General features: G+C 36.3%; 7 protein-coding genes across 21 annotated transcripts in view; 1 reads left to right on the top strand and 6 right to left on the bottom strand.

Annotated features, from left to right (window-relative positions):
- The first annotated feature begins 19854 nt into the window (after positions 1 to 19854).
- On the top strand, positions 19855 to 21901 carry LOC127787946 (UDP-glycosyltransferase 73D1-like). The gene is made up of 2 exons (XM_052316031.1): positions 19855 to 20508; positions 20732 to 21901. The coding sequence occupies exons 1-2, from the start codon at positions 19855 to 19857 to the stop codon at positions 21578 to 21580; spliced, it is 1503 nt and encodes a 500-aa protein (XP_052171991.1). The 3' UTR covers positions 21581 to 21901.
- A 79-nt stretch (positions 21902 to 21980) lies between these two features.
- Positions 21981 to 24410, bottom strand: LOC127787947 (probable pectinesterase 15). 5 transcript variants are annotated; one of them, XM_052316033.1, is made up of 6 exons: positions 23617 to 24409; positions 23114 to 23285; positions 22819 to 23025; positions 22479 to 22729; positions 22287 to 22354; positions 22069 to 22192 (listed from the first exon to the last, which is right to left on the bottom strand). In XM_052316033.1, exons 1-5 carry the CDS (start codon positions 24045 to 24047, stop codon positions 22324 to 22326), a joined length of 1092 nt encoding a protein of 363 aa, XP_052171993.1. In that variant the 5' UTR covers positions 24048 to 24409; the 3' UTR covers positions 22069 to 22192; positions 22287 to 22323. The 5 variants fall into 5 exon arrangements, 4 of the variants coding, with proteins under 4 accessions (XP_052171994.1, XP_052171992.1, XP_052171995.1 ...); XM_052316034.1 differs by lacking the exon at positions 22287 to 22354 and having other exon boundaries at positions 21981 to 22192; positions 22573 to 22729; positions 23617 to 24410; XM_052316032.1 differs by lacking the exon at positions 22287 to 22354 and having other exon boundaries at positions 21982 to 22192; positions 23617 to 24407.
- Positions 24411 to 25857: 1447 nt separating this feature from the next.
- LOC127788352 (increased DNA methylation 1-like) lies at positions 25858 to 80191 on the bottom strand. Of its 4 annotated transcripts, none has more exons than XM_052316522.1 (19): positions 79875 to 80191; positions 79339 to 79404; positions 79026 to 79233; positions 78780 to 78891; positions 66062 to 66154; positions 65895 to 65984; positions 65701 to 65782; positions 65528 to 65587; positions 65398 to 65450; positions 65129 to 65295; positions 52016 to 52229; positions 51833 to 51890; positions 51685 to 51741; positions 51322 to 51567; positions 29849 to 29913; positions 29667 to 29723; positions 29423 to 29516; positions 26315 to 26455; positions 25858 to 26241 (listed from the first exon to the last, which is right to left on the bottom strand). In XM_052316522.1, the coding sequence occupies exons 1-19, from the start codon at positions 80055 to 80057 to the stop codon at positions 26161 to 26163; spliced, it is 2127 nt and encodes a 708-aa protein (XP_052172482.1). In that variant the 5' UTR covers positions 80058 to 80191; the 3' UTR covers positions 25858 to 26160. The 4 variants fall into 4 exon arrangements, 3 of the variants coding, with proteins under 3 accessions (XP_052172482.1, XP_052172483.1, XP_052172484.1); XR_008020335.1 differs by lacking the exon at positions 25858 to 26241 and adding an exon at positions 28012 to 28121; XM_052316523.1 differs by lacking the exon at positions 65895 to 65984.
- LOC127788353 (uncharacterized) lies at positions 66190 to 70148 on the bottom strand. The gene is made up of 2 exons (XM_052316525.1): positions 69196 to 70148; positions 66190 to 69135 (listed from the first exon to the last, which is right to left on the bottom strand). The coding sequence occupies exons 1-2, from the start codon at positions 69674 to 69676 to the stop codon at positions 68312 to 68314; spliced, it is 1305 nt and encodes a 434-aa protein (XP_052172485.1). The 5' UTR covers positions 69677 to 70148; the 3' UTR covers positions 66190 to 68311.
- Positions 80192 to 107701: 27510 nt separating the features above from the next.
- Positions 107702 to 119436, bottom strand: LOC127788893 (uncharacterized). Of its 6 annotated transcripts, none has more exons than XM_052317563.1 (9): positions 119055 to 119433; positions 117916 to 118116; positions 117630 to 117752; positions 116631 to 116668; positions 116375 to 116543; positions 111325 to 114828; positions 110787 to 110923; positions 109279 to 109555; positions 107702 to 107832 (listed from the first exon to the last, which is right to left on the bottom strand). In XM_052317563.1, the coding sequence occupies exons 1-8, from the start codon at positions 119136 to 119138 to the stop codon at positions 109318 to 109320; spliced, it is 4494 nt and encodes a 1497-aa protein (XP_052173523.1). In that variant the 5' UTR covers positions 119139 to 119433; the 3' UTR covers positions 107702 to 107832; positions 109279 to 109317. The 6 variants fall into 6 exon arrangements, with proteins under 6 accessions (XP_052173523.1, XP_052173520.1, XP_052173525.1 ...); XM_052317560.1 differs by lacking the exon at positions 107702 to 107832 and adding an exon at positions 108283 to 108630 and having other exon boundaries at positions 119055 to 119432; XM_052317562.1 differs by lacking the exon at positions 107702 to 107832 and adding an exon at positions 108622 to 108758.
- Positions 119437 to 120445: 1009 nt separating this feature from the next.
- LOC127789296 (nicotinate N-methyltransferase 1) lies at positions 120446 to 124458 on the bottom strand. Of its 2 annotated transcripts, none has more exons than XM_052318171.1 (4): positions 124083 to 124458; positions 123441 to 123862; positions 123305 to 123369; positions 120446 to 121314 (listed from the first exon to the last, which is right to left on the bottom strand). In XM_052318171.1, the coding sequence occupies exons 1-4, from the start codon at positions 124358 to 124360 to the stop codon at positions 121015 to 121017; spliced, it is 1065 nt and encodes a 354-aa protein (XP_052174131.1). In that variant the 5' UTR covers positions 124361 to 124458; the 3' UTR covers positions 120446 to 121014. The 2 variants fall into 2 exon arrangements, with proteins under 2 accessions (XP_052174131.1, XP_052174132.1); XM_052318172.1 differs by having other exon boundaries at positions 121172 to 121314; positions 123255 to 123369.
- Positions 124459 to 132593: 8135 nt separating this feature from the next.
- The window catches only part of LOC127789113 (carotene epsilon-monooxygenase, chloroplastic), a 12831-nt gene continuing 7707 nt past the window's right edge, over positions 132594 to 137717 (bottom strand). Inside the window, exons 5-9 of one of the 2 annotated variants that reach the window (XM_052317900.1) lie at positions 134459 to 134599; positions 134268 to 134375; positions 133643 to 133725; positions 133337 to 133499; positions 132594 to 132911 (exon numbers count right to left, since the gene is read on the bottom strand). In XM_052317900.1, coding sequence (XP_052173860.1) covers positions 132843 to 132911; positions 133337 to 133499; positions 133643 to 133725; positions 134268 to 134375; positions 134459 to 134599 — 564 coding nt within the window. In that variant the 3' untranslated portion in view covers positions 132594 to 132842. The remainder of the gene's footprint in view (positions 132912 to 133336; positions 133500 to 133642; positions 133726 to 134267; positions 134376 to 134458; positions 134600 to 137717) is intronic. The other variant, XM_052317901.1, reaches the window with a different exon arrangement.

Below are 137717 nucleotides of genomic sequence, written 5' to 3'. Positions count from 1 at the left end.
TAATCGATCTCGGCCCAATAGCTAATGGCCCACAATATAAACAACAGATTATTTACACATTTAAATGTTAGTTAAATGAACATAAGATGAAATCCAAATATATAACAAAATGCATACAAACAACATATATCAATTATATGAAAAAAAATACATTTTGAATCATAAATCCTAACAAATTCCACCTTGATTCAAGAATGGATTTAATAGTGGACTTGACCAAAGACCTCTACAAACTCTCCCACCTACAGTAGGAGCACATTGAGCAACAACACAGCTTGCTCAAACTTAAAAACTGAGACCAACACGACTAATACATGCCTTATTTAAAACAACAGAAACCTCTATCAAGACTTCTATAAACAAAACATCAGGGCTAACATTCAGCCTTCCATTAGACACAGAAATTTCCTAAGGTTCCACCTTAAGACTGACAAATTTCCACCTCAAACTGTACATTATCAGTTTGTTCAGGTAAGTCTAATTCTACAAGGCCATCAAATACTACAAGACCAGGCACACATCAACATCTAGAAACAAGTCCTAGACAGAAACCAGGAACTTAGAACAGCTCCCAATAAAGAGACAGAGAAAGCAACTTACAACCCATGGGAATCAAAACACAGGCATCTATGGGAAACTCTTCCCCATACCATAAAACATGATTCATTTCGCCCTCTAGGTTACAAACCTAAACAAATCCATCCATGCCTAACATGCTTAACTCTAATAGCTCTCTTATGACCAATGTGCCCTAGCCTTTTAATGCCTAGGCTCTAAGCCTACAGAGCTTCTATACTCTCATATCCATTAATCAGGTTGGTTGATTCTTCTTTAGCTTTATTTTTCTCAAGATCCTTCTTCCTTTTAAAACACTCTTTCCTTAAGTGGCCTTCTTTCTTACAGTATCAACAAGTCTTGGTTGTTGAGTATCCCTTTCTTGACCCTCCAATCATAGGTTTATCCCTAGGGGTAATTCTATCAGCATGACCACTAACATGCAGTCCCTCTGCAGAACTTGACCTATTATCCCTCTTAACCTCAAGATCCCTAGATCTAAGAGCTGATAACACATCTTCTAAGGTCAAAGAAGATCTACCATATTTAATTGCTGTTTTAAGATCTTTATAAGCTTTTGGCAAAGAGTTTAACAAAATAATAGCTTGATTCTCATCAGAAATTTTTTCATCAACATTGGCTAATTCTATTGTAATCACTTTAAATTCATCTAGATTTTCCTCTAGAGTTTTTGCAGAGTTCATTTTAAATCCAAACAACTGTTCTTTCAAAAATATTTTATTAGTTAGAGACTTAGTTATATACAAGGACTCCAACTTAGACCATACCTTTGCAGTTGATTCTTCTTTATTTACTTGGCGCAGGACATTGTCTGCTAGGCTGAGGATGATCAAGGAAAAAGCCATCTCATCCATGTCCTGCCTTTCTTGGGCGGTCATGGAGAGTTGCTTATCCTTTTCCTCCTTTATTTCCAATAGAGCCTTTTCACACCGATGTTGGACAAGCACTGCTTTCATCTTTTTCTGCCACATGCTAAAATCACCATGGCCATCAAATTTCTCTACTTCCAATTTAGATGGAGCCATATATAAAAAAAAAATATAGGCAGGCTAAAACAAGTTAATCAAGAATCGAACAAGTTAAGTAGTCCAAACAAACAAGATCAAAACCTTTTAGACAAATCAGATTTTAAACACCAATTTTAAAGGAAAAACAATTTTGGATTTAAAACAAAAACAAGAATTCAATACAGTATTAGCCAAAACAGAACGAAAGACTTATTAGATGATAAACGGAATCAAGAACTTCCGAAAGAGTTAGGGAAAGAAAAGATACAGGAGTTAAGCAGATTTGAGCATGCTTTAAATAACTCGAGACAAGGAATTTAAGCAAATCAGAAAACACACATACACAATTACTGAAAAAACAGTAATGATTATGAAATTAGGGCAAAAACAAAACAGATCGCAATATTAGGGAAAATGCGAAATTTCTTACCCAATCGAAGATCCGAAAAAAGATCTTCGTGTTTACCTTTCTGGATCTGACATGGTTTGGCCCGGATCTTTAATCCCTAGGGCTCTGATACCACTTGTTAATGTATTAACCCTGTTTTAATCGGCCAAACCAACCAAGAACAAGCATAAAATCGAGAAAATGAAAGAACACAAGAACACAAAGCTTTTATGTGTTCGGATCAATAGATCCTACTCAAGGTAGAGGCTCCACCTCTAGTCAATCCACTAATAGCTTTCGATTACAACCAGATTACAAGATCACAGCAAGAATAAAAACGTATTGCAAATACATCAACTAAAATCAGAAACAAAAATACAAGAACAAGTATAGAATCTGTTCTACCGATCTCAAGATCGAGTTAAGAATCTGATCTATCAGTTACACCAAATCTCTCATGCCTCAGGCGATTCAACAACAGAGATTAAAGCAATACAACCTTACCGAGTGATTTTACCAACAAACCGAAGCCAATCGAACAAGAGAATGATTCACAAGCGAGAGAGAGTCTCACTTCAAGAGCGCCGATTTTAGGGTTTCAAATGAGAGGGTAGGAGCAGATCTGTTGAGATTAGGGCAAGAAACTGCCCTTAAATAACTGCAGCAGGCAACCGGGCTGGGGCAAAAGATGCATGGGCCGCATGACAAATGGGCTTGGCTCAAAATTAATCGATCTCGGCCCAATAGCTAATGGCCCACAATATAAACAACAGATTATTTACACATTTAAATGTTAGTTAAATGAACATAAGATGAAACCCAAATATATAACAAAATACATACAAACGACATATATCAATTATATGAAAAAATACATTTTGAATCATAAATCCTAACAAAAGGGCTCGTTAATATAGCTGATGCCCCTTTTTATATCTTCCTCCTGTTGGAAATGTATGCCCTAAAGACACGTTTTGTTTAATTTATGGTAATGATGTTTCTTTTATTCAGTTTATGGCACATATATTATTTGCATTTAATTGTTGGAAAAGTGTCCATGCTATTAAGTAAGTGATTCATGTGATGGGTCGTTCTTCACAGTTAGGCATGAATCATGGGTACTTAATAAACAAGAAAATATTACTCTTGATCTTTTGATAGAACTGGGCATTCTATCATGATAAGATCATTGTGCAATAGATCCTAATGGAGGATGGCTTGCCTTAGCCAGTAAACAGTCTGTTTACTCTAATTGTACAAGCGCATTCGGAATGCGTAGAGTGGACCTGTGATAGAAGCTAATGACAAAGTACTAATTATCATGGAGCTAGTCTATCACTGCTACTACGTGGACGAGTACTCTAATACTTGAGTATTAGTTGGTGGTCTAGTGAACCTAGAGCTATATTCTTAGATTCACTGTAGGTGAGGTCTATCAAAGATCAATATCCTTTTGAGTTGGGAGTATGGTTTCTAATTAGCTAAGACAGACTAATACAAGATAGTTTCTGTGATTCACCCCCTTGTGATTGTCCAAGAATAATCAAATAATCCAGGGCCCTGGGAACGTGACTTAAGAGTGTGTGCTTCTGGGTAGCTCCCAGTGATAAGCAAGTACATTCGAGTAGTCACGGATTATTGGACTAGTGATCTAAGGATGGTAGAAATCATTTAGAGAGGTGTTAGTACATTATTCCTTTCTAAATGATGGGTGTTACACAGAGGGGTATTTTCGTCATTACACTAGTAGGTCAAAGACATGGCATATGCAAAATTATTCGTAGGGTCAGTGTTACCATATGGTGATAGTTGGAACACTTAGAATGACAAAATATAGCTACTAGGTAGCAGGGATATTTTGGTCATTTTAGTAGCCGTGAATAATTTGTCTTTTGGTCCCCGGGGTAGCTCGATATAACTCATGTATTATTTAATACATTTGGCTTGTTGGATGAATTACATTGAGAGAGAATTATTTTATTCAGAATGGTCCATAATTAATTGGGCTAGAATAAAATAATAGTTCATTAGCTTTTAATTAATTAATTGGGCTAACCCAATTAGAAAATTAATTAAATGGACTTGGCCCATTAGGGTTTGGCCCACTAGGGTTTTAACCCTAGGGTTCTCCCTATATATATTCTCTCATTTAGTTGTTTTTCATCCAAGGTCGTTTTTACTCTTCTTCACCGAAAGAGAGGCCACGAGTTCGAGTCATACTTCGGAAGACCGAAAGAGAGCCTTCAAGTTCTGATGCGAAGGAGCCGAAGGATTGCAGGACAGCCGTCGTCTCCACCACACGAAGAAGCTCCCGCGCATCCTGCTCCCATCGCTCCATTCCGTCCGGTAATCCGTCAAAAAAGTAAGTCTCCTAGATTCTAATCAATACGAGGAAAGGTTTTTTTTTTTTAAAACCGCTTCCGTTGCACACTATGTTTCCTCGTTTATGATCCTCGTTTATGATCCTTCACCTCCAACACTAAATCAACTTTGCATTTCACAATCAAATGACATCTAGCCATCTAACGCCACCTCTTGACTTCTAAATGCCACCACAAGTTTCACTTCTCCATGCCATTTGATGCTCTCTGAGCATCTTATGCATAATCAACCCACCACTTAGTTTATTTATATTATTTATCATTTCCTTACTTTTTTTTGTACCCTTAATGGTGCTTGAGGGATCACAAGTAATTGATTCTTGTACCTTATTTAATAATCTTTGATAAACCCCAAGTTTACCTTTTATATTTTCTATATTTCAATGTTATATTTATTAGAATTTATGGTGATTCGTTTACTTTAATTGTTTTTCAACTTAAACATACTCCCAAACTTGCTATAAAAATCTTTTTATATCTTGAGTTTTAACTAACATGCCATGCTATTAACTCATTTCACCTCAAAACACTTAATTATTCCTAATTAAGTTAATTTAATAAATTTATTCGTCTAAGTTGACAAAGAATTATGAAAATGCAAAATTTCCTTCACTAAAATACTAAAAATACTTTGTAAAATGAGGTGTTAAATATTGTACATCATTTTTAATATCTAAACAATTTGATTAATTGATAACAGATGTCTCGCTATCCTTTGGGCCAAATTACTTTATAGTCACAATCTCGCCTATAAGTAATTGTTTTGTCCTAAGACATCTTATTTGAGCCCATGAATAACAAAATTATAGTCAATATAAGCTCACTAGCCTAAAAGATGGTTGCAAGACACAACATTTAGCATATAAAACTCTCACTGAAAGCAGGGAAAAGAAGAAGGAAATTAATGAGCCCAATCGAGCAATCAAGTAATTACCAGCCATGGAAACCCCTGAGGCTTAAAGGGATTTGGGTAAACAACTACCTATATTTGCTCCTCTTCTATTGTGTCTTCCCTTATGTGACCTCTTTGATCCCTTTATTGTGGATTTTTGTAATGCCTCATTTTTTCCGAGGGTTAAATAATTTAAGAATTTTAAAGATATATATATTTTTTCCATATAAACTCAATATAAATTATTTTCTGACAATCCCGATCTAACTTCTTAGCATACCAAAATAGTAATTAATAAACTAAGATAGATAATCATCATAAATGCGGAAGCAATAATCGAAACCTGATATGGTACATAACCGAATTCACTTAAATTATAACATAAGAATTCGTACTATAGTATATCTTCAAATACAAAATACACAGAGACTTATCTTTAAAAGATAATAACTGAATACCTCAGATATGATCAAATGATACCTCAATAATATTGAACAATATTACATGATTGGTTCCTCAAAACATCACTCGAATACATAACACTCTTACATAGTACTAATCATCAAAAGAGTATAAGATTAAAACATATCCGTCTTTTCATGATGAAACAAAATACCAGAACCACATACTGAATCTATCAGACACGTCACCACGCGCCATCATGTCTCAATCACTTTCATATCTAAGCTGTAAGTCTTATCTGGAACGTTTGAATGTTCCAGGGGCATAACTCAATTAGAAGATAAATCTTCTAGTGAGGGTTTAAAAACAGATACATGAATGCATGATACAAATACATAAATAACATATGCCTTAGTGTAACTTCCCTGGCCCCTCAGCCCGACACAGAGCCCTAGACAGAATCTCGACCTGCTTTCAGGATAATCCTAATGTTGTTCCATCAATTGCCCTTGAGAATTATAGCTATACTATCAAGGCGACATCCCAATCCCATGCACAAGTATTAATATGCCAATAATATCGTGTTACATAAAAATCACGACTTTTCATGCAATAGTATATGAGCAAATATGACAAAATGATCATAACTTTCATGTATATCATGCATAATATAAACAATCATATCATATACAAGCTTTTGGAAAAAAAACCACTCACCTTTCTACACCAAGTTTAGAACACCTCAAAAAACGTGCAGGGCCTCAATTTCGTGTCTAACCTTGATTCTTGTGCACGACCTTGATTCTTGTGCTCTTTTCTCAACCTCAAGACTAAATGTCCCCTAGACATAATTTTTAATAAAAAATATCAATATCTATAATTTTTCTTATTTTCTCTAATTTTCTCCCATTTCCCTCTATAATATTTCAAAATAAATAGCTCCTTAAATATTTTCTCCAATATTCTTTCATAACAATTCATAAATAATATTCTAAGAGAGAGAAAATTTTAAAACTTATCCCGATGTTTTGAATGCACGCATATTGAGGCTACTTTGATCCGAAAACCATGAAACCCGGAAGGCAAACACCAAAACCTTTTACATAATCCTTTTTATCTTATTTTTCTTGATTTTTTGACATTTTTTTTTAGATTGTTTCGGCCAGGGACGCGCCCTCACGTGCCCTCTTTATGTCCTCTACGCGCCCCGACTCGTAGGGGCTGGCTGGCGTGTGCACTGCACGCGTCGGCCTTCTTCCTCGGCCAGTTCAGCGGCGATTTCGAACAACTTCTGAATTTTGGCTATTTATCCTTCGTGTGAACTCCGTTTTGCCTTCCGTTTGAACCTATGCCTTCATCTCTTCATTCTCTACAGGATTATAACTTCAAATGGCTCAATCGGAGCCATTTTCTGACTGGTTTATCTCATTTTTTGGCGAAACCCGTTTTTCCGATGAAGCTTCGCATTTTTCTCAAATCTTAACGAAAATTTCTCAAAATTTTCAAAAACAATCCTTTGGACATGGGGAACAAAATCTCATTATCCATTTCCCTCAATTTTTCTTCAAACTCTTGGATTTGACAGATTAATTTTCTACACAATTTGACCATTTCTCAAACCCGCTATTTATAGACAACCCTGAGCCTTGCAACGCTCAAGGATGGTCGATCCAACCCGTCTGAGGCTTCTACCTTCCCTAGATCAGTTCAAAACCCTCGATTAAATCCCTCAAAAGCCGATCATAGTGGCCTGAAGTTTCGGCCACTTTCGATCAAAATTTGGCCATTTCCGTTGACGATAAGGTCAATTGTTGGCCTAAGCCTAGTGATTAGTGGTTAATTTTGTAAAAATTTTGTTATAATTATACCCTTCTTTCGATCTTAAATATGGTTTAAATTAGATATTAATATATATTTTATGGTTATATGTAAATTTAAATTGAAAGATGAATGAAATGAAGTTCTAAAGTAAATAATAATAATATATAAAATTATATATAATACATATATATCATTATATGCATGCATGTAATATATATATAATATAATCTAATATATATATGTGCCATGTGTAATACATATATATAATATATAATTTATTAATAACATTAAATTATTTTTATTTTTTTAGGCATGAAGAATTCAAGCCCATGAAGACTTAAAGTCCATGAAGAATTCAAGTCCATGAAGAAATCAAATCCATGGAGAAATCAAGTCCATGAAGAATTCAAATCCATGAAGAAATCAAACCCATGAAAAATTAAAGTCCATGAAGAATTCAAGCCTATGAAGAATTAAGGCCCAATTTGAACAATCCATGGAAAATATTATTTGGAGAAGGCCCAAGGATTATTTTTAATCCTAATGAAGATTAAAAACCAATTTATAGAAATCTATTTTTATTTTTTATGTGAGAGCTTTATTAGGTGTGTTTTTTAGCTAAAATCCATTTAACTATTAGGTGGATATTATAGCTAAAATCCATTTAACTTTATGAGTGCTTTATTAGGTATGTATTTTAGCTAAAATCCATTTAATATTAGGTGTGTATTATAGCTAAAATCCATTTAACTTTAAGTGTGTGAGTGCCCATTAGATATAATTATGTCTAATTGAATAATTGAAATTGTGTGGTTTGTATTGCATCTTGTGGCCTATAAATAGCTCACTTGATTGCATTTGTAAGTGTGATTATTATTCTTGAATAAGAGTTTAGTTGTTTCCTTATAATTCTCTCTTTGAGAATTGTTCTTATTCTTTCTCATTTTCTTTAGTACTTTCTCTTATAATCTTACTTTTTTCTTTCTTCTTTTAAATTCTTATGTCATTTATTATTACTTTATTATTCACCGCCTAAATGGCCGGTTAATTTGTGCCTTTAAATTTCTGCAATTTTAATTCTTGTCATTTAATTATTTACCGCCTAAATGGCCGGTTAGTTTATGCCTTTAAATTTCTGCAATTTTAATTCTTGTCATTTAATTATCCACCGCCTAAATGGCCGGTTAGTTTATGCCTTTAAATTTCTTGTCATTTAAATTCTGTTATTTAAATTACGTCATTTAAATTTATGTCAATTAACTTTCAAATAAAAATGAGTAGTTAAATCTAATCTTGGGTTAAGGCAAGGACAGTGTCCAACGCCAATGATTCCCAAAGAAAGCTGCGCTTTAAATAAGTAACATTAATTTAAATTTCAGTATGAGTGTGTATTAATTATTAAAAAATCACTAGGTTTGGATTGGAGCGTAAGCCTAACTTAGAGCTTTCATGCCATGTATGAGAGTTACTAGAACTGGAAACGTTATCATACCCAAATCCGGATGATTAATTTAGTTGTTTTGTATATTAATTGTAATTGAATTTATGGTAGTTGCCTAAATTAGAATCCCGCATATCATGTATGGGGATTGCTTAACCTAGAACTATCATCATCTCTAATTGCATTTAATAACAAATCATCATATCTGAAATTAAATTAATGTTGCTAATCTTTTATGCTAAAATTTGGGAATCAACGGGTTGGTACTGAAATTGTCTTAACTCAAGCACTATCCAAATTCATATTTTTTACGTTTAATGTTTATTTCAATTTTTGCCTTACTTTATTTTCTAGTATCTGTTGTTTAAAAACAAAACCATAAAAAATCTTGTTGTCAATTTGTCCAAATGCGTGTGCGTGTGTGTGACATTCTTTTTCTTTTGCCATAAATAAATCTCTCAGTGGACGACCTGGATTCATCTAGAAAATATAAATATAAATTTGGACTACAACTGCACTCGTACACTGGCGAGTATAAACCTCTCACTAAAATAAAAAAAATATAAAAGTTTTATTATGATTTGTTTTTATTGTGTTTTAATTGCAGGGTGAGAGTGCAGTCACCTAGCTCTAAGGCCCCTAAACCCATTCCATAGAGTCTTACACCACCAAATTTGGTGATGGGAGGTGTTAGCGGTATCTTGGTCGCCCATGGCAAATTTCTCTTTGTAAGATTTTGTAAAATTGTATTTTGACCCCAACCTCTTTCCATTTTGCACTTTGGTCATTTCATTGAAGCCCCTGAGCTTTCCAATATTTCCATTACGACTCACAAGTTCTATAATTTGCATTGCATCCCTGAAGATTCTGTAAAAAATGCCATTTCGACCTCTCTCGAGCAAATTTAAAAAATCATACTTAGGTTTGAATTTACATTTTGACCGTAAACCCCTTTGTTTCCTCTTGAAACCACTTAAGCGTTATTCCTTATACAAAATATGAACCTCTTTGGGGTTCTGTTGACTTCCCGAAAGTCTCATGTGACAATTCAATTTTTTAGCCTAAATCATAACTGTATTTTAGCTGTACCGAAAATTATTTCTAATCCAATTTATTTCAATGCCATAAATCATACCTCAAAATGCTTAACAATGCCATATCATTTTCCTTAGGCATCTCAGCTCCAAGGCACTCCTTGCAGTCAATTCAGTCATTCATAGCTATAAGAAATTACCCTATAACCTCAATTTATCTGTAAATTTTATTTTCTCCCCAAGATAATTTACTCTTAAGTCCTTTAGAAATTCTTGGGTATTACAATTTTGATACTAATTTAAGTATATCATTTAGAGATTGATCCCTAGATAACCTTAATATTCTCTTTAATCACAAGATCTAGAAAGTTAGCGACTCACAATTTAGACTAAGAGTGAATCTAGGCTAAATGAGTCAACTTCGATAAATGTTTTGTTGACTATCTTGCCCATGTGGTGGGACCCACAAAAATAAAATGAAAAAAAGGAAAAAAAAAGAAGAAGGGAAAAGGCTCCCTTGTGTGTGTGGATGGAAATTCGCTGAAGTATTAGTAGCAAGTGTGGCGGTGCATCAATTTCTTAGAGAAAAGACATAAGGTAGTTCATCAAGAAGATGACGGAAGCCTGTCATGGAATAAAAAGGTGAATTATCAGATGGTTATTTTAATCCCAATCACAACTAAATTACAATAAGTTGTTCCTCATTTCTTGCTTTACTTCACATATGTATTTTCCCCAATTGTGAAACACAATTCTATCTGGGCACTACTTGATATTGTGACTATTCAACATCTTAAATTTAAACAGTTGAATGTTAAGACAACGTTCTTACATGGGGAACTTGACGAGGATATTTACATGCAACAACTAGAGAGTTTCAAAATTTCAGACAAAAAAAACTATTTGTGCTTATTGAAGAAGTCTTTATATGGCTTGAAACAGTCTTCTCTGCAGTTATGACAATTATGTTTATTTTAAAAGGAACAAGAACAAATCATTTATATATCTGCTTTTATATGTTGATGATATGTTAGTAACATGAAAGGATAAAGTTGAGATAAGGAGATTGAAAGCTTAGCTCAACAAAAAATTTGAGATGAAAGATTTGGGAGCAACAATGAAGATACGTGGAATGCAAATTTCAAGAGACAAAGAAATAGGTAAATTGTATCTAAGTAAAAATGATATATTGAGAAAGTTTGACTAAATTCAATATGCAAGAGGCTAAACTTGTAAGTACTCTACTAGCTACACATTTTAAACTTTCATCCAACTTGTCTCCTCAATTAGATGGTGAAATTGACAAGATGTTGAGAATTTCATACTCTAGTGTATTGGGTTATCTCATGTATGTTATGGTTTATACATGCCTTGATGTGTCTCATACAATGATCGCAGTTAGTAGATACATGGCTAACCTTGGTAAGAAATATTGGAAAATAGTCCAATGGATTCTTTGATATTTACGGGGTATCGCTGATGCTTATTTATAGTTTGAAAACTCTAGAAATGGAGTTATAGGTTTTGTTAATTCAGATTTTGTGGGAGATCTTAACAAGAGAAGATCACTTACTGAGTACGTGTTCACCATTGGTGATTGTGCTATCAGTTGGAAGGTTATTTTACAGTCTATAGTTACCCTGTCTACTATAGAAATAGAATATATGACAATTATTGAGACTATTAAAGAAGTTATTTGGCTGAAAGGGTTGATTGGTGAAATCAGTGAGAATTTTCATGATAATACAATCTATTGTGATAATCAAAGTACTATTTTCCTCACTAAAGATAAGATGTTTCTTTAGAGAACGAAGCACATTGATGTGCGATATCATTTTATTCAAGAGATTAATACTTGTGGTGAAGTTACTTGTCACGAGAAGGACCCTCACCAGAGCTTATTTAATTTTTTGTTACTTTTACTGTTGTAATTCTTAATATAGAAGTTAGTTTAATTACTTTTACTGTTGTAATTCCTAAAGTAGAGGTAATTACTGCCATGTGCAAGAAGTTAGGAGAATATCAAGTTTGTTAGGCTGTAGGGCCCACCTTGGCAGGAGAATCTCTCATCCCAAAAGTTGGTGTATATGCTCCTATTCGGGAAAGAAGGAGACCATTGAAAAATATCGTAATTCTACAAGATTTCTCTTCCCTTCTCTCTGTTCTTCTCCATTCTTCTCCCTGTTTCTACTCTTTGTTTCGGTGTTTGGTCATTCTAATTCATATTAGATTGGAAAGAAAGACATTGTCAGCTCAAGCCGTGACATTACTGTGAGAAAAACCTGCACTTATGGTAATCCTGCAAATATATTGACCAAGTCACTACCTAGTGCAAAGTCCGAATATTGCATGGATTTGGTTGGTATTCGTCAAGGAGATTAATTCTTCGTGATTTTGTTAGAAGAAAGAATTCTAGATAATTCTGTTTGTGGATTTTGAGTCAAGATGGACATTTTTGATAATTATGACTCAAAATCCTAATTTATGTGTGATTGGGTTTCTTAATTTGATTATGATTAAGATTTCTATTGTTGTACTTTTTGTACATCAGTTTTAATGATGAAAAACATATATTGGTATAATCATTAAGTCATGTGTCAAGTATATAGTTTTTAACATATATCAATTTCAATATCAAGTATCACTTTATGAAAATGAAAACCTTATTTTGACTAAGTCTGGAAGGTTAACACCTTATAAGGAGACATATAAGAAAATGTTTTCTTTTTAAAAAATTATCACCCGGTATTTTCATATCTAATATCCATTAGTGTTAAAACGATTTTTAATGAATTTTTCATTAAATAGAAAGTATATATTTTGGAGGTGGTAAAATTGTAAAATCCTAAGTTTGTACTAAAATCCAAAATTTACTCTCTTATTATTTTGAATTTTGATTTTCTAGATATTTTTATTGAATCCAAATAGGGGGTACTTTGTTATTTACATTTATGTATTAAAGTAAATGGAAGGTAAAATATAAATAAAAGAAAATGTGGACATTTACTTTTATTTAGCTGAGATGTATACATGCTGTGGATTGTGCTTTCAAGTATATCATTTTGAAATTGTTGTTGCCAAAATACAACAATTAAAATTTGTGATGTGTGGGGTCCACTCGAGCTTGATGTCGGGTGAGGTTAGGTTGCCGTTAGAGATGCTGTCACAAGGGAGTTTGCTGTTAGGATGCTCGCCACATGGATTCGTCTCAAGTCTTCGCCGCTAGCTTTTGCCACTAGCCTTTGCTACTAGCCTTTGCCACAAGCTTTTGCTACTAGCCTTTGCCACTAGCCTTTGCCACAAGCCTTTGCCACAAGCTCTTGCCACTAGCCTTGGCCACAAGCTTTTGCCACTAGTCTTTGCCACTAGCCTTTGCCACAAGTTCTTGCCACTAGCCTTGGCCACTAGCTTCGCCACAAGCCTTTGCCGCTAGCTTCGCCACAAGCCTTTGCCACTAGCTTCGCCATAAGCTTCGCCACAAGCTTTGCCACAAGACTTTGCCTTCGCCGCTAGGTTCGCCGCAAGACTTTTCCTTCGCCGCTAGGTTCGCCGCAAGACTTTGCCTTCGTCGCTAGGTTCGCCTCAAGACTTTGCCTTCGCCGCTAGGTTTGCTGCAAGACTTTGCCTTCGCCGCTAGGTTCGCCGCAAGACCTTAACCCTATTGATGCTCAAAAAATGTGTTAGAAGGCTCACGGGAATCTTCCCCGCGAAGACCCTCCGATGCCAAAGTCAGTCTCGGATCCCAATGACTATTCACGAAAATAGTAAAAGTGTATTCAAAGTGACAAGTTTTACCGAAGTTGGAAGTCCCCATTAATGTCCTGTAGTTGGGTATTTATAGGGCACGGATCTCAAGAGTGTCTGGTGCCGACACGTGGCATTTTCTCAATGGGTTAAAGCTAAAGAAAATGGGGGAGTTGCTATGATGTAGCCGCAAGCACCTGAGCCTTGCGGCCAACACTGCCGCAAGGCAGTAACTTCTTGCGGTTGATTGCCGCGAGGCACCTCTCGGCATGCAGCCGCAAGGCTGCGCCTCGCGGCAAATTGCCGCGAGACTTCATCTCGCGGCGGGTAGCCGCGAGGCTTCACCTCGCGGCGTGCGACCGTGAGGCTGCAGCGCCTTGCCGCGAGGCCGAGCCAGCCGCAAGGTGGCACCTCGCGGCTGCTGCTTCTTGCGGCTGCTTTGCAGCCGCAAGTCTTGCCAGCTGGCAGCAACAAATTGCTGCCAGCTTTCTTCCATTTCACCCTTTTTTTTTATTTTTTTTTATTTTTATTCTTTTTACATGGCACAACAGAAATCTGTCATGTTTCGAAACCCATTTGAAAATGTTTTCATGTTTTCCAAAGTGCATATGCTATTTCGAAACATCTTTGCAATGCATGTGTTTTCAAACTCGGTTTTGGACTATGTTTCGAAACCTATATATTATATTTCGAAACCTATAATAGTATGTTTCCAAGCAAATTATTTGAAAATCGAGATGCATTTGTGTTGCAATTTTATTTTTATCAAAATCATTCTTTAATGCATTCTCTATGCTATGAGATTCAAATTCAAATTTGAAAGTGGAGACCATTGTTTAATCTTAATGCCCATAAGATTCAATCTCCCATTATATGTTGTCTCTAAGTGCTTTGTCTAGTTAGAAGCCTGTATGTTTCGAAACCTGTTGTCTATGTTTCGCAACCTTGGTCTATTTATGTGATGTGTCAAAACCTATTAAGTATGTTTCGAAACCTACTTTCCTGTCTTGTCTCTAACGACTATAAATAGTCATATTTCTATCTCTTGATATAAATAACAGGTATTTGAAGACAAGATGAGATTGATAGAGAGACAACAAGCAAGAACAAGAGAACACACACTAGAAACACACACACACAAGTACAAGTGATCTAAATCCGTTTGACAAGCTTTCAAAAAAGATCCATTCATTTATTCCTATATGTGCATTGTGATGTGAAAAAGGAGAATCAAGTGCAAACAACGAGTCTCATCTCTCCAGCTCTCTTCACCTCAAGTTAAGAGGTTTGTACAACCATGTGGTAATGCATTTATTACTCATTGGGTTGTAAAAGATAAAACGTTATTTATCTTAATTGTTATAAGGTTTGATTTTAACTTAAAACTCATTATAGTGTAGAGGTTTGAGTTGAGCCTAAAACTTATTGTGTCAAAGGTTCGAGTTTAGCTTTAAAACTCACTTAGTGTAAGGTTTGAGTTAAGCCCGTAAAAACTCACTTGGTGCTAGGTTTGAGTTGAACCCATAAAAACTCACTTTGTAAGGTTTTATAGTGAACTGTGGTAAAACCCTTGTTGTGCTGATTATTAGTAAAAAGTGATTGAGATTGAAAATCCTTCAAGTAAGTAAGTTTGAAGGTAGTGGATTAGGCGAGGTGCCGAACCACTATACATCTTGTGTGCAAAGTGTTCTTTAGTTTTCACTTATCATTAGTACCTATTGCACATGCTTTCATATGCTTTGTTATCAAAGTCTAAAATAAAGTTTTTATGAGCATAAGTTTATACATATATATAGAAAACATATCTTTGATATATAACATCTTTAGTATACTCTTAAATATATAAATCATCTTTTCTAAAGATCGTTATTTTGAAATACAAGGTAAAGGATTTCGAAACCTACTTAAACAGAAAGTCTTATTTCGAAACATATAGTCTATATTTCGAAACCTAGTATTCTACCAACAATCAAAGTTTTAAATTATCGAAAATTTATACGAATTCCAATTGACTACTCTCTTGGGATATATTTTCCATCATTAAGAATCAATAATTTCAAATTTGATTGTGATTATGTTGTCAAATTTGATTTTAAGTGAAATTTATTTCATCTAAAAAATATCCTCATAAATCATTTCCTAATCACAATATGATTTCATATTTGCATTTATAGATGTTGTTAAATCTATAAATATGTGCTCAATATCATGGAATTTGTGTGACAATATCATTTTTATTATAACAATATTTGTTTAGTGATATTTTATTCTTTTTACTTGTAATTTTTTTTTAATTTAGATTTTTCACATTAAATTCTATATTCTTGTGTGTGTTTAATAGTTTAATTATAATTTATTTTCAATCTAATTTTGTAACACATTTTTCGTAGCATACATTATTATGGGCTACTACATAGAGTCTTCTTTCGGTCCCGTCTATGCACCTTAATTCATTTAAAAAATGATCAAACTTTTAAAAGAATTAAACACTAAAAAATATACTCATCATGAAATATAAATACTCCTGAATAGCATAAAAAATTAAAAATACTAGGTTATCTTAGTTTGACTACACCATAGCCCTAATTTCTAAAATTAGTTCATGGCAAAATTAATCAAAACCCAAATCATCATTGAGGATATGAGAAGTTTCAGGAAAGCAAAGGGCATAATCTACAAACGTATTTAAATAAATTAACTAACTAAATGAGCTGATTTAAATAAATAAATAAATAAATTTCTCCCTGATTCAGATATGTTTCATACCTACTTCAGTAACCCGCTTCAGATCTGCCTCCGGCTTCCACGCCTTCTGCTCCGCCTCACTGCTGATTGCCGCTTGTTGCGCCTGCGTCTCGCCCAGCCTGGCCAGACTTCCGCCACGTGTTCCGCACGACTGCTTCAGCCACGCCTCACGGTTTCCTGCAACGAACTGCCTTTGCGTCTTGCGCCCGCCTGCTGGGGCCAAGCCTTGTTGAGACCGCGTCGTGCATTTTATGGACTATATCATAAATTATATAATGTATTATACATAATAAAAAATATTTCTTACGCTTCATCAGTTTAGGTGAAGTATATTTTAGTTATATATTTCATCACTTCACGTTACCTCACCACCTCACTTCATTACTTTATATTAGGAATATTTTAGACATTTTAATTACATTATATAATCTCATAATATAGTCCATAAAATATCAATAACATTTTTCATTAAGACTTGCTTGTTACTGCACAAAATTCATCTTTTTGTCACATTAAGGTGCGTTTGATAAAGGTGAAAATGAGAGTAGAATTTCAATTCCATGGAATTCCAATTCTCACCCCAACCTCTAGGAATTTCAATTTTTTGATTTCAAGGAAAATCTTCACTTTTTTAATTAAGATGGAATTCGAATTCTATAGAATTGAAAAACTATTTGATAGAATTTCTTGAAATTTAGATAGAATTCAAATTTCATCCTCATTTTTCACCCCTATCAAACGCACCCTTAGTAGAGATGGCCCCTATTTCTTCCTTTTATCTCTTCTTCCAATTTTTCTCTTATCTTCATCTTCCTTTTTTTTTCATTCAATTTCTTCGTTTTTAGTATTAGTTCTCTAATATTAGTGTTCAATTAATTTATAATATTAATTATAATTTTATAAATTAATTTATCATTTCTTCTATAAAATCCATATATTTAAATATATTTCTTTGCTCGTAAAAAATTAAATTATATAAAATCTATATAAACTTACACTTTAAATAAAAAATAACACTACTTAAGATCAAGATTACATAAAAATAAGTATAAAGTTAATTTATTCCATGGGTCAAGTGATTGGATTATGATAAGTTAGGATTCATACTGATAAATTGTAAGTTCAATTCCTTATCCTGTGCAGTGAGATAAAATCTCTACTTATGATTTATTTTTTTTGTCGAAATTGATGGTATAGGCGACAAGAGATCGTGCAAGGACGATAATTCTAAGTATAAAATTAAATCCTATCGCATATCAATATAAATAAAAAAAAATACTAAAATTTTACAAATTCGTCCTTATGAATTCCTTAGCCAAAAATAAAACAAATATGCTTATTTCTTATAGATTGTTTTTCAAGTCTCTACGGCCACTTTTCCACATATTTGATTTATAACGCTATGTCTTTAATAAACTTTGAAAAGAAGGCATGGGAATGGTTTCATTCCCACAAGATTTGAAATATTCAAAATTTTCATGAGTTGGTTGATCAATTTTCAGCAAGATTAGCAGTTGCTCGCTTATGGCAAAGCAACAGGGAACCAACCATTCATTTTGTCAATGCCTAGCACCACTCACACCAAAATTTAAAAAATTCGATGAAGACTTTGCTTAGCAAAATTAAAAAAAAAAAGTCTCGAAGACCTAGTTACTATCATTTGCCGTCTCCAAACGGAAACTTAGGAATTATAAAATCCCGACGAAGACTTTGCTTAGCAAAATTAAGAAAAAAAGAAGCCTTGAAGATATAATTACTATCATTTGCCGTCTCCAAACGAGAACTTAGGAATTATAAAATTCGTCACATCTGGTTGAAAATCTCATCCTGAGTTATTTATCAAATTATAATAAATGTATGAATACGATGTGTAATTAAAAACTATTAACTTATATATAACAATATAAATATAAAAAATTTGCCGGACTCATTGAAAACCTTAACCAACTAATTATATTGTCTGCCAAATAACAAAAGTAAACGATACCGGTTATAAGGAAGGAGTAAACGAAAATGGAAGATGATGCATGTCATGGCATGGCATTGACTCCGGTCCTGCCCATGTTATGGGTTGCGGCCACTCTCCATTAACACACAGAAGAAATTAAATTGAGACAAAACAGCATTCGTTCGTTCGTTCGTTCCATCAGTCACACGTTTTGCTTAATTAGAGAAGAGGTTGAAGGGGTAGGGATGGAGGTGTAGGTGGAGGTGGAGGTGTGGGTCAACCCACCACCAGTAGTCCCACCGTCCCCCCTAAGCCCAATTACGACGACCCATTCTCTATTTCTATTTCTTGTCACCTAACAGCTTAGGCCGGCACCGAAATTCTGAACTTTTCTTATGCTGCTGTGTAAATAAATATCTTATTTTGAAAGGTATTGTTACATTACAAAGACAAGCATTTAAGTGAATTTATCTAGGCTAGGCTAGGCTAGGCTGAAAAGACACAATAAGAAGAAGAAAGAGGAAGAAGAAAATTAAAAATGTTATTTAATTTAATATTTGAGTGAGTAATCTATACGTTAATTAATTCTTTACTATAAAAAGTGAATAAAAAAACACATGTAATAATTAATAATAACACGTAAAGGGCAAAGCTAAAATAAAATAAAATAAAATAAAATAATAGATGATTGTGAGTGAGATAAGAAGGTAAGTAAGGGACCACAAAACCAATGGAAGGTGCTGTGTCATGGTCTCATGGATTGATGTTTGCTTACAAAATTGCGTTCGTTTTTAAATAATATCACAAATGATTATGAATATATAAGACGCCCAAACCAAATCAGCAAGCAAGCAAGCTGAGTTAATAATAATAATCTTTAAAATAAAGCAAAGCCATGTGATTGGGCCCATGTGTGTGTAATTTTATAATAATAATAATAATAAAATAGATATTATAATGCGATATTTATTTGTTTATTCTTTTTTAATAATCATGTGAAAGAAGTAGGATATAAAACTCAGATGCATGATAAACGATGAGACAGCAGAAGATTAGTGCTTTAGACATTTAAATTTTTTGTTATTTCAAAGATTGGATTTGTAATTTTGATTTAATTATATTTTTAATTTTTTTATTTTAATAATATTTTTAAATTTATTATTCTTAATAAATTTAAATTTATCGGAATTTTATATAATTCAAGTGTAATTAAAATAATAACAAATTTAAGTAAAATTATATAATTTAGTAATAATATAATTAAAATAATAAAAAAAATTTAAGTTTCTAGAAAAAAAAAAAAAAAAAAAAAAAAGATTCATGTAAGCCGAAATAATGACTTTGACCCGCTAAAAGAAATCATTTTGAACGGGTCAAGTCAAGCCCAAATTATTATATGAGTCGGCGAGGATGCCCATCAAAGTTACAACCGATCCATTCCACCTTCTCAACCGAGGAAACCCGTGAACGCCGAAATGGAGCCAGGCTCAAGCTCAAGTTCAAGCCCAAGCCGGAGCCAGCCCCACTTCGTCTTGGTTCCACTGCTGGCTCAAGGCCACATGATCCCCATGATCGACATGGCTCGGCTCTTCGCCCAGCACGGTGCCGCCGTCACCCTCGTCACCACCCCTCACAATGCCTCCCGCTTCGGCTCCACCATTGCCCGAGCCCGCGGCTCCGGCCTCTCCATCCACCTCCTCCAACTCCCATTTCCCGCCGTGATTCCGGCTTCCCAGGGGCCCTGCGAAAATCTCGACTCCGTCCCCTCGCCAGACCTCATCAGAAAATTCTACGCCGCCATGGACGGGCTCCAAGAGCCGCTCGAGAACCACCTCCAGAAGCAGCAGCCACCGCCAAGCTGCATCGTCTCCGACAAGTGCCTCTACTGGACGGCTAAAACAGCTCACAAGTTCAAAGTTCCCAGGCTCGTCTTCCATGGCATGGGCTGCTTTTCGCTGCTCAGCTCGCATAACATAAAGCTCCATAATTCCCACAGTTTAGTTGTTTCCGACAGAGAGCCTTTTCCGGTGCCGGGAATGCCGAGAAAGTTCGAGATAACCAGGGCGCAGCTGCCCGGCGCGTTCGTTTCCATGCCAGACCTGGACGATATCCGGGACCAGATGCGCCAGGTGGGCTAACACCCTATTTATAGAGACTGATTACAAAGAGATAATAAACTAGACTCAAATCTAATATAAAGTCGGAGAAAAATGCTAACCATGGGTTGCATGTGTGCAGATTTGTGATGCAGTGTCACAATTATAATATTGAATATTTTCTCTTAAGACTGAGATAAACTAAACCAACTAAGTTAGATACATACTGATTAATTTGGATTATCGTCAACGCCAGGCCGAATCGTCTGCTTACGGGGTGGTGGTGAATTCCTTCGCCGAGCTGGAGCATGGCTGCGTCGAAGCGTATGGGAAGGCAATAGACAAGAAGGTGTGGTGCATCGGGCCGGTTTCTCTCTGCAACAAGCAGAATCTGGACATGTTTGAGAGAGGCAACAAGCCTTCAATCGATGAACAGAAGTGCATTGCATGGCTGGACTCAAAGCCACAAAGCTCTGTCCTTTATGCTTGCCTTGGCAGCCAATGCAGGCTGGTTCCATCACAGATGGTGGAGCTTGGGCTGGGATTGGAAGCTTCAAAACACCCTTTCATTTGGGTAATAAAAACTGGGGAAAGGTTTCCAGAGCTGGAGAAGTGGTTGGTGGAAGAGAATTTTGAGGAGAGGATTGAAGGGAGGGGGCTTTTGATCAAAGGATGGGCTCCCCAGCTTCTGATTCTGTCCCATCCTTCAATCAAAGGGTTCTTAACTCACTGTGGATGGAATTCTACGATTGAAGGGTTGTGTTCTGGAGTGCCAATGCTGACTTGGCCCATGTTTGCAGAGCAATTCTTCAATGAGAAGCTGGTGAATGAGATCTTGAGGATTGGGGTTCGGGTTGGCGTGGAGGTCCCGGTTAGGTGGGGAGATGAGGAGAAGCTAGGGGTGTTGGTGAAGAGAGATGAGGTGAAGAGGGCCGTGGAGAGGCTGATGGATGGGGGAGAAGAAAGAGATGCCATGGCAAAGAGAGCACAAGAGCTTGGTGCAATGGCAAGGAGAGCCATGGAAGATGGAGGAGCTGCTCATTTCAACATTGCAGACTTGATTCAGGATGTAATCAGTAGACAAGCCTGCCAAGAAAAAGGCTAGGCCTTGGAAAAAGGAAGAAAGATAGAAAGAAAGAACTTAACCTCCTATCTTTCTAAGTCCTTTCTGGTTTTGTCTTTACTACTCTTTTTATTTGATCTTAATTAGTAGTCTTTAATTAGTAGTCTACAACAAAGTTATATAGTCGACCGAGCAAAATACTGTTATATATAGTAGATTGAGTGTTTTCCACATCGAAAATATGTACCAAACTACACCCCCCTGAGAGTGTTATAAAAGAGCCTCTTGAGTTTTCAATTAGATGTAATCAATCCTTAAGCAAGAGTACTTAAGAGGATTATAAATACAAAGTTTTTCTTGTAATTCTCGTGAATCCTTAAGTCGTGTTGAGGTTATTCCTTATAAAAACGAATCACTTTCCTCGCTACAACTAGGTATAATTGTTACATGTTAGTAAATTGGAATGATGTCTCCGAACCTCTAGTTGTGCACTGTGTGTAGTTTAGACGAAGAAGAAGCCATTGTTGTCCATCAATATAAGAAATATCAATGAAAGGTGCTGCTTCAGATTGCCTCAGTTGCTTCCCGTATGAGACTCTGAATGTGTAGTTTGCTCCTGGTCCCCAGCACTCATACTCCCCGAAAAACACAGTCCTACAAAACATATATCAATGATATCTTTAATCAAACGAAGCAAAGCTAGACAACATAAGCTATATGTCAGGAAAAAAGCACGTCTCTAGCATACCAGGCTCCCCACTTTGTAAAAGCCGTGGGGGTGGGAGTCAATTTCCACTACTCAAACTTATGGCCTTCCTATTTGGAAAGGAACAATTACTATCAACACTCGCCTTATCTATTATCGCATGCAAGATGAGAAATATATATATTGATATGTTAGAGAAAAGGTGTTATCGCAATGCAAGGATCAAGTACAGACTGGTCTCTAGAGGGGTCTCTCCAGTCACTCCGTCCATCGGATGCAACAACCTCAGACATGTAGGTTTTGGAGAACAAAACAGTAGCATAAGCACCCCAAGCTCTTCCAAGCCAAACTCTGCCGCTTCCACCAATGTTACAGTTCACGAAGGAGAAGCCTGTGTTCTCGTTTGCTGATTGCCTTCCATGAGCTGTGATGGCTCCACTTGCCCCAACCTCCACTTCCGTTGCTATGGAATTTATAGTGCAATCCTGCCACATACCCAAAATAACTTGTACCTTAACAAGGCCTAGAAATTAAGAGAACTAAAAAAGTCTATTTTCTATTGAGTTTAAGATACCTCATAGAGTGATCTAGCATTTCCAAAGATGAAATCAATAGACCCTTGGATGAAACAGTCCTTGAAGTAATGCCGGCCTCGATCATCATTGAGGGTGTCTTGGGCTCCGTAGAATCCGCAGCCATAGAATGCAGCCTGGTCATTTGCAATTCTCAGTGCCACAGCCTGTGCCCCCACAGCGCCGGGGTAAGGCGGAGGAGCAGTGTTCTTTGTCGGGGAAAAAACAAATATCAATAACAAAGTTGAAAGGATTTGAAACTGTAGAAATTGTTCATATCATGTTGGAAACCAGTACCTGGAAGCTAACGTTGTAAGCTACGAAGTTGGGAGCAAAGATGGCAACCGTGGAGGTGTAGACAGTTCCTCCTGTGGAATTTGCAGTGTCATTCCAAGCTATGGCCGTGTTCAGATAACCCTGCCCTTGGAATATCAAGTTTGTCTTGTTTGCAGGCACTGTTACTTTCTCCCTGCAGCCACCATAGATGTGCAATCTTGAGTTGTGCAATTCTATATGACGGTGACACGTGCCATAAGGATATCTCAAAATTGCGTTCTACGTAACTAGAAAGAGCTAGGATTCATATTTAAACATGCAGAAACTGTACGTTAACGTTAGCTTAGGGATTCTTAGGAGTTCAGATATCAAGGATTAAGATCAGTTTGAGCTTAATTCTGATTTTGAGTTTGAATTTAGTTAGAGTTTACGACTGGGATTTTCTTTATCTCTTATATATATAGACGTTCATGACTTGAGTGCAACCCTCTTTATAAACAGCTCTAGATGTGCGTGGTGGTAACCTGTATGTGCCTGAATCGATTATGATGAGGCTCCGGGAAGGGCTAAATTCAGGAGCTGCTTCAACTGCCTTCTGAACACTGCTGAAATTTGCGCAACCCCGTGTATCAACTGTCAAGACAAGTGACACGTTGTAATCGGATATGAGCCTAGACTTCCATTTGGAGTCATCGCATGCAATGTTGCGCCTCCTTCTCCTCCGGTGGTGGTGGTGGTGATGTCTTCTGGCAATGCGGTCTATAAAGGAGGGAAAGATATAAATGCCACTTCGCTTGAAAAACATTTCGAGAAAACCAAGTTGAAAGCTAGTTTCAGAGGAATGGGCAATGGCAGCCGTTGTAGAAGAAGGAATGGTAGGGAGAGACACTATGATGGAAAGAAGTGCAATGAGAAAGACAGAAAGCCAAAAGAAGAAGGTTTTATTCATGTTCATGGTTTAAGGCCAATGTTGCTAGATGTTGGATTGTTGTCTTTGCGTTAAATCAAGTTATGATCACTGAGGCATTTGTCGTCTTATTAATGGCGGAGATGATGATTGGCGTAGGGGGTAAGAAAAGCTAGCATATGGGCCTCATGTTGTAATGTTTTTGTGCGTGTGGAGATGATTAAAGTTGCAGCTTCAGATAGCTAGATCACGGTGGTTGTATAAAGAGAGAGAGGTAGAGCAATGGAGGTTGGAAGTTGCACACGCTAAGTCATGTGAGAGAGAGAGAGATTTTGGTATTGAGTTCATGATTGAAGAAGTGAATGATGCTGTGGATGGTCTTATGGGAGATGTTGGGATTGGTAAAATGTTACGTTATTTGAGGAAAGATGGTGAAGTTTTATTAGCACTTGAGGTTTATGCAGCTGCTTAATATTATTATTATTTTTGGCTTACAAGGGATCTCTATAGCTGTATTTGTGCATGTATATATAAATAGTGGGATGGGGAATGGCAAAAAATTCAGCGATCATGTTTCATCTCATAGAGAGTAGCAATTTTACAGGCTTGGACTAGATCCAAGAAAAACCCGTACCTATCAATTAACAAATTCAGCAGAAGGGTCCGTAGGTTGGAATGGATGGATGAGTAGTGAGTACCCAACTTAGACAAAAGAGGCCACTCTCATCAAAGCCGACGCCTATGACGGACTACTAGTACTGAAGAAGCTTCCTGGAGCCAACGCAACCAATAGCATAATGGAAAAGTCTTATAATATGAGTTTCTTGGTAATTCTGTCTCCTAATGTTTTATATATGAATAAAATCGAATAATGTAGACTTTTTAGTGACTACCAACTTTAAATAACCCGGTCACAACCGCGACAGTAAGTGGTAGGTGCGTTAATGTATCTGGAGTTCTCTTCATAAATGGTCTCACTTGCCTCTAATCACTTGGTTGTCCATTCATATAATATAAACCATGAATTTTAATGAGTGATGCTAACCCAAGTGGACGGACTGGCCTGGCCTGCCCTGGCCAGCCGTCTATATGGCAAATCTAACAAAAGTGGCCAAGTGTCGCACATCCCCCAGCGACCCAAAGTGTGGCATATTCTTTTTATTAGGGAAAAATAGAATTAAAAAAGACAAATCTTTTAAGTGTTATTCTTAGTGGTACTTTCGGGGCAAAACCTGCTGCCAACAATTCTAGCGAGAGAGACACCAAATTTGACAAGTGAATTGTATAAACCATTGTTTTAAAAATTGGACCGGATCGACCGATCGGACCGATTTAACTAGAATCAATGGTCTATTTGATCCGATTTGACCCAAAAAATTAAATCTCCTTCAACCCTGTCGAAACATTGACCCCAATTTTTTTCACTCTCACACTTATTTTTAAAATATAATTATTAATTAATTCTTTAATAACATATATAATAATTATATATAAAATATTAATTATATATTAATTAATAATAACATTTCTGATATAAAATATTAATATTTCAAATATATATTTAATATATATATTATTTAATTATAAAATATATATACGACATACCATTCCGGTCTAACCAATCCAACCAACTAACCCGTGACCCAATTAATAGGCCGGTTCACTTTCCGGTCCAATTTTTAAAACATTGGTATAACCCAACATTTGCATATCATGCAAACTGCGAAATGAATTGTCCCTTGAAGCCTGCATGCACTGGTGCTTGGTTGCCCCATTTGTCTGCTATTTCTTAAACACGAAAACAACCAAGATTGTGGACGAAAGGACTTTTGCAATCAATCCATTTGAAACTAAACAATTCAAAAAGAATTTAAATGCATGCACTGCTCATAAGCTCATCAGCATCTTTACAAAACTGTAACCCTGCAGTCAAGGGCTTCCTTCCTTTCCTTGTATATTTGATCTCTCTATTTCGTCCACTAGACTACTTGCCATCACCTCTCCAATTTTCTGTTAACCACCTGACAATAGTTAAAAAAAAGTTTCTCCAAGATTTACAACCAATTTACATTACTAGATGAAGCTCGCTCTGACAAAAATGGCTTCACTGCACCCTACTGGGCTTTCTAGATACATAAACTTATCTTGCTGAATAGTTAGATCAGCGGGGAATCACCTTCTGCAGCATACATGTTCCTTTGAAGGTCATCATTTGGCCATAGGTTTTGTTGTAGTTGCTAAGCTGGAGAATGGGAGGGAAAACATCAATGTCAAGAACCATTCAACAAATATGCAGGACATGCACACAAACATACCTGCTCTGGGGGTATCCTCTCAAAACCAAATTTGTCCGTCCATATAGACACAGCTTGATCAGCTGCAGGGAGCACCAAGTTCTTCACATTGAAGCTTGCAAGCAGTTTCTCGATACAGGAAAACAATATCTGGAAGTAGCCCTGTTCATATATTTTGGTTCCACAAAAATGGAAGTAAACAGCATTATTATTCAATAAAGAACGATAATGTGAGTGTATTTAACTTTAGTGATTCATTTTGTTCCTGCTATTCCACAATAGTGCATAATAACAAAGATTGAGAATAATCAGAAAAAGACCGAGAGTCCCCAAATGCAGTGACTCTTGGGCAACAATTTTGAGATTACTAGTTCTCTAGTGGTGGAAAAATCTTAGCCATGACATGGAAAACGTGAATTTAAAAATATATATATATATGAACATGGACAGAAATGATAGATGAGCTAAAATGCATGTAGCTGTAAGCTGGCTCCACCTAGTGGGAGCAGCACTTATCGCACTGTTTGTTGTGTTGTTCTCCAGCAGGACTAGTCATGATGGCCATGTGATGAAATCAATGTCACATCAAATCTTTATCCTACTATGTGATGTCATTGGCTACATGAATTCTAGTTCTCTAGTTACTTTTTATGAAATCAAGAAATAGTAGTAAAAATTATAGGATTGCATGCAAAGCATGTGCCCATATATTTAGAGGAAAAAAAAAAAAAGCAAGCATTTTATCTGACTTTTTTGCAAATGTCCAGCAGCATCAAATAATTATTCATTGCTCAATCGGCAACATTAAAAAAAAGGATTTGCAAGACCAAATTCCTTAAACACAAAATAGAACAACATATCTAGCCTTTATGTAGGTGAGATTGGCTACAAGAATTTTATCTCACCAATCATTTTTACCTATTGTCTAATCTTTGTAAGACCCTTGTAAGTATACCTAAGTGTCTCCCACCAAGTTTTTCTAGCCTTCCTTGCACTTCTTTTGTTAGATACTTATTCCATTCCTTTCACTCTCCTCACAAGAGCCTCTATTGGTCTTCTTCTCAGTTCTCACTTGACTACACTATCTTATAATTGTTTCTCATGCATCTTATCTTCAACCTCTAATCTTACTATGAATAATCTCATTTCTAATTTATCTGTCATGCTCATCATATTTTGCATATGTTGGTGCCTTAATACCAACCCACAATCTATACCATTCAGCAAAGTTGGTCTTACAATTTTCCTTGTTAACTTTAATGGAATCTTTACAATCAAACAAAAAGGCAAATGCATTTTTCATTTTAACCACCATGCCTTAATTCTATTGGTAACATCCCCATCAATCTCCTCATCTTTTCAAATGAATGATCCATGACATCCGAATTAATCTTTTCTTGGTATGACTTGATCTTCCAGTTTTACCATACCATCGTTTGCACTCATGTTTTTACTAAACTTACATTCCATATATATGATTTTCAATCTACTCTACTTGAAAGATCTAGATTCTAAAGTGCTCATATATATATCCAGCTTAGTATATGCCTTTCTGTGTCATTCATCAACATAATGTCATAAGCACATAGCATACACCAAGACACCTTTGACTGAAAATGTTTAGTGACTTCATCCATGACTAGGGCAAACAGGTAATGACTTGAATCAAACCATTGATGTAATGCAAATGTAATTGAAAAAGTCTCATAATCTCTTACATGTTCTAACGCGTGTTTCTGCTCCACGATAGATGTCTTCAATAACTTGTATTATGTGCAATTCAAACTCCATTTTATTTTGAAGCCGTCCATAAGACTTTTCCAGTAACCTTGTTATAAGGATTTCAAGATCAATAACCATCATGTGTAAATCCTTTTGTTCATCTCAGTATCTTTCTATCAAGTACTTCAACAAGTATTTAACTTCTATTATTGACCTACTATACATGAAACCAAATTGGTTTCCAATAACTTAGGCCCTGTTCTCTTTATTGATTTTAGGTCGTTTTCAGTTTTTAGTTTTTCAAAACAGTAAAAACATGTTTACTTTCATATTTTAAAAAACGTATTTTTGAAAACAAAGAAAAATTTTGTAAAGAAAACTCAAAAATTTTGTAAAAAAAATTTGTTTTGGCTGTTTTCATCACAAACAAGCTCAAAATTTTCAAAACACAGAAAATATTACAGACAAAACGAACACGTTTTCAGCAATCTCAAAACAAATACTCAAAATACAAAACTGAAAATAAATTCAAAAGTCAAAACTAAAAACTGAAACACGAAGAGAACAACCCCTTAGTTTCTCTTCTTGAACTTCTCAACCACTCCCTCCCAAAGTTTCATATTGTGGCTCATTAGCTTGATTTCTCTAAAAATTCCACAACTTTGAACATCTCCATTCTTGTAAATAGCACTAAAGTTCTCTTCCTCCACTCATTACACATCCTTCTTGATTAATGATCACATTAAATAATTTTGAAACCAAAATATGCCTACTTCTCCCATACATTTCCATGCTTCTAACAGTACATCATATAGTTTAATTGATTTACAATCTTTCATCTTTTTCAATGTTTGCTTTATTTCATATGCACATACACGTCATAGAACATGTTATCCTTCTCCTTCAAAGTTATTAAGATATCCCAACACACAACTTTTTTCTACATTTGTAACAGCACAAAATGATTTCCTAAAATCAACAGAACATGAGGGTGTTTTGCAGTGGCATCCCATATTTTAATTCTCCAAAGTAAAAAGACCCACTTTCCATAAAATTTGTTCCCTAGTTCCCATTCTTTCAGTGCATCAAGTGTTTACCATATCCAATTTGTCAAATAGTGCTAAAAAAACAATACTATCAAGTGTCAACAAATTTAAGTGAACTACATGAAGAAGATGCGTGAGATTCCATGCACCTATAGATGACCACGGCTCAGTGTACAGAATATAACTGTTTTATAATAATATTACCAATCAAAGGGAAATTTAGTTGTGGGAAAACAATTATCTAGCCTGACCAAAAAACAAACAATTGTCTCGAATGAGTAAATGATCCAGAGCTCGGCAATAAGAGTAAACTAGGCTATACACTTGCATGCAAGAAAAAAGAGTAGATTAATAACCTCACCTTGCCTTGGTTATCATTACTTGTTGCAACCAAAGGAAGCTCTGCAATTTCTTGTCCAAAAAGCCTGAAGATTCCGGCTGATACAATGGATGAGCTGCATGATTAGTGGAGGAACCTGTTACTAACAACCATAGACCAATATGCTAGGTTAACCCAAAAAAAAAAAAGAATTCTTTTATTTCCCTTTTTGGGCAAGGTAACCTGGAATCAATACAAAAGTACGTTATGTGGGAGACATTCTTACTTCACCATTAATACTGCACAGTACATTCCTCCAAAGTCTTGGCCCCTTGAGCTCCTTCTGTGTGTGAAAAGAGAGAAATGTTGAGATAACAATAACAGAAATAAGCCAGCAAGAGGGAAAAAAAAATAGTTTACTGGGAAAAGAAAATAGTTAGGACAAAGGCGGAAAGATATGATGGTTACCCATAAACCATAGATGGAATTAAGTCACGTCCAGTTCCTGAATCGACAATAGGGTCAAAGCATTCCTGCAACATAAGGATGGGTTAGAATTCAATTAAACTAATGTCAAAACATTAGATCATTGTAAACAATTTCAAAGTAATCAAAATCAAAATGTTAATATCAAACCACCACCAGAAAAGCCATTTATGAGTAAAGGAAACGTACATGATTAGGCACCACATAAACTCAATGAGACACTAAAGGGAAGTCCACAAGTAGATGTGACCAGTGTTATTAAAGGCTCAAGACGCACTAAGGCGCAAAAGGATATTGGAGCCTGAGGCGCGTGCCTGATAGAACTAGGTGCATGTTTACTAAAAAAAAAAAAGAAAAATATATATCTTATTTGAAAAATAAGGTATAAAATAAGTCTTAACTCCTAATTATATATTTACAAGTATGTTATCAAGGAAATTAAAAAATTCAACATATACTAATGAAAAGAACAATAAAAAATGCCAAAAGATGTAATCTAAAAGTCTTTAAGTCGATTTAAATTAAATCTTAAAAAAATTTATAGATCTTAAATCTTAATCAAGATTAACTAATTATGCATTTTAAATAATCTAAAAAATATCCTCATCATCAAAATCAAACATTTCTATATTTTCATCATTAGAAACATCATCTCTAATATCTTCTTCCACATCATCTACTCCTCTTGTTGGATGATTTGATTTCTATGGTTTAGAAGTGTGATGATAGTTTCATACATTTTTTTGGTAAGTAATATACTAGACTTGAATTTGCATATTTCTTTTTATAATGAAAACTCAGCCTCTGTGGTGTCTATAAATATTGATCACGCTAATAGAATGTTGATCATTGGATTAAGTTGATCATTGGATTAAGTGTAGTTTGACTTTTTATTACTAGAATAATATAATCTTAAGAAAATCGAGACTGGAATAGTTTTAACAAAACATTGTCGAAAGTAAATGAAACACAATCATTTAACTTGAAAACTAAGCCACTATTTAACTTGAGCCTATGAAAATATAATTTTCTTTTCCCCTTTTTGTCCACTTCTTGCATCTGGAGATCATCGGTGATATATAGAAGCCTAAGAAAGATGGTTGCAAGTATGGGGGTGCTATTTTGGTGACTTAATGTAGTATTTTGTTATTGCATGCCTTGAATTTGTTCAATTCTCCCTATCCATCTTCATCTAGTTCAAATTCAATTGGAGTATTTGAAGTAGTAACCTTTTTACTTATTGTCAAATTTGTAATTGAAGCAATAAATTTAAACCCTAAATAATAAAAAATTAAATAAAGTAACAAACAGTGAAATAAAAACTTTGAAAAACAACCCAAGGCACGCCTTTTGGTCTATGCTCGCCTAGAATGCTTCCAAGCGCCCAGGGTGTGCCTAGGCGCGCCTTTAATAACACTGGATGTGACTAAATTTTACATCAGCCGACCATTCATTAAACAGACGATCAATGTGGAAAGCCTCAACTAGAGAAATAACTCCTATCAACAAATCACAGTAAATAAATCAACTTTACAATGGCTTGGATTTCAACAGGACCACCAAACCATGTTGATTCATGATAGGAAAGCAGGAAAGGGAACTGTTGAAACTACAGATACACGACAGAGATTACAGCCCAAAGAGTGCAATGATATCAGGAGAATGATGTACAGTGTTAAGACCTCATGGAGGAGATATGGTCTAAAATCTCACAAAAGATCCACAAAACAGTAATCTGAGGTTCCCCAAAAGCAATATAAAGTGATGCATTCCACATTTTATTTCAGGTGCATGTATCTATATTTATCTAGTGGTTATGATGGCTGGGGACAGCAATGGGGCTGGTATAAAGTAGATTCCCCTAATCACATTTTCACCCACCAGAAAATAGTTTCCCAAACCCATAATATATTTGGCCAAGACCATCTGAATCAAAAGCACAGAAAAAACATTCATATATATGCACTAGCATGCAGGCACAAATGCCTAATTGTAAGAAATAAATTGGTTAAAGTCAGGGAATAAAGAGCTTCAAAATCAGATATCCGAAAATGGTTGTTACATACAGATATATGCATATATATGGAGCCCAATACATAAGAAATAAATTGGTTAAAGTCAGAATAAAGAGTTTCAAAATCAGATCTCTGAGGAATGGTTGTTACATGCAGAGATACATATACATGAAGCCCAACAGGTCAAATCTGAATTTTCAAAAAAAGCAGCGCGCGCACGAGAGAGAGAGAGAGAGAGAGAGAGAGAGAGAGATGTTGAATAGAAAAGAATAAGAAAAGGTCAACTTCTCAAAACCAAAGAGTGCCACTAGCAGGAAGATTCAGGCAATGAAACAATGGGAGAATGGTGAACCAACAATGGAATAGCTTCAGAGATTTAGGAATAGCATAATTATTTATTTTGGTAAAGTCGCATGAAGAGGCAGAGGGCACACATAGATTAACCTAGAACCAATCTTTGCCTTGCATGTATTCTCCTTTCTGTTTTGACTCTTACCTCCCAAACTGTCCCAAGTTCAGAGCAGTGAGGATTCTTACCAGTTTACTGAAATTCATTGCTATCCTGTGTAGGGGTTTCTTGGGGTTTAACCATAAAACACACTATTGTGAAGGACCTTTCCTCATGAAGAGGGATTTATGAACAGTGGAAAATTATTTAGGAGTAAAGAGCTCCAGCTCATAGCCCTCTCCATATGGTTGTTTTGTGACCAGAATTTAGCTGACAAGAAAGCAGGAAAGCAAAACTAACAGATGTCACTTCTGCAGAAACCAAGATAGATTCAACTACTGTTGTCAAGATCAACAGGTTGGGGGTCTAGCCCAGATCCAATCTGGACCAGACCCATTAAACCTACTCCATTTGAGGGGTAGATCCAGAACGGATCCATATGGTCCAAATCTGCCTGATCCGCAGTTAAGGGCACTGGATCTGGACTGGTGCAATGGATTGCAAAATTTTCTTCAAATCCGTTAAAGCTCTAACTCTCCTGCATGCCTGCACCATCTTCTTGCCCAGTCTTCTCAATTCTGTCTGTCTTCAGATCCGGTTAAGCCCTTGCTTTCCCTCTAAAGTCTAAACCTCTATTGAATCTTCTCAGTTCCCAGATCCGTACCATATTGTGATTTTAAATCCTTCTGTGAAAAGCAGTGGCAGAGGCAAGGACACTAACAGCTGAGATTTTTTTGGTTTGTGGTGAGGATCTTGATCGAGTAAGTGAATGTCACCACCTGCTGTTTGTGCTATCTTGGGCTTCTTTACACTTTTCAACTGGAGCAAAGAAGAGGTTGCATCTTCTTAGCTTTTTAAACTGCATCGATATTTTCTAGGTTTTTCTTGAAGAAGATGAATTTGAGAAATTTTCTTCCTCATCACTTTCTAGGAAAATTTGCTAATTTGTTGGGTTTGTTTTTAGCAATAAAATAATGAATAGTTGAGGGCTGAGAAAGCTCTTAATCAGTCGAGAGCTGTTGAGAGCCATTAATGCGTAGTTTTTTTTTTTTTTTTCTTTTAACTTTCCTCATTTTACTTTTTGCTTTCTATGTGTAATTTCTTAGCATAAGTTGGTAACTTGGTATCAAATCTGTTTATGGATTTTTTTTTCCAGAGACTACGTAATGCCTGTATCTTGTCTTGTCTTGTTACATTTATCTTGTATATAATCACAAAATGTCGTAAGACGAAACTTAGAAAATTCATTAGCTTTTTTTCCTTTCTATCAACAAGTTCAAGTTTGGGTTATAACAATATTTATCAATCTAATGTCAATTATGTTATGTAGAAAAATACTTAGGGAGAAGAATAATCTTGTCATGAACCTAGGGTTCATAATAGGTTTAAGAAGTAATTGGGAAGGAATTGAGAGAGTTAGATCTGAAGAAATGAAGGGAAATTAAGGAAGAACAGGGATCCAATAGAGAAATCCAAGAACAGAGGGAATTAGGGGAAGATTGGACAAAAATGGGGAAGAATTTAGAGAGAAATGAGGGAGAGTAGTAGAGAGAAACAAGAGGGAGATTGGAGAGAAATCTTAGAGAGAAATGAGAATTTCATTCAATCAATTCAAGCATGCCTTTCCATCCTCTCTAGCTGTAGCTTATATAGCCTCACAGCATTGCACATGCACCCATGTGCAATTACAACAATGACTATAACTACCCATAATTAAAACAAATATCTATAACAGAAAAAGAAAAAGAAATTACAAAATATGATAATGCATGTAAGCTAAATACTATTATATTTCCTACTCTATCCTTGGGGATCCTCAGAGTCATGACAATTCTCCCCCTCCTTAAGAAAGTTCTTGTCCTCAAGAACTTCAACACTTGGTCACTGCTCTTACCCAATACCAACTCTCTCAATCTGTTTCATTCCTCTTTCCTTCTTTCTCCTTCTAGGCCTCTTCATCTTCATTCTTAGGTTTCCAAGATCAATTATAGGCCTAAGTTGACCCAAAACTTCCATAGGGAAAAGTTTATCGAGTTCAAGCCCAATACAACCATCCTCAGTAATAACTATCCAATCAAGCTTGGTCTCCAATTTATGGACATGATTAGCAACTTTCAGACTGACATAGTTAGTAGCTGAACCTTGGAATCCAACGGAAGGATTATCCATGTTCGTGACTTCTATTAATACTTTATTACCGTCAATTACAAGTAAAGGGGGGCAAATCTATAGCCATAGTTGCAGTTATTGTATCCCCATTCAACCCACAGCCATGTTCTGTTGCAACAATATTAGCAACATTCTGGAAATGCAGCAATGGAAATTTGTAGACTTGTCTTGGTTACTTAGACCAAGGTTGTCTGTGAGCATTAAAATGAGGAGCTGCTACAACTTCAATTCCAGCCAACAGTTTCTCAATGATTGACACCTAGCCTCCATCTCAACCTTCATCAGCTAGATTATCTGATGAAACAATACCCCTACCTGGTCTATCAGATGCATGAAAGTCATCTTCATAGTAGTTCTCATCTCCAATCCAGTGTGTAGGCTGTTTATCACCGGGATCATCAGCTTCTTGTTCTTGTAAAGTGTGGTCTACACCAATCTCCTCATCCAATCTTCTTTCATCTTTAGAATCCCAAGTTTCCAATGACTTGCTTGCTTCAGTTACAATGCCAACTTCCTTAATATTGGCTGAAGTTTCAGTCGAAATCTCCTAATTACATGCAAATAATCCAGCAACTCCTTTTTCCTTGTATTTGCTGGAATTTTCCTCTACATGAACTTCTTTTTCAAAAATATCCGACGATCCCTTTGCATATGCTGCCCTATCTATCTGATTGTTACCGATTCCCTTTGGATAATGCCATTCACCATTAATATCATCTTTGATGTTGCACTTCTCCTCCAGTTGCTCCATTTTTAGGAATTTCTTTTTGTTAAAACTCCTGCGATAATCATCGAAGAATTCAGCGAGAAAGCTATAGTGATACTTCTTAGTATCATCACAAACACCTGCAATTGCTCGTGTATCATACGACTGAATTCCTTGCTCGATTCATGTGTCATACTGCTTGTTTCCTTACGCTTTTGACTGAACTGATTCTCCAACTTTTCCCATGCTTGATTCTTTTGGCCAAACTACTCATGATTCCGGTTGTTTCCAACTGAAAATGTAGCCTTCTTGTTGGGTTTTTTTGCATGAAGAAATCTATCTAGAAGATAAGTGAACAACAAATCCCTTTAGGCAAGTGAATGCGACTAGAATTCTAAGTTAGAAAGGAGACAACCTAGATGTTATATTAAGGGTTATTTTAATCATTGTGTAGGTAAAATAACAGGCCTTGTAATTAACGCCTCCTATGGTCTATATATAGAAGGTGTTGGCTAGGCAGATGGAAATAACAAATCATTCATTTCTATCTTTGTATACAAGTGAAATTGCCAAGAGGAGAGAAAAGGCTTTGAGAGTGGGAGAGTCTTTGTAATCTCTGTGAGAGGGCAGTGTATTTGTGTGATAGAGAGTGGAGGGTTCTTGTAATTTGTTTTCACTAGTTTCTAGTGGATTGCTCTCGGGATTTGCGGCTGGATGTAGGACTGGTCTTTGATCAGTTCAAACTAGGATATATCTTGCGCCTATTGTTTGATTTGGTTGTATCTTTTTCATTCTTGCTTTGTTAAATTCTGTTCTTTCATTTCCAGTTTATATTTTCTATTGTGAGTTGATTTCGGGTGAGGAGTGTTGAGAGAATTGGCAAGCTAGAAGTATTGATTGAGTATCTAAGAGCTCCTAATCCTAACACTTCTTCTATTGCCATTGAGGTTCCGATTGTCTCATGTGTGCACTGCTTCCCAAGGCTTCACAAGCAAGACATCCTATTGAAAATGCAGCATTCTTCTACTGCAATTAAGACTCCAATTGTCTTGTCCATGCACTGCTCGTCATAGTAGAAATCTCACAGTCAGAATGAGTCACAAGCCAAGTCACCGGAGCTCTTTCCATCCTAAATCCCACACTTCCCTTCTATGATTTCCACACCACCATCACCTCTGAAATTGTCTCAATAATTGGCAAATTGCAATCACCTCTGAAATTAGTGGTTGAGGGTCACTTGGTAGAACTTCTAGTTCCATTGAATTCACCAATCTCTAGAATAATCAATTCATCAAAGTTGCCTTCAAATTTTGAATAGAGATCACAGCCAATAATTGATCGGAATGCACCCTGGAACCGACTGGATTGCTCGCTATCAATTTCTGATCAACCTTGTTTACCTTCGACTTAAATCTAAAATGCAAAAAATCCATTGCTCGGTCACTTCGACAGGGTTCACCACACTTCCGCTGCTCTATCACGCTTCCGCAACTCAATGGCCGATGATCACCAGCTCTAGACTGCCTTCAAATTCGACAGATAGTTCTTTGAATTCCGCCCTAGGAAAGTCAGACTTGCACAAACAGAAGAAACCGAAGGCTAAGGATTGCTCTATAGTTGTTGGAAGCACCGTCAGACAATGCTTGCACCACCTTCACAATCTGAACCTTAATCACACCAAAATTCACCTCTAGAATTGCCGACTATGAAGTGATTAAAACTTATGGAGCAGTGGCTGAGGTCCATCGCTAAGGAGCAACAACCAAGATCGCCTAGGTTTGTTTGCCTTTATTACACACAACAACTTGGATCCAACCACTAGGACAACTGCAATTTACACAAGTCGCCGGAATTTAAGGCTTGCCGTTGATTTCGAAATTCACCACATTGGAGTTACGTCTCGAGAGTCTGATGGTCTCTCGTTGCAACTCTTGTGAATCGCCTCCATTGGATTGACTCCACTCTCACCACCCGTTGTGGATCGGTGGTCTACAATTTCCCTCCAATCGCGGAATTCACTTCAGCCGATCACTATGGATCAGCAACCACCAGATCTGATCGCGATCATTGGTAATAGATTTTGTTGCAATCGTTGGGCTCACCGAATTGTTGTTCAATCACATCACCAAAATCACTTGGTTTATCTCCTAAGATTACAGCCTACCCTGCTATTGCCTGTTTCCGAAATCATCTTTAGATTTCGTGAATCCACTACATTGGACAGTAACCATCAACATCCGACGGACCTTAATCAGCAATGAAAACGGTCGATGAATGATGCTCTGATACCATTTGTCATAAACCTAGGGTTCATAACAAGTTTAAAAAGTAACTGGGAAGGAATTGAGAGAGTTAGATCTGAAGAAATAAATGGAAATGAAGGAAAACAGGGATCCAATAGAGAAATCCAAGAACAGAGGGAATTAGGGGAAGATTGGACATAAATGGGGAAGAATTTAGAGAGAAATGAGGGAGAGTAGTAGAGAGAAACGAGAGGGAGATTAGAGAGAAATCTTAGAGAGAAATGAGAATTTCATTCAATCAAATCAAGCATACCTTTCCATCCTCTCTAGTTGTGGCTTATATAGCCTCACAGCATTGCACATGCACCCATGTGCAGTTACTTAAGTGACTATAAGTACCTATAGCTAAAACAAATATCTATAACAAAAAAAAGAAAGGAAGTTACAAAATATGGTAATGCATGTAAGTTAAATACTATTATATTTCCTACTCTATCCTTGGGGATCCTTAGGGTCATGACAAATCTATCTTGTTCATTCGAGTATGGCACATATATATACATGAGTATAAGATATCTATGTAGTGTAGAAATCTATTCTAATTTACAAGATATCTATGCTATCTAATAAATACTAAATAACTCTCTAAAATTTAAGAGTACAATTAAATCTAAATGAATTATTTTGAATTATCTCTTCTCTTCCGTGAGTTTTATCTTTCTTATACTTTCAGAACCTTATCTAGCAGCATTCCTTGATCCTTTTATCCTCCCAATTTCTTCTTATTCTCCACACTCCCCCTCAAGCTGGGCTAAATATATTATTCAGGCCAAACTTGTTGCTTAATTCATCAAATGTTCTTCTTGGTAAAGCCTTAGTGAGGATATCTGCTACCTGGTTGTAGTATGAGTGTAGACAACTTGGAATACTCCTCCTAACTTCTCCTTGATGAAGTACTTGTCAATTTCTATATGTTTTGTCTGGTCATGGTGGATCGGATTCTTAGTAATATTAATAGCCGATTGGTTATCACATAATACTTGTACTAGTTTTGGCATAGCCACTTGTAACTCTTGTAATAATCGTCTCAGCCATATTCCCTCACAGAATCCTTGATCCATAACTCTAAATTCAGCCTATGCACTGTTTCTAGAGACCATTGATTTTTTTTGTTTTGCTGCGCCAAGTAACTAGATCTCCCCATACAAATGAGCAATATCCAGAGGTTGACCTTCTATCAAGAATTAAACCAACCAAATCAACATCACTATAAACTTCCACCCCTCAGGTTTGTTGTTTTTCTGAACATTAACCCTCTGCTCGGAGTCAATTTTAGGTACCTTAGAATGCGGTATACTGTTCCCAAGTGTTCTTCTTTAGGATCATTCATAAATTGGCTTACAATGCTTATAGAAAAACCTATATTAGTCTAGTATGTGACAAGTATATAAGTTTCCCCACCAATCTTTGATCTCTCTCTTTGTCAACTGGAGCACTTTCTTTGCCAATATCTAGTTTTGAAGTAGATCCCATAGGCGTGTTTGCTGGTTTGCAACCCAACATACCTGTTTCATTTAATAGATCTAGGAAATACTTCGGTTGAGAAACTAAAATTCCTTCTTAGGCTTCCTAGATCATTGATTTCAAACTCCCTTGCTAGTACTTCTTTGAGACTCTTGATTTTAGGAAAATTATTTCCTATAACAATGATATCATCCACATATATGATAAGAATAGATATTCTACCTTCCAAGGAGTGCTTGATGAATAAGGTGTGATCTGCTTGGCTTTGGTTATATCCATACTTCTTGACTACCCTTGTAAATCTTTTGAACCAAGCTCTAGGGGACTGTTTGAGTCTATAGAGTGGTCTCTTTAGTTTGCATATTTTGTTTCTCGTGAGATTAGTTTCAAATCCATGAGGGATTCCCATGTATACTTCTTCTTCTAGGTCTCCATTTAGGAATGCATTTTCCACATCTAATTGGAGGAGAGGTCAATCCAAGTTTGCTGCTAGGAATAGCAATACTTTGATAGTATTTAATTTTGCCACCGAGACAAAAGTTTCTTGGTAATCAATACCATAAGATTGGGTGAAGCCTTTTGCCACTAGGCGAGCCTTAAACTTGTTAATCTTCCCATCTTCCTTATACTTTACTGTAAATACCCATTTGTAGCCCACAGGGTATTTTCCAGGAGGTAAATCAGTCATATCCAAAGTTTCATTCTTCTCCAAGGCCTTGATTTCTTCAAGGATTGCCTCCTTCCACTTAGGGTATTGAAAGGCTTCCTGAATGGTACTAGGAACTTGCACTTTGTTTACATTTGAGATAAATGTACCAAATTTAGGTGAAAGACCTTTGTATGATGTTGAGTTATATGGTTATAGTCTAAGATTAATCCTATGTTAGAGCCCATGGCCCATGGTATTTGTATATATATATAGGTGTATAGTCTATGAATTTAATTAAGTGGTTTATACATATTAAAAGCTAGGTTTTCTTCCTAAGCTTCATATGGTATCAGAGCCAAAATACAAACCCTAGCTTTTAATACAAACCCTACAGCCACCGTACAAACCCTAGCCGTCGCCGTCGCTACCACCGCCCACATCACCGACGACCACCGTCGGTCGCGTCGCCACCAACCGCTGCAGCCTGTCGTGCCACCGCCCGTCGCTGCCCACTATGTTTCCACCACGCACGCGCTACTGGTCAGTTGTGAGTCTTCACCGTCCAGCCATCGATCACGCACACCACCACCGCCGTTGCGTTTGCCGGCCTCCAATCTGTTGACCCCCGGAGGACCGTCGCCGTTGCCGCCGCCACGCACCGCCTCTCTCGCACTGTTCACAGAGACATTTTTGCTCCAATCTCTCTCACCAGTGCTCTGATCTCAACGTTGTCTTCACCATTAGACTCGCCTCCTTTAGTCCATCCCAGCCCCGATGGTTTCGTCGCCATCCGCAGCCGCCGGTCTCGCCATCTGCCATCTGCCGTCGCTCCAGCAAGCCTGTTCTCTGTCCTGGATCATTCGGCCTTTATTTTTTCGCTTATTTAACCCTTTTGTTTCAGATCAGTTGATCTTGTAGGGCTCCCTTTTGTCCAACATGGCTGGTACTAGTAAATCTTAGCTCTTTTTCTCGTATTTTGTCTCCCTCTCCAGCCATTGCTACTGAGAAGTTGATGGGAAATCCAATTATATCTCTTGGTCCAAGGCGGTTGAACTATGGTGTATGGGTCAAGGCTTACAGGATCATCTAACTACCAAGGCCGAAAATGTGACCACAAATAAACTTGAGTGGCAGAGAATTGATGCTCTGTTGTGCAGTCTCCTATGGCAGTCAATTGATCACTCTCTTCATCCGATCTATACTAACTATACCACGTGCTGTAAATTGTGGGCTCAGGCCAAGGCGTTATACACTAATGACATTCAACGCCTGTATTCAGTGGTGTCTAATATGCTCAGTTTACGACAACAAGGTTTGACTCTTCCTGATTTTCTTGGTCGAATGGCCTCTACTAAAGCTGAATTTAACTCCTTATTACCTGCTGGTAAGACTGTTGCAGAGGATCTAGCTCAGCGGGATAAGTTCTTCATGGTGTGTACCCTTGTTGTCATTGGTCCTAGGCTTGCTCCTGTTCGTGATCAGATTCTTGCTAGTCCTACTGTACCTACTATGGATGAAGTGTATTCTCGTCTTCTTCGAGTTTCATCTGTTCCTACAATGCCTCCCTCTTCTGCAGGTGATCATTCAGTCATGGCTTCGTAGGTTCAGAGTAGTGGCGAACAGGGCGGAGATCGTGGTAATCGGGGCAAACGCCCCAAGTTTAACTATTGTCACAAGTGGGGGCATACTAAGGAACAATGTTATAAGTTGCATGGCCTGCCCACCTCATGTTAATGTTGCTCATGCTGATGGCTCTCGATCTGAGTCCTTTGATGGTCATCCACCGCAATCTGTCCTTCTCACTGGGGCTGACTATAATGAGTATCTCAAGCATAAGACGTCCCAGCAAACCTCATCCACAGTTGCTTCTATCGCCCACTATGGTGATTCCACTACCTGTCTCGCTCAGTCATCCTATTTGGGACCATGCGTCCTGGACTCAGGTGCTTCTAACCATATCTCTGGTAATCCCCATTTGTTCTCTTATTTTACTAATTCTATTTCTTTACCTTCTGTAACATTAGCCAATAGGTCCAAAGCGATTGCTAAAGCTATTGACACTGCCAAACACTTACCTTCTCTGCCTTTAGATTCTGTCCTTTATCTTCATCATTATCCCTTTAATCTTGTCTCTGTTAGTAAACTTACGCGTGCCTTAAATTGTTCTATCACCTTTGATGATCATTCTGTTACTATCCAGGATCGTAGTACGTGACAGATGATTGGCGTCAAATGTGAGTCGCAGGGTCTCTATCATCTCAACCTTCCTGCATCGCCTATTGCTTGTTCGGTGACTGAGTCTCCTGCTCTTCTCCACAATCATTTGGGACATCCTAGTTTAACTAAGTTTTAGAAGATGATCCCCAGTTTATCTAGTTTGTCATCTTTTCATTGTGAGTCTTGTCAACTTGGAAAACAGTCGCACTTCTTTTCCAAAACGTGTCAATAATCGGGCTATGTCCCCATTTGCTTTAGTTCATTCCGATGTCTGGGGTCCTAGTCGTGTCATGTCTGTTTTGGGTTTTCAATATTTTGTAACGTTTATCGACGATTATTCTCGTTGCACATGGTTATATTTAATGAAAAATTGTTCTGAGTTATTCTCAATTTTGAATCCTTTTGTGCTTAAATCAAAATGCAATTTCATACCTCTGTCCAAGTATTGCGCAGTGACAATGCCCCTGAGTGTTTTTCTATTCCCTTTACTACCTTTATGTCCCCTTTCGCTTTTGCACTGAATCTGTTCTTACTGCTTGCTATCTCAATAATAGGATGCCCTCATCGGTTCTTCAGCACCAGATTCCTCTCTCTCTCGTGTTTCTGATCAACCATTATATGTTCTTCCTCCTCGTGTCTTTGGTTGCACCTGTTTTGTCCATAACATGTCTCCCATTCAAGATAAATTGTCTGCTCGATCCATCAAGTGCATTTTTCTTGGTTACTCTCACCTTCAGAAGGGTTATCAATGTTATTCTCCTGACACCCACTGCTATTTTCTTTCGGCGGATGTTACCTTCTTTGAGTCGTCTCCTTTCTACTCTTCGCCTCATTCCGAGTGTCAACCCATTTCTGAGGCCATCCATCTTCCCGCAAGTCCTCCTTCTCCTATTCTCCCTGTTCCTTCTTCTACCCCATTGCAAGTTTATCATCGATGTCATCAGCCTCGGTCTCCTCCCAGTGGAGATGTTGTTCCTATGCCTTCTCTTGCATCTCCTACTACTTCAGCGACTCCTGCTGCCTCGCATCCTGCTCCAGTCTCTCCACCTGCCGCGATCCTACCTTCTGAGGATCTGCTTCCTATTGCCCTTCGGAAAGGTACCCATTCTTCTCGCAATCCTCACCCCATTTATAATTTTCTTAGCTATCACCGTCCCTTGTCTCCTTTTTGTGCTTTTGTGTCTTCCTTATCCTCTGTTTCAATACCTAAGACTGTTAGTGAGGCACTTTCTGATCCGGGATGGCGACAAGCAATGGTGGATGAGATGACTGCTTTGCATTCCAATGATACTTGGGATTTGGTTCCTTTACCCCAGGGAAATCTCTTGTCGGCTGTCAGTGGATCTATATTGTCAAGGTGGGTCCTGATGGGCAGGTTGATCGCCTTAAGGCTCGTTTGGTTGCCAAAAGGTATACTCAGGTTTATGGCCTTGACTATGGTGACACTTTTTCTCCTGTTGCTAAGATGTCCTTTGTGCGTTTGTTTCTCTCTATAACAGCTATGCGCCACTAGCCATTGTATCAACTGGACATTAAGAATGCCTTCTTACATGGTGAGCTTCAGGAGGAGATTTATATGGAGCAACCTCCTGGGTTTGTTGCTTAGGGGGAGTCTAGGCAGGTTTGTAAACTCCATCACTCACTATATGGGTTGAAGCAGTCTCCTTGAGCCTGGTTTGATCGTTTCAGTGCTGTCATTCAAGGCTTTGGTATGACTCGTAGTGAGTCTGATCATTCGATTTTTTATAAACACGCATCACATGGGAGATGTATATACTTGGTTGTCTATGTGGATGATATTGTTATTACCAGTGATGATCAGGATGGTATTATTCAGTTGAAGAAACATCTTTTCCATCATTTGCAAACTAAGGACTTGGGGTTACTTAAATACTTTCTTGGCATAAAAGTTGGTCAGTCTAGATCTGGTATTGTTATCTCTCAACAGAAGTATGTGTTAGACATTCTAGAAGAAACTGGGATGCTTGATTGTAAACCTATAGATTCTTCTATGGACCCTAATGTAAAGCTCTTACTAGGATAGGGGAAGCCTCTTGCTGATCCTGGAAGACACTGCAGGCTAGTCGAAAAACTTAATTATCTCACTATCACTCGCCTAGATATTTCTTTCTCAGTCAATGTTGTCAGTCAGTTTTTACAGCCTCCTTGTGATAGCCACTGGGATGCGGTAGTCCAGATTCTCAGGTATATTAAGGGAGCTCCAGGTAGAGGACTATTGTATGAGGACAGAGGTCATACTCAAGTAGTCAGATATTCTGATGTTGATTAGACAGGTTCTCCTTCTGATAGACGGTCTACTTCAGGATATTGTGTTCTGGTTGGAGGAAACCTAGTATCTTGGAAAAATAAGAAGCAAGAGATTATTGCTAGGTCAAGTGCTGAAGCAGAATATCATGCTATGGCCTTGGTAACGTGTGAATTTATATGGTTAAAACAATTGCTTCAGGAGCTCAAGTTTGGGGAGATATCACAGATGAGATTAATTTATGACAATCAAGCTGCATTATATATTGCTTCCAATCTAGTCTTTCATGAGAGGACCAAACATATCGAGATAGATTGCCACTTCATCCGAGAGAAGATTTTATCTGGCTGTATTACCACAGATTTTGTCAATTCCAATGACCAGTTAGCAGATGTCTTCACTAAGTCTGTCATGGGTCCTCGAATTGAGTATATTTATAGCAAGCTTGGTGCATATGATATATATGCTTCAACTTGAGGGGGAGTGTTAGAGTTATATGGTTATAGTCTAAGGTTAATCATATGTTAGAGCCCATGGCTCATGGTCCATTGTATTTGTATATATATATATAGGTGTATAGTCTATGAATTTAATTAAGTGGTTTATACATATTACAAGCTAGGTTTTCTTCCTAAGCTTCACATATGATATGTAGTTGTGAATAGGATGTTGAGTGCATGATCGTACTCCATTTCTCAATGGTATAGGCCAATTTAGATCCTCATCAATAGTTGTAATGTTAGAATTCTCACTAATAGTGGTTTTTTCCCTTACCAATAGATCCAAATCCGGGTTAGTCTCTTGATCAGTCCTGGGATATGCTTGTTCCTCACTATCGTTTTGTTTAGACCTTCTTCGAGAACAAACCTAAAGTTCATGAGGATGAGAGGGGTTAGGACTGATAGAAGGATTTAACTCTTGTTCCTCAAGTTGCTATTGTTGCTGGTTAAAAGGAGAATCAGGTTGTTGGTTAGGAATAGATAGAAAATCCAAAAAATGATATTCTTGAGGATCATTTAGAGTGTTCTCCCCCTGAATATCAAATTTGGGATAATAGGGTTGATGTTCAAAAAAGGTGAACATGAACAAAGGAGGAACAGCCAAAGAATTTTTTGAGGAATGTGGGAAATAACCCGAGTGTGAGGGAAAGAGGTAAGGAGAACCTAACTTGGAGTTTGATGTTTGAGAATCCATGAGGGCATTCTGTTTATAAGATAAGTGGCCATAAGGATGGTCTCACCCCAAAAATATTTAGGAACATGGGTGGAAAATAATAAAGATCTGGCCACTTTTAATAGGTGTCTATTCTTGCGTTCTGCAACCCCATTTTGTTGGAGTGTATCAACACAAGAACACTGATGAATAATGCCTTGATGTGAAAGATAAGTACCAAGAATTGAGCTGAAGTATTCTTTGGCATTATTGGTTTGTAAGATCTAAATTTTGGCATTAAATTGCCTTTGCACCATTGAATGAAAAGTTTGAAAAATGTGACCAGCTTCAAATTTTTCTTTCGTAAGAAAGACCCAAGTAAGACGAGTGTGATCATCAATAACAGAAATGAACCAATGAGCACCAATAATATTTTTAACCCTAGAAGGCCCCCACATGTCACTAGATCAAGGAAAAAGAATAGGATGGAGAGTAGATTTGGCTAGGATAATTGTTCCGAACATGTTTACCCAAGATGAGTAAAGTTCGGATGTTTTAATCTATAGTGCCATAACATCATTACACTACTATTATTAGAATAAAATTTAGAGAGACATACAGGGTGTTGAGTAGAGTAACAATTGTTGGGATGAACTTGATTATTCCCTGAAGTAGTCTCTTTAAGAATGTAGAGTCCCGAACATGCTTCAACACTGCCAATCGTCTTCCCCGAAGTCCAATCCTAAAATTCACACACATCCTTTGAGAATTTGACAACACAATCCAGGTCAGCAGTAAGTTTACTAATTGATAAAAGGCCGCAGTCCAAATTAGGCACCAAAAGGACCGATTTGAGGGTAAGTCCCTTAGATAGAGTAATAGAACCTATTCTTGCCACATTTGCCAGCGAACCATCTACAATTTTTACCCTCCAATCTTTCTCACATAGTTGAACATTGGTTAGCAGTTTGATATTCCCAATCATATGATCAGAAGCTCCTGAATCAATAATCCATATAGTAGATAATTCTCTATTAGCAGTGCAACCATGTGAGAAATTACCTTTGTGGGCTATTGAACCTACTGCCACTATAGAAGACGGAGAGATCTATGTCTTGCTAAACATATTTTACAGCCATTCCATCTGTTCTTTGCTTAACAGATTAGATGTTGAGACCGTATTGGTCTCCTCCGTGGAGGCTAGGGTGCCTCTACTCTTCCTTTCATGAGCCGACTTCCAATCTGATGGCTTGTCGTGAATGTCCCAGCAAGTATCCCTAGTGTTTCCTGTCTTGTGACAATGATCACACCAATGACGCCCCTTCTTTTGTTTGAATGTTGTTGGATTGCCTCCTCAGGTGAATAAGGCAAAATGCTCTAGATTTGGGGTTGTGGGTTTTAGCATGATCTTCAACCTACTTTCCTCCCTACGAACCTCAGCAAATGCCTCTGTGATACTTGGTAGAGGCTTTGTACCAAGAATTCTTTCTCTAACTCCATCTAGGTTTTTGTTCAAACTTATGAGAAACTTGTATAACCTCTTCTTCTCCACAATCTGCTTGTATTTTGCCGAATCTTCTGTACGCTTCCATTGGATAGTATCACATTTATCCAATTGAAGCCAATACTTATTCAGCTGTTGAAGTACTGCGTGACATGGGATTCACCTTGCCTTAGATCATCAAGCATACTCTCTATTTCAAACAACTCAGAGGTATTCTCAATGTGCGAGTAGACTTCCCTAGCAGCCTCCTAGATTTCTTGTGCAGTGTCATATAACAGAAAATTTTCACCTATCTCATTAGTTATAGAGTTAATAAGCCAAGACATTACCATATTATTCTCAGACTTCCAAATCCAAAACTTTGGCTCTTCTTCCCCTGGTTTGCTTGTGGCTCCAGTTAAGTAATCATCTTTCCCTTTGCTACATATGAACATCATCACTAACTGTGACCACTAAAGATAATTCTGACTATTCAACTTATGTCCAGTGATTGTTGTTGTCAATGGTTCCACGGCTGTTGACTAGTAAGGGAATAATCTCAGAGGACTAGTTGCTCTTGCCAGCCATGATGTAAAATATCAAGTCTGACGATTGTAGGAAGAATGGACTGGAAAGAAAAATGGGGTTGTGTGGCGGCTAATGCCTAGGGTTTTACAAGAAAAGAGAAGTTCTGCTCTGATACCATGCAAAAAAATACTTAGGGAGAAGAATAATCTATCTTGTTTATTCGAGTATGGCACATATATATACACGAGTATAAGACATCTATGAAGTGTAAAAGTCTATTCTAGTTTACAAGATATCTATGCTATCTAATAAATACAAAATAGCTATCTCTAAAATTTAAGAGTACAATTAAATCTAAATGAATTTTCTTGAGTTATCTACTCTCTTCCGTGAGCTTTATCTTTCCTATACTTTTGAAACCTTATCTAGCAACATTCCTTGATCCTTTTATCCTCCCGATTTCTTCTTAGTCTCCACATGTTATAATTTTTTTTTCTTTTGTTGTTCGTATGTATTGTATGAAACACTATGTTGTTAATTTTTTTATGAGTATTGTCAAGACATGAGAGAAGCACAACCCTTTGCATTATGTTGGTTTATTTTTTTTAATTTGTCAATAGTAGCACTAGAATGTGTGAAAGGAATATTGAGGCTTTTCTAATTACAATGGAATTACATTAATGATCTTAAGTCCTTACCTATTTGTCTTAGTAATAGATGAACTCGCCAAACATATTCAGGCAGAGATCCCACAGTGTATATATTTGCAAATGACAGTGTATTGGCGGATGAGACAAAAGAAGGTACGAATACTCAACTCAAGATACAGAGAACACTTTAGAATGTAAAGGTTTTAAATTAAATAAAATAAAAATAAGAGTGCAAACGATGTTACGATAAAATTAGAAGACTAAATCATACTAAGAAAAGACCAATTTTGATATCTTGGATCAATCATCCAAAAAGATGAAGAGATTAACCAAGATGTTATCCAAAAATTAAGGCATGATTAGGGGTGTGTAATCGGTTATAACCGAACCGAACCGATCAAAAATTATGAATCGAACCGAACTATATGTAATAACCAAACCGAACTGACCGAGCCACCCCAACTAACCGAGCCACCCCAACTAACCGAACAAACCGAAGCCTAAACCATACTTACCGAACCGAACCGAGAATGAACCGTAAACGAACTGGAACACAAAACTAACCAACAGACTGCCTTCTTGTTGTCGCCGGCCACATAGTCGGCCGGTGATTCCGATGATCGGAACCGATCATCGGATTCCCCCAACCACAATGACCCACATACCCAAAAATTAAAAGCATCTAATGGTTAGATTTTAGTAGATCTAGGTTTCAAACTTTCAATGTAAAAGACATAGTTCTGAAAGGCGCGAGGCGCAGCGAGGCGCAAAGGGTCCTGGAGCCTGAGGCACGAGGCGAGGCGCGCCTTTGCGAAGCGAGGCTCACCTTTTAGAAAAAAAACTAAAAATCTTGTAAAATCATAAAAAACTATCAAATTATCAATAATAACACATGCATATCATTAATGTTTCATTATCTTCAAATTCTAAACTAACAACATCAAAGTTAATTCATTCATCATACAATTTCTAAACTAGAAACATCATCAAAGTTCAAACTTAAAGTCTCAAACTCAAACAAGTACCAACCATCATGCAAAGTTCTAAACAAACATATAAACACTACAAGTCCACAATCAATAAAGAAGTTTTAATCATCATCATCATCATACCCTTCACCAAATTGAAAATCATCATCTTACGGTGCCATATTTTGCTCATCCCTGATTCCCTGTTATTTTTCTTCTTTTGCATGTACTCTCCAATCTCTTGTTTTATTAATGGAGGATATTTTGGAATAGCTTTAGTATTCTCCACAATCAATAAACACTACAAGTCCACAATCAAGAAAATGCTTTCATTTTGAAAAATGCTATTTTTCTAGGTCTGGAAGATTAGCGCATTTTTTCTAAGTCTGGAAGATTAGGGCATTATAAGGAGACATATAAAAAAATGTTTTCATTTTGAAAAACTAACTCCCGGTATTTTGATAGTTAATATTCATTGTTGTTAAAATGATTTTTAATGAATTTTTCAAAAAATAGTAGGTATGTATTTTGGGGGTGGTAAAATCGCTAAATCCTGAATTTGTACTAAAATCAAAATTCTATTTTCTTATTGTTATGGATTTTGATTTTTTAGATATTTTTATTGAATCCAAATGGGGGGTACTTTCTTATTTACATTTATGTATTAAAGTAAATGGAAGGTAAAATATAAATAAAAGAAAATGTGGACATTTACTTAAACTAAAGAAATGTAAATAAGTAGTGATGTATACATGCTGAAACTGAGAAGAGGGGATGCTGGAGAGGAGAGAAAGAAATGATGCAGGCAGGATGCAGGCGCGGTTTTCATGAAGCGCGCCTAGGCGCGCCTCAGCTCCTCAGTGCCTCACCTTGCAAGGCGCGCGCCTTGCAGAAACCGCCTCGCCTCAGCCCAGGCGAGGCGCCAAACTGGCGCCTTAAGGCGCCTTGCGCCTAGGCGCGCCTTTAATAACTATGGTAAAAGAGAAGTTGTACCCAGAAAACTTACCTAAAAACTATCGGCGTCATCTTCATCTCTGGCCATCAGAAGCAGCTCGCATCGGCGTCATCTTCGTCTTTGGCCATCGGCAGCAGCTCGCATCGGCGTCATCTTCGTCTCCAACCTTCGTCTTCGTCTTCGCCATCGACGACGACGAGGGATGGTGGAGGGAGAGAGAAGAGATGAAGAGATGAGGTGGCCTGATCTACGAAGCCTCGAAGAGCCTTCGTCTTCGCCATTGGAGACAGCAAAGGATGGTGGAGGAAGAGAGAATGGACGAAGAGATGACCATGAGGCAGCATTGCCGCGCGACCAGATCTGAGATCTATGAAGAGATGAGATGAGGTAGTGCTGCGGCCGGCCAGATCTCAAAGAGAAGAGAGACGAAATGGCGAGAGAGAAATAGAATCTTAGAGAGAGAATGACGAAGAGAAGAGAAGACAGTAGCAGACATGGGGTGTCGCGCCCGCGTGAGGGAGGAGGGGTCGGTTCGGTTCGGCAAGGGAGGGGTGCCGCGCCCACGTGAGGGAGGGGGGGTAGTTCGGTTCGGCAGAGAGGGGGCTAATTGCTACTCGGTTCGGTTTGGTTTTTCGGTTATTTTTACTAAAATAACTGAACCGAACCGAATAACCGATTTTTAAGGATAAAAATAACCGAACCGTTTCTTTTGAAAAACCAAACCGAACCGACCAAATTTGTCAATTCGGTTCGGTTAGTTTGGTTTAACCGAACTTTTGCTCACCCCTAGGCATGATGGTTAAAGTGAAATAGTGTAAATGGAGTTTGATGCTAAGATGGATGTGTAGTCTTATAAGAAAAAATAAAATTAGAAATGAGGTTATTTTTAATAAGGTCGGATGGCTTTTAAGGTTTTGTCATGTGAAAAGAAAACTAACAGAGGCTCCTATGAGGAGAGTTGATGAAATGGAACATGCAAGCACAAGAGGCAGAGAAATATCAAAATATGGGCCTCACAGAAGATAAAACAATGAATAGAAATGAATGCAAGGCTAAATTCAAGTAACTGACTTTACATAGTGAGATAAAGGCCTGGCAGGTTGTTTTGTTTGAATCTAAAAATATGTTATATATGGTTGAGATGATGGCAAGTTTAAGAAAGGAAAAAAAATGGATTTAGACTAGATCTAGATTTCTGAGATCCAAACCCATTAGGATCCAAATCCATGAGATCCAGACCAAATACATATGGATTTGGATTGGATTGTTACTTAATGGATCTGGAGTGGATTTCACCTAGATACAAACCATTGACAGGCCTAGACTAAACAAAGACCATCTGAATCGAAAGCATGGTACATAGATGCATGAGCACATACACCAGGACATACTTGAAAGTAGTTAAAAGGGTGTATGCCCCAGATGAAGGAAAGCAGTAACTTGCTGGTAATTAGGCATGGAAGAGGCACAAATTGTACTTACATGGAAGATGGCAACTGCTTTTGAGAGCAACATTCTAGTTTCCCGAGAAGCTATTTTGCCATTGAGTACCCTCCATCTCACATCAAAGTCAGAAACCATATGTGGAACTTTGTCCTCATGCTTCTTCTTTATGACATCCAACAGAGAATCTTGGATCTTCTCTTCTCCACAAGTTAGTAAATTTTGTAAAGCAGAATAGGTCATCCTACAACCCATGCAACAGAACCACTTTCCCTTTGGCAATTTCTGTTTTAAGCAGCTCCAAATTTTAGTCCAGAAATAGAGAAGCAGGTGCTGTCAACAAAAAACAGAACCTGTGGAAAGAAAACAGCCAACTACGAGAAACAACATATATGCACACACCTTTAGATCGGCCATTTTATGTTCCTTCAAGCAGCCGACATGATATTCTTTCTCACACTGGAAAGGAAATCAGTACACACTACTTTGTCAAGAACAAGCACAAATACATTCAGAATAAGACACTAACTCAAATGACAAGAGAATGTACCTGATCACAAACTATAACAGTCTGTGGGCCAAATCCAGATTTGGTAAAATCAGAACCTCTGCATGTAGGAAATTAAAGACATTACCCCATCAATAAACCAAAAATATGAGTTACTGAAGCACAATTTTCAAACTCATGGAGAGATTCTTCAAACTAGTTTCTCTTGCATAATCTAACCATTACCTGCACAAAACACATGCAATGACCTCAGCATCTTCGGGATTTTTGACAATTCTAATACAACGTTTCGTTATTTCTTCAATAGGATCAATTCCTGAAACCCGTCCAGCTGCTACAGCATTAGCATTATGCTCCACAAACTTTTCTCTTTGGAACATATTCTGGCAATACTGGCAGTACCATATACCATGAGGAATGCTTGATAGTGATGCACATTCTGCATAGGAAAATAAGAACGCACATTAAATTCACGCAAGTAGACCACTACCATGGAATGAAAACTAATTTACATAGCCAACTCGCTAGGTGCACAAAAATGGCAATCAATCAAACAATCAAGTTAACAAATGTAGCACATATTTATTGGATCATTCTTAAGTTCTCTTATAGCTGAATGCAGAAATTCTTTCACAAATTACTAGGCCTGAAAAAGGGCTGTAGTGATAGACTGGTGACAAGTCAGGCTTTTTATATCATATACCTAATTTTGATCTTGAGGTGAAGAAATGGAAATAGTCTCTAAATAATGATTCTTGGAGGAAGTACATTGCTCAGAATCAGAGCAATGCTTGGAAACAAACAAATGGAGGAGTGGTTACTGTAGACATAGTTCCATGTTTACCATAGACTGTTAAGGTCTACCATTGCCAAAGTGTGGAATTGTGTTGGTTCAAATAGAAAAATGCATCTGACATATTATGTGATAGTAAAATCCCACTAAACCTAAAAGGGAAATTTCATAAGATAACTATAAGACCAACCTTGTTGTATGACATGAAATGTTGGGAGTAAAGTACCAACATGCGCAAGATGAGTGTGACGAAGATAAGGATACTAAAATGGATGTAGGCTCATACAAGAAAAGATAAAATCAGAAATAAAATTAATCATACTGAAAATAAGATGTGGGAGACAAGATAAAGATGATTCAATTATATGAGAAAAATACCAATCGAGGCTCTTGCGAGGAGAGTTGATGGTTTGGAACAAGTAGTTAGCAAAAGAGGTAGAGGAAGACCAAAAAAAGCTTAGTGGGAGACACTTGGTGGGATAAAGGTGTCACGTACTTAGGCTATAAGGCTCTTACAATGGAGGGGGGGATTAGCATAGCTGATGGGGTGTTGTACCTGGCTATAGCATTACAGTTGTACTTGGAGATTGGTAGTCGTTTTTGGCGCCAATCTTTTGCCGAGGATCAGTATAAAAGGATAGACCCAACCATTTCAAATCATTGAATACAATTAAAGTGATCTGATTTCCCACCTCCCATTCTCTCTCTCTCTCTCCTCCCCCCCCCCCCCCCCCTCCCCCTCCCCCTCCCCTTCAATTCTCTACCCTCTCCCTCTCACTTCCCCACCAAGTTCTCTTCTCAAATAGTTGAGAATTCTCTGTCAGATCTAGGATCTAAAATTCTAGTATCAAAGCAAGTTCTTAGCCGACGAATTCTCCAAGCAATTAATCCACCATGACCGATGGCACCCAAATGAAGCAAATGGAATCGCAATTGCAGCAAGTCACAGCGACAGTGGCGGAGATGCAGAATTGCATGGGATCCATGGAGGCAATGATTGGATTGGTGGTACATAAGAAATCAGATGCTATTGCGGAGAGTTTGCGCGGACATATGCACAATCATATGCAGGAGGAGATGCGGGAGCAAAGCAACATGTTGCGCGATCAAATGCATCAATTAATGATCATGTTTTCCAGCCAAAATCAAGTAAGAATTTCACCTGATTTGCCCCTAGAGATAGGCTAGAACCAATTCTTCCAGGAATTGGAACCAACAACAAGATTATCGGATCATCAGAGTTTGACGTTGAATCGGCCAAAGTGGGTGAGAATGTGGTAAAGAGGCAACAAGAGACACAAGTTACACCCCATCTATCTGGTTTCCTAGTACCAAAACTGGAATTACCTTTGTTTGAGGGACAAAAGCCATGATGGTGGGTAAGGCAATGCGAGAAGTTATTTAGCATCCACCAGGTTGCCAAAAGCCAAAAAGTGGCCTAGCATCCGCCTATCTCAACAACATTGGGGATGTGTGGTTTCAGGGATGGTCTAGGATTAGAGATGGCTGCAATTGGGATGAGTTTGTCAAGGGGCTGTGTTAGAAGTTCGGAGAGAGTGACATGATGGATATAGAAGAAGAATTTAACAAGTTGAGACAAGATGGAATAGTGCAAGAATATCAGCTCAAATTTAGGGAGTTAAAGTCACTTAAGTTGTGTCGTAACCCATAAATGACCGAGGAGTACTTCGTATCAAGTTTTGTAAGTGGCTTGAGAGATGAGCTTAGGCCAACGGTGAAGACGTTGAAGCCTAAGACAATATAGGAATCAGTTGAGGGGGCTTCTTTGCAAGAGCTATTGATGGAAGCACTAATGAGAAAACAAAGGGTGTAGAGTAAAGGAGGCAATCATGGGCTAATGCAAATCGAAGGGAAGGTGTAGGGGAAGGAATTCCTTAAATTCCTTAAAACAGGGGCAGGATTCAAATATCAAACAACCCCATCATCAACCCCAACCCTGCAACAAAAGGATAAACTCATAGAATAAAGGAGACAAGCTAGTTTATGTTTCTAGTGCGGGGATAAGTACTCATCAGGGCATCAATGTAAGAAGCAGTCACTTCTATTAGAAGGGGAAGAAGATGAAGGATATACCAAAGAAGGGGGCTGGCAGTAGCAGAAGAAATAGAGGAAGAGGATAATGGAGCAATATCCTTGCATGCAATCAAGGGAATGGCAAGTAGCAAGATAATCAAAGTAGAAGGGAGAGTGCAAGATAGCACACTGATAGTTTTGATTGATAGTGGAAGCACTCACAGTTTCTCATCAAGTTTCATTGATGAGGGGACAACTAAGAAGATGAAGTGTAAGTTGGCTAGTACACAGCCACTATCAGTAATCATGGCTAATGGTAATAAGGTGGTGAGCAAATCCGCTTGCATGGGCTTTTGTTGGGAAATATAGGGGGAGACCTTTGAAGCTAATGTTATCTATTTGCATCAAGTCATAATGTTATCTATTTGTTAGTGGTCGAGGGTCACTTGTTGGAATTTCCAATTCTGTTCAATCTGCAACTGGTTCACCTTCATAAATCACTGTTAGAGATTAACACCTTCAAATGCCTAACCACCTTCTAGATGTTTAGAGTCACTGGAAACACCGCCCAGCCAAGTCACCTTCAAGCCTTCTCAATCTAGACTTTAATCACTGAAACGGATTTCCCTACCTTCAACACGAATTGAAACCACAACCGTGTAGCTACCGCCCAATCACCGTCCAACACCACTGTCTTTGCTGTCAATGGCCGGAATCGGCTCTACTCGCTATTGCTGCTGATTCAACAATCGCCTCTCGCCGACTCCTCCTCCTCACCCAATCACCAACCACGAGCTAGAGGACCACCACACTCCTTGAGTTCACCTTGATTGACAAGTCCTCGGAATCCAATTATGATCGCGGTAGGCTCTGATCGCACCACCGAAATGGTTTGACTCTGTAAACTTGTCAATTCTTTGTTGTTTCCAGAATCGCGTCTTGCGACTTGTTCCTTTCCGCCACCAATCACCGGTCAGCTCCGACACCTACCATGGATTGGTGTCCGTCGCAGCTCCGAAATTTTATCGTAATTCAATTGGATCTGCCTGGCTTACTCGTCCTCAATTTCGAAACAAAATCACTAGAATCTTAGCCGAACCAATCCACCTACCTCTCCTTCATATCTGAGTTGACACTCACCCCCTCGCACGTCGAAATCGATTCAGAGATTCAACCGGGAATCTTCTGGTTGTTTCTCTGTCACAAATGCACAATTTATCGAAATAGTCGGAGTTGCACCGGAAGAAGAAACTAACGGCTTAGGGACTACTCCAAGAGTCACCTCTACCTCGTTTTCTCATTTGCGTACTCTAATTATCGCCTAGGCCTCCTTTCACTAGAAATCACTTCCAATTTCGAGGATCCGACGCTTCGTATGACAGCCTGTCGATATCCGTCAGACCTTAATAAATGACGAAAATCGTCGAGGAACGATGTTCTAATACCAATTTGTCACATACCTAGGGTTTAGCCTAGGGTCGGATTGGCAATTGGAAGGATCTAATTGAATAAAGCTGAGAACAGAATGATTGGAGAGGGAAATGGGGGAAGAAATTAGAGGGAAATGAGGGAGAGTTGCAGAAGGGAACGAGAGGGAGAATGGGAGAGAATTCTAGAGAGAGAGATGAGAGATTCAATATTAATTCAAGCATAATCCCCTCCTCTTACAGTAGCCCTTTTATAGGCAAATTTGACTGCTAACTAAATCATAACAACACCCATGTGCTCCTAACAAATTGCAAATATCTCCTAAGAAACTATTATAAGCCTATTACAATATTGCCCTTCTATTGCTCCTAAGGTTATGACACTATGGAATTCAACCATTAATTGGAAAACAAATTTGCAATCTGTGGTGACTCTTTCAACCACTGAAGCAGAGTATATAGCTGTTACATAAGCTATTAAAAAAACCCTATGGTTGAAAGGTTTAGCTAGTGAATTGCTTGGGAAAGATGTAAAAGCAACCCTAATGTGTGATAGCCAAAGTGCTATATACTTAACTAAAAATCAAGCCCACCATGAAAGAACCAAACAACATAGATGTTAGGTATCATTTTATCATAGAAATTCTTGAAAAGAAAGAAATTAATCTAATTAAAGTTGCAAGGGAAGATTAAGCAGTTGATATGTTTACCAAAGCGGTTCCCATATCCAAATTGCATCATTGTTTAAGGCTCCTACAGGTATCTCTATGTGAATGAACAAGTATGAATGAAGGTCCTAAGGAGAGCATATCATTTTAATCAAGCTTGGGCAATACTAATGCAAATAGTGGAGATTTGTTATCTATTTGCATCAAGTAAGCCCAAAAGAATCAGTGAAGTTCAATCAAAGCCTCAAGTGATAGTTGGTTAGGTTTTTTTTTCCTAACGATAACTAACGAGGGGTTATAGTCGGTAATGTCCATGTATTGTCTTGTAATGTTCACCCTATGGTTTATAAATAGAGGGCACAGATAGTCGTTTAGATCATGGAATATACAAGTGCAATTGTGAGAGGAAAGTCTAGTAGTGATAGCCTTTGTAATCTCTGTGGAATTTATACTCGTGAGAGACTGATCTGTTGTACTGTTTTGTTTAAGATTGGAAAGAAGATTGCTCTCGGAATTTAAGGCTGGCTGTAGGATCATCAATCATTTGATGATCTGAACTAGGATAAAATCTGGTGTCTTGTGTGATTTGATTTATGTTCTTTTATTTCGACTCTATGTTGTTTTTTTATTCTATATTGATCATTCGCGCATGTGTGTGTTCTATTAAAGCCAACTTGAGTGCATTCCAGTGCTCCCAAGACAATAGTTGATTTAAGATTACTGAAGCTTAGAGGCTTCCACATAGTATTGGGGGGTAGATTGGATGAAGGGGGTAAGTCCGATCAATTTTGATTTCAATAGGATGGAAGTATTCCTTGAAAAAAAGGGCTGGAGGGTGGTTCTCCAGGGAAATATGGAGAGGGGGCTTGCAAAATGATCAAGGGAAAGAGGTTGCAACAATTGTTCAAAAGGAAATTATCCCAAGTGGCACAATTGTTCTCAATTGAAGCTAAGGAAGAACTAGAGACCTATGGGGAACTAAAGAGGAAGTGTATGATGGTCGCCCACAAATAGCCTCAAGTCTCATGGCAAGTACATGAATTGGCCCTACTAGATATATTACTAGTTGAATTTTAGGACCTTTTTGTAGAACCTAAGTCACTGCCACCTAAGAGGCCTTTGGACCATTCCATACCCCTCTAACAAAATGCTGAACCAATAAACATTCGATCTTATTTACCTTCCCAAACTTAAATCAAAGATTGAAAAGCTTGTGAAAGACATGCTAAACCAATCTGTTATATCAATCCATGGCTCTTTTGCCTCACCCGTACTTTTGGTCAAAAAGAAAGATGGTACATGGCATTTCTGGGTTGATTACAAACAGCTCAACGCCATCACCATTAAGGATAAATTCTCAATTCCTATCATCGAAGATTTGCTAAATGAATTTAAACATGCCTCAGTATTCTTCAAATTGGACCTAAGATCCAACTATCATCAAATCCAAATGAATCTGGCTAACATACCAAAAACAACTTTCAAGACACACCATGGCCACAATGAATTCATCATTATGCCATTTGACCTTACCAACGCACCAGCCACATTCCAAGCTCTCATGAACCATATATTCAAACCCTACCTCAGAAAATTTGTATTGGTATTCTTTGATGACACCCTAATCTATAGCTCTCCATTCTACCAACACCTTGAGCATCTTAAAACTACTTTTGAGGTCCTTAGGTTCAACTAGTTGTACATCAAACGGTCAAAATGTGCCCTTGCACAAAAATAGATGGAATATCTTGGGCATGTTTTCCAGTGCTGGAGTTGGCATGGATCCCAAGAAAATAGAGACAATAACTGTCTAGCCTAAGCCCACCAACATTAAGGCACTAAGGGGATTCTTAAGGCTCATTAGTTACTATAGAAAATTTGTAAAGAATTATGGGTTGATCAGCAAACCCTTAACAGAACAATTGAAGAAAGATGGGTTTAAATGAGATCTCAAGGCAAATGAGGTGTTTGAACAACTAAAGAAGGCGATGAGTGAGCTGCTAGTGTTGGGATTATTGAATTTCAACAAGCCCTTCACACTGAAGACAGATGCCAGCAACACTGGGATATGGATAGTCCTATCACAAGGTGGTCGAACAATAGCTTTCCTTAGCCAGGCCCTAGCCCCAAGACATCAAGGGCCTAGCATCTATGATAAGGAGTTGATGGTCCTGATGGCCGTGGACAAATGGAGATATTATTTAGAAGGGGAAGGCAGTTCATAATTAAGACAAATCACAAAAGTCTCAAGTTCCTATTGTAACAAAGGTTGCACACACTTACAAAATAAGTGCATGGCCAAGTTAATGGGGCTGAACTACATGATACACTTCAAAAGAGGAAAGGAAAATGTGACAGTAGATGCATTGTCCATCTATCAAGAAAAGAGTATGTCAGCAGCTATCACAGCAATAGTACCATATTGGTATCAAGAAGTGACGGATAGCTATCAAAAAAGGGAGTGGGCAAAGGTGTTATTGGAACAGCCAAGCATTCATCCTAATAGCTGACCAGGATATACGTTGGTCAACAAGTTGATGAGGTATAAGGGACGGCTAGTAATTGGGAAATGTGAGACAATGAAGAATAAGATCCTTCTATCTTTGCATGGGTCACCGCTTGGAGGACTCACAAGTATACAAAATATCTATTGGAAAGTGAACCAAATATTCTACTGGCCACAGCTAAAGAAATATGTGATGGAGAATGTGATGAATTGTGACATTTGTAAGCGATGCAAACACGAGGCAGTAGCTCACCTAGGCCTCCTACAACCCTTAGCCATTCTGGAAAATGTTGCTACGAACCTAACAAGGGGTTGCTGCTATAACTACTCTAACAAGGGGTTGTTGCTATAAGCTGTTAGGGAGTTATAAGGGTTAGCTAAATGTTGTTAGGAAGTTGCAAAATAGTTAGAAGAGAACCTATAAGAAGGCTGGTGTAATAATAGAAGGCATCTTTGGAATAAGAGAATCCTTATGTTTCCCTCTTGAATTCTCCCCCGTTTTATCCCTCTCAAATTCTCACTCTCTCTCTCTTTTCTATCAACGGATTTCCCTCCAAGAACGAGTCTTGAACCGATCTTGGACCGAGATGGCATTCTACCCAGGCCGGATGAAAGGCGAGAAGTTGAAGATAAGCCTGTGTGGGAGAGGGAAAACCAGGTAAGGGGTACTGCTTCTTCAGTTCTCAACCATACACCCATGCCTCAATTGGAAAATCCAATCTTTGAAGGGGTAAACCAAGGTGTTGGATTCGCCGTTGTGAGAGATTTTTCGAATTTTATCGGATTAGTGAGGAGCAAAAGGTATCCTTGGCAGCAGTGTATCTCAATGATATGACTGACGCATGGTATCAAGATTGGAAGCAAGTTAAGGGTGGGGCAGTGACTTGGCCTGAATTTTCAAAAGAATTGTGTGGTCGGTTTGGTGAGTAGAGTATGGCAGATGTGGTTGAAGAATTTAACAAATAGAGGCAAGAAGGGTCGGTTGAAGACTACTAAAAGAAGTTTGAAGAATTGAGGGTGTTAGTGAGGTTGTCTCAACCAAGTTTAACTGAACCATATTTTGTATCTAGCTTTATTAGTGGGTTGAAGGATGAATTACGATCTATGGTTAAAATGTCAATGCCTACAACAGTGGAGGCAATTGGCATTGGCATTGGAGGCAAAACTACAAGAGCTTACATTGGAGGCAATTGGCATAAGTACGCAATGGGAAAAGAAATTCAGCCTTTGCTTTATCAACCATTGGAAGGGAATCAAGTACATGTGAATTCTAAGGTCTATCCCAACCTGATGCAGCCAAATCAATTACTATGGAGCAAAGATGAAAGCTGGGATTATATTATAAGTGTGGCGATAAATTCAACCCTGGCCACCGAAGCAAAAAACAACTCCTTAACATGGAAGGACGGGAGGACAAAAACGAAGAAGAACCAACTAGAATTGGGTGAAGAAGGCGGCATAGCTGTTCTAAATTCTTGGGGACAAGAATTTTCTTAAGGAGAGGGGAATTGTTACGAACCTAGGGGTATAAGGGACAATTGGGATATAACTACTCTAACTAACAAGGGGGTGTTGTTGTAAGCCGTTAGGGAGTTATAAGGGTTAGCTAAATGTTATTAGGAAGTTGCAGGATAGTTAGAAGAGAGCCTATACAAAGGCTAGTGCAATAGTAGAAGGCATCTTTGGAACAAGAGAATCCTTACGTTTCCCTCTTGAATTCTCTCCCATTCTATCCCTCTCAAATTATCTCTCTCTCTCTCTCTGTTCTATCTTTCTTCCATCTCCTTCTTTCTCAACCTATCAATTCTTCTTCCACATTATGTTCTTTTCTTGGTAATTCTTCAAGAATTACTTAATTGACTGACCCTCCAATTGAGGTCGTGTCACATGCACGGACTAATTTGACTATGGATTTCATAGAAGGCTTACTGAGGTCTGGAGGAAAAGATTGCATTCTAGTGATGGTTGACAGATTTACGAAATTCAGTTATTTCCTAAGCCTCTCCCATCTTTTCACAGCATAGAAAGTGGCTAGAATCTTTTCTTTCTAGATAATGTGGTTAAGTTGCACGGGGTACCACACTCCATAGTATCTGACAGGGATAAGGTGTTTACCAGCTTGTTTTGGAAGGAGTTACTATGAACTATGGGCACAAAACTACACGTCTATTGCCTATCACCCAGAGATAGATGGGCAATCGGAGTGAGTCAATCAGTGCCTAGAATCATACCTAAATTGTCTATGTTTTTTGCAACCAAAGGGGTGGCATAAGTGGATATCGTTGGCTCAATGGTGGTACAACTCAAGCTACTACAGCTCAATCAAGATGACGCCATTTGAAGCCTTGTACGGCTACAAACCAGCCCTATTACTAGCTATTGGGGGGCAGTCCACAATGGCAACTGTTGATGCCTATATGCAACAAAGGAAGGATGTCCTAGATATGTTGAGGACGGAATTGGCGAAGGCATAGAATCAGATGAAGCAAATGGCAAACAGGAGGCGTAGTGAGAGAGAATTTTTAGTAGGAGAGGAAGTATAGTTGAAATTGAGCCATCCCAACCTAAGGACCCTAACTCCAAGTATCTAAATTGAGCCCCAAATTCTACGGGCCTTATCCGGCTCTTGCAAAGATAGGACAAGTGGCCTACCGATTGCAGCTGCCAAAGGGGTCTCAAATCCACCCCGTATTCCATATCTCCCTGCTCAAGAAAGCTATCGGGACACAGGTGGCCAGCCAAGCACTTCCTCCTAGCCTCAAGGAGGAGGTAGACATAGTGACCTCAACCGCTATCCTGGATAAGTATATCATCTACAAGCAAGGAGCTCCTCTCACCCAAGTGTTTGGTCAAATGGTCCTCCCTCCACTCGACAACACCACTTGGGAGTATTTGCCCGATCTCCTCAAGCAGTTTCCTAGCACTGCCAATTTACTGAACATTTCTTGAGGACAAGAAATAGCAAAAGGGGGGGGAGGGGGGTAATTAGCATAGCATAGCAGATGGGGTGTTGTACCTAGCTATAGCATTACAATTGTACTTGGAGATTGGTAACCATTTTTAGTGCCAATCTTTTGCTGAGGATCAGTATAAAAAGGACTGACACAGCCATTTCAAATCATTGAATACAATTAAAGTGATCTGATTTCCTGCCTCCTATTCTCTCTCTCTCTCGATCCTTCCCCCCCCCCCCCCCCCCCCCCCCCCCCCTCAATTCTCAAATTCTCTACCCTCTCCCTCTCACTTCCCAGCCAAATTCTCCTCAAATAGTTGAGAATTCTCTGTCAAATCTAGGATCTGACAAAATGTTTGATATGTTGTTGTTGTGTTGTTTCAGTTAATGGCATTACAGAAATTACAGCCATGATTAGAGATTGTTGGAATACTAGAATTAATGCAACCAACTCCACCTAGTGTGATTAACTATGGGGATTGTTATTTTACTGTGTTGTTTTGGTTAGCTTAGAAAAAAAAAATTTTCAGACATTTTCAAAAGAATAAAAATTAAAAATGTGTGAAATTGTTTGGAAACAAAAAATGAAATCTACATAAATATTTATTCAGCTCCAAAAACAACCTAGAAAGTGAGAACAAATGGTTACAGAATGGGGTCACATGTTTAAGCAAGCTGTTTAATTGGTCAAGCACCTTCTAATGCATTTTACAGTTGCCCAAGACATCAGCAACCTTATATTAGTACTATTTTTCTCCTATACAAGTGTATAAAAGAAAGGACAGTAGAAAAATCTGTTAGACTATTTTGCATGGAGACCATCAACCAAAAGACTACAGACACAAATAAGAGGGTTGTCCTCTCTTACTTTTATTTTAATTTTTGGTGCACAAGCACTCATGACTCAATTTTGACTAACCTTTGTTTCAAGTTCATGCTTGATCAATGAGGAGCTTGAGCTGAGCACAGATTACTGTGGTTTTATTGTGTTAAAGACTTATGTTGTGTAACAAGAACATGAAAGCTTCTCACGGTGCAGACAGCTTGATTCATAGTGTTAGAAGAATGATTCCTGTCTCATTCTTTTAGTTGAGAGAAGACTCCCCTCTATCAATTCTTTTGTTCATCTCTTATATTCTCTTATATAAATTGATAATTTCTATTCTAGTTCACAAGGTTTGCCCCTTTCCCAAAAGTTTTGATATGATATGAGCTACTACTTATTAAAGACCTAAGAAGAAAATTAAAAAAAAAATTACTTGCTTAGTTGTGGAATAACACTCACAAAGATGCAAGAACTGTAGTTGTAGACGGAGGGGGGGGGGGGGGGGGGGAATGAAATCCTAATGAGAAACTTTTCAGATTAAAAAAAAAACCTTACATGTCTTGCATTGGCTTTCTTCTCCTTTCATCTCTTCCTCAATTTTAAATCTTATTGAACTTACTAATATGTATGATATAATTTTTTTTATTCACAATTTTATTCATATAATGAAGTAGATGACTTTCTAGATATTCCTGATATTTTAAAAGCAAGCTATTTCCTCAGAATATTTCTTAGGGTTTCAGCGTGTTTGGAAGAAACATCAGGATTTCCATTTTCCAATAAAGTTTGGGATCATTTTCTTAGAAAACAAATGTGTTTCAAATATTTCCATGGAAATGAAACAAAACTTTTCTAATCCACAACCATAGTTGTCAAAGGTGAGCCTAGGCTCAAGGCTCAGTTGAGGGTGCCTCACTCTATGAGGCACTCACACCTAGGCACTCACCTTTTGCTCCTATGTATTTTTTTTTTTTTAACTTTTTGATGGATTTGTTAGAATCTAACCAATAATAACCAGAAAAAATTAAAAGAAATTTGAGAAAACAATAAAACACCCCATTATTCAGTTAAAATAGCATTGGTTATTTGTTATTTATGATTTTATAAGTTTGCATTTACCTCTTTATATGAATATATTGAAAATAATGATGTCAAGTATTTTTATAAAGATTTTTTAAATGTGCACCTTGCATCCAAAAAGCTCATGCCTGCGCCTTGTGCTTCACATGCAAGCTCCAAGCACTCTTACGACTCAATGCGCCTTGAGCCTTTGACAACTATGACCACAACTAGCAATATACTTTATATGCATCTCAACAATTCAAGTTCACGTTTCAGATGAAGTTTTATCTGGCTCCTTTTAACACCAGTAGAGGCCACATATGAATTTAGGAGCTAAAACTTTCTTTTAAGTTCTAACAAATGAACAAATGAAAGGAATAATTGGGGGGGGTGGGGGGGGGGTGGGGTGTTGCACCTCAGTTTGCATTGGCATCTTTCTATCTCCAGTGTCTTGCATCAAGTGATAACGACATAACAATGTTCAAAAGAAAATGGTTGCAGAATCGAAGCTTGTGAATTTTGTTAGGACCATATGGGAACAAAATAGAATACATGAATAGTAAGCCATGTTTCATCTCTTTTGAAGTGATATTACAATGAGAACAATAAAAGAAAACAAAATTAGAACATGGTAAGAAATTCAATATTGCTTAAGTACATAATTTAGTTTCTTTCCTTAAATTTTTAAATAATATGGCACTAACATGGCAGATAACGAGTGCAGTTCAAAAACTGTAATTAATATAACTGAAACTAATGCATTGATATCAAAGAAAAACCTTGTTTTATGAATATTTGTTAAATAGGGGATGGCAGCAAGTATCTATGTATCCTATTTGAAAGACAGAAAATAAAGGACTGTATAAATAAAAAAAAAATCTCATGTGCACGCTTTAGGGTCATGTTCATAGTTTACACAACAAAAGAACACAAGGGGCAACACATTTCTATCATTGTATAATCACCAATATAGATTTGCAAAATAGTATGTATGCACAGACAGTACTAAGAGCAGTGCATCTGATGGACAAGATAACAACTATCATTATCTGTGGAGTTTAAATCTTACCTATATGGAAGGCCCTTGGACATCCATCACAAAGCAACAGATTCCCACCATCAGCACATATGCTGCATAGATCATCATTCTCTTTGGAAGGATGCTTGCGACCTTTCAACAGAGATACTGCATATTCGTGGAGAGACACCCCATTTGAAGTGTAAATATATCCGTAACTGTGAAATAACACGGACAACATTTAGAAAGGAGGACAAAGAATTACCAGGTTGAATCTGGAAGCTGCCAAAAAAATTTATGACAGGAAAGAAATGACTCACGGCTTTTTTCGTGAGGCCCAACCAGCATGAGCTTCAAATTGTGATGGGCTGACCTGCTCATTTGTGGGTAATGAACATCAATACATCTCATTTAATAGCCAGAAGGCTCTATGGGTAGAAAGAAAAATACCTCAGAATTGCAGCAAAGACAAAATATTCCCATGCCTTTCTTATAACCCACAAGCAACTTCTGTTAATGAGAATTTACTTCAGATGATCAAAATTATGAAACAGGTACAGCATGTATAATAGCTATATTTATTTAATCTTTGGTAGGTAATTTATACTAGCAATGACAATGACCTGCCCACGAGAATAATAACCAACTTCAGTTCCATCTGGTAATCCACCATGCTCAAAAACCAGCTTATGCATTTGCTGATCTCTATAAAATGGATCACAACAGCAATGGAAATTGTGCCAAATAGTAAGTTGTGAGAACAATGAAGCTGAAAGAATGCTAGATGAAATGGGACCATACAGGGTAATATACAGACTTTTTGGTTATCTTCCATTTGCTCTTTTGCAAGGAGACACATTGAGAAGCATTTTTGAAAGACTTCGGAATCAAAAAGGCTTTTGATGACCTGGTAGTTCCAGATAAAAGCATTCAAAGACAAGACACTGACTAGATATATTAAAATTGTATAAAGCAAATACTCACTTTTTTGTAACAGTGGGCCGTATCTTATTTTCCAATGAGATACACGCTGAAGCAATTGTGGGTGATTTTCGAGCTGAAACTGCTTTTGACAACCTGAAATAGTGCAGATAAAACCTATTAGAAGAAATTAGGATTTCAATACCAGCTTACTCTATACCCATTGAAGATGAAGGAAATGTAACTTAAAGTCAAATATTACATTTTTGATGAAATGCGTACTGAAACATTTGAGAGGGACTTTGAAGAGAAAGGGGTTCTTGAGGAAGTGAAATAATAAAAGCAGTGTATTATTGAATGGAAATACAGTATCTGGGTACAGCTCCATATTCTTTGCAGTATATAATAAGAAATCACAATAAATGAATAATAACAACAACATATCAAGTCCTGATACCCACTAAGTAGGATCAGCTGCACAAGACCACAAATATGTTCCATCTTTGATCATCCACAAACCTTGCTCAAATGCAGAAAGAAATTTTCTAGTTCTTTTAAACCAAATTATCTCCATCTCAAACCGATAGTTATCATCTCTAGTCTTGGTATAGCTATTCTAGGAAGTGCCACAGTTATCCAATCTCACAGTAAGGGGTCTTTCAGTAGTTTTGCACAGTGTTGTTAAAGGCTCAAGGCGCACTAAAACGCAAGGATTATTCTACTTTGCCTGAATTAGTTGACGTATGGGATGACTAAAAATATCAAATGTCAAAAATATCCTTACCTCGAAAACACCGCACGCACGTTTAAATAAAATCCGGGCGGATTTCATCTATGATGAAATCCGCCAAAGTGAACTGGGCAGAAGTGAACTGGAAGGACTTCAACATAGATGAAATCCGCCAAAGTGAACTGGGCGGACTTCAACACATCTGTGATGAAATCCGCCCACAGAGTGTGGGCGGACTTCATCTGTGATGAAGTCCGCCCGACAATTTTTCGGTAAATCTGTGCGTCAACCTTTTTTGGGCACTGTAGCACGGCTCAAAACACAAAAGGTCTTGGAGCCTGAGGCATAAGGTGAGGCGCGCGCCTGGCATGTGCAAGGCGCATGCTAACTAAGAAGAAAGAAAAATATACTTCTTAATTGATTAATAAGTCATAACATAAATCCTAATCACATATCAACATTTATGTTATCAAAAAATTCAAGAATTCAACATATATTAAATAAATCACAACATAAACATACTTCATGACATACCTGTAAATTTCAGCAAATTAAATCCCACCATATTTCAACAAATCAGAAAAAGGAATCCACATTTAAACACCACAAATAAAAAACAAAATTAGTATTTGACATATATAATTAAAAGACAACAAAATAGTACTAAAAATGTTATTAAACTTAAGCAAAACCCACTAAAAAATGTTAGTTTTAAGACTTTAAGTCAACAGTCAACTTAAAAGAAAAAGTTAAATGATCAACCTTAAACCATTAATAGGTCCTAAATGGCTAAATTTTAATTAGGATTAACTAGATATACATAATAAACTAGAAATCATCATCATCATCAAGATTAAATGTATCCATATTTTCATCATCAGAACTATCATCTCCAATATCTTCTTCTACGTCATCTCCCTCTCCATCTTCTTCTTCCTCGTCAAGATCCATTGGAGCATTTGAAGTTGATGCCTTTGTCCCCCTCCCCCTTGTCAAATTTGAAGTTGAAGTCGCTTTTGATCTAGTTGAGTGATTAGCTTCTTCAACACCAGATGCCATAGCAACATCAGCCCATGTCAAATCATGATCTTTATGTACCAGCTCATCATCTGACTCTCCAAATTTATCAATTGCCCCAAGCAACCACTCATTACTTTCATCAACTTCATCTAAAGAAATTGGATCAATTGATTTACGCAAACTGAAACGACGTCTTAAAGCTCTATTATACTTGACAAATACCAAATCATTGAGACATTGTTGCTACAATCCATTTCTCTTTTTGTTATGAAGCTGTCATAATTAAATTAGAATCAGTAAGTTAAAGAAATAAGAAATCATACACCTTTAGTGGTGAATATTAAGAATAAGATAAAACACTCTTATATGCTCAAAGACACTCCAATTCCTTTCACAACCTGAAGAGCTACAAATGAGGCTACATATCTTGATGGCAAACTTTTGCAAATTAGGGGTTGCAGTACCAAATTGAGACCACCATTCAACTAGGAAAAAATATACCATAATCAGTAATTGAAAATTGCTAGTTCTAGACTAATGATTAGACTTACTTAGATTATTAATTAAAAAACCATATTACCTGGTGACAATTGATTCCTTCCTCTTATGCATATTTGTTTTCCAAATATCCCTTCAGCATTTTTATACAAGCTTAGCTCTTTAGAAATTTTGTCTTGCACCTCTGCAGTGGGAACCAACCTCTCTATGGTTTGATACAACCCATCAATAATCTCTTGATCTTCTCCAATGCTTGCATTTGAATAAAAAAATTCTGGATTCAAGTAATATCCGGTTGCACGTAGAAGACGATGCAATTGAATATTCCACCTCCCATCAATGATTTCAAATATTTGCTTGTATTTTCTTTCATCACCAAAAGATTTTACAATGGCTTCTTTTGCCCTATCCATAACCTCATAAATATAAGGCATACCAGGCTTATCCTCATTGTCTACCACTCTAAGCACCTTGACAAGTGGCCCTAACACCTTGAGAGCATAAAGAACATTTTTCCAAAATGAATCTTGTAACACTGTTTGAGATGCGATCTTACCCCATGCTTCTCTTGCAAATTTAGAGTTAGTCCACTCTTCTAAAGTGAACATCTTCCTCAAGTTGGCTTTTTGTTTATGAAGTCTTGAAAGGGTGAAGAAAGCTGTGGCAAATCTTGTTTTCCCAGGTCTTAGCATCTCTCTCTTATTTGTGAATGTTCTCATCATATTCAACACTTGTGTAGAGCTATACAAGAATCCATTTACTGCACATGCTTTTTGAAAAGTCTTCTTCAATATAGGAAGTTTAAAAATATCTTCTAACATTAGGTCTAAGCAATGGGCAGCACATGGTGTCCAATATAAGTGCTTTCGCTTAGCCATTAAGAAGTCTCCTATAAGACAAGTTAAAAATCTATCATTCAAAGGTAAAAGTTAAAAAATAGCAAACTTACCAGCTAAAACATTAGCCGAGGCATTATCAGTGACAACTTGAACCACATTTGCATCACCTACTTCCTCTACAAACCAGTCGAGTAATTGAAATATTTTAACAGCATCCTTGGCATATGAGGAAGTATCAACGAATCTAATGAACATGCTTCCCTTTGGACAATTTACCAAAATGTTAAGCAAAGATCTCTCTCTCTTATCCTTCCAACCATCACACATAAGGGAACATCCATATTTGGGCCAATCCTCCTTATGACTCTTCATAATTTCATTTGTGTGTACCAACTCCTTCTTAAGATAAGGAACTCTCACCTCATGATAACTAGGAGGTTTCATGCCTGGACAAGCTCGACCAATAGCCTCAATCATTGGCTTAAAACTTGGATACTTGACTGCATTGAAAGACAAGCCAGCTTCATACATCCATCTTGAAAACCAAACACAAGCATTCTCCCTCAATTCTTTATTGACATGGGTCTCCATTGTTGTTTGCTTCCCAGTGCTCACTTAGGTTTAGGAGGCACAAGCAAATCCAAAGGCCCTTTCATCCTTTGCTTTTTTTGTTGCATAGTTAAACATTGACTTGAACTTGAAGACACAGGCCTTTTAACACCTCTTTCAAAAACCACTTCATCATCATCATCTCCAAGGGTATCAATGTCATCAAAATCTGGTATAACATCACTATTGTTCTTCTCTTCTAGCTTTTTCAACATATACTCTCTAATTTCTTCTTTAACATGTGAAGGACATTTTGGACAAACTTTGGCATTCCTATACCCTCCAACAAGGTGTTGTTTAGCTCGGTAAACCCCTCCTTTCGTTATTTTTCCACAAAAATTACATTTTAAAGAGTTTATGTCCTTTGGATCTGGCAGTGTGTTATATTTCCATACTGGATCTTTTCTACCACTGCCAGAGGAGCCACTAGGAGCATTTGAATCAGATGCCATTAGGATTAGGATATCTGCCATAATTATCATAAGCAAGGAGTCATAAATTTGAAAAAACATTGTAAAAAAATTCTGAAAAGAAGCATGGATCAATAAGTGGCTGAATTTCAACCAAGGAAGGGAGGGGTTGAAAAAGAATTCTAATTAGCGGTGGGATTTTCTGGAATGGAGAACTGATGCAGGACAACAAGAAGTATTGCAGAAGATTGGAGGAGAAGAGAAAAAATTTCAAGGAAGGGAAAGAAGAAATCCAGGGAAGTAATAGAGATCAAACTTCTATTCTAATCAAGCATAGGATCCGATTAAGGATTGAAAAATACTGCCAGGGAATATAAGTTTAGCAGTTCTATATAATATGAGTATACTTGAAAATTTGTAAAGACTAAGGCTAAATTATGCCAAATAAATGTTAAAAGAAAAACGAAGAAGAACCACCAACAGCAAGCATCAACAAATAAAAATTAAAAAAAAAAAAAGAAATGAAGAACAAGAATAAGAAGAACAAGAGGAAGAGAAGAAGAAGAAGTAGTAGCAGCGTAAGAAACAAGAAGAAGAAGCAAAGGAAGAGAAGAAGAAGAAGAAGAAAAAGAAGTAGGCTAGCAATAGCAGCAGTGTAAGAAGAAGAAGAAGTTTAGCAGCAGCGGAAGAAGAAGAAGAAGAAGAAGGAGCAGGAGGATAGCAGCAACGTAAGAAGCAATCGTGTAAGAAGAAGAAGGAGGATAGCAGCAACGTAAGATTAAGAAGCAACAACATAAGATTAAGAAGAAGAAGAAGCAACAAGGATTGCCGAAGAAAAAGAAGAAGCAACCAGGATAGCCGAAGAAGAAGCAAGCTAGCAGCTGCCAGCAGCGTAAGAAGAAGAAGCAGGGATTGTCGATATGTTACCTTGGCCTGGAGAAGTAGTGAAACACCTCAATCAGAACTGGAGAAGAACTTGAAGAGTTGCAATTGCTGACTTGCTGCGTTGCGTGAGAAAGAGAGTGTTGCTGCGTAAGAGAGTTGGAGCGGAGGTGTAGTCTTTTGGCCTTCTAGAAATCAAATGAGCTGGAGCATGATGATATTTTTGAGTTTTGTTGATTTTTCAATATTGTATTTTATTATTTTCTTTCTCTTTAAGTTTTAACAGATAAATGTTTAAAAATAAAACATCCTGATTTTTCAAGTGTGCCTGAGGGAGGTGCGCCTAAAGGGCCTAGGCGCGCTTGGCTGGATTTCGCTTCACCTAGGCATGGCAAGGCAAGATGGCTGCACCTTGAGGGGCCTTGCGCCTAGGCGCGCACCTTTAACAACATTGGTTTTGCATTTCCTCAAAATCAGTAGTTTAGAATTTCCTCAAAACCCTAAACCCATTGTTTCACTTATAAAAAAGTTGACCTCTTTTTTTTTTCCATTCCCTATAAATTCTCAATTTCTGATTATATCAAGACCTTGATATAATCATGAATAGCATAACATTCAGCAACTTTGACAATTGGATAGGGCATCCTACAGAAACATCACAATTCCTCCATCAATAATGATATTATATAGATGGACAAATGACAACAATATAGTTCCATGCAGGACAATGATACGGTGCTTGATATGACTTTCCCAAGATGAAGGGCATTGACACCATTTTATTTCATCCAAATCCAACCAAAATGGTTCCAAGTGAACTCACCCATTATCGGTTAAAGGTTAGCCGACAATAATTCTCTTTTTCACATTTTATCCAAGCATGGAGTTTTAGACACTGATCCCCATCAATGGTCTTCTCTCCGCCCTTCTTTCAGAAGAAAGCAACCTACCAACAATATTAATAACTTTTTTTCCGCACCAAAAGCCACAATGGACCTCTTAAATACTTCAGCTTTCTCATTTGGTTTGTTATCATAAATCTCTAACGTATGCATTTTAGTATTTAAACTGTAGAAGATCAGTCAAGCTTTTGGTTCAAGTCACTTCAAATTTTCATTTTTTGGCTTACAAAACATTCTTTTACCCATCAGCAACACTTTTTTTATTCTAAGTTGTATCCTCTTCTACCTGATTTGAGGACCATCCCCGTTCAAAGAATGGAACACCACATCCATGCCCTTTCATCCATCAGCAACACTGCTCACGTGTAGTGTCAAGTGAGTTAGGGCCACTGCATCGGCACCCAGATGTAGTGACAAATGAGCAAGGGTCCTCACATTTGCTTGGACAAATGTGGGTAAAGAAGCTAATCCAAAATTAAAACCAAAATCAAATTCAAAGTCAAAGTCAAAATCAAAATCATAGATTAAGGATTGGGTCATGGAACATAGGAACATTAACAGGCAAAGCTATGGAAGTGGTAGATGTGATGATTAGGAGAAAGATTAATATTATGTGCCTTCAAAAGATGAGATGGGTAGGGAAAAAACAAAAATTTTATTAAAAACTAGATATAAAATATGATACACGAGAAATGATCGAGCGAAAAATGGAGTGGGGATTATTATGGATAAAAAGCTTAGTAGAAAAGGTAGTAGATGTAAAGAGAATAGGGGATAGGATTATTATGGTGAAGGTCGGTCTAGGAAGAATGACTATGAATATCTTTAGTACATATGCACCACAAGCAGGGTTAGGTGAGGAGATAAAAGCAAAATTTTGGCAGGACCTAGAGGGACTCATACAAATGATATCAAGAGGAGAGAAAGTGATTGTAGGAGATGACTTAAATGGTCACATGGGTAGAGACGGAAACGACTATTGAGAAATGACTACTGCCCTGAGAAGCACGACAAAGGTAGTCCTTAGACAGACAAATGGTAGAGCCCCAAACCTTAAAGAGTCTTGGTGGTAGAATGAAGAGCTACAATTGAAAATTAAAAATAAGAAAACTTGCTATAAGGCTATATATCAGTGCAGCAATGAAGAAAACCTAAAAAATTATAAATAAGTGAAAAAGGCCGTAAAAAGAGCTGTTAGTGAAGCAAGGTCAAAAGCATATGAGAATCTATATAAACGACTTGATACAAAAAATGAAAAAAGAGATATATATAAATTAGCTAAAGCTAGAGAAAGAAAAACAGGAGATAAAGTGAAATGAAATGTATAAAAGATGAAAACCAAAATGCATTAGTGAATGAGGGAGCAATTAAGGAGAGATGGAAGAAATATTTCACAAAATTATTCAATGATGGTGAAAACACGAGTTAGGTTGGGACATCTTAGTAACTTCAAAGGGAATGTGAGCTATACATTTTATCGACGCATAAGTTCAAAAGAAATAAGACAAGCATTAAGAAAGATAAAAAATCATAAGGCGGTGGGACCGGATAATATACTAATAAAAGCATGGAAATGCATGGAAGAAGAGGGCATCTCCAGGCTAACGAAATTATTTAACATGATTCTTAAATCAAAAAATATGTTAGATGAGTGAAGGAAAAGTACTTTGGTTCCTATATACAAGAACAAATGAGATGTTCAAAACTGTGAAAATTACAGAGGAATTAAATTAATGAACCATACCATGAAACTCTAAGAGAGAGTAATAGAGCAGAGGCTCAGAAAAGAAATAGACGTCTCGGAAAATCAGTTTGATTTTATGCTTGGTAGGTCAACAATGGAAGTTATATACCTACCGATGCGCCTAATGGAACGGTACTGGGAACACTAGAAGGATCTGCATATAGTGTTTATAGATCTAGAAAAATCCTATATAGGGTCCCAAGAGAAATATTATAGAGGGTTTTAGAAAAGAAATGAGTCTAAATAGCCTAGATACAATCCCTTAAAGACATGTATCACGGTACAAAGAAAAGGGTCAGAACATGCAGAGGAGATACTAAACCGTTTAAAATTACAATAAGACTGCATCAAGGTTCTGCACTAAGTCTATACTTATTTGCTTTAGTAACGGATGAACTCACTAAACACATTCAGACAGATATGTCATGGTGTATGCTATTTGCAGATGACATAGTGTTTGTGGATGAAACAAAAGAGAGAGTGAACACTAAGCTTGAGTTGTGGAAAAACAATTTAGAATCTAAGAGATTTAAATTAAGTAGAAGGAAAACAGAATATATGGAATGTAAATTTAGTAAGAATGCAAGAGTGAAGGATGTTATAATAAAATTGGAAGACCAAATCATACAAAGAAAATACCATTTCGATATTTGGGATCAGTGATTCGAAAAGATGGAAAAATTCACGAGGATGTCATGCATAAAATTAAGGCAGGTTGGCTAAAATGGAGAAATGCATCGATGGTGTTATGTGATGGTAAAATCCCATTAAAACTGAAAAAAAAAATTCTATAGGACAGCTATAAGACCAGTTTTGTTGTATGGCTAAGAATGTTGGGCAGTCAAATACCAATATAAACAAAAAACGAGCATAGCAGAAATGAGGATGCTAAGATGGATGTCTGGCCATACAAGAAAAGATAAAATTAGAAATGAGATTATTTGTAATAAGGTAGGAATAGTGCCAATTGACGAGAAGATGAGAGAGACTAGACTAAGATGGTTTAGTCATGTGAGAAGAAAACCAAAAGACGCTCTTGTGAGGAGAGTTGATGAAATGAAACAATTAGTCAAAAAAAAATATAGAGGCAGACTCAAGAAGACTTTGTGAGAGACATTAAAGTTTGATATGAAGTGTATGAGCCTAAATGAAGATATGACAAAAGACAGAAATACATGGAAGTCTAAAATTCATGTAGCCGACCCCACATAGTGGGATAAAGGCTGGATATGTTGTTGTTTTAATAAAGCATGATATAAAGTAAAGGATGCAATTTAATTTGGTATTCTTGTCTTCTGTAGATATTAAGCGCCTCTAGTAAAGCAAAGTATGCAATGATGAGGATCGTTTTTGACTTGAACTTCCTGTTACCTGCCCAACAACCCCCAAAACATAAAAATAAAAAAAAACACACACACACACAATGTATTGACCAAATAAATCCAAGGGACACAACCTCATCCTGCTACACACCAAAGTAGTCAAAGGTAAGTGACTCGCTCGACTAGACACTTGGGCACCTCAAGGTGCCATGGATGAGGCTTATCTACCTAGGCGAGAAAGGTGGCTTCAATCATGTGACATCCAAGGAAGCACACCTCTGACGAGGGAAAAAGCATTGAAGGCACTTGATTGGGCATTAGAAAAAAAAAAAAAAGCAAAAGAAGAGTTAATACTAAGCCAAAAACACAAAGGAAAATAGAAGCAAGATAGGAAAGAAAGGAGAAACTTCACCATCTAGTGGTTGCCACTGTTCACGTGATCACCATAAGTTGCTTTCTCAATTTCTTCCCTCTTCTATCTTCTTTTGTAGTTGGAAAGGTCATCATAACATAGACCACAGGAAAGTGAGTTGGAGAGAAGTCACCGAGGGTCGAATAAAGCTCTCACAAGCTGAGGGGTTTTGGCATGTGAGGCACTTGCCAACGATGTTAGAGTTATGCCCCACAAGCCAATCATGTTTTATGTAATTGATCATATTTTACTTTGGGATTCTTTATTTTCAATCAATTATTATTGCAAGGCATTATGTTTATATTTGTCATTGATGGTTGTCGTCATTATTTATTGCAATCCATACTTAACAAAGTCCATAGATCAAATAGACTCATGAAATATGGTCATGCATAGAGATGACGATCATGAAACATATTCCTTACAAACCTTGATCTTAAATGTTCCTAGTCATAGAGTTATTAGGATTGGACACTAATAACTCGGATAAACTAGCACATATAATGCATGCTCAATCAGGAGAATGTCTTGTTTCATGGACATTGGTGTGAGGACACTAGTGCATATATGTGGGTGCTTATTATAAGAATAAATACACTGAACTGACCCGTTACAGAATTCCTAATGATAATTGTTTAATGTCGAATTGGAATTCTTGTGTTGCAATAGTGCAGATTGATCCTTAGGCTTGAGACATCATAGTAGTCTTATATTTAATTTGTTACGCTTTGGTGTTTTTTTGGATTCTAATGGAGTCATTGACAAACTATCACTGGGCGTGGCTTTATCACATATGAAGGCTTGTGAATGTCGAAATAGGATTCTGTCACAACCCAAGAGTTAATTAGAATAGCTATGCTGTATTTCTTTTACTTTAATTGTTGCACCTATATTTCAGCTATCAATTCTGTTAGAATTAGAAAGGCCACATGTGAGGCCTTAGGAAAAGGACAAAATAGTTTGTTGTAACTGCTGGAGGGAGGGATGATCTGCTGCATCCACACCCACATCAAGCAGCACCTATATGTATTCATCCCATTCCATGGGAGAAGGCATGCTAAAAAATAATTGAATTGAAATTCTATTTTCTTCCCTCTATCATTCTTCCTCTCTCGTTCTTCTTCCTCTCTCTTTTGTTCTTCTATTTCTCCCTCTCTTTCTCTTAATATCTCTCCCACTTTCTACTGATTTCCCCCTTCCTTCAATCTGATTTTCTTCTCCAATTCCTCTTTTAACCTATCACGAACCCTAGGTTCGTGACAGATTCATCACTTATCGTCAAGATAAGATGATGTCCTATGTATTCCAATGATTTCATGACTGAGGAAATCCTTAGCCAAGGTGAGGTGTTTTGATTTCCCCTATCAAGTCATAAATATAGAATGGATACATAGTTATTGAATTATTAGGGTTTCGTCATAAAACCATACCCTAAATGCAATCGGAACATAGATCGATGAAAAGATTTTACTACACGCTAAATGCAATTGAAAAGGTCCGTGTTTTTTCATCGTTGGCTAGGTATTCATGGCATGTTGCTAGACGTTAACCATGATATGTAGGGTTTTAGAATTAATTTGATTAATTCTAAAACTATTAATTAAAAGAGTTTAATTAAGAAGTCCATTAGATGTGTTAATTAAAAAGCCCATGAGTTTAATTAAAGAGTTTAATTAATCTAATAAATTGGGCCTTGATATAGCCCAATAGAATTGGCCTTACATCTAGTCTAATGGTGGACCTAAGGGGTCACACACTTAGATCAAGCCCATTCCACAATTAAAAAATGAGAGAGTCGGCCCAATGTGATTAAGGGTCAAGCCTAAAGTGTTTAGGGTTTTTTAAAGACACAACTAGGAGGAAAAGAAACAAAAAAAAAAAAATCAGATTCTCTCAAAAAGCGCCTAGGGTTGCTAGCACTTCTCGAGACGTTCATGGAAGGGTCGATTGTGTGGACCGATTTGGAGGAGATCGCACTTGCAACTCTACGGATTGAAATCGGGCAGAATCGAAGCCTACACAGTCGAGCATTTCAAACAACCCATAGCAAGTGATGGCACATGGTTAACCTGCTCTCTGCAAGCAGGGTAACTGTTGGTAGGTGATCCCTCTCTCTTCTTCTCCCTCTGGTTTGCCGTTCAATGCTTAGTGATGTGATTGGCACCCGATCTATTTATTCTTGTAATAATTTGGTTTCATTGTTGTTAATTATGCTCAATGTAGTTTAATTTAATTGATACAAAATAACACTAAGTCTTTTCAATCCTTTATGTTCACAACCTGATTGTTTTTCCTTATTTCATCTGAAGCTAATCATGTTAGGTTCAGTGGCGACAGGAACTCATACCAAGTTATCCCTTTAAAAAAGAAAAAGAAAAGGTAGTAGGGAAACAACTAGAGCTAATGACACTGCTTGAAGTTGATAAGAATCTAACCCCAACTCCACAAGATGCAAGTGCATCTAAAACCACAAGAATATGGACCCTGAAACAAGAATTGAACTCATATTGCAAGTGATGAAAGAACGCATTAGGAGTACACTCTAGGGTCTAGACCACTTGGCCAAACACTTTGGTGGTAATTCCGGTCTAGCACTGAAGATCTAACCACAGGCCAATGAACCCACAGCACATGATGGCAAGCATTAACCTTCTAGATTGTTGCTTTTCACCTATAGGCTCACCAGTGGTAGGCAATCCCTCTGATACACATCCCTCTCTCTTTCTCCCTCTGGTCTAGCATTTGTGTGCTCAGTGACACAACTGACACCAAATCCCTATGTTTCTTCTCTAGAAGTATAGTGTATTGTTTTCTTTAATGTTATAATCGGGCTATTAATGGTTATTATGCAATTAGTTTACTTTCTGTTCATTCTCTCTTAGTTTTATCATATATTATACTTTTTATCTTTCTAGTATTGCTACCATGACATCTATTATAACAAATGGCGTTTCAATACATTTCCTTAACTGGAAGAGAGAAAAAGATCTAACCAGGAAATAATTTTTTTCGCAAGATCCCAAATATGTTTGAAAATCATCCATTTCTGGCAAGATCAAAAAGTTAATTGTTTGAACATCATAAAAGAATTTATATTTGACAGTATTTCAAATGTTTTCACACATTATTTCATTATCTTTTTTATATTAAATATTTTTATTAACTTTTTTTATCAAATTAGTGCCTTGCTTCACTCCTCAAGCAATATAATGTCATAGCGCCTTAAGGGAATCTTGACTGCTTTTTTTTTTGTGTGTGCATGTTGGTTGGGGGGGGGGGGGGGGGGGGTGTGGAACCCAAATACCATCTACTGCCTAGCATTTAAGTGGGCAAAAACTGAAGAAACATAAACCATTCTGAAAAACTATGTAATCAGATCAAGACATGATAAATAAATCCTAGAAGAAGAATACCTAGCATTTGCATTGGTTGCATGAGTTGGGATACCAGCTTCTGAGTTCTTTAAACCAACACATGATGGGCAAAGTTGCTCCAACTTTTCAGCAAATGTTGGGAGGAAGGACCCTTAAATCAACAAAATGAGTAACATAAAACTCACAGCCAAATAATTTTTATCTAGGATATCTCTTTTTCTGCCAGATCAGTTGCAATCAAATATATTAAGGAATAGAGATAAAAAAGAAAGAAAGAAAGATCACCTTGGCAATTTTGGCAAATGATAGATTCACTTTCAGGCAATGGACAAATGGTACTCTGAATTGTCTCTTCCAATACATCTAGAGGAGACATCCTGCACGCCCTCAACACCTGTAGCAGGTTTTTCCCATTCTCAAGGCGTATATAATATGGTGCACATCTGGTTTTTGATTTACAAGCATGGACCTCAAATTGACCAGGTTTAACAACCTACATGCAGGAGTACAACAAAGAACAAAATTCTTAATATATATACTCAAGGAATAGCCTGGCAAACTGAAGGAAATGTATTGGAGTAAAGAAATACGAACTCACTCTGGAACCCTTGCATGTACTACAAAAACACAAAATTCCAGCACCCTTAATTATTCCTCGCAACTCCTACAATAAAAATGTTTTTTTTTTTCAGTCTGGAGTGGAAATATTGATTGCACATAATAACAAGAAACAGTAGCGGGTATATAAAATGGAAACTGAATGTTCATATCATTACTTGAATGGAATTGGGAATACAGTGAAATCCAGTATCGAAGGTAGGACAACCAAATAAAACTGGAACTATCATAATTTAACCGGTCACAAGTAACAAATTTTCAAGAATGACCCCTTTCATATTCTACATAATTGAGCTTATACGTATGAAGAAAAATGAATACAAGTAAGCCCTCATCCTCAGACTATCTATCCATCATGATATAAGGACCTAGAGACAGAAATTCAAGCACAAGTTTAGTTGGATGTTAAATATTACATTACGTGTATATGTTTGAGTGAAAATATTGAAAACAACTATCAAGGGATAATAAGGACCTTGAAACCTGAAGAAAAATAAAATAGATCGGCAAGTCTACCGTTTTACCACGCTTGCAAGAAACAGAATAGCCTTCAAGCAAACCAGTTGCCAAAAGCTCCTTCACGGTGCTAGGTATCCTCCCCAAAGCTACTTTCTTTGACATCTTCAGTTCCAACTTGATTGCTGGAGTTGCCAAATCATTAACAGGGGAACACTCATTCACCTCAACATTTAAAAGCATTTCATCCTCACCATCATGCCCCTCTTTAGAAGTAGCATCAACAGACACAATGCAATCCAGTGGCTCAATGTCGATCTTGACTCCAATACTGACCAATTAAATCCCTTTGGGAGTTTAACCAACACATCATTACTTACACTGTTCCTGCTCTTGTGGACCACCATTGGTCCAACTTCAGAGCTTCCCTCATTAACAGTAGACTTCACATTGCCATGCCTCAGTTCTTCCTTAAGCGAAGCCTCATCAGGCATAGTAGTTACCAAATTGGAACTAGCCTTGTCAGACATCACACTTTCTAGTCTTCCACTAGAATTCTCAATTTTAAACCTTCTGGATCTTGTATTCCAAGCCACAACATTACCATTTACATCATTATTCACATCCTTCAGTCTCACATCAACTGCCATTGGTGCAACGTCAGAGCTTCCCTTATTAACAGTAAGCTTTGTATCGCCCTGCCTCGGATCTTCCCTAATTGAAGCCTGAGATGTAGCAGTTACCAAATTGGAACTAGCCTTGTCAGCAGTAACACTTTCTAGCCTTCCGCTAGAATTCTCACTCTTCAATCTCCTGGATCTTGTAATCCAGGAAACAACATTACTCTTTACATCATTACTCACATCATGCATGCTCTCGTTGACGGCCATTGGATCAACTTCAGAGCTTCTCTTATTAATAGTAGGCTTCACATTGCCATGCCTCAGTTCTTCCTTAACTGGAGCCTCATCACACATAGCAGTTACCAAATTGGAACTAGACTTGGCGGGAATAACACTTTCTAGCCTTCCACTAGAATTCTCACTGTCAAACCTCCTGGATCTTGTTATTCGAGCGAAAACATTACTCTTTACATCATTACTCACATCATGCCTGCTCTCATTGACCGCCATTGGCGCAACTTCAGAGCTTCCCTCATTAATAGTAGGCTTTACATAGCCATGCCTTAGTTCTTCCTTAACTGAAGCCTCATCACACGTGGCAGTTACCAAATTGGAACTAGCCTTGGCGGCAGCAAAACTTTCCAATCTTCCACTAGAATTCTCACTGTTAAACCTTCTGGATCTTGTAATACGAGCAACAAAATTACCTGTGCTACCCTTTACCTTCTTCTCTTGACCCTGATCAAGGGAACCACTGACCTCAAACTTCACCGGAGACACGCAAACCTCACCGCTCGAAGAATCCCTCAACCTTTTCCTGCTTTTACTCCCGGAAACTCCGCTGGAACCACCAAACTGAGTCCCCAATGTCGCCGATCGGGTTCGACCTAGCGAACCCGCAAGCTGAGACTGAGACTCCAAGGCGAAAGCCAAGTCGCGCTTCATGGCCTCTACATGCACAATCGGACAAATGAACTGCAGAAAGAAGCAAGGACGACCTTAAATTCACAAAATTTCAAGACGATAACCAAAAACCCTAATCTACTTTGTGTGAGCATAGGTTTATACATGTGTAGAGAGAGAGAGAGAGCAAAAGAGTTACCTGCAGAATGTGCAGAGGATTTGCGGAATGGAACGCCGGACGGAGCTCCGATGGCTTCAATGATTTGACCTAATGCGAATTTTGGGAGAAAGAATAGCTATTAGTGTTCTTGGAGAAGCGGAAGAAGAGAGAAATGAGAAGACGACGGGTCCATTGGGAAGAATAGGAAAGCCAACTACAGTTACGACTCTGAGAGAGAGAGAGAGGGGAGAGAGACTGAATGGGGATGGGACACGTGGCAGCACCTGAATAAACAACTGTTTGCTAGGAGAAAGGGAAAAAGAAAAAACACATGTGCTCTAATTTTTATATTTAACTAATTAGACTTATCCTTCTTAAAATATAAAAATTACACTAATCTCGTTAAAAACAGAACAATATCATTTTTCCCCGTGTACATAAATTCTGGAAAAGGAAAATTGCATTTTGGTTACTCTTTTTAAAATAAATAAAAACAAAATTTTAATACAAAATATGCCAATTATCAATATATCTTTGATTATAGTTAGCACCCCATGACTTGTGCTAGCTGACAAACAAGTATCTTTGATTTAAATAATTTTCATATTTTTATAATTCTTAACTCTATCTTTTATGTTTTAAAATAATCAAAATTTCTTTTACTCTTTAAAATTAAAGTAAGATAATTAAAATAACTTCTTTTATCTTTTACACTTCTCTTCCACCAAGGCCTCATAAAACATTTTTATTAATGATCTAAACCACTTAAAACGATCAAAATTAAACAATAACTAAAATCATGTATTATCAATATATTTTAATAAATAAATCAAATTACTTCAATAACTGTCCTATTATTCAAACTTATCTCCTCTATCTAAACATATGTGTCAATGTCAAGAGTATTTTTTACATCAAGTTGACGTGCATGCCACTTTTGTAACTTTTAAAACATTAACATTTTAAAAAGTTTTAAAATGATGTATTTAAAAAATCATTGTAATTTTGAGATAGTTAAAATCATTTACATTGGCCTCATTTGTTACAACTTAATTAAAGAAATTATAACTTATACTTTCTTAGATTATAGCTTATAAAACTTAGAATAAATTGTAAACCTGTTTGCTGCAGCTGCTTAAAAGTTGTAGTGTTTGATACCATAAGTTGTAAAATAACTTATTTTTATATAATTGTCCATAATACCCTTAGTAGTTATAGAATTATAATTTAAAAATTAATTAATGTATATGTATAAGTTTCAAGTGTTATAAAAAAATGAATTAAAGTATATAGAGAGAGGAAGATGGCGAGAAAAAAAAAGAGATCTGAAAATGAAGATGACGGTGGAGAAGAAAAACCCATGATTGCATAGATAAGAGAGTAATTATTTGTTAAAAATAAGGGCAAAATTGTCATAAAACTGTAATTATTTAAACAGATGTTATAAAAGCTGGGGTACCCCAGTTTTGAAAAAGTCAACTTCTACCCCTTATAAAAACTAGTAAAAACTATAAGTTATAATTTTATAAACTAAAACAAACACTACATCTTAATTTTTTTAAAATTATAAGTTAAAAGTTACAACTTTTAAGCTGCAACAAACATGCCCATTAAATTGTATAACACCATGTGCTCAAAATATTTACTATTTAATTATACATATACCATATTTTAAAGATAAAAAGTCATACACCAATTGGGATTAATGTAATACTCTCATATAATATTATCTATATAAATATCTATTTATAACTATAAATATAAATACTCTCATAAAACACAAAGGCAAACTTGCTTATAATTATCTCTTCTCAATTGTATTTGACTACCACATTATAAAGTTACCTTAAGATAATAGATAAAGAGTAATCATAGTTAATTTAATAAATAATCCAAATGTATGATAACTAAACCAATACCTATCATGTTAAAAACATATATTTTTAACCTTCAAAAGTCCTAACAAATAATTCTTTATTGGGATTAGACCATCACCAATATGTACTAATAACTCTTCTCTCATAGTCAACATATCCTATTATTGTTTTGCATTTATTAATTAATATCCTCATTTGACTTAAATTTTAGAGTGATCAAATAGTTTATTTTAGAGTAATACACTTAACAACTTTTTGAAATTTCACGAAAAGATAAAATATACCCTTAACTTTTTAAAAATAACAAAGGCCTTTCATACCATTAGTATATTTTATAAATTGACCATTTTGCCCTTAAAATTTGAAGTATCTCCCATATTCTTTTCGTCTTCCCTTTTCGATATTTAGTTATAGAAAATATATTTTTTGAATTACAAAGATATAACTATAAATTATAATCTAAAATACATTATTCTCCAAAATATAAATATAACTTAAACTATATATATTTATATAAAAATATAAACTATATATAAACATATTTTTTGAACAAAAAATATAAACTAAATATATGTGCAAAGATTTGTGCGCGCACACACATAAAATTCTTTAATTGTAGTCAATTAGCATAATTTTAGGTGGGTAGAAGGGGCTATTAGGGTTCCATCATAGTGGGGGAACCATTAGATTCCACCATAGTTGATCATTAAGGTTCAACAGTGGTCATAAAAGTTATCTGTGCTAAAAAAAAAAAAGAAAAAAAATTTGTTGACATAACCGCTAGAGAATGATGAGTAAAAGGAAAGAAAGAGTTTTATTAGAAGCGATAGGGACGAGGAATAAAATAGAGATATGGGAGATAAATAGAGCTCTGGACATTTTTAAAAATTTAATAGCTATTTTCTCAGAGCATGCACAAGGGAAAGGTGATGGGAGGCATTTAGGAATATTTTATCATTGCCAATAATTTAAATATCTCTAAGGAGAAAAATTAATAAAGTCAAGAATATTCATATTGTTTTTAATAATTTAAAATACTTTTAGTCTTTTCATTAAAGCTTAAAAATGTCAAATGTAATTTATATTTAATTTTATACAAGTATGTTTATCTTTTTAAAATAGTTTAAAGATGTTCTAAAAAGATGGTGATGTCAATATTTTCATAAATATTATTCACACGCTAAAAGGAAAATGAAAATATACAAATACTCTCTTTATTAACACATTAGGTTAAAGTAAAAAGATAAGAATATCATAAAATTAAAAGTATTTGTATTCTTTTTATTTTATATTAACGTGTTAACAACACTTTCAAATGTATTAATTAATATTCCCACCATTGAAAAAAGTTTAATTAACTATTGGCTGCAACTAGCTAGCACTGTCTACTAACTGTGCATTTAAAGCAAGGAAGAATAAGTTACAAGTTCTTAGACCTAAAAATAACTAGTACATATAATTTTTTAACATAAAAAGATGGTATTGTAATCTATCAAACTTATGCTCCTAGCATATTCTTGTTAAGATTTATCCACATATATAATAACATAAAAATATTCATATTCTTCTTAATCAATTAAGTAGGAGAAAGTTACAAGAGTCGTTAACGGGCGATAATAGTGTATTGATTTATTTTTTATTTTAATTAATTTTAAATATTAATTAATTAGTAATGCAATGAAAAAGTCAGTTTCATTTGAAAAGACAGGACACTAATGTTGTTATTATCATTTCTATCTTGAAATTCTTGTTATGATTATGGAGTTCAAGACTTGAGCTCAATTTTACTTGCGTCGTATCAAAAGACTTGAAGAAAAACATAATGAATCATGGAAAGTAAAGTAGAAAATCTAATAAATCTGTGCATTTTTATCCAAAAAACTAGATATAAGGAGGATGAAAGTTTTGTATTTTTTTAAAGTAAACTTTCAAACTTTTGTTATACATATATACACACACATATATAGTTGTAAAGTTTATACAAAAACCTTATTGGCATGGAGTTTGATGCTATATTGGAACAAATTTTGATTTTTAACAAGTGAAATTTACGCGTTGGTAAATCCTATTTTTTTTTAAAACGTAGCATTTATGTCACACGCATATAACTGATTTTCTTTCTTTTTTTTTTTTGGGGGGGGGGGGGCTTTACTTTTGTGTTTACATTCATTCCTTTCATCATACATGGCTGCACCTCATAAAAGGCAATCCTAGTTAGATAGCATTTCCTAACACAACCCACAAACTCACAAAAATCTCGAAGTTTGTTTAACTGGATTTTAGGAGTGGGCTGGGTGGCCCATATGAAGGAAAGCCCACTTCGAAGTTTAATGTGATTGGATAAGAGAAGGAAAACTACTTCTATACAATTAACAGAAAATGATGAATTCCATGAAAGGCCACTGGCTACCGCAGTGATTAAAACCTCAACTTATAATCCATATTATCATGATTCAAGTACTATTACCATTACATACTAAATAGATAATATTGCAGATCAGCATGCAACATGGACTTATTCATACATATAATCACCAATATATAGAAGCATATGTTTTATGGATAAGAAAAACAAAAACTAAGAAAAAGAGAGCATAATCTGACTGGCCCTTGCAGTTGCAGAGGTTTCCTCGAGCCCTAATCGCCACACGGACAAAGAGAGACTCCGGGAAAGAGAAATGCCAAAGGATCGAAGTTGCCCTATAACAGAGAAAACCCACCCCTGGAAATTAATTAAGGTGGCTGCTGCCGGCTAGCTCCTTGGTGGTGATGAGAACCACCATGCACTGACTGATCACCATATATATACCCAGAAACCAGGCCGCCGGCCGGCCGAGGGGTGGCTGGCGGCGGCGGAAAGGGCTTGGCATGATGGGTGGGATGATGGTGCAGTGGTGAGAGGGGTGGTGGAGGAGGCTGGGGTGGTGGTTATAAGGAGGGAAAGGGGGGAAGTTGGTGATGATCAGGAGGGGCAACGAATTGGGGGGGAGAGAGAGAGAGAGAGAGTGTGTGTGAGGTGACTTGAGTGAGTCCTAGTGTTGGGAAACTTTTGGCAAAAGGAGGGGAGAAAAAGGGACAATAGAAAAGAGGGGAATGGGATGGGAAGGTTGCAAGACAGCATCTTCCAAGGGATATGCCATATTGGCACCACCCCACTGCTTGCTCCGCATGATGATCTGATACAGATTTCCTTTTAATTTCTTCATATATATGCCCTTGGATTTCCTACTATACGTCTCATCAGTAGGTAGGCATGGACCTGTTATTGTCTGGAGCAGGAAGTCTCTAACAGACGTATATACATGGGCCTATACATATTGAGCATGGATATATATATATATATACACACACACATACGTATTAAAGACATACTTTTAAGATAGTGGTAAGAAATTATATAACTAAGTAAATTAAATCTCTTTGGTTAGTAGATTATTATATGTGTTTTCAATATAAAATTAAGCCAACTTTAGTCTTAGATACAAGTCAATTGTTATTGCACTTGACCCCAATTAAATATTAGTTGAAAAAATGAAGCCTCTCTTTTGCTAAATGAATAAGATACTACCATCTTAAGTAGATTAAAATGAGAATTAATCTATTTTCACATCAACGGAAAGTATCTAAGTTTGAATCTTCTCACTCTTTACGCAGTCTCTCTTTATTCTTGTGGACTTAGTTAATTGTCTATTATAAAACTATTATTAGTACATATGAACTCATAATGTTGTCACTTAATCCTAACAAATAATATTACTAATCCTATAACAAAAATTAGCAAAAAAATAAACTTACCCTTTAAAAGTCCCTTAAAATCTAGAGTTGTCCTTCTCAAGAGGGCAAAAAAGAAAAAAGGAGTGGGTTCGTCTCCGTAAACGAGATCCTCCACATTTTTTCCAATAGATTATTAATGTTCATGGTTGGAGACAGCTTTTTCTAATCTCATTTATATATTACAGAAAGCTTTCCTTAATCTGATTGAGATTTCAATATTTTCAGGAGTGACACAAGCAGCATCGCTCCTAGTTGCTCCAAAACTAATGGGACACCTCTGTTGATGATTGCGTAATGCTTTTCATAAAGATGGTTGGCCTCCGATGAGTCACCTGTTGCTAATCTCAGCAAATATTTCTTCTTAGAATATTCGTTTTTATTTCAAATAATGAAAAAGTTCTCTCTCTCTCTCTCTCTCTCTCTGTGTGTGTGCGCTATAAAAAATCCTTCTAGGTAACAGATTAACCAAGCTACTACAGTTTAGCTAAGGTTAAGTAATAAATCTACTCGAATGACCCAAGTGCGTACCCATGCGAGATGACAGCTATAGCAGTTGGCATAAATTGAATACAATAACTCGCGACATCGAGGTTGAAGAGTCGCGTTGAGCCCGGCCCAAACCATTACTTTTTAGGCCGAATTTAAGCGATAAGACTGAGAATCGTCCCTAACATAGTAACAAAGACAGCTACAGTTGCGCCAACTGCAGGGTTAAATTTGTTGGCCCTTTGGTACTGGCAGAGCCGCCCAATCAATTTGGGGGGTTTTAGTTAAAAAAAAAAAAAAAAAAATTATCGAGACCTTCTTAAGAATATTAATTTTTTTATAAAAAAATAAATAATATATTTTTTTATTAAATTTTTTTATTATTTCATTAAATTAAAAAAAGTTAAAGTTCAATCAAGTACAAAATCTGATAATGAATTTTTAACTAAAATATAATATCTCAAAGATTAAAAAATACTAAACAACCTACTACAATAAACAAAGAAAAAACAAAATTAATTTTTTCTTGAAACTCTAAGAAGACAGTGCAACTCGAGTAAAAATTATACATTCCTGATTTTTTCATAGAAGAAAATAAAATAAAACATTAAACTGATAACATTAAAAAGGTAAAGTTCACCAATAATGAACAAATTTTATTCCACAAATATGCGTTGACCTATATTCAGTTTTATGTAAAATTAATTTTTCTTGCCTTTTGAGATACAAAATCGTTGATTAAATCTTCATAATTAAGTTTATCTAATAAACCATGTTCAATGGATAATATAGCTAATCTATTTAATATTTCTTGCGACATAGTTGACCTCAAATATGACTTTATCAATTTTAATTTAATTTTTTTTTTTTACAGAAGAAGCCACTGAAACTAGAATTGTGAATAATATTCTATAAGCAACAATAAATGTATTTGAAAAATAATCGACTATTTTGATATAATGAAGAATTTTCAATGTATTATTTTTTTCCTCTTAAAAAGTTTCTCTTAACATTCTTAATTCTAAAAATAAATCTAAACCATCTATATCAGAAAATCCATCAAATTTAAGAACATTTTTAAGATTCAAACAATATCCTTTTAAAACATCTTCATCCATTGATTTTAATTTCTTAAAATGTATAAAAATTTAATTTTTTTTTCATATATTCCAAATTACTCAAATCTATTTTGAAGTGAAGAAATGACTTGATCAATCGTGTACATAAAATAATAAGCTCTAAAGGATTTTTTAACAAATTTGTTTTATCATCATTGATATTTTCATCAAATTGTATTTTGTATTTAATTTTTTAATAAAATATTTATTATTAAAAAATAAAAATATATATAAATAACAAATTTTTAAAATTTGGGACCCTCCTAATTTCAAGACCCCAGGCGGTCGCCTTGCCGGCCTTACTATAGGGCCGGCTCTGGGTATTGGCCACTCAAGGGAGGGGCTGATTATTTTTTTTTTTGTTTATTTAATTATTTATGTGATTATTCGATTAATCTTATGTTGTATCTATGTAATCAATAAAATAAATATCAAAACAATAAAGAATGGGTAATGAGTACAGCGATATATAGTGATTCGATGTGTCACAAATATCTAATCCACTCTCTCAAGATCTCAACCACTTTTGGGGTTTCACTAAATCAATCAACACCAAATTTTTTCCTTAGTTCACTTTGAAAACTATACACAAACACCTAGATTTTCATCGAATCTAGGAAACCGAAACAAGCCACACAAGAATTTAAAGATTACAGATATCGCCCCCACAGGGACACAAATAAATCACAAAATCAAAATATTACAATGTAACATTAAAATAATAATCAATTATACCCTCACTTGATAGAGATGAAAAAAAATTAGTTTTCAACACTTCAACCTCCGACTGCCTTGGACTCGTTGTTGAATGTGCAATAGAACACGCAAGCCTTGCAAATCTTGGATGTGACAATGAAGACTTTGAAAACTTTTTTGACAGCTCTTGAAACGTTCAAAATATCATTAAAAAGCCTTTAATCCAAGCTTAACTTGTATTTATACTTATTAGGGCAACTTGCTTTTTGTTTAATTTTTCTACTTGTTAGACTCAAGTAGTCGACTAAGCTGTACCTTTAGTTGACTAATGCTGTAATACCCGAGAATTTTCAAAGGACTCAAGAGTAATTTATTTTGGGATATAAGTGAAATTTTTAGAAGCCTTAGGGCTTAAATGCAGTATCTCACAATTATGAGTGATCGAATTGATTGCAGGAAATTCCCTCGCACGTAGATATCCCAAGAAAAATGTATGTCTCTGACAAGTGTCTTGAGACGTGATTTATGACACAGAAAACAGTCAGATCAAAGACAGTTTTCGGTACAGCTATGAGTTAGCCTGAAAGACCGAATGATGGTAAGAGGCTTTCGAGAAGTCAACAGAACCTTGAGAATATTCACATTTTGAATAAGGAATAACCCTTAAGTGGTTTGGGGAGAAAACAAAAGGGTTTACGATCAAAACCTACATTCGGGCCTAAGTGTAATTTTTTAAAATTGTCTGAGGGGTGTAAATGACGTAATTTCTAAATCTTTGGGGTGCAAATAAAAAGTTTAGAACTTGAAGGTCTCAATGAAAATTATGAAAAGTTTAGGGACTTCATGGAAAGGGCCAAAGTGTAAAAAAGTCAAAATAGAGGGGCAAAAGTGCAAAAACCAAAAAGCTTCAATGGGAAACCAATTGACCACTTCCAGCAATTGACCGTCGATTTCGGCCATGGGGGACTCGAGGAAAGTGGTTAGGGAGGCTTCAGGACTAGGCCTAGGTCGACATCGACCACGATGGTGGTCGATTTTTTGAGATTCCTGGCCGTGTCTTAGCTGGAATTTTGATGCTCTGTAATTGGGTTTTGGGGTCGGATGTTGGTGTTTTTGGGTCGATCTAGGGAAGGTAGAAGAGCTAAAGGCATTGGATTGGGCAGCCATGGGCATTTCGAGGCTCAGATTTGGCTATAAATAGCCACCCGAGGCCAAGGGTTTTCTTCAAGTTTAAACTCAAAAATTTGGGAATTTGAGGAATAATTGAAGGAAATGAATGAGGGGCTTTTGTTCCCCAAGTCTAGAGGAAGATTTCTGAAAAGTTTGGTGCGTTTTTTAGTGAAATTAAGGAAAATCCAAGCTTAGCCGAAAAATCAAAGCAGTCGCTGGAGTCGATCTTTAAACAGGCCAATTAAGGGCCTTCCAGTGCGTTTTTCGAGCAACGGGATGCACTGTTGTGATCGACGTGATAAGTAGATCAAGATGGAGAAAGAATCCAACATTGTTAGTGTAACATCCCACATCGAGTGATAGGAAGGACCAGATCAACTTACCCAGATGGGCCTACGCGAACTTCCTAGGGGTCACTCGTTTTTTAGCTACCCTAGCTCAAGCATGCTTAACCAGAGAGTTCTTTATCCGCATTCACCCCAAAAGGTATCCAGCTAGTATTGTTTCATTCCTTATTTATCTTTGATATATACTACCATTTTCTGGGCTCTTGGGGTATTACAGTTAGTGTGTCGGCGCTGGAGAAGGTGATCGGCGAGTGAGTTGCATGCACAACCCACGCGCTAGGAGCGTGAGGGAGCGTGAGAAAGGGGTAATTTCTAAAAATTTTTGTATTATTTTTATGAAATTATTTTATGAATTATGGTGGAGAAAAATTGAGAAAAATACTTGAGTGGATATTTATTTTGGAATTCTCGAGGGAAAAATAGGAAAAGAATAAGAAAAAATTATGGATAAATTATGAAAAATAGATATTTATATTCCTTTGAAATAAATATAATGTCTAGGGATTATTGAGGCTCAAGGATGAGTATAAGTACGGTTATTTGGGACTTGGGATGAGAATTGAGAATTTACACACAAATCGAGGCATTCTGAGTACCTCTAAAGGTGAGTAGTTTTCCCCACAAACTTTTACATGTTATGGTTTGCCTATGTTGAGCATGACATTCATGAAGATTGTTAAAATATGTAACTTATGCACATCTTATCATATCTATACATATATTATTGTATCGATAGTCATGATTTTTCACATGGCATAATATTGTTAGCATATCGATACTTGTGAATGAGATTGGATGTCACCCTGATAGTGTAATCGTAATTCCAAAAGAGTATTACCAGAACAATGTATAGGAGTATCCTGTTGCCTTTTGTGCATGTCGGGATGACTGCCTAGGGTTTCATAATGGGCTGGATAGACAGGAAAGTTACGCTAGAGTATTTGTTCATTCATGTTTGTGCATCATGTATTCATGTAACTGTTTTTAAAACTCTCACTAGAAGGTTCATCTTCTAATTGGACTTTGTCCTCGGAACATTCAAACGTTCCAATTGGGACTTGCAGTTAAGGCAAGAAAAATGGCTTAGATGTAATAGCACGGAGTGACGTGTCCGATGGGGTTGGCAAGTTATTCTGATGTTTTTCTTCTTCATGAGAATTCAAGATATGTTTTTAGTCATATTAAGAAACTTATGTTTCATTGATGATCAGTCTTGTTAAATGTAAGAATGCTATGTATTATGAATGATGTTTGAGAAATGATCATGTAATATTGTTATGATTCAATGTTATTTTGTGGTATCTTTTGATTATATCTAAGGTACTCAATTGTTACTTCTGAGAGATGGTTCTCTATGTTTTTTGTTTGAGGATATGATGTTATATTATGGTACAGTTTCCATGTTATGAATAAAGTGAATTTGGTTACGTATCATATCAGATTTCGATTATTACTTCTGCGTTTGTAATAATATGTTGGGGGATTTTCTTTGAAGTACGGTACTTGAGGTGTTAAGAAATGTATCGTATAAAGAGAATGTATATTTTTATGTTGAGCCCTAGCCTAGTGACACACTCGAAAAAAGTGGGGTGTTACAAATGCTGAATCTTTAGTCGACTAAGCTGAATCTGGTCTAACACCTATACAAAATATAAGCTTAAGCATCCCTAGGTGGTGCAGGAATCCACGCAGGAGTATCATCAGACTAATCCGATCTTCGAGGTAGACGACTGTCAATGACACAAAACATATCATAGAAAATAGTCTTCATCTTGTCCTCCAATGTGATAACAAAGTGTTGGACTTCTCGAAGCTCATCATGTAGAGCTGCATGATTAGTGGCAAGGTGCTCCAAGAGATCCTGAAGGATAAAAAGAGAAGAGGGAGATGGAGCAGATGAGGGTTCAGCTGTGTCAATAGGCTGGTTAGGATGGATAAGAGTACGAGTAGGGTCATCTTTGGTTAGTGGTACAGGTTCAGCTGAAGTTGTAGTGACAGCAAGAGACTTATACACCAATGTGTGATTGGTGTATTCGTAATGCATTCGAGCTATGGTGGCTTCATTTATGGTGTGATAGATGAAGGGTGGCTCAAAGTCTTCGTCTCCAAGATCTATTTAGAGGTGAGTGAAGATATGAGTAAGGAGGCGACTGTAAGAGAGATGAAAACTTTTATGTCTCGCAGCATTTCAGATGTGTTCAGCAATGAGGGACATGATATCTATGGGACGATTGTTCATTAGAGCCCATAATAGATGAGCCTCAGTAGGAGTGAAACTATTGTGGGTCCCTTGACGGGGAAGGAGGATATGAGTTATGGCATTATGAGCCAATCAAAGGTTGCGTGATTTGAGGTAGGTAATCGAGTAATTGTTTTGGAGAATGAGGTTACGATTACCGGTTATGTTAAGGATTATTGTTTCCCATGGTACTTTAGTGTATGGAATTTTAGATTCATCAGCGATGAGGAGAATGCTAAAAACGTTTCATAAGAATTCCCAGTTCATGGTGATGTCCACTCCCTTGACATATGTGTGACAGATCGTCAAGGTTACTATAAAAGGTATGAACCAAAAATGAGTACACACGATAACTTTGGTTAAGAACTTTTCAGGGGCAGTTTTTGAAAAACCATGTGCAAAAGTTTAATTGACGAGCATCGAAGTATTTACGATAGATATTCTTGCCATGAATAATAGTTCGGGTATGAAACGCTTTATAAAAATGTGCCTCTAGGTCTGAATTCGGAAAGTATAAGGGTTGGATTGCTTGTTGTGGATGAGGAGACGGGTGTTGTGATGAAGTAGAGGTTCGAGATCATTTGCGAGAGGCTGACATGGCTATAGTGAGTCAACTCGGAAAGACGATAGTCTACTATTTCAAATAGAATGGGCAAGACATATGTGAGGCAAACAATAAAACCAAAAAATAAAACCACATGAACAAGCATTCACACATAGACGCAAAATGGGTAGAAACATTATGGCACAAGGAAACCAACAAAAACAAAGGATTTTGAACAGAGTTAAATAAAAAAAAAAAAATCTTACTAAGAGATGGTTGCATAGAACATTAGTCACGAGTGAAGATGACTAAAATATTGGATTCCAAAAACATGTCATAGTGGAAAGATGAAAATGAGACAAACAAAACAACAAACACCCCCTCCCCCCCAAAAGGCACTGGATTACCTAAGAGCAAAACGAGCGAATAGAGAGGGATCGTTCGAGAATGACATGGAGATGGCAGAGATGAGGACAGCAACAACAATTGACAGTGATAGTTTTGGTAAAGAGGGGTTACAAGAGAGTGAGAAAAAGAGGGGATTCGGGTGAGGGAGGAAGAGGGTTTGGAGAAATAGGAGATGGGTTTGTGGGTTTTGAAGAAAGAAGAGGGAAGATCGAGGGTCGTTCGAATTGGTGCCTTACGTCTCGGATTAGTCAACTATTTAAAGTCTTTAGTCGACTTACCATGAGTCGATTGGATCATTTGGGAGTCGACTAAATCTCGTGAGTCGACTGTAAATATAATTTAGTAGACTTATCATTAGTTGACTTTAATTTCTAACGAGTTGACTAATTTTTTTGATCTGAAACAGAATAAATAGCACCACATGATAGTTAATTTTCTTTATCCAAAAGGGTTTATTATCCCTAATTCCCTTTGAATATAATTAAATCGATTCTCCGAAAGGGATTTTGTAAAAATATCTGCTAATTGCAAGTTGGTTGAGACAAATTCAAGTACTACCTCTTAGTTTTGAACATTGTCTATAATGAAATGGTGTCTAACTTCTATGTGTTTTGTGCACGAATGCAACACGAGGTTCTTTGATATGCTAATGGCACTCGTGTTATCACACTTAATCGGGGTTTGTTTAAATACTACTCAAAAATTTGTTAATTCTTGGCGAATCCATAAAACTTGCGCACAACAACTACCAACGACAATATATTTAGCTTTAACGGTAGATAATGCCACTGAATTTTGTTTCTTTAAGAACCATGATATCAACTTATTTCCTAATAGCTAACAAGTGATAGAGGTGCTTTTTCGGTCTACTTTGCAACCAGCAAAGTTCGCATCAGAATATCTTATTAATTCAAAATCATCCTCATTTTGATACCATAATCCTACATCTTGGGTTCGTATTAAATATTTGAAGATTCTTGTAATGGCCAATACATGAGATTCTTTAGGATTTGACTGAAATCGAGCGCATAGACACACACTAAATATGATGTCGGGCCTACTCGTCGTTAGGTAGGGTAAAGATCCTATCATATTCCTATATAATTTTTGATCCACATTTGCCTTGATCATTTTTATCTAGTTTAGTGGATATACTCATTGGGGTGCCTATTGCTTTAGCATTTTGCATTCCCAATTTGTTTAGCATTTATCTTAGATATTTAGTTTGATGTACAAATATACATTCTTTTGACTGTTTCACTTGGAGTCCTAGAACATACGTTAATTCCCCCATAAGACTCATCTCAAACTCGTTTGTCATTAGATTTGCAAACTCCTTACCTAATTTGTCTCTCGTTCCTCTAAACACAATGTCATCTACATATATTTGAATAATTAAAATGTTTGAACCTTCATTTTTTATGAAAAAGGTAGTGTTACACCCAAAATTTTTGTAAATAAGCGTTTTGATGGAAATATGAAAATTCGTGGAAAATAGGATATCAAAATACACTGAATAGGTGACCGATTCAACTGTAGAGAGTACCCTGAAACTTGGATGTCTAAAGAAAAGGGTATGTCAGTGACGAATGTCTCGAGGCAAGATTTATGACGCAAAAGAAATTGGATTAGAGACAGTTTTCTGTACAGTTATGATTCGACCTGAAAATTGAATGGTTGTAAGGGACTTTCGGGAAGTCAACGGAACCTTGAGAAGGTTCATATTTAGCATAAGGAGCAGCCCTTAAGTAGTTTCGAGATGAAACAAAAGGATTTGCGATCAAAACACGATATTACATATATTCAGGCCTAAGTGAAATTTATTAATTTTGACCAAGGGAGGTCGAAATGGTGTTTTTTTTTTAATCTTCAGGGGTAATATGAAGGGTTAAGAACTTATAGGGCTTAGTGGAATTATTGGATAACTTAGGGGCTTCAAACAAGGGACAAAATGGAAATTAGAAGAAAAAGGGGGTCAAAATGTAAAATTTTGAAAAGCTGACATAGCCAATGCTGACCGAGCTTCTGCTACTGCTGGCTAGCCTCCTACCAGCGTTGAGGGGGTCGTTTCAGGGGTCAAAAGTGGGCCCCAGGGCATGGTGGTTCAATCGGGAGCAAGCATGACCGAGAAATGGCCGAGTATGGCCGTGATTTGACGTCGGTATGGTCGAAGGTTGCTGGAAAATCGGACAAGCTCGTTCGAGGCTAATCACGGTGATTTGAAGCGAGATAAGGCCTTATAAGGGCATTTAAGGCTCTAATTTGACGAAGCATGGCTTGTCTTGGCTTGATTTCGGGTATAAACAGGGGTCGAATGGCCGAGAATTTCATCAAAAATTAAACTTCAAATTGCTCGCTTTTGAGAGTGATTTGGAGGTCTTGGATAAGGGGCTTTTGTTCTTAGTTGAGTGAGGATCATTTATGGAGGATTTCATGAGGTTTCATCAATCTTTGAGGGTGTTTCGAGTTTGGCTAGAAAGTCGCAATCGATGCCGGAGCTAGACTATTTTTGGCCAAATCGAGGTGTTTCTAGTGGTTGTTTCAGGCCAATGGTAGTGCCAAGGTGATCAACTGAATAAGGGCTTCGAGGTGGTAAGGTCAGGAAAGATTTCCAATCACCGACCACTGAGAAGCTCACCGGAGAAGAAGAAGTGTGTGCGTCACACGCACGGTTTCACACGCATAGCCCACACGCAGGCACACAAGGGCGCGTGGATCGAGGTAAAATCTTGTTTTTAATTTTAAATTTTTTAAAAAAATATTTTATGAGTTGTGGTGGAAAAATATTTGGAAAATATTTAAGGAGATATTTATTTTGGAATTATCAAGGAAAAAATAAGGAGAAAATTATGAAAAATAGGAAAAAAATTGATTTTGATATTCTTTTAAATAAATAAGATGTTTAGGGATCGTTGAGGCTCGAGATTGAGTAAAAGTACAATTGTTTGAGGATTGGCACGAGAATCAAGGTGGTCTAAAATACGTTTAAGGTGAGAGTTTCTACTTCAAATTTGATTTATTGTAAGAGTTCTTACCTCGAACTTGGTTTATTGTGAGTGTTTTTTCTAAAACTTGGGTTATTGCGAGTAGTTCTATTTGAAACTTGGTTTACTTTGGATGGTTCGACCCTATACTTGATTTGTTTATACAAATGATTTGACATGCGATCGATTGGGTTCATGTGATAGGTTCGTCCCAAATTGTTTTATACTTGTGCTTTGAATTTTGTGTGTTATAAATTCATGCATTGAAATGTTGATTTTATATGATACATGTTTTGTGTTGCGACATTAACATGTTTTTGTATTGTCCATGTAGAATGTGGGTTGTTAATCTGTGTTGTGGCATTTGAGTGATAGTACTCAGGATGCGTGCCAATGAGTAATGCTATGTGACTTACTTGGGATGGGGCTGAGACGGACATCACCCTATGGTACTCAAGTGGCGAGGGCTGAGAGTAGACACCAAATCGGATGTTGGTTCAAGTGGTGGGGCTGAGAGTGGACACCACTGCAGATTCCTTTAAGAAATAACATTATTGCCAAGGTGAACGTTGATTCCGGGAATAGTGTTGATCCTCTTGTGGCCAGAGTTGTGTTGAGATCCAGAATGCTTTTGAGTAGGAGCGTAAAGCCTGACATGATAATGGAGTGATACCCGGGTTCATGTGTTGAGGTTGTCCCTTTTAAGCAAGATTGTGTTATGCCAATGTGTCAATGTGGTTGTGTTACCTTTGGAGAGATTGCATTTTCCCGGGTTAGGGTTAAGTGCTGTGTGAGATTCTCTTGGGCTGTGACATTTCTGGATTTGTCGATTTTATTCATAGTATTGCATATATTCATGAAAATGTTTTTGAACTCTCGCTTAAATGATTCATCATCTAATTTGGATTTTGTCCCTGAAATATTTAAACGTTCCAAGTGAAAGCAGCGATGCCAAAGGAAATGAGGTTTTGGAGACATAATCGTTTCGTTGGAAATCTTTAGCATATATTTTATTTATGATCGAGGTGTTAGTAGTTGTTTTTGAGAGATAAGTCTCTATGTATTTTGTTTTGAAATGCCATGTCAAACAATGGTACAAATTCTATGTTATGAATAAAGAAATTACGATTATGTATCATTGAGGTTTCGATCTTGCTTCCGTTGATGTGATGATATTACCTGTCTTAGTTTATTCCTTTAAGTTGATATGTTGGGAAGGTAGATCGGGATTGTCGAAATTTAATTTATGTTGAAAAAAAAAAATTCTCGAATCTCGAGTTAATGCACACTTTGGAAGAATGTGGCGTTATAGGTTGTGTCAATTATCCCTCTAGAAAATCCCTTCTCAATGAGAAATTTACTTAACCTATCATACCAAACTCAAAGAGGTTGTTTGAGGCCGTAAAGAGCTTTTCTAAGCTTATACACATGATCCTTTAAGTACGGGTCCTCAAAACCTAGAGGTTGGCTTACATAAACCTCTTCGTTGATGTAGCCATTTAGAAATGCACTATTCACATCAATTTGATATAACATGAAATTTTTGTGAGAGACAAAGGCTAAGAACATCCTTATTGCTTCTAATCTAGCTACTGGGACATGATTTTTCAAAGTCAACGCCTTCTTCTTGGCAATGTCCTTTGGCTACTAGTCTTGCTTTATTTTGAACTATGTTTCCATTCTCATCGAGCTTATTTTTAAACACCCATTTGGTTCCTATGATTGATTTTTCTTTTGGTCTAGGAACTAACTCCCAAACTTCATTTCTTTTAAATTGGTCTAGTTCTTCTTGCATAGCCTTGATCCAATATTCATCTTCTAGAGCTTGGTCTACGCAAGTTAGCTCAACCTTTGATATAAATGCTACATTATTACAATATTGTTGAAAAAATGCCTTAGTCATCACTCATTGGTTTGAATTCCTTATGATTTGATCTATAGGATGACTTAATGCATGTTTGAAACTCTTAGGAAGCCTATCTAGGTTTTTCTTTTCTAAAGGTTATTCTTAGGATTGAGATTGAGAGCTTGAGGGCACATCTTTAGAGTCCTCTTTGATATCTAGCTTATTTAATTCTTTGGATGGATCAATTGTCATTTCGTATTTAATATCATTTCTTTCTTTTGTTTCAGGGTGCTCATTGAATTTTACATGGATTGATTCTTCTAAAGTGTTTATCCTAATGTTGTACACCCTATAAGCTTTACTAGTGTTTGAGTACCCAAGAAATATGCCTTGGTCACGTTTAGCCTGAAATTTTTCTACATTGTCTTTTGTGTTTAGAATGAAACACTTACATCTAAAAGCTCTAAAATAGGATACGTTAGGTTTTTTTCCAAAATATAGCTCAAATGGAGTTTTCTTAATGCCTTGCCTTGGGTTAAATCTGTTTAGGATATAGCAAGTGGTATTTACCGCTTCCACCCAAAAGTAAGTTGGAAGATTATTCTCTAATAGCATGGTTCTAGCAATTTCTTGGAGAGTCCTATTTTTCCTTTCAACGACACAATTTTGTTGTGAGGTTCTAGGTGTGTAGAATTGATGAAGGATACCATTCTCTTTACAAAACTCCATAAAGTGTCTATTTTCAAATTCCCCACCATGATCGCTTCTAATAGAGACGATTTTATTTTCTTGCTCTCTTTGGATTCTTTTAGCTAGTTTAACCAAATTTTGGAATGCCTTATTTTTTGAGGCCAAGAACATAACCCAAGTGAATCTAGAATAGTCATCTACTACAACATATGTATATAATTTTCCACCCATGCTTCTAGTTTGAGTGGATCCAAATAGATCCATGTGCAAAAGTTACAAAGGTCTATTGGTTGATATTTCGTTTTTACTTTTAAATGAAACTCTCGTTTGCTTTCCTTGAGAACGAATGTCACAAGAGATCTCTTCATTAAACCCTGTCTTAGGGAGGCTTATGACTATGTCCTTGTTAGTTATTTTTCTAATTAGATCTGAATTAACATGACCTAATCTTCTATGCCATAAGAGGATTTCTTCATTTTTCACCATTAGGCATTTTATATTAATTTGCTCAATGTCAGCTATATAAACATTTTCTTATCTACTAGCACAAATAATAGTAGCATTATTACTATCAACAACAAGACAATATTTTTAACCTAGATATTAGGTCTAGGTTGAGCATTCTTCCTAGATATTAGTGTGGCTAAAGATTTTTCAATGGCATTCTTTTCAATCATTAATTTGTTGTTTTGAACCTTTAGTTCCTTAATTTTCTCTTAAAGCTTGATTGATTCATCATCATGCTTTGTTTCATTTTCTTTTTTTAGTTCTACTGTCTTCTCTTCTAAGATCTTTATTTCATTTTTCAAACTCTCATTTTCTTCCTTATGGGTTTTCTTAGGAATGTTTAATTCCTTCTTAATAACTAAATATTCCTTATATAATTTTTCATATGCTTCTTGAAGTTCTTCTAATTTAGTGTCATCTTATTCTTTATCTTCCATGCTCATAAGACATACATGTGCTTCTTCTTCTTCAGATCTGGACGACTCACTTAAGGCATCCATATCTAATGCCAAAAAGACATGCTTTTTTAATTTTTTAAATCTTTTTTTTCTTTCTATTTTCTTATCTGCTTTCTTTTCTTTTATATCTTTTCTCTCTTCGGGACAGTCAAATTGCATATGTCCCACTTTTTTATAGTTATAGCATGTATGAGGCACTCTTTTGCGTCTCTTTTCTTTTTTTCTCATTAATTTAGTGAATGTTCTAGTGAAGAGGGCTGTCTTATCATCATCTTCTTCTTCGCTAGACTCAGTGTTGATCCTTTAAGGTATGGTCACTCAAGAAGAGGGTGAATTGAGTGTTTAAAATTTTTCATCATTTTAATGAATATTTTTTATTAATAATTATTTAAGAATATATATTTGATAAATATAATAAATTATATTTGAGATTAATAATTAATGCAAGCCACAAAAGATAACAAGAATAAATAATATGAGACACAACACAATTTATAGTGGTTCGGTGTTTCCACACACACCTAATCCACTCTCCCAATGTCTAACCATCATTGGGTTCCACTAAATCAAAATTACCAAGGTTTCCACACTACCTCATATTAGAAACTAGATACACACCTAGATTACAATGGGTTCTAAACAATCACAACACCAAGGTTTTCTTCTTAGCTTATCTTGGAAACTAAATTTACCTAGATTTTAATGGTTATAGGAAACCTACACAATCTACAATAATAATTTAAATGTTACAAATAATTCGTCCACACTTGGACACAAATAAGCAATTAAGAATAAATTATACAAGACAATAATATTTAAATAAATAAATAAATTTGTAATCTCAAATGGAGAAATTCGGATTTGTCGTAGAAGACTTGGAAGAACTTTTCTCCTCTTGTCTTGTGACTCTTCGGTGGATGTAGAATAATATTTTGAGAGTCTTGGATTGCTTGGATATTTTGCTTGAGAGCGTTTGAGAGGTTTCAGGTGCTTTGGATATGTAATGGAAGTATTTGGATACTCAAAAAATGAGTTTGGAATGGGGTATTTATAAGCATTTTAGCCACTAAAGAATGGATTAATATGAAGTTTAAAATTTAAAAAATGTTTAGACTTTCTCAAACAATAAGAAAACATGTCTTACCTTTAATTCAAAATAAATTTACTTTTTGCATGAGAAATCAAGATTTGAAAATTCAAATATAAGTTTTTGAGACATAAATGATTAAAATAAGAAAACATGTCTAAAAGCAATCTCCTTTAATTCAAAATAAATTTAATTTTTGTATGAGTAAGAGAAAACATGTCTAAAAACAATTCTCCTTTAATTCAAAATTTGAAAATTCAAATATAAATTTTTGAGACATAAATGATTAAAATAAGAAAACATGTCTAAAAATAATTCTCTTTTAATTCAAAATAAACTTACTTTTTGCATGAGTAAAAGAAAATATTTATATCATAAATTTTTTTTTGTTAATCATCAAAACTTAATTAATATGACCAAGTTGGCTCAACACTCATTTTTTTTATTTGCTTTGAGAACTAGTGTTTTCTTTCCTTTCGAGTTATCTTCATTTGATTTATTCAGTATCAACTCATGAGTTAAGAGTGTACCTATTAGCTATTCCATTCTTACAACTTTCAAGTTTTTGGCTTGAGATATTATACTTACCAATGGATGTCATTCTAGAGATAATGATCTAAGGATTTTTTTTAACTTGATCATCTTCAGAAATTATTTTTCCTAGCATCTTGAGGTTGTTTATGATCTTTTGGAACCTACCATTCATATCACTTATGTTTTCATTTTGTTGCAATTTAAACTCTCATATTGAGTCATTAAGAGATTGATCTTAGTATCTTTAACTTGATTAGTTCCTTCATATACCACTTCTAATTTTCTTCGTATTTCATGAGATGTGGAATAAGCAAATAATTTTTCATATTCGCTAGAAAGTATTGAACAGAAAATTATATATTTAGCCCTATGATCCATTTGGTGTTTTCTAATGTCTTCTTCATTCCATTCTTTCTCTTCAAGTTTAGATGTAACAAAGTTATCTCTAACAATTTTCCACTGTTGATAATCTATAAAAAAACAAGATTCCATTCACATCTTTCAATAGGCAAGATTTGTGCCATCAAAGAATGGCAGTTTAGAAGGTGAGTGTAATGCCTCGTTCTTCCAAAGCGTGCGTTAACCCGGGATTTCGGGAATATTTTTTTTAACATACACATAACATAAGTGTTTTGACATACACACTCAACGCAAATCATTTCTCGACAATCCCGATCTACTTTTTCAGCATATCAACTTAAAAGAATACGCTAAGACAAGTAATATCATCACATCAGCAGAAGTAAGATCGAAATCTCAATGATACATAACTGAAAAATCCCTTTTATAACCAAGTAACCGTATCGATGTTTCACATGAAAATATCAAAATAATACATAACATTTGAATGTCTCAAACTTAGTTAAAAGACCTAGAAAAGATCTAATATGAAACTATCAACTACATCTCGAGAATCTCATTTCCTTTAGCGCCGTTGCCTTCACCTAGAATGTTTGAATATTATAGGGACAAAATCCAAATTAGATGATGAATTTTTCAAGCAAGACTTCAAAAACATTTATATGAATATATGCAAAGTCATGAAACAAACTGACATATCTCGACATGTCCCAACCCAAGAGAATCTCACATAGCACTTAACCTTAACCGGAAAAAATGCAATCTCTCTAAAGGCAACACAACCACATCGACACATTAGCATAACATAATCCTACTTAAGAGGGACAACCACAATACATGATTACGCTCCTCCTCAAAAGCATTCCGAATCTCAACACAACCTTGGGCACAAGAGAATCAACACTATCCTCAGAATCAACGTCCACCTAGGCAATAATACTATTTCTCAGAGGAATCTGGGGTGGTGTCCACTAGGGGTGTTCGCGGTGCGGTTTGGCCGGTCTGAATCATTTTCAGCACGCCAAACCGCTAGTGCGATTTTTGAACTAAACCAGACTGCGGTTTGGTTTGGGTTTGGCCAAACCACGGTTTGAAATGCTACTTAAAATCACTAAAAAAAAAATTTAAAAATGGTAAATAAAGACACAAATATTGGTAAATAAAGACAATTAAATGTAAATAAATAGGAGCACAAAATAAAGACAAAATATTGTAAAAAATAAATAGGATGGGGCTGCCAATTATTAGATTTTTATAATAATAATTTTTTTATAATTTTTATTATTATTTTCTTGGGCGGTTCGGTTTTAAACCAAACCGCCAACTGTCTAAACCGCAGACCGTGCGGTTTGGACAGAATCCAAACCGTTTTTGACCGCCAAAAAAAAAATCGATCAGTTCGGTTTGGCCAATTTCCGCGGTGCACCGGTTTTTTTGAACACCCCTAGTGTCCACTCTCAACCTCGCCACTTGAGCTAACATCCAGAGTGGTATCCACTCTTTGCTCCACCACTTGAGTACCATAGGGTGAAGTCCGTCTCAGTCTCTTCCCAAGTGGATCACGTAGCATTAATCTTTGGCACGTATCACGAGTACTATCACTCAAGTGCCACAAGACAGGTTGACAACCCACATCCCACGTGGATAACACACAAACATGCCAATGCCACATACCTTGATTTCGATACATCATGAAAATAACATTTCAGTATACACAATTTATCGCACAAAATTCAATGCATAGGTATAAAACATTTTGGGATGAACCTCCCACGTAAAACCAACTTATCTCAGGTCAAACCGTTTATATAAAACAAATCAAGTATAGGGTCAAACCACTCAAAATAAACCAAGTTTTTAAATAAAAACACTCACAATAAACTAAGTTTGAGGTAAGAACTCACCTTGAATGTATTTCAGACCATCTTGATTCTCATGCTAATCTCAATTTTCGTGTCAGTTCTCAAATAATTGTACTAATGCTCAAACTTGAGTCTCAACGATCCTTAGACATCATATTTATTCAAAAGAATATTAATATCTATTTTTTTTCATAATTTATCCTCATTTTCTCCCTATTTTTTCCTCAAAAATTCTAAAATAAATACATCCTCAAGTATTTTTTCAATTTTTTTGCACAATAATTCATAAAATAACATTCCTAATTTTCTAGAATTTTTCAAATTTTTCTTCCCTTATTTTCCATAATTCCATTTTTTTCTCAAAAATTACAAAATAAATAATTCCTCCAATATTTTTCAAAATTTTCCTCCATCAAAATCCACAAAATAATTTTTCAATTTTTTTTAGAATTTTCTTCTATTTTTTTTCTTTTTTATTTTTCTTACATTCTCTAGTTATCTTTTCCGACGACGACAACCAATGATCTATTTCGATGGTCGATTCAACTCCACAACCTTAAAGAATTCCTTGAGCCAATCACAATGACACCCTTTGATGGCTGAAACACCCTCCAGAAATAGGCAAAACGATTGATTTTCAGACCAGCTCCGACGACGCTTTGAGTTTTCTAGCGACCCTCGAACATCCTTCAAACGCACTCCAAAAAGCTTCAAAATCTCCAGAAATGCTCCCCAAGACCTCTAAAGCAAAAGTCCTTTATCAAATATCTTAAAAACTCAAGCAAATGGATGCCCCATTTTTTGCCGAAACACTTGCCTATTTATAGACAAAATCTGACCACCTTCTAGCCAATCACTAGCTTTAGCTTCACCCACACGCTTCCTAGACCATGTTTGGCCATCCCTTAATGAGAGATGGTCGTCCCATCGCCGGATTTTTGGCCCATGCGCGGTGGCAGATCTGGCCATGCTATGCAAAAGTTTCGAAAATTATATTTTGGACCCTTTGAAAATTTCTTTTGCATTTTAGCCTTCTCCTTGAAGTCCCTAATCTTTCCAACTATTCCACTAAACCCCATAAGTTCTAAACTCTTCATCTCTCCCTTGAAGACTCAAAAAAACCATTGTTTCGACCTCCCTAAGCTAAAATTAATAAATTACACTTAGGCCCGAATATACGTAATATCGTGCTTTGATCGAAATTAGCTTTGTTTCTTCTTGAAACTATTTAAGGGTTGTTCCTTATGTTAAATATGAACCTAATTAGGGTCTCGTTGACTTTTCAGAAGTCCCTTACGATCATTCGATTTCTCATGCCAAATCATAACTGTACCAAAAAGTGTCTTTGATTCGATTTCTTTTGGCGTCATAAATCTTGACTCAAGATGCTCGTCGATGCCGTACTCTTTTCTTTAGACATCTAAATTCTGAGGCACTCCATGCTGCCCATTCGATAATTTATTTTACTATCAAATCAACTTTTCGGTATTTTAAACTCATCTAAATTACGTGGCAATCTCATGAAAATATGGGGTATTATAGTGAGGGTCCTTCGGGGATGGTTTGATTTGTGAATGAGGTCATCTAGATCTCTTCTAGGAAAAAAAAGATTCAATTACCTTAGAAGGTTGCTCTGATATCAATTGTTGGTCCTTTAAGTAATGGCCACTCAAGAAGGGGATGAACTGAGTGATTAATTTTTTTTTTGTTTATTTAATTATTTATGTGATTATTCGATCAATCTTATGTTGTATCTATGTTACTGCAATCAATAAGACAAATATTAAAGCAATAAAGAATGAGTCATGAACACAACAATATATAGTGGTTTGATGTATTACAAACACCTAATCCACTCTCCCAATGTCTCAACCACCTTTGGGGTTCTAGTAAACCAATCAACGCCAAGGTTTTCCCTTAACTTTCCTTAGAACTTGCACACAAACACCTAGACTTTCACTGGATCTAGGAAAATAAAACAAACCGCACAAGAGTTTAAAGATTACAAATATTGTCCTCGCAGGGACACAAATAAACCACGAAATTAAAATATTACAAAGCAACAGTAAAATAATAATCGATTATACCCTCAGTTGATGGAGATAAAAAAAAAAAAAATCAATTTTTAACGCTTCAACCTTCGACTGCCTTGGGCTCGTTATTGAATATGCAATAGAGCGCACAAGCCTTGCGGATCTTGGATGTGACAATGAAGACTTTGAAAACTCTTTTGACGGCTCTTGGAACATTTAGAATATCATTAAGGAGCCTTTAATCCACGCTTGAGTTGTATTTATACTCATTAGAGCGACCTACTTTTCATTTAATTTTTCTATCCGTTAGGCTCCAGTAGTCAACTAAGCTAAATCTGAAGTCAACTTACCTGGATCTAAAGTCAACTTATCTAGATCTAGAGTTGATTTATGGAAATGTTTAGTTGACTATTTTAAAACACTTTTCGCCCAAGTTGACTAATGTTGCAAGGAAGAAAAGTTTATGTAGATATGCTCTTTGCTCAGTCAACTAATGCCATAGGCTTAGTCGACTAATGGCCCAAATATGTAGAAAATAAATTTGCTCTATTAAATTATATTTATAAAATGATTTTAGTACATAAAAATATTTGACTAGAATTAAAGTCATAGAAAATATTAAAAAAAAATTTGGGGGACAACAAGCATAAGTTAAAATTAGTCTTTTTGTTAATCATCAAAACTCTAAAATTAATTAAATATGTCAAGTTAGCTCAACAAAATTAAACACGTGTTAAACATTATGGATCCCACACAAGTAAGCTGAGGAGAGACCGCACAAGCGGAACATCAATTGACTAAAATCATGAAGAAGAAGAAGAAGAAGAAGAAGAAGAAATTGAAATTATAAGATGCTGAAACTTGTCAACAAGACAACTAAATGGAGACAATTAAACTTTGTAAAAAGTTGGTGAGCTATAAGTAGGCATCATGGGGAGCCTTTGGATCATATTATTTGGTGCCAAAGTGCAAATGCTTCCTGTCCTTTAATGTGTGTTTGCTTTCCGACATGAATGACCCTTCAAACCATGGTAGAGGTGATCTCATCACCTTTTATGTATATTGGAAATCTTAAACATGGGGCACTCTCCTACCTGCACTTGAATAATGCATTGCATAAGCAGATATATATCATTAAAAATAAGATTTTTGGACCCAGCATTTGCCAGACAATGCGGTCATACTCTCACGCTTGTGCTGAAGTAGGTAAATCATGGAGGCTGTGGAGCGTGGCTCGAACCTGCTGGCGTGAACGTCAGAATTGTAGAATGTGGCCGTATATTATGGTCCATTTTAAGATATGAAATTTGTTCTACATCAAAAAAATATAAGCTCTTAATGTGAGGTTTATAATTTCTTAGACACTTTCGTCTTGGGTGAGTTCTACTCAAAAAGTTGTAACATGCACTCTCACCTTGTACCTGATTAAGTTTCTAGTCATATAGACCAGGAATTTAACGAAGATAAAAGAGACAGAGACAGAGAGTCTATGATACTATAAATAACAAGGATTAACCTAGAGCACGAGGACGGCTTGACAGTCATCGAGAGATTCATGGGTGAGTCTATGATACTATAAATAACAAGGGTTTAACCTAGAGCACGAGGACGGCTTGACAGTCATCGAGGGATTCATGGGTGCTAAGTGAACGTAGAGAAGTCGTCAAGGGTTCCAAGTCCTTCAACAGCCTGTTAGTGTCCTTTATGGCTAGGATTTATCCTTTTATTTAGGAAAAAGAAAACATTCATAAGATCTAGAGAGTTAAAAATGATTTGCAATGACATTTTTGTAATTATAAATGACTGTTACATCCCCTTTTAGCTCCGAGTTGAATGAATATAAACAAGACATACATCATTCCGGATATGATTTTTATACAAGAAAACACATCATTCTGTTACAATTCCAGAATAGAGAGTTTCCACATTCCACAGCTTCTGTTCATTACTACTCGAGATGACATAGCAATCGAGCTAAGGAGTCTACTTTACTAAAAGTAAGATGATCCTTTCAAACATCACCTTGGATTACTTCTCTCTATTCGGGCTCTACTCTCAAGGCACAGCAGACTGAAGAGACAATTTTTCAGGATAATCCTTAAAAAAATTCCTGCACAGAGTTTTGGAACATCAAATTCATAGGTTGAGACTGAAAGGTATCTGAAGCTTCCAGAATTTTCCTTTTCTTCACATTAATAATCCACACTCTTCGGCATTGCATCAGGGGAAAAGGAGATTCTGGAAATGGTATTAGATCATTCAATGAAAAGACGGTTGATGAAGTACCTTGCTGTCTCTTTCATATACAGCAGATACAATAATCATGCATTTTTCAGGAATTGGTTTTATTGTTTTGATTAAAGTTGCAAATAACATTGTTGCCCGGTTAAAACCAGCAGATCCTAAAGATCAAAAAATGCCCATCAATGTTAACAGACAATTATTGTTAGTTTGCTAGTAGTGGCATTGCACCTCTTTTTTTCATTGTTGTGACGATTACAGGTAGTTTTATATGACATTTAGCCAGAATCAAGATAACAAATAACAAATTTAAATTTCCTTTATTTCTGGGAGTACATGTTGCCATATTAGTGTGGCAAAGGCTTCTGTCCTGTCAGCCTCGGAACTTCTGTTGTATACAAGTGGCAGTTGCCAATTTCTTGTTAGTTATTTGTTACTCACATACTACCAATGCTTATTCTGAAACAACAATATTAATTGAAAACTTGATGTGATGAATTAAATTTGCTACGGTTACCTGAGTCTAAGCGAAAACTGGGTTGGGATGATTGCAGATTCATGAGAACCATTTTTTCCCATTCCTAGCAGCCTTGAGCTTCATTACAAGATCCTCTCGCTGGGCCTCCACTTCAGCATATCTAAGACTCATCTCTAGGTAGCGTTCACGAAGATCTCTTAGTTCTGTCTCTAGTGATGATTTTGTGCGTTCATATCTTTCTTTCGCTACTACTTCACCTTCGGCTATTGATTTCCTTGAAGTAGTTGCATTGTTGTTTCTCCCTTCTGATGAGACCCTGCAGAGAAGGTTTAGTAGAGGATAGTACACAGTGAAAATAGTAAAATAAAGACATCTGAACAGTTTAGTGCATGAAAATGCTTTGACCCTGATATAAACAACTTCTTATATGTTCTCAATTCCATGATTATTGAATTTATTGTGGTTCCTTCATTCCCAACTCCTAAGTTTCTCTTGAACACATGCAAAGTGCATTAATGAAAAAGAGAAAGGAAAACTCAAGCATCTTGTTCTGGAAGTGCAGCTAGTGGTTATTGATTTGATGCAATCCTGACACACAGCAAGAGTTGCGTCACCATACTTCAACAAGGATTTAACCCAGAAGCTTTACTAGGAAAAAGTGGCAAGTTGTTTAACCATTGTATTAAAAGCAACTGCTCCATTTCTCATAATATAAGTCACCAGTCTCAAAATAATATAGTAAACTTTTAGTTAGATGACATGATAATATCTCCACTGTCATCATCTAAGCCCCGTGCTCATCTTTAGTAGACTTTAATCTGATCGAGTGATAAAATCTGTGTCCCCATTAAATATTGTAGAAATTCAGCTATTCCTCTTTTACTTTATTTCCAGTAGGATCCTTGAGTCACAGGATTTAGCTCTAGTACGGAGGGATAAGATTCTTATCTCTGATACCCTCCTGAGGCTTAGCATCAGAGATTACAATGGGAATCCGAACCCACAGGCTGCATGGAAGACTTTATCCTCGCAACCAGCATAACCAGCAAAGGAAGTTACTAGTGTGATTCAGCCAGAGTTGCAGCCTGGCGGCAGGCTGTATGGGCAAAATAACATGACTACACATTAGTACCCAAGAAAGCGCCACAGCAATTAGATAATACGCATGACTTTATAGATTTTAAAGTGATTTCATTTTTCCATAGCATATAGAATTTTTTATTTTTATGACATAGGATATGATAGCCATATAAAGGATATGGCCATATTTAGAGACGGCTAGAGGTCTAGAATTTGTGTAGTAGCCAAACCCACCTAGCAGGATTAAGCCATGTTCTTACTGTATATAATTTCTGTTTTTCTCAATAGTCTTGTATAGCTAACAACTCAACTCTGCTCCTACAATCGTCCATTCGGAAGAAATCCGGGTGGACTATCTTCCAAGTTCCGATTGTCATAAAATTTAAACGAGATGCAAATGAGTATTGAAAAAGAAATTATTTTCTGTAAAGAAGTCTCATTGCTAAGCATGTGCATTTCATACCCACCTTTGAAGCTGAATTTTATATTTGTTACTTGCTTCCATGGCTTCAGCAAGCTCATTCTCAAGCAACTGGACTTTTGCTATGAGATCTACACCACTATCATGAGGACTTCCATCACGAGAATGATACTCGCTGTCACCCTTTAATAAAAGAACAAAACATAGAAAATGAGAGAACAAATTAAATAGTTCATGTATGGAGATCTGTCCTTTAAAATGAAAAGAAGTTCTGATTGCAACTTTAGCCCCAGGGGCAAACTTGGATCTATTCCAGAGGGGATAAAATGCATGAGCATATTTTGGCATCGATTTCTGACCAAATTATGTCCATGAGACAAAGTATTTGTTCTCAAACAGTTTCTCAAATCTCCAGGTTTGCCAGTCATATGCTATAGTTCAATTGTTGATCATTTCCAGTCCATTAATTTTAAACCAAACTGAACTTGAAATTTCTACAGGCCATCAGCATTGATATCAACCTTCAACTGGAGATAAAAAGAAACATCTATTTAGAAACAAAGGAATAAGGAAGGGCCACTAACCTTTTTACTTGTAGACCAAATCCCATCCTTTTTCTGCTGCTCCATTAATTTAATTTGCTTTTCAAGAGCTTGAGTTCTCTGCAGCGACACATCCTTTTCTTCCTCAAGTTGTTGCATTTTAGACTGAAGTTGATTGTTTTGTCTCTTGATTTGACGGAGCTCATTTTTAAGCTCGGCATCCTGAGCGTACAATGCCTCTCTTGCTAATAGATCACCCTCCACCTGAACAAGTTTTTCTTCTAAAGCAACTTTTTTATGTTTGCAATCCTCCAATTCAGACATGATAGTCTGCAAGCATGAAATTTGCCGAAGAAATTCAGCCTTCTCCACCTTCAATTCTTCACATTCTTCAGATACTGAATGCAGAGAAGCTTCCAGTTTTTCTTTTCCAAATTTTAATGAATCAAGCTCACTTCTTAGGGCCTGAATTTCATCTCGAAGATCTGTTACCTTCTGAAATTGGACCTTCAAATTGGAAGTTTCTTCAATGAATTGTTGCCGTTCATATTCTGAAACAGTAAGCTTCAGTTCAAGATCATTCAAAGTGGTTTTCAATTTCTCTTCACTTGACCTATAACTCCCCAAATTCTTCAACAGTTTTGCATGGTCAGCCACCCGTAACTCGTGGTTTTTCTGGTGAGTTTTAAGTTCAACCATCAAATCTTGTATCTTCAATTCAGATTCTTGAAGAGCCATTTCCAATTTAGCTTTAGTATTACGCAATATGGATACTTCTTCTACAGCTTCAGAAGCTATTCTCTCTCTTTCATCATGACTTGCACAAATTTGCTTGCTGAGATGTTCTATCTCTCTTTGGAGGTCATCGACTGCAGCCGTCTTCTCCGAATGTAACTGATTTAACAAACTTTCTCCCGAAACAAGTTTTTCCTTCTGGTTCCTGTTTTCTTGAAGAAGGGCATCTAATTCTAAAGTCAATCCACTCTCTTTCAAGGCAAAGTCTTCTAAAGTAGCAGAAAGATCTTCCTCCAAGGCTTGAATCCTTTTAGAGTAATCAGAGGATTTATTTTGAGATTCCCTCAACTCAGTTTCCATTTTCAAAAACTGCTCCTGCAACTCCAGTTTCTGCTTCCTCAACAGCCCATTCGCATTCCGAAGAGTGTTGTACTCTTCAATAAGACTGGCAATGGATACTTGCAATTTTTTATTTTCTATTTTCAGATTTTCATACTCCCCCTGGGCTTCTGACATCTGATTTTGCATATCCTGCAATTTTTGTTTGAGTTCGAGCCTTTCTGTCTCCATCTCAGTTCCCAATCTTCTGATCTCATCTTGGAGCCTTGTAGCTACAGATTTAGATTTATTTGTTTCCAGTAGGCAGGCTTCCCTTTCGTCTGTCATATCCCTCAGTTGAGCCTCCAAGCCAGATATGCATTCTGACAAGTGCCCTTTTTCTTCTTCCAGATTTGCTAAGTGGAGTTCTAATTCATGTTTTTGGCTTTCCAGATCAGAACATTTCCTTTCAAGGATCTTGTTAGCAGAAACATGTGAATCCAAGGAGCTATTTAGCACCATTAGTTCATTTTGTAGATCATCCAAACACTTGGATGTGGTGTTTCTTTCTCTCAACACAATGTCCATGTTCTCCTCCAGCTGGCCTTTTTCTTTTCCAAGATCAGAAATTTGGGATTCTAATTCTCCCTGATAATGTCTGATGAAGCCAATCTCCTCCTCCTTCAACAATAAATTATCCTCAAGCTTCTTTATCTCAGACCTTTTATTATTCAATTCTTTTTCCAGAGCTGTAAGTTTGGCTTCCAGATCCATGTTCAAATCCTCGAGTTCCTGAATGGACAGACGGAGGTTGTTTTCTTTCAAAATGGAATCTTCCAGCTTTTTTTGAGCTTCCGAAACATGATTATTCCTCTCTTTTATCTCAAGTTCATCTTGTTTAAGAACTTCTTCACACTGAATAATCCTTGCTTCCAATAATTTGTTCAGTTCAATGAAAGAATTCAAGATGAAGTCAGGCGACCCTTTGGGAGAAGTTGTTTCTGTGCTCATAGCAAGATCAGATTCCAATTCGTCATCCACATGAGAAGAAATATTATACCATGGCTTCTTTATATGGTAAAAGGCCTTTTGAAGCTGTTCAACTAAATCAGGGAACAGCATTGATGTTTCAAAAACAGCAAGCTCATTGTTCTTGGCCACTGAATTCTTCCCCTGAATTCCAGATCTAAATTCCCTCTCCTCAGACTCAGAAATGGCAAATGATTTATCTGGAAACTCACCAGATGAAGAATCACATGACATGCAACTTTGTCTTAAATTCTTCTTGGAATCCTTAAGCTTGAACAGAAGCTCCAGGTTTTCATTGGTAAGCTCACTGCAATCACTTTCTAGCTCCTGCAATTTCTCTTTCAAGGCTTCAATTTCTCTGATCAGATCACCCTTACCTCCATAATCTGGTTCTCTATTTATAAAAGATTCCTGTAGTTTTGCTTCTAAACTGGCTATTTCTTGTTCTTTGGCAGCTAATTTACATTTATATTCTGTCTCAATATCCAGAAGGGTCTGATTATTCAAAGTCTTCAGACTAACATCATTCTCTGCTTCAATGCTTTTTCCTTCCAAACATTTTTCAAGCAATCGCAGATTGGCTTGTAACTCATTCTCTGATTCCTGCAGCTGTTGCAGCTGGAGCAATAAGTTCCTGTTTTCCTCCTCCTTTTCTTGGATAGAATTTTCCATATCACTGACTTTCAGCTGCACAGCTGAAAGATTCTCAATTTCAACCCTTTGCTTTTCTATTGTCTCTTCCAGTTCTTGGAGAACAGTAACAAGCTCGATATTTGCTTCTTGACTCCTCTTCAACTGCATAGCCAAATTAGTGTTGGATTCTTGCTGAAATTTTATCTCATTTTCCAGTTCCTTCTGAATTTGGATTGCACCTTCATATTGAGATGGTGAATCCTCCCTAGCAGTTTGCTTCAATGTTGTTTCCTCCAATATTAGCCTCAGGTGTCCAACTTCCATCTTCAAGGTATCACATTCTGCAAAAGTTGCTGATAACTCCATATCTTTCTCTGCTTGCTTTTTTGCCTGATCAGAGAATTCATTTCTCAGTATGTCCAAATCAAGCATTAGCTTTCGTGCATTTCTCTCCCACATTTTGGCTTCTGCACGCAGTTCTTCAATTGCATCTTCTGCAGCTTCCAGCAGGTTTTTTGAAGAACCAGCATTTGTTAGAGATGCTGATGGAATAACACATGAAAGACTTTGTGCAGACTCTTGCTGAATATTCTGAGAATCATTCCCTGAACCTACAACCCTCGAGTTAAAGGATGAGCGATTGGATTGAGAAAGATCTTCATCAGGATAATTTCCATGAGAAGAACCATTCAGAGAGCTGATAGATTCTTGTCTCCCAACTGGGTGCTTCTCACCATCTAAGTCACTTCTTGAAGAGAAAATTTCCTTTCCTATTGAACCCTCTGCTGAGTCAAAGCTGTGTTGTGAACCAGATGCTGAGGTACTTGTCTCCTATAGGAGTTGAGGAGGTAATGTTAGTTATGCAGTTGGAAAATAACAATTTACAACATTCTGTGGTGACATTTATGGCAAGTCTCCTTAAAACTTGGGCAATATAAGTAAAGGACCCACAAAATTGCACCCTAAACCCTAAACATTATTCAGAAACCATTAGCAATTTTTATCTTGAAATTGTACTTTTAAAAGAGGCCCTAAACAAAGCATGAATTACTTGTTTTCTATTAAGAAGTTAGTGAAAGGAAAATGCAGGAGGGTTGAAATAGAATAAAAGAAAGTGAAATATCACAATTTTATTTTTAAAAGAAGAACCATCATGAAGAAAGAATGAAGTACATGATAAATCTTTCTGCTAAATTGTTTCAATAAAAATTCTGATGTAATTACTTCCATGTTCCATTTATATAAATAGGCACAGGATGCAGGGTGCTGTAGAAAACAATCTGTTTAGGAACAAAAAATGTGAAAAAATAAAAATTATAATCCTATTTTAAATAATTAAATTCAAAATAAACTCAAATTCTAGATATCCATCAGTGTCTTTAGTCCTTAATAGAGTAGGTTATCTGCTGGTATAAGGGTTCTCCATGATATGATTGGGTGCATCCCATGATGCTGACTAAACAATTTTCTAAGAAAAATTAAGGTGTTTATTAGACAGTTCCCCACTTTTACTTCACAATTGCCCAAGGAATGTGCACCACAATATAGTTGTGCTAGCTTTCTTTCTTTCTTCTTTCCCTCTTCCTTTCTTGCAGCATCTGAGAGTTAATAGAGCATATTCCTATTTTTGTTTTTTTTTTTTGAATAGTTGGAATTGCTGGATAACATTCATGCATTATGAACTCCATGTTCCCCAGTGTTTCAAGCAGTAAATTCACTATATGTATAGAGCTTAGAAAGTTAGTATCAAGTACTTTCCAGTGCACCAAAGGGTGGGAGATGCATGTACACTTTCCTATTTGTACCCTATTTAAACTCACTAATATGAGCAGAATATGAACTAAGCAATATAAACATGTCACCATGTAATTAAACCCAAAGAAATAAATGGACCACAGACTACTAGTTCCTTGAGCTTCTGAAGGCGAGTGCATCCAATGAAACCTATGCTGCACGCCCTTGTTCAGAAGTGATCATAAAAACAACCCCCCAGATTAACCACAGTCCAGAATAATTTATTTTAGCAAGGATGGTGACAGCAACTGGACTTCTTGTCACCCAGTCATTGACTAATTGGATTGCGGGGTTCTCGTCTAGTTTATGCACTGAGATTATAAAGTAAATTCCAAGTGGCTAAATTAGCATTAAATAACAGAATCTAGGAGAGAGTTAGACACTGTTGACAGACACAGCATTTCACAGAAACTGAGGCACCTAAATGCCAAATAAGAAAAGCTGTAGTTCAGAAATATTTCTTGTATAGGATAAAAAATAATGTTATGATGGACATAAATGAACCCAAGAGACAGTTGCTTACATTTTCAAACATGAGATAAACAGTGAGACAGGTCTTCGATGAGATATGAAGAAAACATACCCTGCTCTGAAGTTCTCCTGGATGTGAAGTGGAGCCCAAATCTTGACTTGAGGGAGAACCAACATTCCTCATGGCTGAATCATCGGATGCATTGGACTTGCCCTCGGTATCTTGATGATCAGCATTCTGGTCTTCCATGCTAGAACTTGAGTCTTTTGATTCCTCCGCCCTGAAAGGGTGTGCACAGAATCTTACAATTAAATGAAACTGCAACAACTCAAATTAAGAGCAATGGGACTGAAAAAAGAAGTGCAACCTGAGTTTTGTTCTTGGTGTTAGACAGTGAATTTTAACCTGTGAATCAGATGGATAAACAAAAACTTCACTTGACAGCTCCAAATTTGAAAAAATCCTAAGCAACAATCTACAGATTAGAGAAAAGAGCAAAGTAATATGCTGGTAAATGGGCAAATACATGGAGAGTCACCATTGAAATAAATCTAAGTATCAGTTAATTCACTAATGAAACAAATAATCAAAAAAATTTCAAAACAACAAAAAGAGAACTTGTGAGCAAAGCTGATAAGACATTTGGTAAGCACACAACAATTCCAACTTCTTGTAAAGTACTCCCAAGTAATATTGGCGTCATACTCCTTGCTTCATGTGGGTTCCTTAAGCTATCATCCCTATTTCAGATTCGCCTACCTGACACTACTAATTCAGGGCCCAGTGCGCAAATGTCAAGAACGCATAATCTTGTGTTTTAATCCTGCATTTACCGTTCCTTGTACCATTTGACCAATCAGAAGTAAAACTATCACAATTTGGTTCAAAGAAACATCCAAATGAGTCCTAAACTGGTACAACCAAGAGTATAAGAAACCTACTCTGAATCCTTTGAATAGAATTTCCAATTCATAGCAAATTTGCTCATCTGTTGCCATGTAATTCAGATTTAAAAATGCAAATTACTCTCTTACTGAAAACATCAACTCTTCCCATTTGCTAATTATCCAACAAGATGAAAAGTGGGTGGGCAACATTTTAGATTCCAGAGTTTCCTCAACCCCACTTTGCTAAGGATGATTTATAAGAGTTGACATCATTTATTAAATTTGTCCTTTTAACTTCTGTGAGATATTACATATGTATATAGCTTCTGAGGAAACAAAAAGCAGCACCAACTACAAATTGAGATGATTTCGTGTTCTAAACTTTCAGCAAACAAGTAGAAATGACATTGAGAGATGCAGTTGTCAGTTGTAAAAATACAACATGAGAACTCTGATAAAAAAAAAAATGTTCAACCCACTTGTAAAATTGTTCCATAATTGCATTTCTTTAGGGGTAACAGAACTGGGTCAGAAACTTTTGAACTCAAGCAGCTAGCCATGTTGACAGTAGCCTCTCCAAGGATGCCAGATCTTGCCGATCCCTGTAACAAATAGGCATGTCAGTGGATAGGATCTGCAACTTTATCGGATTCTTCATATCTTGTATGAGGAGGACAGAAGCGCATATTTGACAAGGAGTTGACAACCATATCATGATAATGATATAATAATGATACTAATTACTGGAGAACGCAGGCATCATACCATGGCCACAATGAACTTGAAATTACACTCTTCAAGAGCCTTTTTTACAGAATCATCTTGTGGAATCCACATAGATTCTGACAAAGTCTCTGTCCATTGACAATTGCCATTTCGCATTGGTGCTTTGCTTGATTTTGCAATCATTTTTCCAGTTTCTAAAGAGACAACGGAAACAAAGAGCTTGTCCCATCCTTTTGGTACCTGTGCCCATCAAATTGTAGAATGCACACATTTTGAGCGAGCAGTTACTAGCCTATCATTGGAAAGCAATCATTACTGAATCCAAAAAGATGATTAACAGACTTCCACGTGACCAGCTAGACAGGAAGACATAAGCGTAAATGTGGGATCGTTTTCCAGTTTAACACATAATTCAATGCTAATCAGAAACTATGACTTCCTGTAAGCAAATAGCTTTCATTGGCCATACTACCTTCATTTTACGCTATGCTGTCCCCTAAACCCTAAACCCCAGCCTAGTTGTAATATGAAAATTATAAATTTCAGCTAATTATAAGATATCAAATTTGAAGTCAAAGCCAACTTGCTGAATTCAACTAACCTAACAGCTCATGACATTTATACAATATTCTGTTCACATGTACGAGTTGTGTGACAAGTCAATACAAACCCATCAACTATAAATATCTTCATTATGCATAAATAGATATTCTTATTCAAGTTTCCAACTATCTTATCTTTCTGTCCAATCTGGATCCTTTTTTACTTCTTTAAGAAGAAAACCCAGCTCAAGATAGCCATACAATTTAATTTGGTTCAAGTAAATGGGAAAATGATTGATAGGAAAAGGTAATTTGTCTGCAAACAATCCATCCCACCCAGCTCATCACAATTCTGCGTAATGGGCTTCTTGTAAATAATGTTATAATTACAGTTCCTTCACTATCAGCCATATCTTCTATCAATCCATCAAAACATTGCTGAAGGTGATTTGATCGTAACACTTAGATTCATCACAGCTCAATCCGAAGGCACACAATAGTTAAACTGGGAGTGAGGAAGTAAATCACACAACTGAAAGGATTTCATCAAATGCCAATAAAGCAACCAATCCAGCTTGCAACAACGCAAGAATTAGAGACTAGGTGGAAAACACAGAGAAGGAATTTTGTGGGCACCTGAATGGCCTGGAAATTGGAGAATTTGAAATCAACTCTCTCCCCTGACTTGGATGGCCTGTTCTGCCTGTGTAGCCTGAACATTCTCTCTTCCTTCCTTGCAGTCTTCTTGTTTTGCTCTCAGATATTGCAGTCTGGCATCAAAACCAACATTTGCACTCTAGAGAGAGAAAGAGAGCAATTGGGTATGAATCTTATGATGGAAACAAAGTAGAGAGAGAGAGGGAATTGTAGGGGGGGGGGAACTTAAGAGGTGTTAGCTAGTTGGTCTTTGTTCCAATGGGTGCAGTATTATTTTCTTTATAGTTTTGGAGTTTCATCATCAGTTGGAGGGAGAGAGAGAGAGATGGGGGAAAAAGATAACATGTCCACCCACCTTCCAAAGAGGAATAAATCCTCCCCAAAACAAGTCTTCATCTACTGTTGGCAACTTTGCAATCGAGAATTGGGGGTCCCCAGATCCCCAGATTTCTGACACCTGGCCCCAGTAACTACTGGAAGGCACGTGTCACGTGATCATTGGGTGAGAGGACTAGATGTCAGCGACAAGGCTGAGCCCTCCGCCGCACGGGAGTAGAAAGGCGATTGCGCATATATTAAGTCAACTAACAAACAAAACCCAGCACTGGGCTTGGTGGTTGATTTGGGCCTGTGTTTACCTCATATTGTTTTGTGAAGTAATTAGAAAAAGAAAAAAAAGAAAAATTTTTGGGAAGTGCTTAAAAAATTCTAGCTGGACGACAGATCTAAATGGGTGACCACCAAAGCGCTCACTTTTCTTGACACCATCGACCAAACCTCAAGCTTTGATTGGCTCTCTCATTTGGCGATACATTCTATGTATCTATCGCATACAATGCAACACCACCACCATGTTGGTTTGTCTAATCTTCACCCTTCCTTAGATTCCTCTAACTATATAAAAGTATATTTCTTAAAAAAATGCTAAATATTTTGCGGGAAATTTCAACTGTCAGAATCACCTCTATAAAAGTAATTTATTACTGCCAGTCCTCTCTCTGGCTTCTTGGCTTTAAGCTCCACTTTGGAACGCAAGGCCAGGTTTGACGGTTGGTATTTAGTAAGAGAGAAAACAGAAAAAAAATTAAATTTATTATTCGGATAAAAAAGTTTCAAATTTATTATTCTCTGACTGTGTAAAAATTACACCACCGCATTCTAACTTAACTTATTAACCGAATATTATTCTTACAAAATTGATATGGAAGATTAGCCTATTGACTGATTGATTGAAAGGGAGCGTTCGAGTGTAGGGTTGTCGGGTTGAACCACTTGGTGACCCACATAATGAGAACCAAACAAAACAGTACAGCTCGTTCCGGAAATTACAATGTAAAAAAAAAAAAAAAAAACATTTTTACCCAACAAAATATCCAGAATAGTTCCCTTCCTCGTAATACCCTCACATTTTTCTTCCATATCTCTCCTCCTCCAAGAAAATTAAGAATGAACTTCGTTAAGAGCTTGAACTGATGAGTTGGCTTCGTTGTAATTGAAATGTCCGTCACATTTGAATTACAGAAACAGTTTCTACGAAGAAGGAAAAAGTAAGATTACATGTAAAAATGGTCCCTTCTCAACACTTTGTAGAGTGGAAAAGCTTCGTACACAAACAATTCTCCTAGACTAGTGCTGGTTTATTGGCTGACCAAATGCAGATATGGCCCACACGAACAGACAGTTTTCACCTCCTCCCAAAAAACATTTTTTCTGTTGACAACAACCAATACGATCGCCATAGAAATACATCCTTCCACTGTTAGTAATGGGGGATGATTGCCACATGTAGTTGTGGATTTCCATTGTGAACCTCGTGTGCTAAAGAAGGTAATCATCAAGAAAGTGCAGGCCTATAGGGAAAGGATAAGTTATTATAATTGATTATCACACGGTGTTCCAGTCATCATGCAGATTGAAGCAGGACCAGCTATGAGAAGAGTCATTTCTGGAATTCAAGCACCGTATAGAAGTAATCGATATAGAATGCCATAAAATGGGTGAAACCGGCGGAGAGGCCAAGCTGCCGGTATTCGTCCTCTGTCCTGTGCTTACCCTTGGCACGGTAGATTGTCATGACAAAGATGTCTCCTTCAAGGAGGGCTCTAGTCCGGTGACTGTCATCGGTTTCCTTTGGCAGCACCGGTTCACAAACAGTCAGCTTTCCTCCTGCCGGGAGTGCCTTGTAGCAGTTGTTCAAGATCAGCTTGCATTCTTCATCGGTCCATGTTGTTAGTACCCACTGCCAAGATGAACACCAACAAAAGGAGATACATTATCACTAGGATAGTTTCAGGTGACAAATTACTGATATTCAGGCTTAAAATAACATTGTTACAAATAAAATACAAATCTTAAACTCAAGTTTATGTAATACCAGGACATATTAATAAGATTAAAGTTAGACGGCAGGTCAATCTCTTCAAGTGGGAGCAACTATACTTGAGGGCAGGTCTATCTCTTCGAGTGGAAGCAACTATAGGAGCTTTGACTTTTATTCCCGTATAATTGGCAGGATTTACAAACTTACCATTGCACTGCCAGTAACTTCATAGAATTATAATTACAGGACATTAACTTTCACTAGGTTACCCTGTATTTTATGACATATATGATGGGTACTGTGACTCCAACTGGGGATCCTGTTTACAACCAATCCCAAACTTGGATAGAGGGTTTTAGGCAGCGGATAGCCAAGGTAAAGCTTTTTAGATCAAACAATAGAAATTCTATACAAATAACAAATTGTCAGGAAGTAATCCTTTATTGACTGTTCATATATATATATATATATAAAAGAAAAAACTTTACTAATTAACGAACTAGAATTTATGTAAAAACTTCACTAAAAAATACTAAAAGAGGCAGCCCAATTATAGAGTGATCTACGGAGCTTAACTTGCGATATTAATAATGCAAAATTTATGGAGTTTCAATACTCTTAAATATTTTATGTCTATACCATATATGTATATATCTGTGCACAGCAAATTTCAAGATCTTTGTCTAATGAGGGTTGCATACAGTTTTTCATTTCTGTGCCTCAATCTAATATAGTTGAAATTGTTCAAATTTCCTTTGTTTCTTTTTCAAAAGGGCTGATACCCCACACCTTTCATAAGTTTGTCAATATTCTGCTCCTGCGCTCCCTAAGATAATTTCTACTTAATGAGTAAACAATTAAATGGCCAATAGACAAACTATACCTTAATTCAACCAAAATTCACATGAAGATTATGTCTGTCCACCCATTTATTGAAAAAGAAAAAAAGAGAGAGACCAAGGTTGTTAAAATCGTAAGAGGGTTTTCGATATGTAAAATCGTAAAATCAAGTGCGATTCAACTTCAAAATCGTAAAATCTTAAGGGTTTTCGGTGTAAAAAATCGTAAAATCGTACCTGTAAAATCGGGAGTTTAACAACAATAAGAGAGATTAGAATAAGTGATAAATGCGATAAAAATCAAACTGCCGTATGACTCGTATCCCCAGAATTGCAATTTTATGTAAAAATACTCAAAGAATATTATTCTAAATATATCAAATTTTCAATCATTAATTTTCTTTCTCCAACAACATATTAAGTCTTGTCTTTATCCTATCTCTAGTGTGGGCTACATGAATTCTAGGTTTCCAATTATTTCTATTTATGGCCTTATTTTCTTTAAAGCCCTTATAACTCATATTATGTGTGCCCATCTAGTTGTATTTTTAGTTTTCCTTCATCCACTTTAACAGATACTCGTTCCATACCACTCACTCTCCTTATAGGGGCTCTTATTGACTGCCTTCTCACATGAAGAAACTTTTTTAATCATTTCTCAGATATCTTATTAATAATAAAAGTGTTATAATTTTTTCTTTTCTTATATAACCATACATCCATCTTAACATTATTATCTTTGCTACACTCATATTTCGTATATTTTAGTGTTTTACATCCAACATTCTATATCATACAACAAAACCACTATTATATATATTTTTTAAATTTTCCTTTTAAATCTAATGGAATCTTACTGACTTTTAAAGAACATACACACGTTTTCCTTTTAATCATTTTATATTAACTATATGGATAACATCCTAACTAATTTTCTTTCCATCAAAACATATTTAAATGCAGATACTAAAAGGGGCAAAGCCACCCGCAATCCAGATGCAATTAAGGACGAAACAGTACCTAAAAAAGCAGACCAACATGTCAACCAGAAAGCAGAGAGAAGAGAGAACCTTCATGAAAATGGCATCGCCGGTAGGAATAGACTTGAACATGTCGCCGCCGACATGCTTCACACCTGCAAATCACCAACCCCATGATCCTTTGCAACCCGCCAACACTCACACACAGATCGGAAAGAAATCTCACCGGGAATGTCGGGGGCCTTGGCAACAACCTCCGGCAAATCGAAGTTGATCCCCTCCTTCACATTCGGATGTTTTCGCAGAATCATCCTCAGGCAATCCCCGGCACTGCCGCCCACATCCACCAGTCGCTCCACCTCTCCGAAACCATCGTAGCCGTCCAAGATCGCCCTCATGAACGGCACCGCTACTCCCGACATAGCCCTCTTCATGAGGCCGTTCATCTCCGGCTTGTTCCCGTAGTAGCTGTACGCCGGCTCCCCGTTGGCCGTCACGAAGGGCTCTGTCGTCGGGTCCGCCACCGCCTCGTGCACCAGTGGCCACGCCCTCATCAGCGCCTCCTGGTGGTGCTGCAGCACGTACGCCCCATACGATAACCCCTCCTCGTCCGTCACGAGCGTTTTCCCGATCTCAGTTAGCGAGTATCTGAGCAAGAATTTGGTTGAACAATAATTAAATACGCCGTCGATACACAAGCCGATTACTAATAGAACAAAGGAAAACTCAAATTCGGATTTAACCTTAATGCAAATAATTTAGCTCAACAATAATTATATACGCTGATAGAATCATAGAAGAGTTGTCTAGGCAAGAAAAGAGAATTGAAATAAACCCTAGCCTTGAGCTGAGTGTAGATGGGTGCTACCTGGGTTGGGAGCCGTCGGGGGAGTGGTGCTCGGCGAAGACGCCGTAGCTGGTGAGCATGCGGAGGATGCGCTGGAGGTTGTCGGGGTCGCCGGAAGGGAGGACGAGGGAGATAATCTCGGCGGCAGAGAGCGGGGCGTTGGAGCCGCGCTGCCAAATGGCGTCGGCGACGTTGAGACGGACGACGGCATTGAGAGACATGGGGACGCTGATCATGTTGGCCAGCTCCAGAATCCGGAGCCTGGCGCTGTTGCGGGTCTCGGAGGTTTCGTCGGCCATGGCGATGGCGGCAGCGGCGGCGGTTGAGGTCAAATGAGCGGAAATGCAAATCCCTCCGTTGGTTCATCCAGTGAGGGCATAAATAGAGGGGCGTTCGGATTCGGGGTTGGGTGTTGATTTTTGTCGTGGAGCAGGAGCATTAGCAGCCTCGTTCGCATGAGCTAATTATAATAATGTTGAATGTTGAAAGTCATTATTAATGATATTGTTGATGTGATATTTTTTTTATTCAAAGAGTGGTATCTTTTGATTGAAAGAGATAGTAGTTAATTATTTATTATTATGATATTCGGCATTCTCAAAGTCACTCAAGAGACATCGCGATATATTTAATAAAAAAATATTTACAAAAATTTAAATTTCTCTCTCTCTCACACGTCTCTTCGACTTGTTCCTCCATTATTTCTCTCTCTCTTCTATGCATCTGACCAAGGCTTCGGAGCCTTTTTGGCTCATTTCAACTATCTCTCTTTCTCTAGCTCTTGCGATAACGTCTCCGACATCCCTTGAGCTTGTGTTCGACCCTAATCTACAAGGAGATAAATTTTTAGTTTTATTAGCAATGATTTTCAACAAATGTATATATGCGAGTTTGATCAAAAGTTTAAACTTAGATCTATAGATATTCGATCGATGGATCTTGTTATTTTTTTGGTATGTTGGTCAATGGAATAAGGGTATTGGGTAGTTACCTTGGATCACTAGAAACAATAGGCCACAGTGGCTAGTGACAGTGCATTTAAAAAGTATTGAGTTTGATCAAAAGTTTAAACTTAGATCTAGAGAGATTCAGTTGTTGGATCTTGCTGATTTTTTGATATGTTAGTCGATGGGGATAAGTGTGTCGAGTGGTTGTCTTTGATAGTCTGAAACCATTGATCACGATGGCCGTGACGATTGGCAGTGCGTTTTTAAGTTGTGTGCGAAAATTAAAAATTAGATTTACAAAAATCTAATCGTTAAATCTGGTTCATTTTTGTATATTTTAACCTCATTGACTTGGTGTTTCTAACTATAGGCTCTAATTGGAGGAATCTCTGGCCGATGATGGTCACCAACTGCTGCTAGTGACAGTGGTTTTGGCTTTTTGCGTATACATGCATACATACATACATATTTATTATTTTTTGTATCTTTCATCTACATGTTATTATTATTATTATTATTATTTGGTTTGCTTATGCTGGTTTTTTGACGGGGTGATGATTATTTGGTAGTTGAAGTGAAAATTAAAAAATTTAATTTATTTTTTATCATATTTTGTGTGCATTCAGATGAAAAAGAGTTTGGGTCTCATTCATAAAAGAGAATTAAGAGTTTGGGGCCGCTCTATGCAAATAGAGAACTAGCCTTATAAGGGCTTCGTAAATTAGTGTTTAAATATTATTTTATAATTATGTTGTCAATGTCGATATTTAATGTGATATTTATTTATGAGTTTGTATAGTAGATGTTGAAGTTGAATATTGAATTTGTGATTTTTTGAATATTGTGAAAGTTCAAATGAAATAATTGATTGAAATTGGAGTGCGGGCTAATAAATTGAATTGATTTATATTTGTTTTGTGAATTTTTGAAGGGAAATTATTAAGTTTATAAGAATTGAAAGATAAATAGTTATTGATAATTTTATTTGAATTTATATATTTATTAATGTGTGTATATATTTTAAATTTATATTAAATAAAATTAAAAAATATTAACTAAATTTAAACTATGTCAATCTTTTTTGATAATAAATTGAAGATTTTAAAATAAAAAGTTTTAATTTTAATTTGTTAACTATATTTAGATACATATATAATACAATAAAAAATAAATTATATTTTACAACTTAAAATAAATTATATTCTTTAATTTTTATTTCAACTATTTAAATTAAACTTACTTAATATAAGAATTTAAATATAATTATATGATTTTTTAAGTAAAGAAGTTTGTTCTATCTATTGTTTGTTTCTTTCACATATAAATAAATTTTACATACAATTTGGCATACAAAAAATACAATTTACCTACCTGTATACAATTTTTTTATTGAAAATGAGACCACAGAAAATCTACAACAGAGCTATAATTTTTAAAAAATAGTAACTAAAGAGGTAAATTAATAGATAAATAAAGAGTAGTTTTTGCATGAACTTCCAGACAAACTTCATCAAAAGCAAATTTATTTGGTGTTCTATATATAATGCTTGGAAAAGTTCTTTCAAAGTCAAAGCATGACCCACCACTAATGCTGCTCAATAAAATTATACCAAGTGAGGAAGGCGTGGACAAATTCTGAAAGGTAGATATCAATAATGAAAATTCAATGAATATTATTTTTAAACTATTTATTAAAGGACGTTTGTTAATCAAAATATAGGGTAAAAAAATTAAAATATGGAATATATCTAAAATTTATATTATTTTTAACATGTTTGTTAAGTTTATCAGACTATTCTTGAGAAAATCATATTGTGACCTCGTATCTTGATTTTTCAAAATATACATATCTCTCATTCCCTTAAGATAAGTATATTTTGGTCTCTACATATAAGAAAAAAATGACGCATGTGTCCTCTAATGCATTCCAAATAATTTAACAAATAATTTGATAGAAATTTTAGAATACTTCCTAAGCTTATCTTGATCATTCCATCTCTTGATCTGAAAATTATTTTAGACTTATCTTGCTCACTTTAACAAACGTTACATAATAGTGCAAAGTTACATATTAAGTTATTGATGAGATTGTTTCTAGTGTTTTTGTCACTTATTAATGCTACAAGGCTAATTGCTTAAGGAGATAAAACTTATTTGATTTTTATCGTGATAAACTGGCTTTCTATCATTGGAGCTATAATTAAACTTAATAATTTAACAATAACTATTTATCATTTAATTTTTAATTGAACCTAATAATTTAACTTCAAACGCCCACAAAACAAATACAAACCAATTTAATTTTTTGACATTCAAATTTTAACAAATCATTTCATTTTAACCTTCACAATATTCAAATAAAATCATACTCAATTTATTTTTAATATATTAAAATAAATAAATAAAACTGAAAAAGAAACACCCAAAGGCCTACCATTAGAAATACCAAGTCAAGGGAGTTAACATACACAAAAGTGGACCAAATTTAACAGTTAGATTTTCATAGATCTAATTTTTTATTTTCGATCACAAGTAAAAAAATGCATTGCTGGCCGATGATTTTTGGCAATTAGAAGCAATCACTTGACACTCAAAGGCCTATCGACCAATATACTAAAAAATCAGCAAGATTTAACAACCAAATCTCTATAAATCTAAACTTAAAGTTTCGATCAAAATCAAATAATGCGTATATACATATATATGATGGGTGTGTGTTGAAAATCATTGTGGATAAGTTTAAAAAACTTACCTTTTTGTAGATCGGAGCCAATGGAGACATGCGACAGATAGGAGAGAGAGAGATAGAGGGTTGGACTAAGCCTAAGGGATGTCAAAGATGAAGTCGCATGAGTAAGAGATCGAGAAAGAGACAACCAAACTCTAGAGGCTCAATCACACGAGCGAGAGATGACGAGCTTAACAATCGGAAAGGGAAGAAAGAAAACGTGCGCAATAGAAAAAAATGAGAGAAAGATGAATGAGATGAAGGGTCACGCATGAGAGAGAGAGAGAGAAGAGTGTCAAAGAAAGAGAGAAAAAGAGAGAGTAAGGGTGGAATTAAGCTTTTGACTTAAAATTGAGGGTATGGTAATAATTATCACAATGGATAAATTTATAATTTAGTTGAGAGTGACTTTGAGGGTGCCAAGCGATCGAATAACATTACTCATTATTATCTTTTCTATCTCTTCTCCCTTCTAATAAAAGATGTGACATTATTGGTGTCATAAGTGATAATTTCTAGCATTACTTTGTTAATTAGTCTGTTACTCCACAGTCTCAACTCACTCCATGTCCATGACGTGCCAAGTCAACACAACACTTTTTCAGCAAGTAAATTTAATATATATTCACTGAATTTTAAAAATATAACTATTTACTCATTGAATTTTGAATTATTACTACTTACTCACTTAATTTTATTCATCATCAACCATTCATCACCCATTACATTACTATTTGATCTTGAAATACTCATTACATCATCGTCTGATCTTGGGATTACCATATTTGCACGATCTCCCTGTGCTTATGCCTTTGATTTCTCAGGAAGAGGTAAATCGTGGGATGAGCCTCAGAAAAGTTAGGATTCGAACTTGCAACTCACTAGAATGACACCAGCATATTACGACCCGTCCTTTACCATTCGAGCTATGCCCTAGGGGCATCACCGTCTAATCTTGAAACATATTAAAAGTTTCTTGTATGCATTTGAGATCACTTGCTTCTCAAATCAGAAGTTAAAAACCAAACCAATTATTCAAATTAGAAAAGCTACTAATGCAAACTAGAAGTTAAAAAAAAAAAAAGAAGAAGGTCTTTTTTACCTCCATTACAGACCAAAAGTTACAATTTCTGTAATCAGTTTTTAACTCTTAGTCTCATTATTGAATATATTTTTGTGAATTTTATTATTCGTAATTGAGGTAAAAAATTTAAGCAGACCATTTTTTTGCTTTTAGTTTGCATCAATAACTTTTTTAATTTGAATTATTGGTTTAGTTTTTAGTTTGTGGTTTGAGAAGCAAGTGATCTCAAATGCATACAAGAAGCTTTTAATATATTTCAAGATCAGACGGTGATATAACGAGTATTTCAAGATCAAACGGTAATGTAACGGGTGATGGATGGTTGACATTGAATAAAGTTTAGTGAACAAATAGTAACAATTCAAAGTTCAGTGAGTAAATAATTACATATTTAAAGTTCAGTAAATATATGTTAAATTTACTCATTTTTTAGCCTCCCGATGGCATGAGAGACTGTTGATTCTTTTGCTTGTACATTAATTTTTGTAAAAATGATAAAAGAAAATTATTCAATAAAGCAATTTTTTATTTTTTTTAAAAAAAATTAATACAAGTGTGGCCCGAGGGTGCCCCCACCCGACCCGAAAATACAAGTCATGCCAACCTGGTATCCAATAAATTATTATGATACATTTTTTAAGCTATTATTTTTCTAATAAAAATAAAATAAAGAACATTTATTTTGCATTTAACTTTTTTTTAAATACTAAATATTACACTTTAGACAAGACTGTATCTCTCTAATATATTAAAATTGCTTATGTTATGAAGTTCTAATCCAAAATAAGTGGTTAGCTGTTATATTTTGAAATAAGCATTTGCTCTTAACAAAATATATTGATTTCAAATGTTTGCAGCAGACCCTATATTTAGTAAAATTTACTTATATTATCAAGCTCTTTTATTATTGTTATTATTATTGTCTGATTATAACAATATATTTATTTGACTGGAAATGATGTCATCAAACTGTTTGAATCTACATAAAAAAAAAAAAAAAATCATAAAGTGGGGGAAGACCCTTGCGCAAATATTTCGATACTTAAATCAGACATTGAAGATGATATAAATTATATTAAAACCAATAATTCAAGATTAAAGTTATTATAGATAACATTTATCTTGATTAATCCTAATCTGATTGGAATCAATATTGTTATAAATAACATCTATATTTTATAAATGATGTTTACCTTGCCCTTTTTGCATATGAAATTTCTTGAGAATGATTATTTATTCTAATATTTTAATTTTTTTAAATTAAAATTCTTTATAAATAATTAATTATTTTTTTCAAAAAAAATTTGGATATCAAAATTATCTAATTTGCATGTTTGTGTGAGACCCCCATGCTCCGCGTATGGAAAACTTATGCATTACGGCCCAAAATATCGTTTTGGGTTCTTAAGCTTTTAATAAATCTTTACTTATAACAAAACAATTACAATACATCAAACCCTAAACACCCTATTGGTGCGGGTTTATGCCCCCAAGGTTGGGCATTCAAAACAGCAAATCTTGCACATATCACATAATTCAAATCTGGATCCAACACAATTAGCGAAGATGGGTGTGTGTTGAAAATCATTGTGGATAAGTTTAAAAAACTTACCTTTTTGTAAGTCGGAGCCAATGGAGACATGCGACAGATGGAAGAGATAGAGATAAAGGGGGTTGGACTGAGCCTAAGGGACGTCAGAGATGAAGTCGCACGAGTAGGAGATCGAGAAAGAGACAACCAAACTCTAGAGGCTCGATGAGACGACGAGCTTAACGGTCGGAAAGGGAAACAAGAAAGTGTGCGCAATAGAAGGAGAAAATGAGAGAGAGATAAATGAGATGAAGGGTCACACATGAGAGAGAGAGAGAAGAATGTCTGAGAAGGAGAAAGAAAGTAAAGGTGGGATTAACCTTTTGGCTTAACATTGAGGGTATGGTAATAATTATCACAACAGATTTATTTATAATTTAGTTAAGGGTGATTTTGAGGGTGACAAGTGATCGAATAACATTACTCATTATTATCTTTTCTATCTCTTCTCCCTTCTAATAAAAGATGTGACATTATTGGTGTCATAAGTGATAATTTCTAGCATTACTTTGTCAATTAGTTTGTTACTCCAGTCTCAACTCATTCTATGTCCATGACGTGCCAAGTCAACACAACACTTTTTTAGCAGGTAAATTTAATATATATTCATTGAACTTTAAAAATATAACTATTTACTCATTAAATTTTGAATTGTTACTACTTACTCACTCAACTTTACTCATCATCAACTATCTATCACCCATTACATTACCATCTAATCTTGAAACACTAGTTACATCATCTTCTGATCTTGGAATTACCACCTTTGCATGGTCTTCCTATGCTTATGCCTTTGATTTCGCAAGAGGAGGTAAATCGCGGGATGAGCCTCAAGAAGGCCAAGGTTCAAACTCGCAAATCACTAGAATGACACAACATATTACGACCCGTCATTTGCCATCCGAGCTATGCCCCGGGGGCATCACCGTCTGATCTTAAAATATATTAAAAGCTTCTTGTATGCATTTGAGATCACTTGCTTCTCAAATCAGAAAACAAAAACTAAACCAATTATTCAAATTAGAAAAGCTACTAATGCAAACTAGAAGTAAAAAAAAAAAATCTTTTTTACCTCCATAATGCGTATATACATATATATGATGGGTGTGTGTTGAAATATATTGATTTCAGATGTTTGCAGCAGACCTATATTTAGTAAAATTTACTTATATTATCAAGCTCTTTTTTTATTATTATTATTGTTTGATTATAACAATATATTTATTTTGTTGGAAATGACGTCATCAAACTGTCTGAATCTGCATAAAAAAAAAATAAAAAAATCAGAAAGTACGGGAAAACCCTCACGCAAACACTCCGATACTTAAATCTGACACTAAAGATGATATAAATTGTATTAAAACTAGTATCAGAGATATCATACATTTTTAAGAATGAGTAATTTCTCATTTATAAAGAAATATAAAATAATATTAATTAATTCAAAATTAAAATTATTATAGATAACATTTATCTTGATTAATCATAGTCTGATTAGAATTAAGATGACTATAGATAACATCTCTATTTTATAAATGATGTTTATCTTGCCATTTTTGCATATGAAATTTCTTGTTAATGATTATTTAGTTCAATATTTCAATTTTTTTAAAAAAATTAAAATTCTTTATAAATAATTGATTATTTTTTTCAAATTTTTTTGAATATTAAAATTATTTAATTTGCACGTTTGTGTAAGACCCCCTCCCCGCGTACGGAAAATTTATGGATTACAGCCCAAAATATCATTTTAGGCTCTTAAGATTTTAATAAACCTTTTACTTATAACACAACAATTACAATATATCAAACCCTAAACACCCTATTAGTGTGGGTTTATGCCCCCAAGGTTGGGCATTCAAAACAGCAAATCTTGCACATCTCACATAATTCAAATCTGATCCAACACAATTAGCGATGATGCTAACTTTGTGGGCATTTTGGGCAAAATAAGAAACAAATTTAAAGTTACAGAAAAATGGAAAAACACACAAAATGGCAAAGAAATTTGAAGTGATGCCATCCTGATCTTGTTTTAGGTGAGATCCACTCCTATCTCCTAGTAGACATGTTCGGAGATCTAAAAGTTATGTAGCCGATCTTGCTTAGTGGGATTAAGGCTTTTGATTGATGTAGTGGAGGCATTACCAGAAATGGTAAATGAGATCATCACTCAAAAACAGATTAGAACTGATGGCTTGTCCATTAATTAGCTAGTTCAGATGCTAGTAATGACATAACAATAGAAATGTAGATAGAGAGAGAAATAATAAAAACTGTGGTGCCTGAAGCAGTTCCAAGCAGCTGCACATTGATTCCTCATTTACTTATCATCAGCCGCACAAATGACTATATCTTGGAGATGATTTGAAATGGGACATTAACACAAAAATATATAAAGTTATTACATGAAAATTACAGTTCCACAACCTCACCTAGAAGAAGATATTGGTGCAGCTGCAGGTTTACTTTGCCTTTGGCTTACTTTCATGTACAAACCCTGAAATAAGTAGGGCAAAATTTTAGGCAAATTACATAAAAGAAGTTACACATAACAGTCTGTTCATTGAACACTCAATTGGTTCTCTCCATCTGCTTGCCAGAAAGATTTCAAATAATCATTTGCATATATGATGCATAGTATAAAACTCTTTTTGGTTCCCAACGGACAGGGTTGGAACTAAATCTCTGACAATTTGGTCTTTCAAACTAGGAGTTAACTCACTCTGTTAACATCCCCTTCCAATTTTACTTATATGTAAATCCAATCTAGGTATCCTCTATTGCCAGCTGCTGACCTGGGAACCTCTGTATGGTTTTTTTGTTCCATTAAAGATCCTATTGCTTCAACTTTAGCAATATGATTCAACCCGTTAAATAATACTTGTATGCAGTAGAGAAGAGTCTACAGATAGAGAATAGTACATTGGTTGTATGAATAGTGGCGCCAGTAGTCATGCTGATATTCTGATCAGGAACCAACTCAAAATTCATGTGCTGCAGAAAGATTGCAAGAGCAACTATGGCTTCCAGCAAAGCAAATTGATCGCCCACACATTTGCGAGGTCCTCCACTAAATGGGATGAATCTGCAATAAGAAAGTTGCCAAATCAAAGTGATTGATGTTACACGGGAAGGGATTACATTCAATAAGATTCAATGTCTCCAGAAGCAGGAATGTTCACCCGCTTATTGTGCTCAAAAGGAAAGACAGTTCGATGAAACAAATACCTGAAATCAGTATTTGTTTCATTAGGCACTGGACCATCCAAGTCGAATCTTTCTGGTATAAACTCTTCTGCATTCTCCCAGACCTACAAATATTATTGAAATACAAACAGTAAGCAGTTAAACAAAGAAGCACATGCATAGCTAACAAGAAAAAATTTGGGATCCAAGATGTTGCATGTGCATAATCTTGAGACTAGTGATGTGTTGACTTCAAAGCTGTCCCATCTCTCTAAGCCACTGAACTGTTATCCAAGTCAAATGATCCAATGTCTAAACATCACTCAACAAAGGACTCCAATAAAAGTTCACAGGAAACTCGTTGAATCAAATATGTTGGCATTAATCCACTGGGCTCAAAATAAATCAACTAAGGACATCAACCGGCTTCGCCAATGGATAGCATAAGAAGAGATAAGTTTTCAATGATATCCATTATAAACATATAAATACAGTGAGAGAAATGGAGGAGAGAGAGTTGTGCAGGAAGTGTGGTTCACGTAAATACGAAAGTGAAAAGGAGACCACATTGGGGGAAAACTATATATTGAATAAGAGCCAGGAATCCCAGGTTTTTTCAACGAAAAGAGCTTATCAATTTTTAAGAGCATAGAAACTGAACTGATACCTGAGCACAATGATGGATATTATAAACTGAAATCATTATGTCTTGACCTGCATTAACCTTGTAATTTCCAGGAAGCACATCAGGAACTTGAGCTCTTCGAAGTAAGACCTAAGAGGTGTGAGTTCCCTCAGAAAATCAAAAGAAAATTTTGTTTACAACTAACTAGAATACAGGGAAAAGTTGCAACCTACAGGAGGATGAGGGTAGAGACGAAGTGATTCAGTAATGCAACGAGTCAGAAATTTTAGATCCTTAATATCTTCATAAGCTGGAGGCCTGCCTTGCAAAACTCTGTCAACTTCTTCCTGCACTTTCTCTAAAGCGGAGGGATCCTGTATGAAAACATTTAGGATCGATACAGTAATCCTTTTTACTGAATTACAAAAACTTATTGAGGCAACTAACAGAATCTTTTTCCATTTGATCATACATTAGCAGCAAAGCCAACAGCAAGCCCTAATCCTAGTAGGATTGGCTTTATGAATTCTAGCTAGCCAATCATCTCTATCCATTACCATATCATCTATAAGAGCATTATATCCCATATCATTCCTTTGAGATTCCAACAAAGTTCTTTTTTGGTCTTTATCCATCTCTATTGAGTTCTCAAAAAGGTTTTTAACAAGCTTTAGAACAAACACAAGAAAGAAAACAAGTACACAGGCCAAAGACATAAAAGGCTGAAAATTCATGAGATAATATTATTGAGGAGTTTTTTTGTTTATTTTTCATTATGGGAAGTTGAAGAAGTTTTGGACCGTAACCTACTTAAAACTTCTCACTTTATTATTCGGATTGAATATATTTATACACAAATGGTAACTGTTCATACGGAGACAGTTACACACAGAAAAAATTGCCACTAAGAAATAAATAATTGTATAATGAATGAAAAACTGTCTCTATATTTTGCTTAACTGCCTATAGTTTTTGTACATGTTTTTTACACTCCCCCTCAAGCTGAGATGTAAATATTAAGGAAACCCAACTTGAATCTTCACATCTTCAAACCGAGTCTTCGGTAGATAGTCTCTGATAGACCCTTGGTATGTAAAAAATCCACCTTCAATTTTTCTTTTTATGAAGTGCCTATCTATTTAGGTCATTTTGAATATGTTGAGTTGCTGTCAATATTTTAGTTAGACAACTAAAATATTGGGTGTTTGAGAGGTCTTTCTAATAACACCTCTGTTGTATCTTTAATGTCGGAATACTTCTCCTTTGCGGCATCCCAGATTTCTTATGTCGTCTCGTGGAGGATGACATTTACTTTGACTTGTTGTGTCTTCATTAACAGTAGATTTATTTTACTGGTATTGCAACCAACATCATCCTTCAGTTCCTCTATAGATATGACTAACAACAACCCCTCAAAGACTAATTAGGATTTGATTTGACATGTCTCTTCTTTTTTGCAGGATTGGAGAGACGGTTGCAACTCTGGTTGTGGTGATAGCGAACGAAGATGAAGGAGATGGTTAGTGGCCAATCTGTGACAGATTCTCTGACTGTGGCTACATTCTATGACCATCTTTGTTGTTCTCTCTCTCTCTCACTCTCTAAACTCTCTGTCTCACCACTTTGATACCATGAAGAAGTTTTGGACTATAAACTCCTTAAAACTTTTCACTTTATTATTCGGATTAGACATATTTATACACAAATAGTAACTGCTTATATGGAGGCAATTGCACATAGAAAAAACTGTCACTTAGGAAATAAATAATTGTATAATGAATAGAAAAATGGCTCTATATTTTGCCTAACTGTCTATATTTCTTGTACACGTTTTTATACAAAAGTTTTACCAACAATATGAATCCAAAGTGAGAGCAAGCCTTCCAATCTGAAAAAAGAAAGTGATAGTGAGCCTTGGTAGCAATTGTAAGATTGCTACTTTGTGCCCAAAATGTCATGTGGCCTCTTTGCCAAAAAGACAAAAAAATAAAAATAAAAAAAGCCAAGGTGTTGTGTACAAATGACCCTCCTAGACCCTTGCAAAACGAGCAGCCTTGTGCAGTAGGGATGCCCCTCTCATATGCATGCAAAGTCATAATTACTCAACTAGGTTATTGAGTTCAATCTTCTTTAGCTTTAGTGACTTGAACTGACAGCCACAACAAGGTTTTTTAAATTGTTTTGACTTTTTAACAGTTAATATTAATGAATCACGTGCCCATCAAAGAATAAAGAACAAATAAGAAGTACTTATTGCCCATTCACATAACTGCCATGAGCTTTTACTTACCACAGTTCAATAAGTATCTATTATTTGAAAATAGTAATCCTCATATAGGGTAAATGAAGTTCTCAAATTCTGAAAAAAGAAAATCAGAAATCAAAAGGTGAACTTCCTTTATTTCTATTTGAACTGTATGAATATTTTTCAATGCCATTTATTTTTCCTTTCCAACATACCTTAAAAACATAAGAGTTATATGCCAAAATTTTTGGTTGCCAACCAGCCCTCAAGTAAAGTTTCGGCTTTGGCATTGACTGAAACCAAGAAACAGAAAAAATCAAACGAAGAAAAATCACAAGTAGTTTATTAACCACAGTTTAACTACAACAAATAAACAACAACATATCCAGCCTTTATCCCACTATGTGGGGTCGGCTATATGAATTCTAGACTTCCATGTATTTCTATCTTTTGTCATATCTTCATTTAGGCACATACACTTCATATCAAACTTTAATGTCTCTCCCAAAGTCTTCTTAAGTCTGCCTCTACCTCTTTTTTTGATTAATTGTTCCATTTCATCAACTCTCCTCACAGGAGCGTCTTTTGGTCTTCTTTTCACATGACCAAACCATCTTAGTTTAGTCTCTCTCATCTTCTCCTCGATCGGCACTACTCCTACCTTATTACGAATAACCTCATTTCTAATTTTATCTTTTCTTGTATGGCCGCACATCCATCTTAGCATCATCATCTCCGCTACGCTCGTCTTTTGCTCATGCTGGTATTTGACTGCCCAACATTCTGAGCCATACAACAAAACTGGTATTATATCTATCCTATAGAATTTTCCTTTTAGTTTTAATGGGATTTTACCATCACATAACACTCTCGATGCATGTTTTGGATCCGACTAAGTTTTACGTTGGCTGTCCACCTAACACAACCCTCCTCCTCTATCATAGGCCTTTTCTAGGTCTATAAATACCATATGCAGGTCTTTTTGATGATCCTAATACCTTTCCATTAAGCGCCTCAATAGGTATATAGCTTCCATTGTTGACCTACTAGGCATTAAACCAAACTGATTTTCCGAGACGTCTATTTCTTTTCTGAGCCTCTGCTCTATTACTCTCTCCCAGAGTTTCATGGTATGGCTCATTAACTTAATTCCTCTGTAATTTTCACAGTTTTGAACATTTCCTTTGTTCTTGTATATAGGAACCAAAGTACTATTCCTCCACTCATCTGGCATCTTTTTTTATTTA

The sequence above is a fragment of the Diospyros lotus genome, chromosome 13 (assembly GCF_014633365.1).
Source record: "Diospyros lotus cultivar Yz01 chromosome 13, ASM1463336v1, whole genome shotgun sequence".
Lineage (NCBI taxonomy): Eukaryota > Viridiplantae > Streptophyta > Magnoliopsida > Ericales > Ebenaceae > Diospyros > Diospyros lotus.
Note: the sequence above shows the minus strand (reverse complement) of the source record. Positions and strands in the feature narration are given on the sequence as shown.

What these genes read in the sequence shown, in the direction of transcription:
- LOC127788893 (XM_052317563.1), bottom strand. Translation starts at nt 119,138, where the DNA reads ATGTTCAGGCTACACAGGCAGAACAGGCCATCCAAGTCAGGGGAGAGA. An exon ending in TCAAGTTCATTGTGGCCATG is followed by an intron (nt 117,753 to 117,915) that starts GTATGATGCCTG and finishes TATTTGTTACAG; the next exon opens with GGATCGGCAAGATCTGGCAT. An exon ending in TTTGGTCTACAAGTAAAAAG is followed by an intron (nt 110,924 to 111,324) that starts GTTAGTGGCCCT and finishes CTTTTATTAAAG; the next exon opens with GGTGACAGCGAGTATCATTC.
- LOC127787946 (XM_052316031.1), top strand. Translation starts at nt 19,855, where the DNA reads ATGGAGCCAGGCTCAAGCTCAAGTTCAAGCCCAAGCCGGAGCCAGCCC. An exon ending in TCCGGGACCAGATGCGCCAG is followed by an intron (nt 20,509 to 20,731) that starts GTGGGCTAACAC and finishes CGTCAACGCCAG; the next exon opens with GCCGAATCGTCTGCTTACGG.
- LOC127789296 (XM_052318171.1), bottom strand. Translation starts at nt 124,360, where the DNA reads ATGGCCGACGAAACCTCCGAGACCCGCAACAGCGCCAGGCTCCGGATT. An exon ending in CCCGACGGCTCCCAACCCAG is followed by an intron (nt 123,863 to 124,082) that starts GTAGCACCCATC and finishes ATTCTTGCTCAG; the next exon opens with ATACTCGCTAACTGAGATCG. An exon ending in GCGATGCCATTTTCATGAAG is followed by an intron (nt 121,315 to 123,304) that starts GTTCTCTCTTCT and finishes TCATCTTGGCAG; the next exon opens with TGGGTACTAACAACATGGAC.
- LOC127788352 (XM_052316522.1), bottom strand. Translation starts at nt 80,057, where the DNA reads ATGCTTTTAAATGTTGAGGTGAATGAGTGTTCCCCTGTTAATGATTTG. An exon ending in CATTTGCCAAAATTGCCAAG is followed by an intron (nt 78,892 to 79,025) that starts GTGATCTTTCTT and finishes TGTTGATTTAAG; the next exon opens with GGTCCTTCCTCCCAACATTT. An exon ending in CTGTTATAGTTTGTGATCAG is followed by an intron (nt 51,742 to 51,832) that starts GTACATTCTCTT and finishes TTTCCTTTCCAG; the next exon opens with TGTGAGAAAGAATATCATGT.
- LOC127787947 (XM_052316032.1), bottom strand. Translation starts at nt 24,047, where the DNA reads ATGAACATGAATAAAACCTTCTTCTTTTGGCTTTCTGTCTTTCTCATT. An exon ending in ATGCTAGATCACTCTATGAG is followed by an intron (nt 22,730 to 22,818) that starts GTATCTTAAACT and finishes GGTATGTGGCAG; the next exon opens with GATTGCACTATAAATTCCAT. An exon ending in AGAGACCCCTCTAGAGACCA is followed by an intron (nt 22,193 to 22,478) that starts GTCTGTACTTGA and finishes TATGTTTTGTAG; the next exon opens with GACTGTGTTTTTCGGGGAGT.
- LOC127788353 (XM_052316525.1), bottom strand. Translation starts at nt 69,676, where the DNA reads ATGGAGACCCATGTCAATAAAGAATTGAGGGAGAATGCTTGTGTTTGG. An exon ending in CTCGGCTAATGTTTTAGCTG is followed by an intron (nt 69,136 to 69,195) that starts GTAAGTTTGCTA and finishes CTTGTCTTATAG; the next exon opens with GAGACTTCTTAATGGCTAAG.